The 138308-nt window shown below is 43.1% G+C and overlaps 7 protein-coding genes across 11 annotated transcripts; 1 reads left to right on the top strand and 6 right to left on the bottom strand.

The window, feature by feature from the left end:
• Window positions 1-8110: 8110 nt before the first annotated feature.
• On the bottom strand, window positions 8111-20096 carry ywhae1 (tyrosine 3-monooxygenase/tryptophan 5-monooxygenase activation protein, epsilon polypeptide 1). 2 transcript variants are annotated; one of them, XM_070905267.1, is made up of 6 exons: window positions 19899-20096; window positions 16487-16686; window positions 15611-15717; window positions 15057-15263; window positions 14263-14399; window positions 8111-9302 (listed from the first exon to the last, which is right to left on the bottom strand). In XM_070905267.1, exons 1-6 carry the CDS (start codon window positions 19960-19962, stop codon window positions 9250-9252), a joined length of 768 nt encoding a protein of 255 aa, XP_070761368.1. In that variant the 5' UTR covers window positions 19963-20096; the 3' UTR covers window positions 8111-9249. The 2 variants fall into 2 exon arrangements, with proteins under 2 accessions (XP_070761368.1, XP_070761369.1); XM_070905268.1 differs by having other exon boundaries at window positions 8111-9296.
• Window positions 20097-24783: 4687 nt separating this feature from the next.
• On the bottom strand, window positions 24784-30443 carry crk (v-crk avian sarcoma virus CT10 oncogene homolog). 3 transcript variants are annotated; one of them, XM_070906230.1, is made up of 3 exons: window positions 30006-30443; window positions 28634-29248; window positions 24784-25365 (listed from the first exon to the last, which is right to left on the bottom strand). In XM_070906230.1, the coding sequence occupies exons 1-3, from the start codon at window positions 30228-30230 to the stop codon at window positions 25228-25230; spliced, it is 978 nt and encodes a 325-aa protein (XP_070762331.1). In that variant the 5' UTR covers window positions 30231-30443; the 3' UTR covers window positions 24784-25227. The 3 variants fall into 3 exon arrangements, with proteins under 3 accessions (XP_070762331.1, XP_070762332.1, XP_070762333.1); XM_070906231.1 differs by having other exon boundaries at window positions 28634-29223; window positions 30011-30443; XM_070906232.1 differs by having other exon boundaries at window positions 28634-29223; window positions 30041-30443.
• A 5278-nt stretch (window positions 30444-35721) lies between these two features.
• lrrc75a (leucine rich repeat containing 75A) lies at window positions 35722-77541 on the bottom strand. The gene is made up of 5 exons (XM_070906327.1): window positions 77293-77541; window positions 67863-67991; window positions 56576-56688; window positions 37423-37696; window positions 35722-36336 (listed from the first exon to the last, which is right to left on the bottom strand). The coding sequence occupies exons 1-5, from the start codon at window positions 77539-77541 to the stop codon at window positions 35722-35724; spliced, it is 1380 nt and encodes a 459-aa protein (XP_070762428.1).
• A 2053-nt stretch (window positions 77542-79594) lies between these two features.
• Window positions 79595-90162, bottom strand: poldip2 (polymerase (DNA-directed), delta interacting protein 2). The gene is made up of 11 exons (XM_070905681.1): window positions 89978-90162; window positions 85064-85145; window positions 84623-84720; window positions 84408-84507; window positions 83520-83595; window positions 83138-83245; window positions 82651-82787; window positions 82390-82416; window positions 82069-82194; window positions 81618-81697; window positions 79595-81384 (listed from the first exon to the last, which is right to left on the bottom strand). The coding sequence occupies exons 1-11, from the start codon at window positions 90160-90162 to the stop codon at window positions 81270-81272; spliced, it is 1134 nt and encodes a 377-aa protein (XP_070761782.1). The 3' UTR covers window positions 79595-81269.
• A 649-nt stretch (window positions 90163-90811) lies between these two features.
• tmem199 (transmembrane protein 199) lies at window positions 90812-93481 on the top strand. Its single transcript, XM_070906222.1, has 6 exons — window positions 90812-91216; window positions 91836-91909; window positions 92105-92194; window positions 92600-92642; window positions 92754-92866; window positions 93053-93481. The coding sequence occupies exons 1-6, from the start codon at window positions 91033-91035 to the stop codon at window positions 93146-93148; spliced, it is 600 nt and encodes a 199-aa protein (XP_070762323.1). The 5' UTR covers window positions 90812-91032; the 3' UTR covers window positions 93149-93481.
• Window positions 93482-96162: 2681 nt separating this feature from the next.
• On the bottom strand, window positions 96163-97759 carry sebox (SEBOX homeobox). Its single transcript, XM_070906562.1, has 3 exons — window positions 97657-97759; window positions 96971-97179; window positions 96163-96861 (listed from the first exon to the last, which is right to left on the bottom strand). The coding sequence occupies exons 1-3, from the start codon at window positions 97757-97759 to the stop codon at window positions 96163-96165; spliced, it is 1011 nt and encodes a 336-aa protein (XP_070762663.1).
• Window positions 97760-99252: 1493 nt separating this feature from the next.
• On the bottom strand, window positions 99253-123807 carry smtnl (smoothelin, like). 2 transcript variants are annotated; one of them, XM_070905820.1, is made up of 10 exons: window positions 123364-123807; window positions 123009-123177; window positions 106676-106757; window positions 105459-105713; window positions 105107-105163; window positions 104960-105020; window positions 104732-104878; window positions 104495-104618; window positions 102146-102297; window positions 99253-100102 (listed from the first exon to the last, which is right to left on the bottom strand). In XM_070905820.1, exons 1-10 carry the CDS (start codon window positions 123681-123683, stop codon window positions 99976-99978), a joined length of 1494 nt encoding a protein of 497 aa, XP_070761921.1. In that variant the 5' UTR covers window positions 123684-123807; the 3' UTR covers window positions 99253-99975. The 2 variants fall into 2 exon arrangements, with proteins under 2 accessions (XP_070761921.1, XP_070761920.1); XM_070905819.1 differs by having other exon boundaries at window positions 123009-123807.
• Between the last annotated feature and the right edge of the window lie 14501 nt (window positions 123808-138308).

Below are 138308 nucleotides of genomic sequence, written 5' to 3'. Positions count from 1 at the left end.
CAAAAGGTGGAAGCGGTGATTGGAGATTTCGAGTGTTGGGCGCCGAGATTTGGAGCTGAGGGTGTTACCTGTTGCAGAGCGGAGAGTCACAGTGAGGGCCGACTTCCCTTTCGCTGCAGCCAGAGGATGTTGCCTCTCTAGTTGAGGGATCATGGGGAGGATATGGAGCTCAGCCTGGCCTGAGATGGATGTCACATGCAGAGGATATGTATCTTTTGTCTCACTGGTGTGTGCGCGTGCATGGAAAGATAAATATGCGTGTGTAATATGTAGGGAGTGGTAAACAAATTTGTGCCTTGAATGAAAATATGTACAGCTTGGAGTGGCAGAATTTGGACGTTTCAACCATTTATCCATTACGTGTAGCTAACTATTGAATCCATTTATCCATTATATACTTTTAGCCGACAAAATGAACCATTTAATGTTATTACAGAACTCAGTTGTACACGTAGGGCTCAGGTGTTACAACTGACTCAATATGTCGATGTCTATTTCTAAATTGAATCATTTAATTTCTATTTTCTTTCAATTTACTTGCGCAACTCCACAATCTTTCCATGTGCCCCCTGGCAACTGCAGCGGTACCCCCTGAGGTGCAAGTGCCCCCCGGTTGGGAATCACTCCGCTTCATCTTGTTGTTTCCGCTTAGCTCCTATTAGGTAATTGATGGCACTGCGTCCAAGTTTTTAACATGGCACACACACACACACACACACACACACACACACACACACACACACACACAGGGCTGGTCTGAACAGGGTTTCCTCCAAGACCCAGCATCCTGCCTCAGACATTCCCAGTACCCGCCCAGTAGATTGAGTGTGTATGTGACGTATGTGTGTGTAAGTGTGTGTGTGTAAGTGTGTGTGTGTGTGTGTGTGTGCATGACGGAACCCTCTTGAGCTTCCCTTGTACTCAAGTACAAGCAAGTGGCACGCGTGTGCACACACTTTCTAAAAACAAATAAGGGACTTGTGCTCTTGTAGCCACGTGCTTCCTGTCCCCAAGGATAAGACCAACCAGGGCCTTGACACTCAACACACACACACACACACACACACACTGATTCAAACACACACACACACTATCTTGATAGGCCCAGGGTGAAGGGGTAGACTGTGACACTGCGGCCGTACATTTCTGTCTTTGTGACAGAAAGATATAAACAGCTTCTCTCTGGTAGATAAACATATGATGATGACTCCAGACCCCCTCCCTGAAAACAGCCTAAATTGCACACTTAAAGTTGTAATCCTTAAGTCGTGGTTGGTTTTGCTACAACCGTGGTTACTATGGTAACAGTAAGTGTGGTTTAATACTCACTGCTTAAAAGAGCTACCCCATGTTTGTCCAGTTGAACACTAATCACATTAATGTGAAGCAGCAGCAGCAGGAAATGTTGTGTTTGCATTCGCACTACCTCAACACACCTCTGATAGGACGGGTGAGGAGGGTGAACAGTAAACACTGACGCTGATATCAATGAGATGAAAGTACAAACTGACACTAGATTACATACATGAATCCCTAGTGTGTAGTTAGGCAATTTCAATACAACGTGGGAATGGCGGACTCCGCCACTAGCAATGAAACTACTACATGGAGGCAATTACAGAATGTAAAGAACACATTGTATGGCTTGACATTGTATGAAAAAAAAGGCAGACCATAAACAGTGTATAAAATTGGATTTGATTTCATACATATAACTTTAAAGTGAAATGTGTCATGGTGAGGATTGGGAGGAGGTGGGCCTCTGGCTAGGTGGTAAAGATAGTTCTTCCAGTCCAGTTTCTTCTGAACCTCCCTGATGTTGCCAGATGTGGTTGCTGGGAGATTCGTGATGCAGCTGACAAGCCTTAATGATGAACTTTCTTTGCTCAAATTTGTCAAGATTTAAACAGGATTTGACCGCATTCACCTGCTGGATGAGTGATTTTGGAAAATTTGTTTTCATATAGGATCTTTATTGTACTTTGATATTAAACATTTAATTTTCTTAAGTGATTTTTTTTACCAATATTCTGACTTTACAGTATGTTGTAACTATGTTTCATGTTTGTCTCAATGCTGCTGTCTTGGGCAGATCAAACTTAATAAAATAATTTTCACTGGAAACATATCTTGGTTAAAATAAATGAATGTCTTTCAGTGTGAGCGTGGCACAGGATCTGCGTATGTGTGTGAGGGGGGGCATCGCAGGCTGCTGAAGGGGAAGTGACAGTGACACACATCCTTTGACCTCTGACCCCAGCTGGAGGCATTCCTGACAGCCTGGAAACTCAACAGGAAACCTGTGGCCTTGACAGACACGCACGCACGCACGCACGCACACACACACACACACACACACACACACACACACACACACACACACACACTCCACAGCCTTGCAGCAGACGCACATAGTTTGGTAGGGATTGACTCCCAAGATAAACACATTATTGTTGCTTAATGTGGAATGAAAGTGAAATGAAACCGTAACCACAATCACAGATCATTTGCAGTGAAGTAATATGGGGGGAATATCTTTACAGAATCCTACAGAAGTCCATTTTGAGATTTGAGTTTTGCGGACACCACCGTAACTGAACACACACATTCTAGTAGTTTCTTTCGCTGTAAATTGATATTTATAGTTACAGACATTCATGTTTATGTACTTGGTGCTTTGTTTTATAGTTTACAGAGATGAATACCATCCATCTGATGCCAAAAAACAAACTCAGTGATGAGGTTTGTTTCCTCTACAGTTACAGTAAATCCATGTCACAGAATGGTTGTAAAAGTACTTGTTTCCTTACTTTCCTGCCTAGATGCTCACGTCTGTTATTATTCTAAGACTGGGGAGATTACACCTGCTTTCCTTTCCTTTTCCATTGCCTTTGAGAATATCTGAGGGATTACACGCGTGGATGGCAGGTCGAATGCCACTATTTCCCTCCTTGTGCTGCGATACAAAGGAATACATGTTGTGTGTGTGTCACCGTGTGCTTCCTCTGCTTCAACCGACTGAAGATGAGTCACGATGAGACGCCAGAGGCAGCTCCTGCAGGGGACCCTGGGAACAACAACAGCAGTGTCAACACACACACACACACACACACACACACACACACACACACACACACACACACACTGATATGGGATTTTCGTGGCCCATACAGAATTATCTGACTCACACTGCCAACAGCTGTTGTAACAACAATAATCTAGTAACAATAATTAGACCATTTTTTATTCCATTATTATTATTATGATCATTATAATCATCCTGTATATGGTCGGTGGGTTCAACTACTAGAATGAACTCAAATGAAATAATGTGGTTCGTAATGTGGTTTATTTTATACTCCTCCTCCACCAAGTCTGTGCTGCTCAACATGTTTAAACCCCAAACCGTTACTGTATTTAGTCATGGTGGCCGTATTTAGGGGGTATTTTTTTGTCTCTTTTAGGCTGGTTAAAATGGATATTTATTTAGTTAAAATAACTATGGTTTGATCCAAAATCACACCAATTTAATTTCATCATCTTACTTTAGTTGTGTGACATGCAAAGTGCAGTGTCGCCTTGTGATTCTCGTCAGACCCTAAAGGGTACCAGTACAGTAGCACTGCATTACTGTGGCAATTTAGAGTGCGGAAACTAGTTAGCAAGTGAGCAGTGAAGTAAACAGATAACTAAAAGTAAATGGTTGAAGTACACTGCTAAACGTAAAGGACAGTTAACAGAGATAGATAAAAGCACTGGATACATGGCTGAAAGGTCCAGTTTGCGCCCCTCAAAGTGGTAGTAGTCTGGATGCACAGCAGACTTGAATTGTATGAAAATGTTTTTGTAACAAAATCCACTTTTACATAATAAATAGTATTAAATAACATCCAGTTTAAAGACAGTTCAACTGAACTCATTTGCCGTGCTTCATCTGATGCTGGGCTGTGGGGGTAAGTCAGGCTAAAAAGGTTGGGAACCGGAATTACAGTCACAAGCAACTGCCTTGCATCTATTAGCTCTGTGATGAACAACAGTAACTCTCAGATACAGTATCAGATTTTTAAGAAGCCAGTACACTGGTTTAACCCGTACACCTTTCCTGGAATCAATCCTGTTGGCTGAAGAGAGAGAGATGGATGGATTGTGGGAGCATAACAGTGTGCTCACTGAAACACACACACTTTTCAAATGTAAATGTTTGAAGGGCATGGGGAAGGAAAGTTCAAGCTGTAGTTCGCAGGTCCATCCTGCTGGATATTTGTGGTACAGTCCTGAAATCAGATCCCACACGGGAGGCTCAGCCCAGACCAGATCAGACCAGGGCTGAGTAAATCTCACAAGTGTCGCCTGAAAATAACCCTGGCTATTTATAACTGCTGTCTCTGCAGCAGAAGAGGAAGTTCATAATATTTCATTGACGTTTGTTCCCTGGGTTGCACTCTGCGAGCAGTAATCTATGCTCTGACAACAGCACACCGCGGCAGTTTCCAGTTTCCACAGGAAGGCAGAGGAAGCTAGAGGACGCCGAGTAGGCTGCAGATGTAGAAGAGGAGGCCGCTGACTCTACAACCAGAACACACCCTCTGGAGAGCAGGGTCTTCAGATGTAATGAATGGAAAGTTCAGCTGTTGCACCTTGTTATGTTCCCTCACAGCACATCTACCACCATCTCCCGTGGAAATATGGAAATGATTTTAGGGTGAGTGATGTATTTCAGATTAGCTGGAACTTGCTGCCCTCTTGAGGTTTCGTGTTACAACAGGCTGCACGGTGGAGGAGAAACCATAAGGTGCCATGGTAACCAGACTGTCAACAAATCCCCCTAAGGCTCATGAGGGTCTGATAGTGTGGCAGCTTTTTAGTTTTACATCACTGACTGAGAACACGTTCTGCAGCATAACCGTTCCACTCTAACGCACCATATACGAGGTTGTAAAGAAGCATCTGACAATGAATCTATGAAACACTCCAAATCAGTAGTGTCACCAGTAGCATCTTCCTGTTCTGCTAATGTGTGAAAAGCAGAAACAGCTTCTGGCCTGGTGTGGAAATGATGAACATGTGTGGCATGGAGATAAGGCAGCTCCACACCTCCAAACCTTCGCTGTAAAGGCAGATCAAAGACTGGCAGTTCTAAAAGTGAGAAAAGAGACATCAATAAATCATTAGTATATTCATTTTTAACTGTAATGACGCAACTTCTGAGATCATTTGCAATGTTTACTCAAGGCTAGATTGTCAATCAGGCACAACTGCCGGCCCCAAAAGCTCCGGGTTTACTGGGTCTGTTGTTTTTGGCTATTTGATTACTGGCAAATGTATTTAATACTAAAGCAGCCTGCACTACAACATCAACTGGGTCCTGAACTATCATGTAATCGTGGGGCCCTGTCGGAGGTACAAATCTAACCCTATAACCTTGATTATTTTATTTTAGATTAAAGTTGTGTTTCGCCTGGCTCAAAGATATCCCAGGCCCGGTAGTATTCCAGTACAGTTGTACTGGTCGGTGTCTGGTTCTCTAAGCAAAATGTAGTAAAGCTGCCATCTACAGTATAGTGTGTTATGTACCAAAAGAAAAAACATCACATGACTTAACTGTCACTTATGAGCACAACGGATTTAACATTGATTTACAAGTAGAATAGTGGATCCAATGGACAGAGCTGGGTTAGTCATGTGGCGTCCTGTTTATTTCCCCGCACACTGTGTGTGTGTGTGTGTGTGTGTGTGTGTGTGTGTGTGTGTGAAGACACACTGTTATCCACATCTGGATGTCTGTCAGATGAAGGACAGAGGACTCACCACACCCCGTTCTCAGTCCACTCATATATGATCTCCAGGTCGACCCCCCCCCCCCTCCTTCTCATCGTAGAAACACCTGACTAAGCAGCAACGCTGTGAAGTGATTTGTGGGAACATGCCCCCTGGTGTGTGTCAGATTGGACCTCCAGAGGGCGCTAGAGGAGCTGCTGCACCAGAACCATCTCGCCTGGTCTCGTAGCTGCATGAGAAAAGAAATGTAGTCCACTTCTATATTCATTTTAATAAACGTACAGTCTCATTGGCTCATATCGTAGTCTCTCCTGTATGCAGGTATAATGTTACTCTTATCTAATTCTCTTGGACTGAGCATGATTACAGTACAAGGATTTGACTGACCCCCGGCCTTCTTACAGTATACTGAGTTAGTAGGGGCAAGACGGACGTTAATGTAAATCAGAATTAATGAGGAGGAAATCAGATAGAAACATATTAAGGGCTTGCAAAATATGACCGAAAGAAAACCTTTCCTGTTTGTCAGACGAGGATGGAAGGTTTTAAAAATGTTGACAGGGACGGGGACAGACTCGTAATTTATCTCACATCCTTGACATTTTGCTGCCTCTCTCTGCTTGACTGTAAATCACCATCATCACACCTTCACACACCTTATGTTGCGGAGAAGTAGGAGGCAGCAATTACAATGAAGGGGTTTATATAAAAAAACAATGTCCTACCAATGACGTTTAGACCAACAAGGCTAAAGAGTATATAGACACTCTAGCAGCTCTGTGAGTGCTCATTGGAAGGAAAACTAAGCTATTGGACAGATAAACCAAAGTCTTCACACAAACTGAAATTATGACCTGATGATTGTGCTAGAATCAAAGTCACGGGATCAACAAAGTCATTTGTATTCATCCTGAACCATGAATGTCTGTGGCAAACCTTGTGCCAACCTGGTCCAGTATATGTCGAGATATTTCACTGGGTAAGACCGACAGACCACTAAGCCATCCCTAGAGCCATGCTGGTATCTGAAAGGTCGGAAGGTCGCCCTCTTGGGAGCACAAACATACAAAATGAAAAACACATAATGGAATGTATAACGATATCATGGAAGTTCACCACTATAGCAGAGTGATGATATCGACTGAGGATGTCACTGGAGAAATGGAGTGTGTGTGAGAATTGCCTCTTAGATTTGAACAGGTTTTAAAACATTTCTTGTGAAACTTGGCTGATATCAGGTCAGCAGTGGGTCACCCAAAACAATGAGTTTCGTCCTCCGGGAGGCATGGACACTCACAGCTAATGCAGTCATTTGCTGTCTTCATTTTGTTGTCAAGAGCCCAAAGTTGGGATCAAGTAGGAAGTCTTATAGTGGTGCTGCATGAAAGGTCGGGGGTCACCCAGATGGATCCTGATCAGATGTCTTGATCAGTGTCGCTCCTCAGCAGGAGATGCAGCCAACTGTCAGGCAGCTGCAGCAGTTCAGGCTGCAGGAAGGAAGTCATTTTGACTGGCTGTTAGTGCCCGCTGCCCGCTTTCTGTCCGACTGGCTCCTCCACTTTCACCTGCGAGTCTAAATTTGGGCTCGGCACTGAGCCCAGGCAGTTATTACGGGTGATGTAACAGTAGAATAGGCTGCAACTGCTAGAGGTTTCAAGCCACTGGAAGCCACTAGGGAAGGCAAAAGGTTAAAGTCTCAGGGTGCTCCAAGAATGAACATGTATGAGTGAGTGCTTGAAAAAGAAATGGCGGAAGAGGTAAAGGTGGGTTTGATGGGCGCACACACACACACAGTCATGATAATAACAAAACATGGCAACACAAAACACAGTGAAACTGTCTCAGCCGCACAAACTTTTTTGCGAAAGCGTCGACGATCACTCTGTGCACGTCACCAGACGTCCATCATCAGCTGCTTACACAGTGGCAGCAGCTACAGTCACAGCAGAACCACGGGCATTAAGATTGCATTTGTCTCTCAAACACTATAAATAGAACATATAAATTTATGATCACGCTCACAGTTGCCAACTCGGGATTCCAGTAGCAACATCTGCTCTGTGTGGCAACACTGTGCTAAGGTTCATCCAGTTTTGGGGTTTTGGAAATGCAGTATTGACACTGAATTCTTTACCTCTGAAGAAACACCTGTGCTAATGTACAGAACTCATTATAACAAGGTAGTAATGCTCATTTGAACAGCCTGCAGTACCTGCAACCAGCACCAGGACGGCTGCATTTCACTCATTACCTTGTTTGAACAGTTCCATGGATTACATTTGTTCCCTTAACTGTCATCTCAAACGGCAAATAAAATAACAAACGCAACAAGTCAGTTTGTAATGTTTAATTTAGATTGTTTAATGTTAATTCCATGCTGTGTTTCAGTAAGAACAATACAGATTCCCTGTCTGTGGCTTCAGTCAGATATCCAGTAGTACAAATCAGCTCCAAGTTACACATAATGAAGCAAAACAAGAAGAGAAACAAAGGAAACAGCAAAGAAAGAAAACCTCTGGACCTAGAGGAGCTTTAGTAAAAAGTAGGGGAGAAGCAGCAGAAAAGAATATGTGTTAACTCATGCAAGCACTGACAATCTTGATTTTAGGGCTCTCTTGTTAGGGAGCGGGGCCAAAATGAGACTTGTCTTACACAAGTGAGAAATCTCCCATGTTCTTTTATTATTTATTAAAACCACCTGCTAGCTATAAGTCAACCTTCAGAGATTCAGCATGTGTGCACAGTTACAGTATTTCAGCACAAAGTACAGTCCAAGGACAACTACAAAAAAAGGACAACACTATGGTGTAAAAGTTCAGCACTTCTTTGCCCCACGTGGATATCGCAAATTTTCACTTCCTCTGAAAACCTAACTTAACAAAAAGGGCACTTGTAGTTTTCCAAACTGCCCATAAAACGGTAAAATGATTCGCATGACATCTCACTAAAAACAGAGATAAAATAGCTCCCATAACTAATAGTCAACATTATCAGTAATAAAAGTTAATTTCTGTAATTACATTAAGAAAACAATTCTCAATACATCCAGCAACTGATAAAAATATTGAAGAAAAAGCAAAAACAAACAAAAATACAATAATGAAAACAAAGATAACATTTCAGAACCGCTTGTACCAGGACAAAAAAAAACAAACAAAAACAAAACAATCCAGGGACTTTCTTTACCTTTGTCTTTCTAACATTGTATTTCCTGTCTCAATTAAGTGGTATTTACTTGAATGATGTAAGGGCTAATATAAAAATAAAAAAAGAAGAGAAAAATAAACTTGTTAACTCCGCGGCCCTGCTGGGTCATGGAGCTGCTGAGGTGGAAGAAAGGAAAAGGAGGAGAGAGGAGGAAGAGGAAGGTGAGTCAGAAAGGGAAGAGTTGGAGGGGGGAGGAGGATGGGGGATGACGGTGGGGAGGAGTGTGAGGAGGGTCTCAAGTTGTTGGCTGTTGGTGGCATAGTCTCACTGGGCCTCATCCTCAACGTCTTGCAGTGCCTCTTTGTTCTGTTCTTCACCTGGTCAGGAGGAAAGACACCGTCAGTGTTCGTCTGTTTAAACGGCCGTCAGGATCTGACTGCTTGCTCAAACACAAGCTGTCCATCCTTAATGAGAGGCACGGAGGCTTGACAGTTTGCAGGAAAGCCAATGAACTCAATCAGTTGGGGAATTCAGTTTGGAACATGTCCAAGAACAAAGCTAGGGCCATTATTTTACATCTTTTATAAAATACTGGAATTAAAAAACAGGTGACAGTAAAAGCAAACAAAAAAACATAAAGCCGTTTGTTTGTGTCTTTCCTCCATTTTGTCTTCGCTTTCTGTTGGCAGAGACATTTTCTGAGCTTCATTGGTGGATGTTGTTTACTGTGATGGGGGGGGGGGGATTTAGAGCCTTTACTGAAAAAAAGTAGCAATACTACAGTATAAAATAGAACGCAGAAGTATTTGGAACATTTTGAAAGCACTCAGAGAGATGATACTATGAGATTATTATTACGGATGCATTAACGTGGAAGCAGCCTGATACTGCTGCAGCTGGTGAGGTGGAGCTCATTTGAACGACTTTACATAATGTTAGACGGTTTCATTTGCAATATCCCCAATCTCACAGTCATTTCTGTCTGTAACCGAGGCTTAAAACAACCGGTTACACTTCAATCAGCTTGCTTTTAAAAATGTTGTTGAAATAAATCAATGTGGCTTGAAACAAGAGAGAGTGAGGCACACTGCTGCACTAGAATCATGAAAAATGAAACTACATTTTACAAAATACTTGAAACAAGTTGATTTGCTTTGGAAATAGGTTGGGATATTCTCGCAGACTGGCACACGTTTCCCTTTTAAAAGAATACAAGATTTGAAGAACTCAATTACAGACTAAAATGATTGGATAAGGAGATTTTGTGCACTGAACAATGCAACATAATCTATAAGATAATCATATGTTTTCTATGAAAAGTAACGTATAAGTAACTAGTGACTATAGTTGTCGAATGAACGGAGTCGAATAAAGACAATACTTGCATTTGAAATGTAGCGAAGTAGTGATATAAAGTGGCATAAAACAGAAGTACAAGTACCTCATAACTGTACTTCAGTACAGTAATTAAGTAAATGTACTGTTACTTTCCACCACCGCTGGTGAAAAATGTCTTCTCGCAGCAGGAGGAAGACATTTGGACTTTTTCAAGTGGAAATCTTTAAAAAAAAAAAAAACTTAATCACCACCTGAGAATGTCCCTCAATATGCATACTGAGCCCAAATGTAAGTGAACCAGTGTTTGGGGTTGAGTGAACTGTGGTATCAAATTGTGTATCACAGTCACTCATTCAAGTACAGTGATTATAAACCTGACAGTGTGAAAACAGTGAATGGTGAGCTTTTACACAAAAATTGCCTCATGCAGATACTGTACATCTGACAACTTCAACTTAACGGAGGAGGCCAAATTATTGACTATTTCAACTGCATCGGCATTTGTTTGTTTTGCTGTACATGTCCCAACTAGGTGCTGCTTGTGCTGAAATGGTTGACTGAAGTAGTACAGAGTGTGCAAGCAGTCTAACATGCAAATAACGCGATCTGAACCGCTGTTCCTTGTACACGTTTAACAGGCGACTAAGTCTGTACAAACATGAGGCGAGCTCAGATGAACTATCTAAACTCAAGACAGCCTGTTTTAACATACTGTGGTGGGAGATCAAAGATTGCAGGCCTAGCACTTGTTAATAAAAAATCCACAGACAGAGTGAGTGACAAAGCAACGGGTGAGTGGACTGAATTATTAAACCGTGAGTGAGTTAGTGTTGAAAGGAAAAAGGAGGCGGCCACACACACACACACACACAGCAAGGCTTGGGTGAGCAACACTTACAAAGTACAGTTAACATGGGAAATGAACAGTCAGGTTTGTTTCCTTTAGGACTCTACAGCAGAGGGAATGAGAAAAAGACAAGAGAGATGACGAGTCACTGAGAAAGAAAAAAAAAAAGTGCCGGTGGATGCTCAGCAACACAGCAACACGCAAACAGCTGGAATGAATGGAGGAGGACAACAAAGGAATCAAATAAGACTGAGCGATTTATCATTTTTATATCGCAAGAGCTGTGATTGTATCTTGTCTTAACAAGCTGTAGTCTGTGAGTAGTGACAATTTAGCAGCTATAAAGACAATCTGTGCCAGAGTTACTCAGCTGGAGCTTAATGTTGCTGCTGTCTGGTTAATATGGTATCTGTATTTATGCTTCTCCAAAGATGGTTTTGGGGAAGAGGAAATACTCTCTCTCTTTCTACAAATAACATATAAACACTCTGTATAAAAACTGTCTTTTTGCTCTTTATAAAAGACCAACAAAGTGGCGAGTTTTTGTCTACACAAGCGCGAATGCATGAATTTCGGGTAGCTTGGCAGTTGTTGAGTGCTGTTGACTGACAGACAGCTGGTAGACAGAGTTGTTTCATTTCTGCATTGAAATGCCTAAAAACGTAGAGTTGTGTAGAGTTGTTATTACCCCAAATGTTACCCACAATTTTCAAACTCAGATAAATCTGTAATTTTATTCAAGGTAAGGAGCGTTTCACTTGGTTGCCTGTCAGTGGTGTCATTTCCCTTTACCCCGTCTAGTTGCTATAACTTCCAGGGAAACACCAAATGATACGTCAGAGAGTGATGAAGGAAGGAATACAATGTCACAGAATTATACAAATTTTTTTACGGTTGGGTATCAAGAAACAGTTCCGAGTTGGAAGTGCATCCAAATTTCCAAGAACCATGGATTCGATAAGACGCGGGCATTTCTATGATGCTTATCGGTTCCTAACTTTTGCATATTTCAGTGGCACTCCCGGGTGAACGGCAGTGAGCTTTTTACAGTCCAAAAAAGTTGTACTTGTCTGCCAGGACCTGCGACGCAGAGGTGACGTCACGTGATTTGTTACGCAGTATGTCAACAAAGCATGTGAGACGAGACACTACTGTTTTACATCCAGGAGCATGGCTGACCGCAGCAAATGCTCGAAGGTTTGGCTTAATGTCACTAAAAAAGACACAGCAAAATGCCAACTCCTGCAGGAAGGATGTTTGGTGCAGAGAGGAAGCACCTCCAATGTGATAAAGCATTTCAACACAGCGTGAATCTGAAGGAATGCACCGTGTTCGATGTGTTGCGGTCGCCCCAGAATACAGCTAAAGCTATCATTAGCAACGTAGTAAGACATTTGCCTTTTATATAGACTGTAAACGAATGATGTCTGCAAATTATTCTAATATATATTTTTCTTAGAGTCAGAGAGCACCCCTCCACCTCCGGTTCTTCAGAAAACAAGCTAATGCGTACGGTAATGTTACAACAACGTTCAACACGCTCGTGAAGTTATTTTTACTAAGACTGTTTTGACCATGGATAACTGCGCTGTTGCCACGATTTAATTGGCCACATAACGTTAGCTACAGTAGCTGTATGAGTAGTTGACTCATCTCATGGTAAGTAAGCAAGTTAACGTTCGGAATGAAATGACGCGACGTGAATAAATACATTTCCTCGGCCGTGAACAAGATTTCTGCCTGAGTCACGTCAGATAGATTTTCCTCTGTGGTTGTTTAACAATGAACTCCCGTGAACACACGCTACTTCCCGGCGTCTTCGAACTACGTCTTTTGTTATTGTTTTGATTGAGAGACGCCTAGCGGCAGAAATTACATAGTGTGTGCTTAAACTTTTGAGCGCATCATATTGTTGTGAGCTTATAACCTTAAAAGCTCAAAACCAGGACCTCCAGTGTTGAGGGCTGTGGGGCACCTCGTCCTGTCGGCCTGTACAGCTAACGTTAGCTCGAGCAGAGCGGTCAATAGCAACATTAGGGGTTGTCAGTCTGATATGAACACTGTCTGATTTGATTAACCAGCAGTTTGTAATTATTACCGTAACTGTCCAACTATGTGTGTGATATCAATAAATAATACCACTTCAAAATGAAATAATTAATAATGAATAATAAAAAGTCATTTTTTCCAGCCAGTTTACTTAGAACTTCTGACTTTAAGTGACCGGTTTTAAAAAAAAAAAGAGGACCCTAACAAGCAACTATATTTCTCTGTAGTTTAGTCTGTGTATAGTTTAATTCATAGAAATTAAAGGCAATTTAAATCACGATATTGATAAAATTATGCTGCAAGATGGAAAAGCAGGTGATCTCTGTTAGGTAGGATGGTTCTGACTTTTAGCTTTAGAGGGCCGACTTCAGCTCAGTCACATGTACACCAGTAAGACAGGGAATCTGTAACAGACCAACTCCGTACCTGGGCATGCACACTGTGAGCAACATGATCCAGGTCCTGTCTTTATAACCACATTTCATTTCATAGCCTAAAACTAATTTATCTTGGGCATATAAGCACAGAAAAGGTAAACACGAAGTAAAAAAAAGGAAGCTGAAAAAATCCAATCACAACTTATTCCTTGAGACTGTTCACCAATTGTACTGGGATTCAGTACACATAGCTGTGTAAACAGCCAGGTCAGCAACTAAGCTCGTGAGCACAGCCATAACAGAAGTCAAAGGGACAAATTCTGATGATAAACAATTTTGAATTCCTATTTAGCGGATTGCTGCCGCTATTATTCAAGTGACATCTTGTGATGAGAAAGCTACAATCATCCGTTAGATGTTTGGATTGCTTTTCCTTTTAGAAATGTATGCAAGTATATATTATAAATATTATATGCTGCCATTCAGCGTGACTTGCACTGCCGATGACTGGAACAACAGAACATCAATCAAGCTGCTCACAGTATTAAGACACGTTATAAATCCAGTGTAAAAAGGTTTTAGGTAGGTAACAAGAGATGAGTGAGTTAGTTCATCAGTGTATCAGCATGTAGTCCTGGAAAAAGAGGTTCTGCAGAGACAAACAGGTAGATTGCAGATACAATGTCCTAGATTAGTATTAGGAATGGGGGCACCATGGTATCTTACCCTCTCCCTGCATATCTGAAGTCCATAGTGTCAGGTTGTCACGTAACAACTGCATGATAAGTGTGGAGTCCTTGTAGCTGTCTTCACTCAGTGTGTCCAGTTCTGTGATGGCGTCATCAAACGCAGCCTTTGCCAACCTGAGCAAACAGAAGAAATCACTTCATACTTAGTTTTACTTGAGAGCTTTAACTGTATCAGAAAATTTATTCACACTCAACATTTTACTGGTTATTTCTCAAGCTACAATACGGTACCTCACATTAAAATAAGGTATAAAGATGTTTTGTGTTTATCTACATCAATTCTTGTTTGCTGGAAAGGGGTTCCTGTTATTACATACATATTCCTTTTTGTATATGTGAACATAAAGGAAAAGCTACACAGGAATGGCTTGAAAACAATGTTAATGTCCTGAGGTGGCCAAAATCACAGTCTAGCTCTTAATTCAAGCCGGAACACATTATATTATACATTATTATGAAATAAGACGTGAAGTCAAGGGGGTGGATACCTTTTAAAATGAACAAAAAGGTTTTAAGTTTCAGCCTCACCAGTCAGAACAATAGCCATGGAGGGGCAAAAGGCAAGAGCGTCTAGTTATGCATGGCAACTGAGGAGGATTAAAAACAAGAGACGGTAGCTAGGTTCTTTATTGTCAGGGCTCCTACACTTTGGATCCTTTAAAAAAAAAAACCCTCTCGTGATCAAATTTCGGAAGGTGCAATGTAAATAAAAGATTGTACTCTGCTTTACAATTGTTGATGAAACTAAAGAGAAGCACAAGAGACAGTAACCTGCAAGCGCGGTCAGGCGAGTTGAGGATCTCATAGTAGAAGACGGAGAAGTTGAGGGCTAGGCCGAGGCGGATGGGGTGCGTGGGTGGCAGCTCCAACATGGCTAGATCAGTGGCGGTTTTGTAGGCCACCAGGCTGTTCTCTGCTGCCTCCTTTCTGTTGTTGCCAGTGGCAAACTCTGCCAGGTACCTGTGGTAGTCGCCCTTCCTGGAATTGGGGGAAACAAAAGTTACTTTCACAACGGTAGTGTTTTCTTTGGATGATAGTGTGTCGTCATACCCGATTGAGCTTGCTATGTAACTTATTACATGAGCCTTCACTTCACTACACTGTAAAATGTTCTTGATAAGTGAACGATTTTTCCATGTTTCCTCAGATGCTTTGTCAAATTCCCTAAGCTTTGCTGTCTGGAGTTTACCTCTCAATAATCCATGTTGAATCATATGACTATGTCAAATAACACACAAGCACACACACTTACTCATTCTGTGCAAGGACTAGAGAGGGTTTATTTATTCATCTATAAATTTACATTCAGACTACAAAGCGCTTACATTTTGTTGTAGAAGACCTTAGACTCTCCCATGACGGCAGAAGGCAGTAGGTGCCTTTCCAGTGCGTCCAGAATGTCACCACAAATAGACTTCAGCTCCTTCTCAACCTGCCACCAAACAAACAAAATAAAGATGATCATTGATCATTTTCCATTCAAGTTATATTTTCTGCTTCTGCGTGGGTGCAAGGGTCCATGTAATGTAAATTTTGTTATCTGCCCATGTCCACGAGGGTCAGAGCAGACCATCCAGATGCAGCCAAAAACGTATGACTGTGTGGACTATGTGCTGACAAACTTGTGTGTGTAGTAGAACTGTAGCTGCCCGTGTCCTCTTTCGGACTATATCTGCCCTTTTTCAACCCCAAGCTAACAATCTGCTTATAGTCTGCTGGTAGCTTCAAAGTTTAATTTTATTAATCCAATTTAGATGTTATTGAATGCTCACTGTGCTGTGATAGTGATAGAAGACAAGTGTCTCACAGGAATTTAGAGAATGACTAACAAAATGAAGGTGCAAGCCCACCCATCTCTGAATCCCATTAGTTCACTGACTGCAGTCCAACTGCCTCTCCCGTCTCTCTGACCTCTCCCAGATTAATAACCAGATCTTATTTCCTTTCATAAAAGCAAGTGAGAGAGGAGCATTTGCCAACTATGACTCAGATGCAGTCTATCCAGTAGCTATTATCAATATGAGCTAGTGATTACACATTACACATTAGCACAGCAAATGAGATGCTTTGAAATGAGAAACATATTTGGGACAGTGGGACATGGTGAATCCATGCAAGTGCTCCTGACAGACGCTGTCTAAATACAAACACTAAGCTTGTTTATGGAAAGTGACAACCTGAGCCTTTACTGGGTGCTTTACCGTTTGCCTGTATTCCCGGATCATCTTCAGTTTCTCCTCTCCGCCCTTGTTCTCTTCCCTCTGTTCGATACTGCTGATTATCCTCCAGGAGGCTCTCCGAGCTCCAATTACATTCTTGTAGGCCACTGATAGTAGGTTCCTCTCCTCCACTGTGAGCTCCACGTCCATGCCTGCCACATTCTTCATAGACACCACCATCTCTATTGAGGAGACACATGTAACACACATTTTTAATCTTCTCATCTTTCTGTCTGACTAAATGACAGATTGATTCTAAAGGTGCGAGAGATTTGATGTCCGGATTTCTCCAAACCATAGCGTCAATTCCATTATTATGCTGTGGCAAACAGAGATTCAGATGTATTCAGGGAAGAACCAATTGTATGCCACTTCCAAACATTTTAATTTGATACTGTGCAGTACAATCTTACAGCAAGTTAAATGTGCTTCACAAATCCATGAGTTTTTGGTTGGACAAAAACACACATTATGGATTAAGTGTTCGGGTGTCATGGATGTTGTGCTCAAAATTTACAGTTGACAAAGTGTTTTTACTATAAGCATTCAATAGCAGCGCAGCGCCACTGCTAAATAAAATCTCCCCAAACACAATAAACTTGCTATCTCTTCTTTAAGCAGCCAGAGTCTGGGACGAGTGAGCACCCCCAGACATTGCCACCGTTCAACAGTCTGTTATTGGTTCTTCCAAAGCGCATTTTGGCTGCAACGGAGCAACAACGCGGAACAGCTCAAAAGGTAGCTAGCCCACTCCTCTTTATCTTATTTAGCTAACTCAACGCTGTAACATCCACTAGGAACATCCACATTTCACACGTGTGTGTTGTGATTGAAGTTGCAAATGGAACATTCTCTGTTGATAGTGCCATAAGTAATGCGCCACAGATTTAACAAGACAGCTTTTTCTGAATGATTAAACTAAGCAGTATAGCCTTCCTTATAATAATCTGTTGCTTTTAAGTAGCTGAAATATTATAAGCTAAACTGAGCATTTCATTAAACGCAATTCGACAAATATGTGTCTTAATCCATTCTCGTGTCAGCAGACGCACTAAATATCTTCTGGCAGTGTACTTCAGCACTACTGCTGGAAAAAATCCTAGGGGAAACGCTGGCTTACAGAATATGCAAGACAGGTTTAACTGACAAAAGGGTGTTAAAGCAGCTTCCTAAAAAGCACCAAACTTCCACCTACCCACTGGCACCAGCAAACGCACTGGTCCGTCCCCAAGGATGGGGATTGGGGTGAAATGCCCCCCCCCCCCCCCTGCCACGACCTCCCAAAATTAATTTTCAAGTAAAAAGACAAAGAGAGAAACAAACTGATTGCTGCATCCACTGCAATGTGTGAGTTTTGAGGCAAGTTTTCACTGACCACTGTTGATTGATGCCCCATGCGCGTAAGGTGCAGCTGGTCCTGAGGAGATTCCACACAGACATGCCGCCCTCAGACACAGAGGGAGAGGTGCTGCAGCAACCCTCCACCCCCAGGTGGGTGAGTTATATTATATATATCCTGTTGGTTATTTTTGGTCACATTACGCCTCACTTCTCCTGGTCTTTGTCAACTGCAAATTGGTTTTAATTATCGAGCGCAGCGCAAGCTTTCCTATAATATTTTGTATTGGCCTGTTGTGGCAGGAAGGTGTGGTCCAGATTCAGACAGCATGACAAAATATAGTTCAAATACAGCTTTCAACCATCAGCAGCACTTTAAAAATGTGGTTTTGTCATGAGCGCCAACTCTGTGCTGTCAGTTTAGTTATAGTGATGACTAAAGTAGCCTACATTTCTTACCTATACTGCTGTCATATTGTTTCGCTGACCAAACGTCATATGGCGCTGTCAAGATATTACTTACAATGTTCTAATGGCATTATGAAAGTCTTTTACACAAATGTGTAATTAAGTCTGACTGTAATGCTGTGGTTTTATTGGCTAAATTACAAATGCATTGCATGCATAAATTAAGAAAATCACATCACATGAAAACATATCGTGGATCTTGCATGAGGATCATGATGCAACATCCTCCAAAATTGTATTATAACTTCATCAGTTCCTCCCTGAATTTCATCCAGTAATATATAAAAAATTTAATATATGAAATACAATATAAATACAGACCACATTTCCATTATGTCCCATGTTTTTTCATTACGGGACACTCAAAACAAAAAAGAGGGAGGGGAAATCTGATGCCCGTCCAAGAAGTTTCCTCTGGCTACGGACTGCACACACATAACCCAATCACTGTCACATCATTGACATCTAATGTGCCTCTCAGGTTTAAGTATGGTGGAAGGTGGAATTATATGCCATTTCTACCGGCTGGCAGATTATTAACTTTTACAATAACCATAACAACTTTGTGGGTTAGACGGTAAAATCGTGCAGGCTGGATTCTATTTGAGTCTGAGACATAAAGGTAAATTAGGGAATATGACTTTCCCATGCTAATCCAAGACCCCCTTTAGAAATGAATCTTTCAACGATATGTTAACATTTGATGACCTATGGCAGAAAAAAATATGGATTCGACTACATTCCAGCAAGGTTACCATTTAGCCAGTAAACCATAAATCACTCTGTAAATACACTCGGTCCAAATCCCGTGAATGAGTCATGGCACATTCACTTAACGTTACTGGGCAACGTATGACCGATGGCAAAGGGAGCCGTCTAAAAACAGCCTCTACAAGGCCTGTAATGGTATGACAGTCTGACAGGAGTATACCGGAGAGAGGAAGAGGGAGTCATTTTCACCAATCGATCCGTACAGCCTGCTTGCAGGGGAACACCCCACCAACTGAACAGCTGCCCTCCCACTCCCACTCAATGCTAACACACAGCAGGCTTCTAGTAGCTAACGCCTCGCTAATATTGAAGTTAGCCAGCATCGGTGCCAGAATCACGCAAAAATACTTGGGACGTTATTGTGGTTATAAAGACAATAACACGACACCGTGTGCTGCTTGTAGTAGCTAACCAAGCCAGTAGCTCAAGTGTTAAGCTATATAGCTAGCATGGTGCAGGGGAGGCAACTCCTGACAGCTCACGCTCCAGTAATCCGCCATTTTGTTGTGGCCCCTTCGCTAACGTTGGCCACTGTCTGTCACATTCGTACAATTTTCCTAAAACAAATAGACTTGCTGGCACCGGCTCTTGTTTTAATGCTGCATTCGTTTCTTCCAACAAGGACCCATCTGTCATGTCAATGAATAGTTAGCTGAAAGACGGCGGTCATAGCCACGTTAGCTCTCTTGTTAGCCACGGCTAACACTGAGCTACCTAGTTAAGCACTGCTCCGTTAACGTTAGCTAGCTCGCAGGAAAAAGAAAATCCCTGCGGCGAACATGTCCCACCCCGAACCAGCCCTGAAAGTGTGTCTTACCGTCATATCGCTCTGCTTGCTCGGCAAGTTTTGCCTGATAAACTAGATCCTCTCGCTCTCCCATTGTGTATCGAGATGCAAGTAGAGTGGCGAACTATTTAAAGTGACAATTCTTCAGTGAAAAACACGGCGGTGTGTCAGGTCTATAGGCGGTTCCTAGAAATCAACTGGGTCGATTAGTGTTCCGCCCCACCGGCAGCGCTGTGCTGGGATGGAGTAAAGATGGCGACTATAGCCTCATCCGCGTACCGCACATACGCACATGAGTCACCAGCTTTGATACGTCCCCTTGTAATTTTTATTTTTGTGAAGAGAGAACAGTCAGCGGAATCTCTGTGCGCTATTTTAGAGAAACTGACTCTAAATACGCTTTTTGCGTTTGTAAATTATGTGTACAGTCATTATGTTATACCGTCAGTTGAATATGATCCTAGTCTTTTTCAGAAATAACTGAATAATTATCCGTAAAAAAAAAAAGAAATCTGTAAACATCTGTGATGTTGCCTTGTACTCCGCCTCCAAAGTACAAAGCAATGTCATTGTTTGTGGTGCTCAAAGTATTGGAAATAACAGCTGAAAAACCCAACAGCAACTGATGAGGATTTCAAATGTTCTTCACTTCTTTCATCAGCACAAATTCAACCCTAGTCACCTCCATTACTGGGCTGTTGGCTGATGTTTTGGGGGGTTGGTATCTACATTCTTGGCACATCTCCATGGTTTGTGAGAAAATATGTTTTGTGATTGGAGTGAGTGGACCTTTAACGCACAGTGTCTCAACGTTTCAAAAGGAGTACATGGTTACATCAGAACAGCACACAATAGGGACAATAAATCACCACTCCACGAAAAGTACATTCAGTTGAATGGTGAGGCAAATACTACTATGGACCACATTTGGAGGTCCTCAACAGCATCCCTATCATTACTTTACAAAAATATATATATCAAGAGACTACCTTACATTTACATTTTGAGTGCCCTCTAATTGATTATTTAATTTACCACATTTATCTCATGACAAAAAACAGTGTCTACTAATAACATAACACTTTGGGTTGACGAAACAGATTGCCAGTTAGTTGCCTATTACCATTACATTATCATTAAACATTTCAGTAGTACTCTGTATAAATGTACCTGTGTACTTTTAAAATATTTTTAATTCCAGTAGTAAAGCTCTTTTACGTTAACATTATCGAAGCAATTTTGATTGTGCTTCTCAATATGTGAAACAATGCTGTTAACTGCCAATAGCAACAGACCTGATAGTCCACTAGACCACATTTCACAGCAGTTTTCTTGCTAGCTGCAACACAAGTCCTATGTAGGAGTCCACATTAGCTTAGTTAAAACTTGGTTGTCTGGATACATTCCAACTGTACACTGACACTACGGATACCCAACTTCATACAGTGTTACTAAAAATACCTAGTGGTAGTATGAATGGCAATCATTTCTGTAGCTAGGCAACTGCCATGTGCAGCATGAATGAAAAAGGGTGTCTGGTTATGACTTGTGCAGTTCAACGAGCGAGCATTAAAATATATATTAGACTTCTTAACAGTATTGTTGAAGTGATAGCGGTAATGTAACGCCGAGTGCGAATGACGCTCATAGTTTACAGAAACATACAAAAAAAAGTCAGTACATTAAATTTGTCATGGTTTGACTTTATTTACTAGTATATTAACACATTACATGCTACAGAAAATAAAAAGGTAATTTCAATTGTCTTGAAAGAATATAGTGTTATAATAAAATGGCACATTTTGATATTAACACAATTTCCACTGGCATTTTGCCACCCCTTCCTTTTTATGAAAGGAAACGAATGACTTCATGCAGGGCTACTAAAAAAATACTTCTTGGTGGTTTCATTGGCAACACAATTTATAAGAATGATTTATGTAGCACCTGCCATGTGCAGTGTGAGTGTCAATGAAGCTTGATTTGATCGGAACTACAGATAAAAATGGACTGTGTCAAAAGCTGGCAGTAAAGACAAATGTTACTTTCTCAGACCAGATGTTTCCAAGAAGTCAACCAAATATTTTCAAATAGTAAATATTTTAACATGGGTTTGGAAAATGGCCAACTTTAAAATGAAATGTGACAGCAGGACAGAGCGTGTCAGGCAAAGCTATAAAGGTCATGGAAACTAATGTGTGGGAGCAATCAAGGATCATTTAAAACCCTAAAAGGGAGAGCATATATCAATGCAAACTCATTGTAAAAGCGGTAAGTGCATTCTGTTAAAAATCAAATTTCATCTCCTTTAATCTCATAAGCACTGGCAGAACATGCTTTCCAGAAGGACTCCATTTCTCCGAATGTTGTTATAGTGCCACCTAAAGGTGTCAGAAAGTACTGTACGATGACATCTGAGAGGAACCTCTCACTTGGAAGAGACAGCGAGTTCTCACAGCTCAAATTCAAAAGTGGCCCCAGGTTCATTCTGGCAAAGGTCTAAAACTACACACCCAGCCTGCTTCAATCCAAACCAGTCTGCATTATGATACATGAGGGTGATGATTGTCAGGTGTCAAAAAATAGATTGATTCAATCTCAACAGAATACAACCTTTTGAGGGGGAAAAAAAAAAGGCAATCTGGACTACAACATAATTTAGCTGTTCTATTTGCAGGATCTCTTGGCAATACACACATGGCAGAGGGTGGAGAGAAAACAGTAACGTAAAAAGTCCACGTTGGCTTGTGCATCATAAATGGACAAGGCTTTAAATAAAAGAGTGGCAGAGGATTAAGTGAGGAAGCACAAAGGAAACGCAGGCTGATAAACCAGCTTAAAAGAACAACACGGTGCATGGTGGCGACGAGATCATTAAAAAGGTTAAAAACAGTGGGCAAGTACCAAATAATGCCACTTTCTCTTTTCTTGGACACATTTGACAAGATTGGAACACAGAGCAGTCTGTCTTGCTAAGGTATATTCAGTGAGCTGAAAGCAGAGCACTAATATGAGAAGACGGTACTAACTAACATGGTGGGCAGCCTACATTCACTCAGACGCAGAATGAGAACACATGTGGCCTTGTGAGGGCTGGGAGCATACAGATGTGCCCCCCACCCCCCTCGAGTCAGTTTACCCATTTTGCACCAGTGACCCATCGCTCCCTCCCAACATGCAGCAGTAAAAAGTCTACATCGAAACCGTTTCCTCCTGCACAAAATCAGCTATGAAGAAAACTATAACTATAACAAAAAAAACAATATTTTAGCATGTAATGATAATCACATAGTACATCATTTCATAACAATATGTTCTTTTTTTCCTTACAAAAGACTACTTGGTGGTACTTGGTCGTAGTAGATGGGTGGATGGGGCTGAGGTGAGCCAAGGTGGGAGGTGCGGAGAAGTTTAATGTAGTGTTGCCTTCATCTCCACCTCAACAATAGTCTTGAAGTTTCTCAGGTTCACTGCTGGGGCCTGCTCTACGGCTAGAACTACATGAAGTCACTCCTAGCTGCTGGTCTCGATTCAGTTTTGTTTTCTCCATTTGCTGTTTGGTGTGTGTGTGTGGGGGGTGGGGGGGGGGGGGTGCAGGACTGGTCCTTGGTCTGCTCCTTGAGGAAAACTGTACACCTTCAGTTGACTTAGCTCTTTCATTTCTTTCTGAGACACAATATTCCTGTCTTGAATCTTCCCAGCGATACAATGCTGCAGCTGTATTTGAGCCTTGCTGCTCTCGTCTCTTACAGTCTTGGGTTACCCTAAAATAATGCTGCATTCATGTCCAACAAGAACAAAGGCAGATGCATACTTTTAAACTACAAAGTACATTAACCTCAACTTAGGTAGGTACTAAACACTGCCAGAGAATATCGTTCAGTGTAGTTTTGGAGATGTAAATGTTAGGTGTTCCCTTCAATAACAACATTTTAGAATTAAATATTAGTCATGAGTCCTATGTTTTTAATTTCCCAAATGAAGACATCACCACCAAGAAGACACCAGTTTGGACAAAAATATAATGCTGCCATGGCAGGTTTGTGGCTGACATGGCAACATTGTCCTGTGCTCAAATTCATCACCCACTACATGCATGTACTGTGAGTTTGAAACAAGCAGATCAGGATCAAATAGTTGGGAAATACACTTATTCGATTTCTTGCCGAGTTCGACATGTTTGTATGGTAAATATGAAGCTACTGCTAGCAGGCGATAGCTTAGCTTAGCATAAATCCTGGAAGTATAAGGTGAAACAGTCTACATGTCCACATGTAACTACATCTGCTGACCAGCAGAGAGTTACAGCAGGAGTAAAGACAACAAGTCAACTATTTAAGAGGGTTTATGTGCTGGACTATTTTCTTGGCTGAGTGCACTGACTTCCTGGACCACTTGCTGGTTGCCTGGCAACTGGTCCAGACCAAGAAATAGTATGGCATCCATAAAAATGAATTGTCTTGTGAAATTTCAGTTTCTGTACAGATTAAACAAATGTTTTAATGAAAGTAGGTGGATTTTGTCACCTTCACACAGAGCCAGGCTAGCAGTTTCCTCCTGCTTCCAGTCTTTATGCTAAGCTAAGTTAATCAGCTGCCAGCAGTAGCTACATATTTACAGTACAGAATTATCAATCTACTATATCTACAAAAATTATCCATCTCTTGGCAAGAAATTGAATAAGAGTATTTCCAAATAAATGTTGAACTATTCCTTTAAATAAAGTTTGTAAAAAATGAAATAACTACACGATAACAGCTCCAAACAAGACAAAACACATGAAAACTGTGTTGTCACTCTTCAACTTAATACTGTATTCCCATCTGACATGAATGCAGCATGAGTGATCCTACAGCGATGTAACCATGGTGACGGATGAGGACGAGGATGAAAAATGACATGGCGCTGAGCAGTTATCTTCTGGCTCCAACACAGGAAGTGGTTGAAGTCTGCGGTGAGGAGCCTCCGGAGGAGCGAGTGTTGAGAACGTGTCCGTATGGCAGGGACATGACGAGGGGAGGGTCTAAAGGGTGTTGCCACATACATGGAACAGGAGGTTCAGTTTACAGTTCCACTGTAGAGTATATAACGCATTTTTAAGTCAGTCAGTCAGAGCAGGTGGTGGGGAAAGGGGTTGTGATTATTCAGAGGGGTAGAAATGGAGGGTGTGTGTGTGTTACAAGGGTCCGACGGGGGCCTGTTTGTTTTGTTCTCAGTGATTCTCTGAAACTGTACTTGGTGCAGGTAAAAGCCGGAGTAGACGTGAGGGAGGTGGAGTGGGTGAGTGTGTGGAACAGGGAGGGAGGGGTGAGGAAGGGTCTAATACTAGTGTCCAGGTTTGCGGCCAGGCTGTCCGCTCTCAGCTGAGTTCGTCCTCGGCGTTGTGCTGGTCCAGCAGTTTGACGTGTGTGAAGGGAAAGTGGCCACGTTTGCCTTTACATTCACCCTCCCACTGGCCGTTCACGTTTATTTTGGTCACCTTCACCATGTCGCCCACCTGGGGAGAGAGGGGAGAGAGAGTTCAGCAAGAAGGAGTCACTCTGTGGCAGACAAAATGCCAATGACATTTATTATTAGCATTAAAAAGAATGAAAACACAGATAATCCACTGTAATCCATTGTTGCCAGGAGGAACATTTTTGATAACTTATTTATTGTTTCAGTCATTTATCAAGCAAAAATGCCAAATATCCACCAGATTTGCAGCTTTTGTCTATTTTATGTCACTGCAAATTGAATATCTTTCAGTTTAGGACTGTTGGTCTGAGGACACGAGCATCTTGAAGATGGGACTGGCGTCTGGGAATTTGTACTAGGCATAAATAAAAATAAAAATAAAAAATAAATTTAAAAAAGCAACCCTAAAACCAAACGGAGTTGCAGTCCTACTGTCGGGTGATAGCATGTAGGATTACAGTTGACCTGGGCAGGGAGAGGAGTGGCTGTTCCTGTGTCACTGAACCTGAGCAAACAAGGACTAACAGACAGTTCCAAAGTTCAAGTCAGTGCGGGCGAAAACTGAATAGTCAGGGGTTAAACTCAAAGCTTACCCTCCGACACTCTTCCAGGCACTCATAGTATCAGTTTGATAGCCTGTTACCAGTTGCGACAATCTTCCTCATATTAAATGAGTAAGTGGCAGCATTTGCATGGCTACAGATGTCCAAATCCAGTTTTATTTCCTGTCCCCAATGCAAGACCTTCAATAATGAGTATCCTTTTTTTCCACCTAATGCCAGTTCACACTTAAAATTACATTAGTGAAGCAATTTAGGTATGTTCGGGAGCTAAATGGCTTCCTACAGTATCCAGTAAAGTAAAGCGCCAACTAATTATTTTCCTTGTCGACTAATCCTCCAAGTATTTTCGATTAACCTTGTTTTTTTTATGACACTGTGTGAAAAATGAGATTAAAAGTAAGATTTGCTACTTTGTATTAAAAAACTGACATTCAACCTTTGTAGCCATTGTGGGGTTAAGATGAAAGATTGTATTTGCTTAAGAATATTCTCAAATGTTGGTTGTATCATTGAATGTTTTGCATTCACATTACTCTTGTAAATTTCTGCATCCACTAGGACTAAATACAGTCTTCTAAAAAGATGATAAAGTTGTTTTGTATACTTAATATGTATGGGGGGGGGGGGGTACAAAGGTTACTGGACAGTATATAATCCTAACCAGAAACAACCTGGAAAACACCAGGCAAGATAGAAGAAGAACAAGGCAAGGTAGCCTGAAACGTCTGGTGAGATGAATAAAGCATGGTGTATGTGGTTTGTTTGTTTTGATGTCCGACCAACAGTCCAAAAGCCATACATACGTAGCAACAAATCTTCACATTTGAGAACCTGAAACTAGGTAATGTTTGGCATCTTTGCTTGGAAATTTGACAGTATTAATTCAAAGTGACTCTGCTTGCATGCCTTGCTGTAGCTTGTGGATATCATTAATTGAAGCTGCTGGCTGCTGTTTGTTTGTGTTTTGTTTTGTGGGTCACGCGTTAACAACACTGAAACAGTTCAGAGTTATAACGGAGCAAAATTAGGTGTTTTTCATAAAAGATGTACCTGAAGTACAATGACCTAAAAATAAGTAACGGATAAGGCTTTACACAGCAGGTATGAATGCATAAAAAAAAAAAAAGCATCGTTGATTATGACAAAATTACCACACAGTTGAAGCAACACCTCTCTGACAGTTTCTACAAAAACTGAGCAGTATAAGCCTAACAGATGTGGTCTCTATGATAGAGCTGAAACAATGAATCGAATACTTGATCAATAATAAATTAATCCGCAACTATTTTGGTAACCGATAGATCGTGCAAGTCAATTTCAAGCAAAAATGCCAAACTAACTAACTAAGGATTTGCTGCTTTTCTCTTGTTATTATGATTGTAAATTGAGTGTCTTTGGGTTTTGGACTGTTGCTCGGATAAAAACAGTGATTTGAAGTGTGATGAATATTCTTTTTAGAACTTTAGTGACATTTTATAAAACAAACGATCAATCAGGAAAATAATCTGCAGATCTATCACTAATGAAATGTCCAACGGCTCTATCTCTATCTCAACTAGTCCAATTTTATAATAGCCTGCAACCACTGCCACAACTTTATGATGCTGAAATGTTTTGTGTCTCAGAATTTAGAAAACAGCATTAATACATAACCACACGAACCACTCGAAAGTGTTATTAAGACACGGACACAGCTAGTATACACAACATGATTCAATTCATATATCACTTTAAGTTGGTTTCATTTACTGAAGATAATCTTCACAATCAGTGGATTTTCGGAAGACAAGATAAGGAAATGTGAGCTAATCATTATCTTTCCAGTGCCGCCTTGCTGAGTCATCTCTGGCCGACTAACGTGGGCAAAACATGCAGCCTCGCATGGGTCAAAGCCAGAAAAGTCTACCACAGGTGGGAGTGGCAGACACTAACTCATACAAAGGATCTACCTGGTATATGTAACTGAGCAAACTTCAGACAAACAAAGTTTTTCCAGCTGACGCATGAGCTGGAGTAAGATGAGTCAACCACCACCAGCAGCAGACTGGTGGTTTGACTCCACAAAGGGCAAAAGAAGGGTACAGCTTGAAGAGTCAAAGGATGGCTCTGTATTAGTATCTTTGTTTACAGTCCAGCGGGGCAGAAGAGACAAGAGCACACTTCGACTGGCCTGCCTCCTGGTCCCACTCCTGGCTCAGCTTGACTCCTGGCTTCACAGAGACCAGAGGAAATGGTCCTGTTCCCAAACACAAACTATTTCCTTCCCCCAACGACCTGCTCCGTGGGAGCCCCGCTCTCGCTTCCGGACAGTTTTAACAGCCCAGCCACCGTGAGCAGGGAGCACAGCTTAATGGCAGTTTTGCTATTGGGGTATGCTATTAGGTTAAATTGGGGAGGGGGGGGGGGGGGTTAGGTGCCCCTCACTCAAATACAAGCCTTGTCCAGGAAGAGAAGCCATCAAGTTAAAAAACATTATGGGACTTCATGCAGATGCTGATCTCTGCAGAAGGATCCGTGTTATCTAGAAAACAAGCACATTCTGACCTTGACTCCTCTTCACCCTGCTCAACAAACACTGACAAAGAAATAGTTGAAAGCCCAAAGGGAAAGAAAGCGAAAGAATGTGAGCTCAGTCTTGATAAGCTCTAAGGGCTGGTCCTACATCCTTCTTCCCTGTCCCCTTTCCTCCAGCACATGTTAAGAAGCAAAAAAAGAAAAACACCGCACACACACATCCATATTTACCTCTAAGGCCAGGGCAGTCTTGTCGTAGGCATTGGGCACCCTCTTCTGTATGGCCCTGGCATAGACAGGTCCATTCTGGAGATTTGGGAGGGGGGTGGGTTGGGCGTACTGGCTGGGGTCTCCCAGCAGCGGAGCGCCAGACTGGGCTGCAGAGCCGTCAGAGTTCCCTAGCGCTGCCATTCCTCCCGGTGGTACCCCAGGCACGCCGGGCCCCGCCGCCGAACTGGGAGATGCCGGTCGGTACTTCTCCACGTATGGCACTGGAATCATCCCTGCCCGGCCTTCAGAGTTCTGGGCATTCCACCACTGCTCCTCTGGCTTCTCGAGAACTCGGAGAATGTCGCCCTTCCTAAATGGGAGATCCTCCTCGTCGTTGCCGGGGAAATCGAAAAGCGCCCGGACATACTCATCTTCCAGGCGAGGCGGGGGGCCTCCACCAGGGCCGACGCTGATGAAGGAGGTGTGTTTGGACTTGTTGATGGGTTCTATTAAGGTGGTGGTGTCCAAGTAGTGGATTTTATAGAACTCTAGCAAGGCAGGGAGAGCGTCGAACTCCTGGTCACCAATGCGGAACCTCGGATGGGCCAAACCTGGTGAAAATGAGGGAGGAAGAGGAAGAGTCAGAGAAACAAAATGATACAACTTCTTATCCAAAACACAACCTGCTCTTGCATGTTCAAATCCGACAGATCTGAAGCGTGTCTATTTATGTAACCAGGCACGATGGTGGTGATTTCCAGAATGACAAGGAAGGATTTTTGTTTCCTTATTTTACATTTCTTTCCCCTTTCATATTTGTTTTGCTCCATCCAATGAAAGTCTGTGTTGTTCGGCATAGAGGCATGAGGAAATATTCTCCTATGCAGGAAGAAAAACCCCAGCAGAGGCAGGGGACAACGTCTGGTCAAAGTCTATTAAACCCTGGCAATAAGACAAACTTTTACAACTCTCCCAGGATCAGCTGGTAAATTAGGCTCATTTGAATGGTGTTAATGGTGCACCAGGACTTACATTAATACAGTCTGCTATTTGAAAGCTCACACCGCCCATCACGATGTCTTTTAGTGACAGAAGCGTGCATCAATCTCTATGATTTACTGAAACAACGTGCTGTAGAATATCTAGTGTGTTGTCTGTCTGAGCCCTGGGAAAAGCTCCGGGACCATGACCGGAGGTATCTTAACCTTTTAACCACCCAACATCCAATTGACACATGTTCCAATGTGTCTGGCCTGCTGTGTTCTCCATACGAGAGAGTGGAAAAGGCACAATTGCGCATCTCCTTTGGTGCAAGTCATGCAAGAATGGTCACATCAGCACCTCCACATGCCGAGCCCCCTCCAAATCCCGCCCCCCCCCCCCCCCCCGGTGTCTTACCTGGACCGGATTGTCGGTTGTTGCTGATGCTGTTAATTATGTAATGCGAGACTTTGGAGTTCTCCGATACCGAGAGCACATAGTCGCCGGGGCTGGTGATGGAGTCCCGGACCAGAAACACGCCGTGCCTCTGCCCCTGCAACAGAGACACAGCCTCCTGCCTGCTCAACCGACCCCAGTACCAGCTACCGCGGTCCTCCGCGTCAAAATTTCCGGCCATGATAACCACTCCAAAGCCGAGGCTTCACCGGGCCTTCCCTTCTCTCCCTCCCGTTATCCACAAGCAAAGCCTTCAACTCATACAAAAACTTTAGCGCCTAGAGCACGTTTAGTAAACAGGCGACATCCGCAGCTGGCCGTTAGGACATCAATTCGCCGACATAGAACCGCAACCACGAATTAAAAAGGACTCGTATTTGGTTTGTGGCCAGAGTTAAGCTCTAATACTCATATAAGGCGTTTTAGCGACAGAATTCCAGCTACAATCCAGCGACCGATGACAACTAACTTCAAAAACTGAAATGGCGGATACGGGAAAACAAAAAAAGACCCCACTCACCGGATGTGACGTGGTAATTATGTGCGCCAGACGCACCAACGTCAAGCTAGTCAGAATCTAAAACAGTAACACAAAACTTCCGTTTGGAGCGACACAATATTATTTAGCTAACCCTACAAGCTTATAGTCATCAGATAAAGTCTAAATATGAGAGTAGTATTTGGTAAACCCTCTATTATGAACTTGGTGCATGTGTATTCTTTCTTTTTTACACGGACACATCGGTAAGCTTTTAATTTGAAGAGAATGCTTTTCCTGCGCAGGCGGCTCTGTTCAACTTGACCGCCCTGTCCTTCATATTGGTGGGTTGTTGTGAAATCTAAAGCTTGCCTCATTATTGCGCCAGATCAGCAGCAGTGCTGTAATCACACCGTGGACACGTTTGTCTCACATAAGCATTTAGAAGCGCTCAAAAACACATGTAGCACATTTAACCCTGTTAATAACGGCTTGGTTGCAATTTGTAAGTCTGGCCACTAGATGTCAGCCAAATACTATCAGAGATACTTAGATCATTTCAATATCAATATTGTGATGCCTAACTGCTGAGGTTTGACATCCGCCACCAGAACCCTTTTCCACAATAAATAATGGAGCTAATAAAGGATTTACTTTAAAAATTAAAAATATTTCACTGAGCTAAAACCATCAACATGCTGTGTCAACTACATTTATGTATCACTTTACACTAAGGCAACCTTTATGAAGGATTTATAAGTGGCTACTAATGTGTTTGTTAAGGCTTAATAAAGGATTTAATGCTCTATAAATCAGTTATAAGCCATTTATAAAAACAACCTTTGAGTTGCCAGGTTGGGGCTGGTGTTTATTCTCCTCCCACATCACACTTGCTTTGAGGCAATGCAATAAGGAGTATATATTGTATGAAATACAAAATCAGATAAAAATAAACGTTTTTTTAAATGACTTCATGTGTTAGAATAAGAAGAATAAGACTAAGAAGTAAAACACAAACCAGCTGAATGAGTGGATGCTGATGGATGCTCCTCCACATTGAGGTCCGTCTCTGGGCCCCCGCGCTGGATGTAGCTGACGCCTACAACCAAAACTTCTGGTGTGGATAACAGATCTCGAGTCATAATAGATGCAAACAGTAAGAAAAGGCAGGATTTGCTTTTGTATCATAGAATTTATTGGGATCCATGGTATAACAGAAAATTATACATTTTACAATTTCATCTGTAAATAAACGCACAGAGCATTCTTTCCAGTGGATCGCCTCGATAAAGTGGCATGAAAATAAAGAATCCATGGGAGCTTTGAGGAAAGGGACGAGTGACAGAGGAAGATACTGTATAGAGAATAATACAGAAGTATACTTATACATACAGAAGAAAGACTCGTGGAGAGAGAAAAGCCTTCAAATTCACATTACCATGTTTCTTTTTACATCACACAATATATCAGCAGAGGCCTTGAGCAAGACATACACGGCATCTGCACATCTACTGGTCACTTAAAGCACTCATAGCCCCCCCCCCCCCCATGAGTTCAAGGTAAACACAACAACGATCTTGTGAACAAATGAAAGTAGGTGACGAGCAGAGAGAGTCTTACCAACAGACCAACAGAGGGGTTGAAGCCAGTTTGCAAAGGGAATTACAAGTTATTCAGTGCTGCAAACAGACTTCATTCTTGTTAGGAACGACTTGAAGAAACCACGTTCATGCATTCTCATGTGGGATCAGATCAAAATGAGGCATCAACTCAGGCTAATGTCCTCCGAAAGGCAATTTAAGTTTAAGATCAAGCTGCACAGAATCCTCCCAAAAGCTGCATGACACAGAGTGACGGATCAAAGGTTTCAAATGAAAAGCCCACATCTATGTTGATGCATCAGTCTGATTCCAGCTGCGATCTCTTTGCTTTGATTTGCAGTGACCTTAACATAAAAGCAAAAAAGTGCATGGCGGCTGCAGCAGCACATTACAAACACGGACATATAAGTCTGATCTCCACTGTCCGACTCTGTCTCTCTCTCTCTCTGCAGCCAGAAAGAGTCCTGTTACAGTAGCAGGCAGGAAAACCACAGTCAACCTGAGAATAGAGTCTATAAGCTTCCACAATAGTTCTTGGTGTTGAAGTCACACTCAGTGAGTCAGTCTGACCCTGAGCATCGGGTCCAACCACTGACTGTATACTGTGTCTAAAGGCAGTGACCCACACTGACCAATTCGTTGATGACATCTGAACTCACCGTACAACAATCACCATTTGACGTCCCTCCACACAATGGCTTCAGTAGCTGAAAATCACTGCGGTTTTCAAGGACAGTCTTCCTCTGTCTCATTAACTGTGATGATGCGCTCAGCTAGCTGCCCACTGCTGTTCAGCATCCCAACCTCTGTTTAAAGGGTGCATTGTACTGAGCCGTGTGTAGAAATGGATTTTGCAGGGACAATGCAATAATAGCTTATTAGAAAGGTAGCTTAAAGGGAAGTTTCTCTTTGTAATTAGCTTCAAGTGCAATACCAATGAATGTCTGCAGGCTAGCTTGTATTAATGAGGCGAAGGGGAACAGACTGTGGCTTTAAGTGGACTTGGAGGGATCTCCTGGGCAACAATGAATATTATTTACACAATCATTATATAAATATGCAAAAAAACGTATTATGAAACAGGCGTCGCTTAATTTATGCAGCGTTGTTTTCAGACTTATTTGAAACGTATCTGACAACTTTTAAATGGTCGTCTTGCGTTTAGTGGCTCTGCTACACCATCGATGACACCACACCTTACATGTCAGTCAGAGTCAGCTGAGTTATTTATACTGATCAGGTCTTTTTCTTAATATTCTCCTTTTCAGACGTGTCATTTTAGTTTCTAGAGGTCGTCAGAAGGCGGTTTTCAATAAAAATCTTTGTCCTTAAGACAGAAAATAGCTTTATGGTGATACTACAGGGAACTGGCTATCATTCGGCACAGTGCATACCTCTGCCAGTGCCATGCAGTTGTCAAGATATTCTAGTGCTACATGTTGGATTGACCTTTTCACAAAGTCTCGTGCAAATCCTTTCAGAGGTAACGTATCCCGCTGGCAGACAGACATAATGAAATGAAAACTCCCCATCCAACGTCTGTTGGTGGAATCCTGCATAAATAAGCAACAGCTACCATGTTGTAAAGGGGCACTCCGGCAATTTAGGCCGAGAGATCCTGACTTTTAGTCCCTAGTATGGGTCAAGCTCCGAAACCACTGAATCCTGCAATGAATCCCACGAGGCAAGCCCACACCCTACTTATCTAAATGCCCACATCTTTCAGACTCCATGCCCCAGTTTGTAACGCAGGCGTTCTGTTAAAAAACTTGAAGTCTCAAGCCCAATCCGAGACAACCCTGATGACATCACTATGACATCATCGGGGCTATTGTCTCGTTCTTGAAAAAAGCTCCTTCCAGAGCCACAGAAGACATTTCGCAACTGCTTTCATCCGTTCGCATCACTGGTCTTCATGAGTGCTCCTTTCCAACATGCTGTCCATGTGACCTCACTTGTACTCACTTTGCTTGTCTATATGAACTTTGCCTGATAAAGTGTTGCCACTGCGAGCATCAGCATGTCATTAAAGGCCACACACGTTAACGGCTCCAGAGGTGAATGAATCCGTGCCTGGGGCAGCTGTCTCGGGAAAAGTACGTACGTTTTTATTCATTTTTAACTGCTTTAGGACGAGGCTTTCTTCTCTACAAGTTAATGTTCTCTGCCTCAACAAGTTCTCTTTCCATATCAATAAAACCTTTACACTCAGTGCCTTTTTACAATATCCCAAAATTAAGCAGTCTGGTTTTAAGCATTATCCATGTACACAAATATTGCTTGAACTATCCCAGACCACAAAATAACATATATGAATCCTTGAATTGAGTGGTATTCCTTTTTAAATAGCTAATCTACAATCTAAACCCTGCACAGATAAAAACAATATATAGTGTATATACTGTACATCCAAAAATACCGTTTATTTCTTAAAGCTTTGCATGGACTACAAGTGACACATGAATGAGAGCTACATACTGCATAAGGATATAATTGGATGTGGCATTGGATGGCATACGTGAACATGATCATAGCGGCGGCCTACATATAAAGCACTGTAAGCATGTGACGCACACTAGTGCACAGTACCGCGCGGAGTGAAACATGACCTGGATTATGAGAAAAAGGCTACTAAATATTTCAACGTGATACCCCAGCACTTTGCTTTGGGACACATGGCAATAAGATTATCACAACTATCCACCGTACATGGACGCCACAGCAAGCCCATGTCCTTCCAAAACAGGACACTTTTCACTGTTTTCACTTGGTTTCCTTCGACTCATCAGACCTTTACTGTGTCCTTTTCTTTATCAGTCAGTTTATTTCTTTTGGTTTCTGCTGACTAATGTCCTCTTCAGCGCACTTCTCGTCCACTAAAGCCCGGTGCATCTGTTCATTTCTTAAGCAGCAAATGATATCCGCAAAGCTGTTGGCTTGACTTTTGATTCCTGACTATCTTCCGATCCATCTGGCCAGCCGTCGACGTATGTGGGAGGGAAACATTTTATACATTTCCACTTCTAGTTTTTGGCAAAAACACATTTTCCAAAAGGTTTAAGGGCCCTGATTAGTTCATGTGTAGCTGTGTTTTCATATTTCATCTCTCAACACACACACTCTTAACCAGTAATGGGACGTGTCACAGGCACATGTAGGTATTAGCAGGGTTACCAGGAGGAAAGGACCTGAATAAAGATTAACATTCTATACATAAAAGCCTCATGTGATATAATAATCAGTCTATTCTATGCATTAGCATCTTTAGCCTATTCGTACTTTAAACAACAGACAGTTAGGATAAAACAGACGTCCTGTTGGGGATTGTCTTCTCATGCTACAGTCACCAAGAGTCACCTGGCTTCAGCTGTCCCTCTGCCAGTATCTGAACACTGCGGTGGCTGATCACAAATCAGATCAGTGGAGGGAGTATCGAGTGGCGTGTTCATATGGATTACATCCCTCCAACACCGCAGCATGTTTGACTTTGAGCCCCCTCAGCTAGCCTCTGCAGGAGACAAAGTCTTCTCTTGCCTCCTTCCACACAGGACCTAACACAGGAGGGGAAACATGAGCAGAGCAGGGAGCAGCAATCAGGTCAAATGGTCTGATTGGTCAATCGCCTCGTCTAAGTCGTCCTCCTCCACTCTCATTGGCTCAGCGGGTCCAGAGGAGTGTTGCGACTGGCTGGAGCAGGACAGGCGGGAGGAGCGGCTCTGCGTGTCGTCCTCGTCCTCCACCACTGCCGCCCTCCCCGCCGGCCGCTGCTCTCTCCTCTGCACCTCCTGCTTCTCCCCCACCTCCTCCCCTCTCCTCCCCCTCCCTCCTCCCACTTTCCTCTGCTCCCCCACCGTCCACATGCTCTCCTCCTCGTCCTCCTTCCCCTGCACCTCCCTGTCAAAGTCCAGCAGCTCCTCCATCATCTCCTCTATCTCCATCTCTCCGTCCAGCTCCTCCTCCACCTCCGAGCGGAGCTCGCCCATGCTCTCGGTCCGGTTGGTGTCGTCCGTCTCCTCCTCTTCCCCAAGCCCCCTCAGTCTCTCGGGGGGGTCACTGGCCTGACTCTCTCCGAACTCCAGGATGGTGGGCAGGTTTCCCTGCTTGGGACAGCGCTTCCTCAGGCTGACTAGGAAGGGCTGCGGCAGGGAGAAGATGTCCACATTGTTGCCCAGGTCAATCCATGTCACGCTGGGGAAGCTGCCTGGGTCCTAGGGTAGAAAACATACCGTATATAATATCATCATCCTCCTCATCATCACCATCATCTCATCTTATCTTAAGTAAATTACTGCATGAAAAGGAGATCGCTGTCAAGAAGATCGTCCACGTCTACCAGCCTTTACACACACCAGCCATGCAGAGCAGAGGTGCCTTCATCTACGACAAATGGAGCTAAAATCCTCAGTGTACTTTAGGAACTAGAGAATCCATAACTTCTCTAAGCAAACCGAAAAGTCAAGGTGGAGCCAAATAAAGAAATGTTTTTGAAGTCACTTCCAAGGCATTTCTACCACAGGAACTTTCTTAGGGAACTTTACTTTCGCATTTTTATCAAAGGAACCAGGAACTAAACTAGTAGCACTCTAGTTCCAGATGCCAAAGAAGCTCTTGCTCTGGGGGTAGTCCTATCTGATGCTATCTGATGCTATCTGATGCTATCTGATGCTATCCGATGGTTCAGGAACTACTGGGGCGAAGTACGCAATGCTGAACATCTGCGATTGGTCAAACAAAGACCTCCTCTGTAATGTTTGTCTCTTTTACATCCATTCAGACACACAACAGTAAACATTAAGTACACCATTATGACTCTGTGTTGCTGTTTCCTCAAGTGAGAAAATTGCGTGACGTAATGAGCCTTATTCTCATGGTTCTTCAGATGCTGGTACTTTTTAGCTCCTAGTTTAGTTCTAGTTATTTTAGTTCCTGGAACCATTTAGTCAAAAAGGGCTAATAGTGACTTCAAGTTTTTCTACAATAAAAATATTGACTGATAAATAAGATATTAAGGCTTAAAGAGCAGTATATTAGTTATTATATCATGGGTCCAACCTTGGCACCACCCTGGGGACAAATTTTTATTTTGTGGCATCTGTGGTATCTATGGATAAGCAGTCTTGTTTAAGACAGACAGGCAGTGGCACGAGTTGAGCGTTGATGGAAAATGGCTGTCCTTCAGAGAGGACAAAGATACAAGTGAGACAGGTGACAACATGCAGAAATCAAGGGGTTTCATTTACAAGTTGTGACATGAAAAGACATGAAGATGTTTAAAAGACGAGTGACTTTCTGACCTTGAGGGCGTCGGTCAGCTCCTTCAGAATAGTTCTGGTCAGCCTGTTTCCGTTCAGTGCCAGGGTCTCCAGGTGCGGCAGGACGGCCAGCGTGGGCAGGAGCAGGAGGAACGCCTCGTCCGTCAGCTCGGTGAAGCCCAGCTCCAGGCTGACCACGATGGACGCGTGGCGCTGCAGGTGTGCACACAGGCGCTCCATGTCCCGAGCCGTCAGGGGGATGCCGGACAGATCCAACGCCCCGCTGGACGGAGGGGCCGACAGCACCGCCTTCAAACTGGAGATGGACGCAAATATCAGAGACAACATGCTTTTTAGCAGCACATAGGAGCTAATATTTTGTGCATCTGATTAAGTTGATTTTGTTTAACTTTTCATCACACTGCATTATTGTACTGCACTTGCAACCTTTTAGTGGTTACTCACATTCTAGACCAGCAGACGCACATAATAATTCTATACTAATAAGACTAATAATGACAATCACACATTTTGCAGCATTAGCCACCTCCACTAATCACATTAAAGCCTGCAGCTTCACACTTCTCAGAGTGACAGCGTGGCAACATGGTAACATTTCTGCCCCATTGGCAGTAATTTATTCCCTGTGAAGAAGCCAGCACACAATGCATTAAACAATAGGTTGGCTAACTGCAAAGGACTTGTTTCTCTCTGGTTTATGCACTGAAGCTTTGAGCAGACCCTCCATAACGTTACAGCAGCTCACCCAACACATAGCCCCAGCCGCCAATATACTAAAAATATGGCTACAATCCACCATAAAGTGCTGTTATTTGGTTATTAGTACGTTTTGGCGCTGGCCGGCCATGCTGACAGGATGTTGAACCACTGTGAGACGATGGAAGTCGTCATCAGTTGAACACTGATTAGAGCTCATGTCCAATGTAACCACTTATGAATGAGTTATGTGTAGAATCACAGAACATTCTGACAGCACACAGTCCACATGTACACTCAGGGTACCGTCTGATTTCACTGACTGTTGATGCATATATATATTTTTAGTTATTATGTAGAGCTCTACTGTTGTTTGTATTAATTTCTAGAATTTATTCAAAATGTATGTATTGAATATTTGATCATATATATTGATACAGTTGACAAAACAATCCCAACTCAAGGTCCTCTTTCTAACGTTTTATGAACCTTTGCTTCACTTTCAAGCCAACACGAACGAGAAGTCATGAAAGTGCCACAGATGAAATTATAACAGCGACTGATGATCCAGAAAGAGCTTCCCAGTCTTCTATATATACCGCGACGACACTGAGGTGAAATGAATTAGAGGGATGATGTCGATCTTCTCATTGGCAGGAAAGCGAGCCATTGTATTCTCCAAAATGTGAAACTATGTCTTTAGGTGGAAACTTCAGGTACATCAGCATCTTCAATCCAAAACCCTAAACGATGCCAGCTGCATCTGTCCATTAAAGCCCTGCGGTGAACCCTGCTGTTAGAGAATGAAAAGAAGTCCACACTGCATGAGGTAATGTGCACAGAAAGTGTGCATTGTACCTTGGCAGCTGACGGAGACTACATAAACAGCACACTAGAGAACCACGGAGCCAGCAGCTGAGTAGAGCTCTGGACACTCACACACAGACAGAGAGACACTGAGGGGATTTGGGGCTTAAGAAGCTGAAGTTTGGGGAATGAAAAAAAAAAAAACGGTTGTGGAGCAGTGAAACACTTAAAGCTATACTCGTCAACCACATGGCCCGAGCTAAAAATAAACCCAGTGGGGCGCCTGGATTTGGCCGAGAATTAAGTGAGCCGAGCACAAAGGGCTGATCTGGGGTCTGGTGCAGAGAAAAAAAAGAAAAAACTGAGATCAGAAGTTACCTTTTTCCAGCTTACAAATGAAAACTATACTTGTGACACGCAATGGACATGAGGGCCAACGTCCATCATCACCCACAAATAACACATATGCAAGTGAGGTTTAGGAACACACACAAAAGTAGGATACTTCATTTAGGATTAACTGGCAGTAAATCTGCTTCCCAGCGACTGTACATTGATAGGACATGGGCAGCAGCAGAGGCTGACAGTCCGGTCCCTACAGCTCTGTGGTCCAGACTGTTATCCTCAGTTAGCAGTTGAATATATTCATCTATTCACATACCAGAGAGACTTCAGAGGAATCTAGGCCAGAGCAGCCCAAAGCAAAGCAGTGAACGTGGGTCAGATTTAGCCTTCCAAAAATGTTTTACTCACTCTCCCAAGGGACACACAGAGTGATCTGTGACTGCGTTATATTTTTGGTTTGATCTTTGGGGGGCTGTCAATCTACCAACATCATTTGGGACTGGGTGGCTGAAATAGGTCGAAATCGCGGGGATCTTTGGCCACATTAGCAGTGCGGCACTAGGGACGGCCATGTTGTTCGGTCGGCCCACCACTACAATACCTCAAGAACCACCTCATGGATTGGCATGACATTTGGTACAACCACTCATGCTTCCCAGAGGAAAACTTTGGTGATCCTCTGACTTTTTTCTAGCGCCACCATGAGGGTCACATTCAGTGAAAAATGTCTCCCAAAATCATTGGACGGATTGCCATGAAATTTTGTGCAGACATTCATGTTCCCCACTGCTAATTAGCTAATGTTAGCATGTTTACATGCTAGACTGAGATATTTAGTGGTAAACATTATACCTGCTGAACATCAGCATGTTAGCAGTTTTTTTTCTTTTTCGGGCATTATTATGGCCCATTATTACTATATTCTGGCTTGTTTGTTTTTGTTTTTTTCTTTAAAAAAGCTTTTTCTTTGTAAAACAGTAACATGCAGATAGTGGATAGGGAGGAGAATTTCGACCTAAAGAGTCGGCCAATGGCAGTTTATCCCAGCAGTTTACATCCCGTGAGTCAGTGGAGTGTACATCACCGAGGACCTCTCCTGGACTAATAACACTGCATCGCTGGCCAAGAGTTCTTCCAAGGCGTCATTGAGGTGCATCACTGTGTGGTTTGGGAGCTGCACTGCCTCCAACCACAAGACCCTACAGAAATCCCCTCCCTCCTGGACAATTACAACACCTGCCCTGGCCCGCAAAGCCACCAGCATTGCGAGCGACCCCACCCATCCCTTGCACAGCCTCGTCAGTCTGCTGCAATCCGGGAGAAGACACCAGAGCGTCGGAGCCAGACAGTCCACCAGACTGTGAAACAGCTTTATACATGGGGCTGTCAGGATGCTGAACTCTCTCCCCTCTGCCTCCAAAAAGTCTGGACTGTAACTTACCCATCCCACCCCCGGCACGTCCAAGAACGTCCATATGAACTTCGTACGGAAGACTAAACATCTAAAACAAACTGCTGCTAATTACTCATCCTGTGCATGACAGATTTACTTGAACATCTCTTCATCACTATTTGCACTTTATTTGTTTTCATTACACACTGTACACACATTACCTGTAAATGTTTTAATTCTTAGAACTTTTTAGTATTTTGTTTTTATCCTAGTATCTCATGGGGGCACACCACTGATGTTAGCATTGAACTCAAATGCTGGCAATGCTGTACACTCTTATTCTTGTCTAGTTTGCCATTAGCTTTATCTAGATGTTGGAAATTATTGGACATTTTCCATGTACAAAATAAAATGAAAATAATAGAAAATAGATGTTGACAGTGTGTTCTTAAACACTGTGCAGCTACATTGTTTTCAGCCTCTGGCTTTGACATGACAGATCTGGTTTTGATATCTCATCTGGTTTTTGCCCCATTCACATCATGTTTGTGTTTTTTCTATTATGGACCTTCTGCTCTGTGGTGGGATTTAAAGACGTTTCTCATGAACCACACAGTCAGTGATCTCAGGGGACCCCAACATGTCGCTGCAATTTCTTTTGCAGTTACTTACAGCTCCAGTTCAAATGTGAAAACAAAAACTCGGGGCAATATTCGGGAGAAGGAACTCTAGCATAAATCCATATTTATGTTCAAGTGAAAATATTTATCTCATTTATCTTATTTATCTACGCTGCAGCAAAACCTACTACTTGTGCTCCACTTGTTAGACACCCTGTGTACTATTTTTGGTGCATATTAAACCAAACTGGCCAATAAAAAGCAGTACCATGGTTTCCACAGAACTGAATGTAATTAGGTGGGCTTGATCCACTCTAGTCCCTCCCCCCCCCCCGCATCATTGTCACCACCACTACCTTAACACATCCCCTGTGGGACAGCTGGATATTTAAGCGCCCGTGACGGCTGTTCTCTGTAACATTGTGTTGCGACTGTAAGAAAAAGCCAAAACAATGAGCTGAAAAATGCTAAAACGTTCCGTAGAGCTGAGGAGAACTGCAGAGTCGGGTAATAATTAACGGTGGGTTAGTAACTACGAGTGACCCCTTTTTGCAAAAATAGAAATTCCCATTAAAGGATGTGTCTGATGATTTCAGATTTTTCTCACTGAAGACCAAAACCAACAATGAATTGGCCACTGAAGTTTATTCTAAGTCAATCCACCATTCAGGTGCTGTACATACTCAGCGGTGCAAATGTGTATTAATCCACATCTGAAAATAGTCCCCAACAAATGCACTATTTACTCCTGTTTGAGCGACGTTTACTAAAAACTACAGTGCCCAGCTGTTGCAGGAAATCACTGAGCCATTTATTAAAATGCTAACTCTAACTATGAAATGGAACTGTTCATTCATGATGGTGTAAAGAAATGGCGTGGCATGCTGTTGCTGTGCAGCATTTTGAACGGTCAGATCTTCATAAGGTGCGAGGCAGCACTAATAAACATTACATTATATGTGCATATTTCTGAACAATGGCAATATGCAACAGGTGACCAAACTTGACAGCCACCGGCTATGGCAAGAGGTAAGGTTGGGGCTGGGAGCCACAGACAGGTTAGGTATGTAAATGTATGAGATGTGCATTGTTGGTTTTGGTCTTTTAATGGGATTTGTTGACAATAAGAAACAATACTGAACAACACCAGACACACCCTTTTATCTAAATCTGGCACAATACACCAAAGGCCAACATTTAATATTGTACATATATAATACAGTGCTCCATTCCTCAGGTAGAAAATAAAGGTTTTGACCGTTTCCCACATACGTTTTATATTTTTGTCACTTCTTGCAAGTAAATGTAAATGAACGGAAAAAAACCCCAAAACACCTGGAGGCTGATGAGGCTCCCTGTCACTGTCTGGATAAGTGGTCTAAAACCACTTCCCACAGAGGCCCTGGAGGTTTGTGCACCAACCCAACTCTATGCAGCAGCCCATTTCCTCCTCTCTGAGTGAAAGTGTGCTAATTAGTTAACACAGCTGGTGCAGCAATGCCCTCGTCTCTCCATTACACAAGGTTTGAGACCAGTGATCTAATCGTTCCGGCTCATATTCTCTGCTCGGCTGCCCCCCCCCCCCCCTCTCCCGGCCCAGCTCCGTCTGTCTGGAGGTGTTTCTCTGCATTCAACAGGAAACGGGCACACATGAATCCAAGGAAAGTAAAACCACGCGCATCTCAACCTGCAGGCTACCTCCAACCTGTGTCGTAAAGTTGGGGAAATGTTTCTGGACTTCCTTCCCATGCCTCACCCCTTCCCCCTCTCTACCACTCCTCTCAACAACAACAACAACAACAACAACGACACTCCGCCCTCCTCAGTTGAAAGCAATAAACAAAACAGGCAAGATTAGCAGCGCGCAAATAAAAAAGCAGATGAGACGCTGAGAGAGCTCCTGATGTATTTGGCTCCGGACCAGAATCCCACGCCACAGAGAGGGAGACGAACCGAGGTCACCCACCCCTGTCTGGACAGCAACCAGCAGGATGCTGGGGCGGAGGACGGAGGGCTGGTCATGTCATCTGAGACGTACCCGAATAGAAACTGTGTGGCGCTTTACACTCATCATCATATTGTTGCTTTGCAAATGATCACAGGCTCAACAGTTAGTGACTGCTGCTCTGCCTGTCAGGCTCTCCATTCCAGCAGATTACAGTGACAACGCTCCAAATTCATAGTCATCTTTGAAACAATGGCTCCTTGGTTTCAGACAGGAGGAGACAAAGGCAGGCTCCTCTTTTCTAGCCGCTGAGCGCTGACTTTTCCGTCTGAAATGACAACTGTCACTGGCAGATTTTAGCCACAACCCTGTGAAAGGGTCTTAAATATGCACTTGATGCAGGGGTGGAAGAGATGTTCAGAATATTCAATACTCAGTTAAAGTAGCAATACCGTGACATTACAATGTGCCTGCGTTCAAAAGAAAGTACAGAAGTATTATTAGCAAAATGTACTTCCAAGTATCAAAAGTAAAAGTACGGATATGTAAGCAGTACTTTATTGTTGTAGTCGGTCATGATGGAGCTCATTTTAACTGCACTTTTGGGAATGTAACCTTTACCAATGCATCATATTTTATAAACTTTTGTTATTGCAAAATCACAAACACAAAAGTAACCGGTAACTACAGCTGTGAAATAAATACATAAAATGAAAATATTAAAGTAATGTACACAGTACTGTGTTATATTGTTCGAACATAACACTGCTTGGCTGCTTAGCTTACATACTTGTTTGTTACTTGTTTCAAACAAAGTGTTTCCACTTTTAGAGCTCTAGTTTGGTGTACCAGGCAGATCGCAGTCAAGTGGTATTTCTGTGGCAAGGCTCACCTGGCGTCGGGACATCTGTCCTGCTGACAATCCACCTCAGAACTACACAGAAGGAAGGTATATCTCCGCCATGGAAATTAGTCAGAGGGTGTTTTATGAGTGAAATCATAATTTCGGTGAGTTTTACTGGGCCAAGCAGTGAATTTTAAGGTGGGTCTATCACCTGAACTGAAACATTACAGCATTATTAAAGCTAAAACATGGCTGAATGCTTTGGGAAAAGAACATGGTCTGGTATGGCCTCACTGAGTGTGACCCTCATCTGTTATAGTGGAGGGCAAAGACGGAGCAGAAATGCTCAGAAATCTATTTGGAACCAAAAGGGATCATTCAGGCCTAACGTCCCCATGCTGATAATGTCATGACCTACGTATCTCTAATTATCACATTGACAAAATAATATCTCGTGAGTCATACTCTACTCCTCCACTTATCCCCTAAAATGGAGTCTGTATAAAGATACAGGGACCTCGTCAGAGCCTGGATTTCATATCGCATCTCTGGAAATGCCTATTGTCTCGTCTTCAGCGCATCACCACCAGGCTTAACCTCCATCCCTGTATCGTCCTCTCTCCTCTATAAGACGCGTCCAGCAAATCCAACGTCGCATGCTCTCCCCTCTCTGCCTGTTCTCTTCTTCTGAAAGCCCACTTGTTTCCTGAAACAGACTCACGAGGTGAATCCGGGTGAAAGTGACTGTGTTTCACCAGCGCCATCCTCTTCAGACATGAAATGTGTATAAATGAAGGTGGGGAGACGGATGGCACAGGCTTCAGATTTCTGTCTTTATTTCTCCTCTACCTGCCTGCCTGTGTTTCTGTCTCCCCCCAGATCCTTTATCACCCAGTCAGCTGGTGTGTGCGCACACCGAAGACGCCAAGTCTCCTTTTGCCTCTTCTTTCCTCTCCTCTTCTGTTCTGAAGGTGAAGGTGAGAAAACACCTCCTCCTCCCCCCCCTCTCCTCCGGTGCAAAGGTAGCATAGAGGGTGTGAGCAGGTTTATATCTGCCTGACTGTGTTGCTGTTAACTCACAGTAGACGAGCAGGAGGGACATTTCATCTCAGACGCAGGACTACTCTCTGTGTAAATGGACAGTTGTGACATATTTCAAGAGACATCGCCGACTCCAGTGCAATCGTCTTGCTCAGTGGTTTTATATAATCGTGGGCCATCAGGGGCTGTATTTATGCAGAGTCACATTCTAAGCAATCACTAGTGATTAGGTCGACTTCAACCAGAGAGGAGGAGCTTGGGAAATCAGCTGCTCAAGTGGGAGAAAATCCAGCAAACACACCGTTCTCCGTGACACTGCTGGGACGCCGCTCGCCCCCAAACTGCTACATCATCATCGTCCTCATGTCCATCGCTCCCTTCCCTCTTGTCCAGGAGACCCACATGAGTATTCCTCTGGCGTACCTTAAGTGGCTGAACCACAGAGCTCACAGAAACTCAGGTGTCTCACATGAAGCTTTTATTGGTTTAGCTCCTTTGACTGAGGACAGACGAGATTCCACTATTGCGAGGTGGTTTGTTTGCATGTTCGTTCAAAAGGACCTTAGTCCAGGTGTGACATGTGCCAAATTTGAGGTGGCATGTTCACTTTTTCGTGAAAGCATGAAACTTGGTACACTGGTGCAGTTAGTGGCGGCCATTTTACTTCCCGCCGTAATGGAATTACGTATTTTGCACCATACCCCCCCCCGAACCAAACATGATAACACAGAAAAGGCGATGTCTACTCCCGTGTCTCGATGGCTAAGGATAACAATACCATAAACAACATCATCAACTGGTCAGGTGAATGTTTAATGGTGAATTCAGTGACGCTGTGATAGGATAGATTTTTATAATATCATACCTGTTGCGTGCAGGCTGTGATGAGTTTTAAAAGCTTAACCCTTTGGTTCATTAACCCTGACAATACAGTGACTATAAAGAGTCGAACAATATTCAGTTTGAAAGAACGTGTCGCCACATTAGAGAAGCTAAAACCAGAGAACGTCAAAAAATGACTGAAATGATTAACTGATTATCAAAATAGTTAGCAGACTAATTTTCAACTAATTGAATAATCAAATAATCGTTGCAGCTTTAAACAGGATACTATAAAGATGAGTACTGATACAGTTTGTTTGCAGTCTGGAATTGGGGCACATGGCTGTGTATCTGTCAGCTTGTGCTAGAGCTGCACACAACTCAACTCAATTCTGTTGTTGCTGTTTAATATTCGACTATTTGTTCCTTTTTTTTTTTATATATATAAAATATATATCTAGCAACACATCTCAAGCAACGATTTACTGAACTGCCAGACTTTTGAACGGGGTTCAGCTGGTTATATAGTAAACAAGTGAAGTTAGCGCCCCCGAGCTAATGCATGCTAACTAACACTGCTAACATTTTTTGCCGACACTAGATATCAAACAGAAGCCAGAGACTGGATCGTATTAAGTGGCTACGAGCTGTAAATTCACCACTTCTGAGCGGAACCGGGCAGCTGCCTCCACCTCACTCGGACTCTCCCTGGGTCCAGGTCCACAGTTGCCTGCACCCGTCGCAGACATCTTCACCAAGCGGACGGGGTGACCTGACACAGTGGAGTGATTTTACCCTAGAAAGCAGCGTGAAAGTGAGGAGCGCTCCCTCTGCTCGTGGTCGACAGTGGATCACTACAGAGCAGAACATTCTGAGCTGTCCTCACCACCAGAGGACCCCGTCTACTGTCCACCAGCAGCAGGAGACTGAGCAACCTTTCGATGTGTGGGAACATGAAATCCTTGTAAAAATGATTTCCAACCAATCTGCTATCTAAAATCATTTCAGTTATTAGCTTTTGGCTTAATAATGAAGAAACCAAACCGTGGCCGGAGCAGTTGGCTTCGATTCAGCCGTCCATCTACAAAATACACTGTGAACAATGAAGTTAGTCTGTGCAAAGTGTCTTCATCTGTGTCAGGCAGCAGTGGAGCTCAGTGGGTAATGCCGTTATTCACACAGCTACAAGAGGTCACCGGTCCACTGGGAATAAACATGAGTCACATCGAGGCACAAACAAACGGCGGCGTTGTATTGTGGAGGAGGCTGCAGATGGAAATGCAAACCATCAGTCCTGTTTTATCGGAGTCAGACCCCTTATGCATTCATCTTCAGCCCCGCCAGTGCATTCAGAGCGGATGACCAGGGTGGCACTACGTCACCGAGCAGCCGTGAGCTTTACATCATGGACACACACAGCAAAGGATACATTTGAATTCCTTCGCTTCGCCACAATATGTGACGTGTGTGCAGGACGAATGATCACCGCGCTGCACAAGTGTATGGTTTTGTAGCTGAGAGTGGCGACAGAGTCCGCAGCCTTTTGGTATTTCTGAGCTTTTTGAGGCGCGTTGAAGCGAGAAGGAAGTGGTGGGATTAAAGACATGTGCTCCGCTACACCATCTGGACTCAACAACAACAACAACAACAACAACAACAAAATATCACAGTTTCTTTCTTCTAAGCCCTGTCAGAGCAGATTATTAAAATGTATCAAAAGCACAATCCGCCTGCACCACCTTTTCTACTGGATCTTTCATTACTCACACAGCATCGCCGGTGGCTCTGTCACAATCTCATATATTTTTAGAAATGGGTGTTTCATTGTTTTGCCGGTTCTCCTCCGTGTGCTGTGGACACAGAGTTACCGTAAAGCCAGCCGCTCAGCGAGAGAAGACGGACGTATTGGACCCGGGATGGAGGGCAGAGAGAATGATTCAGAGGGCGAGTCAAGGGAAAGAGAAAAAAAAAACATTTGGATTAAAATGAAAAAAGGGAGTGAATTCAAATGCTTTTGAAGTGCTCAGATTAATTTTGAAACTTCATTATCTCCAGATTGTAAGTTATTGCCGACGTTAATATTTTAAGACTGAAGTTTCTGAACTTTTCCACTCCAACTGCGAGCTTTTGGGCGGCTCAAATTCACAACAGACATGTGTTTGCAGTGAATAGGAACCAAATAAGAGGGAAAACAGTGTCAAGACAAAGGGAAACGTCCTTATTCAGACTGAGAATAAATATTAATTTAGCTGTCTCTCTTATGCACAATAATACAGGTGTGGAAAGAAAGATGCCAAAATATCAAACACCACAGGACAACAAATGATAGACACACAGATTCCAAATGATAACAACAGCCCAGAGAAATAGAGGGGCAAGAGGAAGACAAAAAGGAAGGAAGATCTAGGCTCTTCCTGCTCGTAGAATGAATCTGTTGTGCTGTACTTTTCTTATCCTCATTCAAACTCAGAAAAACTGACAGGACATCTGGATATTTGCAATGCAACACTGGAGACTGATGTTAGAAAACGTTGCTGTTTTCTCAACATTACCAGGAGGCAGAAAGAGCATGGGCCCTTTTCTTACAGAAGATTTAAACTGCCTTAATAAAAAATAAATAATAAAATGAAACAAAGAAATAAAGTGAAATACAGTTGTAATATGTATTACCTTTTTTTATATGTGTATTTTCTGTGTCATAATGAAATGAAAAACGAAATGTTAAAAGGACAAGTATTTAGCTTTTTGTCTTTCATAACTGAAGTAGTTGTTTTTCATTATGACAATCAAACCAGTTTAAACCAGTTTAAACCAGTCACTGGAGGGTGTGGATGAGCCATTGGCACAGAGAATGTTGCATGGACAATAAAGACATTCAGTTAGTGGTTCAAACCCTAAAATGGACAGAACGTTGTTTTTAGCGTCTCCTGTCCACAGTAAAGACGTTCAGCTGCTCCTCCTCCTCCTCCTCCTCCTCCTCCTCAGTAGGTCCATGTGAGGCTTCCACTGCCTGCTTTCGTCAACAAATAATCCTAAAAACATCAAACTTCCTCTACAGTCGGAGCCTTCTCCAGGAGCTGATTAGTGTAAATAAATACTTGTGTGAGGTTCACAACAAAAGCAGCAGCGATTGAGTGCGAAAGGGAACAAGCTGGCAAATTGATGACTTCCTACCGGCAGGAAAATGGGTTAGAAGCGATGCTCCAATAATTGCTTTTCGCCCGCTTCTCTGTCTGACAGGCGTCTCTGTCAAATCACACAGGTTCTTAATATCTTCATAATACTGCAGGAAAGTGGCTTTAGGATGCCAGAATATTAAATGTTTGCTGAGCATCAGCCATCAGCTGCCTCAGATTAAAACGGTGGCCCGTCCTGGTCGAACCCTTAATTCATCTTTAACCGGCTCCTTCATCCTTCATGTCCTTCACTCCCACACAGAGACAGACATTCAGATATACATTCGGGCTAATATCCTCCCTGCTGGTGAGACGCCGCAGAGAGGCACAGACGTCCTGAGTCAACACTCCACTTCTCTCTCTGCTGGCTGTCAGCGCACAGGTGGGAGGCAGTCCAATAAATCTGTGGGTGCGGCAGCCACAGCCAGCCAGTCAGCAGGCTGCAGACACACCGACAGGCTGCCACACAGACAGGTCCAGGGGCAGACAGACGGAACAAGACGTGGGTAGGCAGATAGAGGGGCAAGGTAAATGTATTATTTCAGGTTGAGAGAGATCATTTGTGTAGTGTGCAGGCGTATGTGACACTGTGACATGAGTTTCCATGGAAAACAAGCAAAACCTCAGCAAGACCTCATTATTTCGCAACATTATGAAAATTAAATGAGCCATTTGAAACAAAACAACACAGATGCGAGACCCAGGGGAGGCAGACAGACAGACAGACAGACAGACAGACAGTTGCCTGTGAAGCTTTTCGTCTCAAAAAAGCCAGTGGACGGCGTACTGGACCCCCTCCCGCGACTTTATTACCTTCACACAGTGTGAGCGTGGCGGGCAACATTGTCGAAGGAGACGTCATACAATGATGCTGACCTGCAACTTTAAAGCTGCACTCAAGTCATATTTCTGCATTAACAACGTGTCAAATGACAGCGCGTGATGTGAAAGGTCCCCCCCCCCGTAGAGACAAACCCACTGAGGATCAGGGGCCCACGACTTTACTGTTTACAGTCTCACCGTCCTCATCAAGCGTTTCCAGGCAGGCAGCCGTCTCCAGCGAGAAAGCAGATGTAAGCAACTAACTTGGTAAGTGCATTGTTGTTACAGCTGATAGTAACGATCCCAGCTGTAAATATAAGAACTGCATGAAGTAGGTGGTTGTTACTTGTCTAACAGTGATATCTGGGGATAATGCCGGCGTGTCCTCAAGATCTGTTGACTCTGCACCTGCTTCTCTGTCTCCTGGCTCGCTCTTCATATCCCGGAGAGCGACTTCAATCACACACAGCTGACGGGCAAATGAAGCAAATTCCTTTTCAAGGAGAGATGTCTCGTCCTTATGGTGCTAAAAAAAAAAACAAGTAACCCTGCCCCGCGAATATCTGCTGTCACATTGTTTACCTCACAGTTTTCTCTGCAGGGGTCCCAGACCTTGGTTGTAAAGCGGGGGGGGGGGGACCAGGTCTGCTGGCTGCAGCTGCCTCATTTGAGACCACTGAGTGGACTTGTTGAGCACACTGAAAGGAGCTGTTGTTAAGCAGCCAGACAACGAACAGTAAGCCTTGTTAATCCTGCTTCTTTTTTTTTTTTTCCACGATTCACAATTACAACCTCTCTTGTTGAACAGACAATAACGAACTGTCGGCCAATTGATTTCCATTTTACATTTTTACTTACTTTACTTTAACAGCAATGATGGCTATTTTCAACGATCAAGTTGTTGTCGGATTTTGCTCACTGTGATCTCAGATCAGATCCAGAGCTGCCAGGCCCCCCCCCCCCACACACACTTCTCTGTCCAGTACACTGTCAGTGATGTAAAACCTGAATCTGGGAGTTTCAGGGCAAACTGGGGACTTTTTTTTTTATGTCTTCATCCAAAAGACACAAATTATACTGAAATACTGTTTTGCAGAAGAAGCAGGATGGAGGATCACCAACTTTCTCTACTTCCTTTGCCTAGTATTTTACTTAGAGATGAGAGTAAGTGAAGTATTTAGTCAGTTCTCCCTTCCTATGTGTGCATCTTCATCTTAATTCTGCCACAAACAGATATCTGAGTCATGATGGAGGCAGCTCAGCCATGTTTTGTGTGTAACGTGTAGTTTAGCGATTAACTCAAATTGGGGGATAATATATTTAAAACGATACTGAATAATGTGACAATGTTGGCCTAATGGAGATGCTACTGAGCCAAAGAGCATGTGGTGTGTCACACATGGGAGATTATCCCCAACACACATCTTAAAGTCCACTCTTTGGACATATCTGTGGAAACACACTCGAAGCTCCAGGCCTCTGGGTGGGCATATGTCCAGGCAGTGGTTGACTGACATCTGAAAGCAGGCGTTGCTAGGAGATGCACGGTCAATTTCTGTGGTGCTCTGCTAACCGGAGCACATCACAGCCCTGCTGTAGTGTTGATACAAAACATAATTTTTCCCTTTGTCAGCGAGCCCACATGACATCGGTTATGTGCCCATAGTGACCTAAGCCGTCCCTTCATTCAATGGGAGGACCCATACGTTTAAGTTTGTATTGCACTCACAAAGTGGTAAAATAAATAAAAAACATAGACTGTGTATAAAGATGAAGCCAAAACATCTCGATCGCCCCCTGGTGGCTGGCTGCAGTATAGGTCATAAGCCCCGCCCCCTGCATGTTAGCAGATGGGCCATACTAAAAAATCAAAGTACTACTATTAGTTATTTGTTTGTATAAAGACGGGGTGAAACGTCACGATTGACCCGCACCGTGGCTCCACTCGCCGATCACCACTGCGCAGTCTCTGGCTTCAAATGACGTCACCAGCGCAAGATGGCAGCGGCCGTATCCGTGATATTTTGGCATCGTCCATCTTTATATACAGTCTATGTGGAAAACAAGCAAGTTAGACTTCCTAGCTTCCACTTGCTAGCTTGCAAATGTTAGCACTGATTCCCACTATATGTCACCATTTCTTTATGTTATTTCAACACCCGCTGAGTCATCGGCAGCTCCTGCACAGAGAAGGCCAGATCTACTAAGAAAATGGCATTATGCAAATGTGTGCTGCGGTCTTCTTTAACTTTATGACCTCAATCTGTGTACATTCAGCGTCTGACACCATTACGCAGTGACTGATCCTGGTATGAGATCATGACACATGGCAAACAAAAAGGTTTTCCTTGCTGCTGGGGGGGACTGTTGGCTCTCTGTAATAACATCATAAAGAGTACGGTCTAGACCTGCTCTATATGTAAAGCGTCAAAAAAAATGAATGGATGAAGTGATATAAAAAGACTAATCAAAGAAAAAAGAAAAGTTGGATTTTACTGTTCACTGATGGTTAAGTTCAAATTCAAGTTGGATGAACACAAACCACAATTCCCAGTCCACTATTTGTTTGTGTTACAGTACTGAGATATTGTGTGTGCTTCATTTTTGTTTCTATCAATCAGGTTTAAGTTATATACAAGCCTGTATCTAATGCACCCCGTGGCTCTCTGCCCCCCCCCCCTCCTATTATTTGCATCCCTTACATGAGGAGCGAGGCTCACCCTGCAGACACTGCGACTCCAGCCCGCTGCGCCTGCTTGATAAATACAGCACGTGTGTTGGCGGGCAGCATGCTTCACATCTGCGCCTGACAAACAGGTGCACAAGCCACAGTGAATCTGGCTCTCTGTGTTTTGTTCATCTCACTTGTGCAGCACGGCGTACATTTTGACACCTGGTCGAAATTAAGATTTGTAATCTGTAAAAAAAAAAAAAAGAAGAAAAAAGAAAAGAGTTTGGATATACTGACGGCATAATAAAAGAAATGAGTTCAAATGATGACCAAACTTCATGAGCAAAAACACTGATTCTAGGAGTTATATTGACATTAACAAAGAGCTATTACGAGATCAACATGTGAACTGTCCCTTTATGATGATGCACAAAGCTAAAAGCAGCAGACCAACCCCGGAGTAGCACTGCTGTTTCACAGTGGGAACACAGAGAGATCACACGCGCACACACACACACACACACACACACACACACACACACACACACACACTGACTACCATCCACAGAGCAAATGTCGGACACACACAGGTAAAGGTAAATTATTGTGAATACTTTAAAAGGTCTGCAGCATGTAAAGTCAGCAGCACTATTTGTAGCACCCCCCCCCCCCCCCCCCACACACACATACCAGAGAGAGAGAGGTATTTTCCATTACCATCTTTGTAACTATTCATGAAGGTTAAAGATAACAAAAGACCACTTTACACTCGGATTATGAAAAAACTGACTCGCAGTAACAGACAGACTCTCGAGACCTTTGTAACAGCGAGATGTATTCCTGTGTGCCAATATCTGTTTCAATTATTGCAGGCTTAGTTAAAAGTCCCTCTTTAACCTGTCTACCAATTACATCTCAGCTTTATGACTGTTCCATTTAAAAATACCTTCTTGTTTGAGCCTCAGTCTCAAAGCAGGGCTGCCTGTGGGATCCGTGTTGACTGAGGGCCGCTCACCAAAAGGAAATTGTGGGGTTTGTTATGGTTACTAGCAGGAAATGCTATCCAGCAACAGGAGATACTGAATGAACTAGCACTTAAGACATTGCATTTTGTCTGTTTGGAGGGATTGACAGCCAAATTTGTCACCACCTCCACCCAAACTGACACCGACAGAGTACTCCACTGATTTAGCATCACCCTCCTGTAACACTGTTGGACTCACAACGGACAGATTTTGAAAAACTATGTCAAAATTGATGCAGCAGAACCATGATGACATGCAGCAAAAACTCAAAGATCCACTTTAAAATACAAGGATGTTGCCCTGGAGTTGACAGTTATGACACAGTAGGTGATTGTGGCTGTTATTATTTCCGGCGTGGGGGGGGGGGGGGGGGGGGGGGGGGGGGGGGGGTTGAAAGATGACCCACATACGTGCTGCGGATGGGATTAAAATCACCGACCAGGACAGGTAACGTTGGGGCTTTAGAAACACCTGACCTGGCTTCATCCAAAGAATCCACTGGAAAATAATGTTGAAGTCAGAGGGGTTCAGAAGTTATTGACCAAAACATAACCACACTTGTGATTGCGAGGGGCCACAAAACTGCCACAGACAAACGAGGAGACAATCGGTGGATGATGTCTTCACAGTTTTTCAACATTTCTATTGACTCCTGGAGGGTTAGGGCCGACGTAATTAGCATGGAGTCGTGTGAAGGGAGGGCGTTAATGGCGCGTGTTCCACGCAAAAACATGGTTCAATCTCCTGTCATGCCCGGAGACGCAGAGTTAAACGGGGCCCGTCTCACCTCGGGCTAATCACTCTGACTGGAGTTCATGACAGCCTGAAGTGCCGACTGCAGCGCTGCGTTGATTAAATCTCATCCGCCAGTCCAGAATAACTTAAGATGATTAACCAAACTCATTTTCATTGTCATCTCCAGCTATCATTTAATGTCATTTGTAGGTGAGGCGCTGCTTTAACAGCAATTGTTTGAGCTCACTGTTTAATAAAACCAAAGCAACCTACGATTTCTGTTGACTGTGAAAGCGCCGACGAACACTCAAACAGACTCCGCAGGGATCCGGTCTTACGGCTCACATTGAATTGCAACTCGTGTGTTTGTCTGCAAACCGCTCTGTAGAGGAGGTGACACCCGGTGCTCATGCTAACAGCTGAGGAGGAGACATTTTCATTCCCTACCCATGCTCCATTCACACAGCAGTGGGAATCCTCCCTTCGAATGTGTCCTCTTTCTCTGCCATCTGCTCCCACCAGGAGGCATTTCATGGCAGGTCTGGGTGTTTCTGAGCGGATTTAGGTTGCGCAGCGTCACACAGTGATCAGCAAAGGCAAGTCAGGGGAAAAACCAAAGTCTTTTCATCCCTTTAGAGCAAAAATGGATATGGTGACTATGGATACAAATGTGTCCCTGTTGTAACTTTTTATCGTGTCGTTACTGTTATGGTCGACTATGGCTGATATATTCAAAAGGGCCAATTTTTCATTAAACATCCCATGAAACCAATTAAAACAAGTCTAATGCTATGGCCACATTTACAAATGTAAAATGTGTTTACTCACATTTCAATTATTCCCACATACGAGTCAGAAAACATGTGTTTTACATAACATCATATCAGGTGACCGTAAATTAGCTTCAAATAGCTGACGTGTTCTAAAGCCGAACGACTGCACTGATAATATACAGTACGTCATTAGCTCCAATGTGTGAACACATTTCACTAAAACAGCCAGAGAGCAAAACATTTAATGGAAGTTGAACATCGACGCCTACAAAAGCCATAATGTGACATTCGCTCTCCTTCATCTCTTAACCTCTGAAGTGCAAACAAATGCAAATCATTTCACGTCCTTTCGGCTGTTTCGGCTCTTTGTCTGGAGCAAGATTATGATCCCATTTGTTTTGAGAAAAACCCGATGCTCTTCCACTTCTGTCAGTCGGTAGAAGGCTAACACGGAGGTGTGCTGATGAAGTTACTGCTGTCTTGTTTCTATACGAGCAGATTCCAGAAGACTCAAGTGACATCACTCGAGGATATTTAACCTTCACAGAGCTTCCTCTGGAGCCACAGAAGGCTTCATACAACGTTTTGTTGTACATGTGCAGCTGTACTCCCCGACAACCGTAAACACACTGATGTGTAACACCCGTGTTAATTAAAGTGCCCCTTTAATTAATCTCCCTGAAAGGTAACAACAAAGCCTTTCTGCAGCACTACCTGTCCTGTCACACCGTGGACAGACAATCTTCACCGGTAATCAGCTGATACTGACGGTATAAACCAATTCAATTAAAGGATACCATGAAATACTGAGCACCAGAGCGCAGACAAATACCATTCCAAACTACAGAACGATCCATTAAAACTGTCAAGTGATTCCCCGTTGGTTTACACTCTGGGACGATCTATCTATGTCATGCTCCACCTCAGGAAATATAATACATTTAATTAAGGAGGTGGATGCTTTTACAACACTGCTTCATCAGGACTGCAGGTTGAACGCAGCAGCTTTTAAAACCCTGAAGACAATTCTTTGCTGGCTGTACTTCACAGAGCTGGAGGACCATATTTATTATATACTATACGGCCGCAAAGTGAATAACAATTACAGCCACGGCGCACAGATAAAACTTCAAATGCAGACACGTGAACGGCACACTGAAAAGAAAAATGAATTTAGGCCGTAATGTCTGCATAAAGATGGGAGCTGTTTGACAGTGAGAGGGAAAGACAAAGGCAAAGAGAGACACTGAACGTGACCAAGAAGGATCTGATTTCCAACTGTGTCCATGAGAGGGTGGGAAAATGAAGAGACAGAGACATCAGTGGATCTTTCCACGGCATCCAAAGAGGCAGCAGATGATGACACACTGGTGACACACTGAGATGTTAACATACTGCACCATAGTCACACACACACACACACACACACACACACACACACACACATGCAGACACTCACCAGGCCTGAGGTTTCCTCTTGAGCAGGCCCTGTCTCCTCCACTGAGAGTGGGGGCTGAGATGGTAGGTCAGCTGACGACAAACCTTCTCCATCGCCCCGAGAGAGTCGCCCTCCTATTGGACGCACAGAGACAGAGACACACGAACTATCAGCTCAATTACGGAGGGTTGTCAGCTGATGAGATAAAAAACCTCCCGGTGGCCATATTGGAGGGATTCAGCAGTCCAGCATCAGTGGTGAGAACAGCTGGTTGTAAATGTAAACTTTCAGCAGAACAAAAGAGGCTTGATGTGCATAAACACATTGCTATAAACCAGAGTAAACAAATTGGTAAAACGTTCTAGTCTATGCTGAAGTCACAGAAATGCTAAAGGACAGTGAACATTTGTTATAGGGGGCTCATTAATTTTAACATTTTAAATAATTTATGATTATTGCCTACAAAACAGAGGAGAGTGAATGTGAGACATTCATCAGTTTGCCAAAAAAAACAACTCCAATTGAACGTTTCTGTGTCTGCTGGGTGTGAAACTAGGCAACTGTTTGCTGTCACGTCAGCAAAAACACCAACTTATTAATAAGCAGCTGATATGGTGGGGGCAGTGTATCAGTGTTAGCTTGTTTTGATGTTTTTCTGCCCTATAATAACTAAAATCAGTTCAGCTCCATCACTGTGGCTGGTACTTTGCTAAATAAACCTGCCAAAGAGCAAACAAAGCTGAACGCCAACATGGACGACTGGTTTGATTGATCTATTGTATTTAAGGTTTGCAGCATGAAGCTAACGTGCCACACCTATTGACAGAATAGGAGGACTTTCCGGGGATTTGCATATTAAATAACAACACATTTTATAATGCACGTGATTAATAATGTAAATATACATCTTGATAGATGATTATTTATGATATGTCATGCATTCCTACTCAGTCAGGTGTATGGTATGGTTCAGTCAGGCGTTGTGCACACAGAGGAGGGGGACGGGAAGAAGAAATGTCATGTTGGACACGACATTATGACAGAATAAGACGGAGCAGTGAGGTGTTACAGCAGCAGCAGACACGAGACAGACACAAGGATGTAATTAAAGGATTCGGGCACCACTGGAGCAAAGAATTAGCAAGCACACCTTCTGTCAATGTCAAGTTTCTGATATGACGGGACACGCACACACACACACACACACACACACACACACACACACACACACACACACACACACACACACACACACACACACACACACACACACACTGTGAGGCTGGGGAATTGAACACTACGTGGTGCGTTGATTGGCTGTGTCCATAACGCTTCCCTCTCTGTTTGAGTGTCTGAGTTGCACGTCTGCGCACCACGTAGTGCACTGAAACATTCACACAATGAAATGAAAATGCACAAAGCATGTACACAATGAAATGACTCGCCGCAGATGACTGACGTGTAAATTATAGTCATCTGAAACTACATCTTTTGGGGCGAGACGCAAAATAATGACGAATCGGAAAAGTGCGACACTCGTGTTTACTCCTCAGCGAACAGAACTCCACTGAGGAGGGAACAGTGAGCGAGTGAGTGTGTGTGTGTGTGTGTGTGTGAGGCTTCCACCCTTATTGAAATGCATTTATTCGGGTGGTGAGTCAGGTTAGCAGGTCCCCAGTATCCAGGGGAAGAAGTGATATCAACAAAGACATTCAGTGTTCCCCAAACTGTGTTGTTCAGGTCAGTGTGTGTGTGTGTGTGTGTGTGTGTGTGTGTGTGTGTGTGTGTATTTTGGGCTTGCTCTGTAAAATACTGGAGGTGCAGAAGTTGGATAGTAAAGCAGAAAAACAATTTTCTAGCAGACAGCATTTGTGAAAGTGAATGAATTGATACCCAGAGGGAGGCAGAGAAAAGACTTCTTCCACTTCCTTGGCTGCCAAATGATTTTTTCTCATTTTTCAAATGAAATGAAGCGATAATGATTTCCGTAGAGAAACTGTGAAGATGTCCTTGTAAATGTATCTGTGTGGTCAGGCGTGGCAAAAAAAAAAAAGTTGCGGACACGTTGTATTTATTGTGTAAATTCACATTTTTTAAGCTCATAGTGAATGAACAAATGTTTCATATTTTCACTTCTATCTTGTCTCGGTTCTCTGCTCTGCCGGCTGTCACTCATTTATTTATTTATATAAATGACGTACAGCTGCACTAATCAATACCTTTTCTAATAAGAATGGCTCAAATTCCTGTGTGCAATGTGAAAGTGACCATTCGCAGAGACAAACATTTTTTTTTAAATGACACTTTTACTGACTTATTTACGGCAGGCTATAGCCCTCATAAATAAGGACCCTGACACCTTCACTAAAACAAATTCCTTGTGTGCAGGAACTTGGTGAACTTGATTTCTTATTCTGACGTAATGTCCTGCTATCCCATAATATCTCTCTGCTGTTTCACAGTCCCAGTTTTCCTTTAAGGGCTGAGGAAGTGCTGTTACTCTTGGTCTGACGAAAACCTTTTAAAAAGCATTGGATGAACTCAAATATGCATGGATGTGCTGAGAAGCTACGGATACAATAGTTGCAGAAACGCTGACATTTTGGAGATGCAAGGTTTTCATGAGCCAAAGATGATGAGATGCACCAGACACATTTTAAGGGTCAATACAGAACCAATAACTGATATTCTAACAATGCTTGTTTGTTTACACAAATATTTTAGAACCTGTGGTCCTTGTTTCTGTGTGCAGTCTCAGTTGAGACGTATTGATGTTGTGTTTTGTGCCGACACTCATGGTAATGTACAGTTTGAGAGGTTTCACTGTGTCAATAAAGCTGCATGAATTGAATTGTGCTGAAGTGAACGAGAGTGCGCTCGGGTCGATGAGAGCAGCAGCTGCAGCATCTGGCTGGAGCCTCATGGCTTCACTGTGGCCTTTTCTACATTTCACTGCACCCAGCTCTCTCTCTCACCCCCCCTTCCTTTTCCCTCCTTCTCCATCACTCTCTCAGCTTCTCCGTGGCTCCTCTTTTTTTCCCTCTCTCCTTCTTTCTCTGTTGTCCTGTCTCGCTCCCTCTTCCTCCCCTCCTCTCTCTCGTTACATTATTGATACAGGACACATCTATGAATCTTTCCAGTCTCCAGAGAACTGATGACCTCTCCTCTCTTATTCATCATCAGCTTCATCTCTATTCCCTCCCCTCAGGCTAGCCTGCTGATGAAGTTAGTTTGCACAGTACAAATGGAGCCATTACTTTAGTCCCATTTTTCACTGCCTGCCCTGCATGCTCTGGTAAATTACTGCTAAACTGTTCCTCCATTCTGCAGATGAATTGTTTGGATAATTCAATTGTATTGCTCTTGTTTCAGCGGTCAAGAGGTGCAGGGGAAGACCTGGAGGACAGCTGACTCTGAATCATGGCTGGATCTGTGATCTCAGGAGGAAAATCACTCTGTGTGCTCTACAGGTGCGGAGATATCACCTTGAGGCTGGTAGTTAAATTCTACGACTGAAAGTTACACATTTCAGTGTTTGTTGGATATTGCTGAAGAAGAAAAACTTAAACAACAAAAAAAAAAACTAAGCTTTTCTTGGCGTTTGATGAAAAGTCACTGTCGAGTTTAAAGAGCACAAACTGACAAAATTCAAAAAGTGCATGACTAAAACTGGATTCAATCTCAAACTTGCATTTTCTGAGACTGGAATGAAACACAGAGTCAAACCAAATTAGATGTAACAATAATCAAAATACTAAATATAGTTGAAACTAACTCACACCCAAATGCTTACAGTATTCCTCATTACACACACACACACACACACACACACACACAGAGTGTTGAGACTTCTTCTTTTCAGTCGTGTTTCCATCACTTCAGACAGACATTACATTGACTCACATTTATTTCCTGGAGACGTACCCTAACCACTACTTGTCTAAACCTAACCCATACCCTAACCTTAAACCAAGTCCTCACCCTAAAATGTGTTGATTCACATTACGTGGGATTTGTGTTTTGTCCCCACAATGTGACTGCGTAAACGTGTGTACTACACGCTCCGCCACACCGACAACACACACACAGTGCTGAGACTACTTCCTTTCATGCTGTGAAAGCATGGCCTGTGGCTCAGTTTACGTCACATTGTGTCGTCTAGTCGCCCAAAGCCTTCAAATCTCCTCCAGTAAAAGGCGCCTTTCACTGGGTCCATCTCGAGCACTGAACTGCAATGTCAGTGAGTTTTGAGTGTGAAAGAGAAAAAGGAGGAAGACACACTTACAGATGAGGCACAAAAATGGACCATTTGAGATGATTTACAAAATCTAAAATGAAATCTGTTACAGACAAATTTAAGAACAAACATCGCAACTTCAATGCCACACTGACTTTGTTAGATTTGCGACTGATAATGAATATATAACATTGCAGAAAGGCGTCAGTGTCGTCCATCCAAGTACTTAGTCATTATATATCTAATTAATAAAAACGCATACAATAATGGTATTAGTCTTGCTTGAAATCAAATGCTCAGAGAAAATTGTAACTTCCTCATGAACTATAATTTACTACAATATCCTGACTATACTGGTTATTACATTATGTGCTATGAGTCATTCTTTGCCTTCCGTACAACCCTACTTCACCCTCAGAAATAATATGGTTGTCCTTTACAAATCAACCTTTTTTTTTTTTATTTCCTCATGCTTTCTGAAGTAGCTCTTAATCTTAACCTTTACCTCAGTCTATGATGAAAATGTGCCAAATTATATCTCCCAGTTTCACTTCAATTTCACCTTGTAATTGCATGGAACGTTAGCTGTTGAAAAGGAGGCATGGTTGAAGATGTAACTACAGATATTGTCATGTGAACAGCTTGGGAATGACTGCATGTTGCAGGAAGACATTTGTTAGTGGCACCTGTTGCTTCTAGGATTAGGTTGCATAGGAACATTATAACAGAACTGGGTGTGACCTGAGAGACCTGAGACAATGTTGTCATGTTGAAATCACTACAAATGGCCAGTGTCGTTTATTTGGAAACTTTGGAAACAACTCTGCGACTGCACTTTCCATGTCTTGTTTTGTGCGGTATTGATAGTTTATACCTGTCTAGGCTGCGGCCATGAAGTTGAATCACGGTTTACCAACTGTGCTGTAATGCATAAAATGAACAGAATGAATGATGGTTCACCCTTCACCCAGCTGATTGGCTCATATCTGACATGTAATGAACGGTCAGTATCAGCAGGATCAAACACACACACACACACACACACACACATAAGTGAGATAAGTGAGGAACAGAGATGACTTAGAGAGGAGGCAGAAGAGGTGTGAAATGGGGAGAAGAAAGATGTAGAAGAGAGAGCGAGAGAAAAGAGAAAATGAGAGAATCAACGCAGCTGCAGTGACAGAGCAGCCAAGCTTTCAGCTGCTGTAAGTATAGATTCACAAGCCACCCTGCTTAGCTGGAGTCACACTGCAATGAATAGACCTTTCACACTCCCTGTGGAGGCTGCTGTGCGGCTGTGTGAGACCGAGGAGAAGAGTGTGTATGAGCATGTCTGTGTGTGTGTGTGTCATCACAAAAGTGCTGTGTGTGTGCACAGATGTTTATTAACTGTGTAATATCTGATTAAATACTTCAGGTGTCTTCAGCAGCACTGCATGTGTGTGTGTGTGTGTGTGTGTGTGTCAACAGGAAATCCTGGATTTTTCTTTTCCAAAGAGAAGAAGAAAATGTTTGTGTTCGGAGTTGGTAACCATATTAATGTCCCTTTCAGCCTCACATCCCATGGCATCACTAACTTAATGACCGAGCAGTGTCGCTGGATTGAACCGATGGCTTGAACGGGTGTGGCCATGCAAGCGACCAGAGAGAAAGAAAGTTAGGGGAAGGCTTTTGTAGCTTCAGTGTCTCCTGCGTATTGTAAAGGTTTCAGCGGTTTCACTCCTACATCCCTGTTCTTCCTTTCATCTCACAGACTGAAGCCTCAGAGTCTACTGATTGCTCTCCTGCAGCTTTATTGGCTCTGCATTTTCTGTATTACCAAACTGCTAATGCAAGTTTCTTCCTGCAGCTGCTTCACATTGCTTTTGAACCACAGGGAGGCTTTTATTGTGAAGCAGCCACAGGAAATGAACAATTAGGTGTCATCTAGGCTGTGTGTGAAATCAATCCCTATTGACTACTGTCCGAATGATCAAAAGTGGTGCCCATGGCACGTACACTACTTTCTGCTAGCAATCCCACAATGCATTGCAATGCGTTGCATTTTACAGATATTGCTGTGTCACTCTACAGCTGTCAGTGGTGACAAACAACACCTTTAACAATGCTGTCCTGCTGTATAGAACCCCACTGGCGCCACGCCTGCATCACGACTTGTGATCCCAGTCGCTCACAGCACGGCTCGGTGCGAGAACCAGTAACTGAATCCACTGTCCATATGGTTAGCGGGTCCAGCTTCTCTGAGCCCTCGCTCTAGAAGCACCCCCTTGGTCTATATTGCGTGCACGTCGCCTTGTATTCTCCTTCTGCATTGTTTAATTGTGATACTATGTGAAACGATCAATAACTCAACACGGGGCATTACATTAAGAGCAATGTCTTGGCTTCCAGACAGTTGAACTTTAATGAAAAGACTGTTTAGTCCTCATTTGATTGGATGATGGATATGATGCAGTTTGATGGGATTTCATGTTTACTGCCGAATCGATCGATGCCACCTCTATGGGAAGAACTCATACTGACTGTGGACTGTAATCTAATTACACATGAGTGTGTTTTATTATTGATAGTAGCAGCATTACCCAGGGCTTCACCGGAGTGTGTTTTATGTATGTTGCATGAGTAATGCTGTAAATTAATTCACATGGGTTTCGACACTGAATATTTTGCTGCCGTTTGTGGGATATAATGACTTTCTCGATTGACTGATTCTCTTTTTGTGACTTGTTTCAGGTTCTCGTTCTCCTTTCATCTCCCTGTGAAAGATCCACAAATTTAGCATAGAGAGGATTAACTATGATGTAATTATATTTCTATTTATGCACCACCACTGCCTCAATCTGTTAATCCTGTCTCTTAACTACACAGGTTTTCAGTCCCTTTGTTTACTTGTGGAAAGGTGTTATTAATCCCCCAGCAGTTTTACTGTGTGTATTATAATCAGGCTGTGAGGTGGGAAAAGTCCATTCAATTAATTCTCTGTTTTCTAGACTGGAGTGTTGACTGAAACATAAGGGACTGACAGAGGACGTCCATATGAAGTCACAGTATGAATTATGTCACAGTGTATTTGCAATGGGCATGTCTTCTGATCTCTTCGTGTGCACTGTAAAAAAAACTGTACAGACTGTTACAGCGAGACTGACAACTTAAAAACAGCTATATTCTCGACCACAGCTGGACAAAATAACACAGTGGCAGGTGGACGTGCAGCAAACAACATCCTTAAAACATGTTCCCTCTGCGCAAATGTGGTGTCATCAGCTGCCTGAAGGCAGAGCAGGTTATTGGTGTTGGGTATGAGGGGTGTCTGAGAACACTCTTATGCTTTTATGGCACTGCTTGATTGGAAATGTCCTCTGTGGAGGGACGCTGTCAACCACTGTGTCTGTGAAGCTCTGCAGTCTTGGGGCTGCGCTGCTGAAGGGGATGCAGGGAAGCGACATGCAAAGAGTAACTTAATGCTAGAAAGTAAAATCAACATTTTTTTTGAGTCCGTAACAATCACTTTATTACACCATCAACTGATTCTGAGTCTACAGTGTGGCTCAAGAGACACATCCCAAGTAAATTAAAGGTTGTTAAAGGTTCTTAGGCTTCATTAATTGCCATTTAGCAACACAGTAATCCAGTAGAGACATAAGTTATTGATATGATATTTCAATATCAATCAAGCTCACTACGATGTGCTACTATGACAAGCGGCTCATGCCAGAAACCAAGCTAATGTGTGCAGTAACGTTACAACAACGTCCAACGCGCTCATGAAGCTATTTTTACTAAGATTGTTTGGACCACGGATAACCGCGCTGGTCCCACGATGTAATTGGTCGATCGATTTAATCAGCTACAGTAGCTGTCTAGGTAGTCGACTCACCTCATGGTAAGTTAGCGAGTTAACGTTATGTTAAATGACATAACGTGAATGAAACTTTAATACATTTCCTTGTCCGTGAATGGGGTTAACCTCGTAGAACTGGAATTTGAATCATAAGTTAAAGCTGCTCTAATCAATATTTCCATATAAACAAGAGATCAAATGACTATGTGTAATGTGAAAGGTGACAAACCCACAGAGAGTCATCGCCTGACTTTGTGGTTCCCCTCAGCTCTACAGACACTTTACTATCTTTCAGCCCACTGTTTGTTTGTTTGTTTTGTTTTTTTACAGCCTGCTACTTTACTGTTTTGATTCACTCTCACGGCCCTCATCAGTGTTGTTTTCAGCACATCATCTCTGATAAACCCGCCGTACAGCACCAAATGACAAAGTTAGCGACAAGCTGGTGAACGCAGAGAAGCATTTAGCTTGAGGGTGATAACATGTCAGTATTGTGTTATCAGCTTATGGCCAAAACATCATCACCAATGCAGGTTTAAGTAGTAGTAACGTAATTTTAAGAGATGAAGCGGTATCATTGGTATCAAAAGTGCTGCTGCCGCTCCACCTGTCATTATTCAACAAATGGTCAAACAGAATTCATGAGGTCCAAAATAATAATTCTGCACAAAACAAAAAAAACCCAAAACCTTACAAATTCTTGTGTCCAAACAAAAAGGCTTAATGACGTAGAAAGATGAAGTAGATTGAGCTCCTGACAACAGACAGGCTGTAATATTGTTATTTAAATGAAATTAATTGTCACACTACAATACCGGTAGAGAACCGGAAAGTGATTCTACAAAGCAACATGTTACCACATGTCAAGGACTCGAGGTCATTTATTTGTCATTTTACAGCACAGCGTTGCACAATGAAATGTACCTCACCAGTGACAACAGCGCATGTCATATTCAACGACAATATGTGTCCAAATTACGTATAATTTGTCTTGCAGCAGAAAACCGTCCTCACGTAAAGATGATTTTGGAAAAAGTTGACTTTCATAGATGCGGCATTAACTTTTTACGAAAGCCCATCGAAAGAGACGCAGTGAAGCCTCAAATATCTTGGATGCCAAGTTCAGGAAAGTAAAAGAGAACAGCGATGCAACGTGTCAGACAGGACGGACGGAGCAGAGGGAGGGAAATAACACCTCTCTCTCTCTCCGTCTCCTTCTGGACTTCCTCTCTCTTGTTGCTTCTCTCTCGGCACATAACAACACCCAGCCTCTCCTTGTTCACCTGTCATGAACCGCACGCAAAACCCTTCCCTTCGATTTCCTCTTCAGCTGGCATGTGTGAGGAGCCTCTCGCAGAATGCGGCTTGTACATCGATGACGATTCTGGGACTCACAATACAAACCTGGTTTATTTTTCGGTAAACACAACATTTGTTGCAAATGAAAACTCTGTAAAAGGTGTCGCCAGGGTTCATTTTAACACATTAACATTAACAAAGTTTTTTGAAGAAAATGTGTATCAGTTTTTGTCAAATTTGAGTCTTTTCACTTTTAGTCTAGTTTTGTTTGTTTGTTTGTTTGTTTGTTTTTAGTGTCATTTGATCATTCACAAGCTGTACTCACTCATCTGTTTGCTGCAATGTTGATCACTCTCTGGGTTTAGCTTGAGATGAGAAGCTAAAACATAACATGACCACAGTTATACTCCTTTAGCTCACATCTAGAGGAAGATATATAGATTTTTCACACTGGCACAATCCTGGAACATTCCAAGTAGGCTGACCCCGACTTGAGCCTAGGGCTTGCTGGCTCTGCTCCGGAGCAGGGTTAGCCCCGATTTTGTGGGGTTATCCCCTGAAAACACAGTGCTAAAAAACATCCACAGCCCTTGATAACGTTAAGTTCGCGTCAACTTACCTTTTTATAAATGACAGCGCGCTCGCCGGCATGTTTTCGTAGTTTTGTCAAGCGTTTTGTTGGCGCTTCTTGTTTCATTTTCAGTGGGACTGCGGATGAATTTAGCCCATAAATCTGTTACTTTTTACCTTTGAAGAACCAGTTACGTTAGCAAACATTACTGGTTATTAATGCTTATTCGTGCGACACGTCAAGCTAAATCAACTTCTGAAGAAGAAATATTCTTTGGTGCTGGAGGTCACTGCTTTACCAGTTAGGAGGAGACAACGATTCTGAAGACAAGCTGGTTGGTGATGAAGACTTTGCATTAAAGCACTGGTTTAAATTGGTTTATTTGCCCATTCATCTGTATTTCACAATATTGAATAGTTTTTATTGACAATACATTTTGTTTCGTATTCAAAAGATACTTTTTATTTGGTTATAGCCTCATGTTTGTCGTGAACAAAAGGTACGAATGTCAACGAGGTAAAACATATTTTTGTCCATGAAATGAACACTTGTGAGTATCTCTCCTCGTGTTTTACACGGGAAGTGGTTTTGTGCGGATATACAAAATGACTTAAAATGTCACTAATGAACCGTACATCTCCAGCATCCTGTTTTCACGGGAAATGGATCAAATTGAGGAGGCAAGATGGTGATTCGTGCGGTCTTGGCGAGGTCAGGGGAAAATCACTCACGCATAGATTCAAACAATTATCATCTCAGAAATGCATTTGCATCATTTCAGTCATCCAGAGGTCCAGAAATAATATGATTTCTGCTTCTCAGATGTAGATGACTTTCGACAGTAAATAGATTAAAATGGGCACAGCAATGGAAATTAAAATGGGCCTTTTGAAACAGCCAGCATTGGGGCAACAGTGTTTCACCGCAATGCTGCATTTACACATCAGGCCTTTTAATTCCTATCTTTATCTCCATCATTCCTCCTCCCTCCCTCCCTCCATTATTCATGCAGTATGGCTGCTGTCACGCTTTCATTCCCTCTCTCTCCCTCAGTGACACACCGGACAACATGAATGAACAAAAACAAGGAGCTGCAGTTCCCTCAAGGACACACACAGCCACACAAACACTTAGAGCACTTCCGTAACCTAATAGTGTCAAACAGAATGAGTCAGGAGATCATCTGATAGCAGCAACAAAATGAATCACATTGGTCTGAGTGTGTGTGTGTGTGTGTGTGTGTGTGTCTCCAAGCATGTTTTACTGTAATCAATAATATTTACAAAGTATTCTTCACATTAGATGATTTTTACGTGTGTGTGTGTGTGTGTGTGTGTGTGTGTGTGTGTGTGTGTCCTACCGTCTTGGGGCAGTGGACATATCGTGCCAGGCTGATAATCAGGTCATGCGTGATGGGGTCAACCAGGTTTCTGAAGCTGGCGTAGCGGTACAACACGTCATCCAGAGATGTTGACTCCATGCCCAGGTCCTATACACACACACACACACACACACACACACACACACATTAAATAAGTTGTCCATACAGTACTTATATAGGCAAAACCCCCATAGGCAAGACAATCTATTTATATACCACATTTCAAACATAAAAGGTACAAATTCATTCATGCACATAGGTCTCTTGTGTGTAAGTGCGAGCCAACATTTGAAAGGCTTTTACATTTTCCCTGCTGCTTTGTAAACGCGCTGACCCCCTAAAGCATTAAATTAAAGCCTGTTGCATTGCTTCCCCGCTGTCTGACTGTCTGCTTGCTGGTGAGGGAAAATCAAAAATTTGTCAACATCTCAAGCTCCATCAAAGCCGACGACGCGCAAACCTGTTGGCAGAGCTAAACACATGATCTGCGGTCTTGTTAAATCTTAAAAAGTCAACATGAATGACAACTCCACTTTAAAAAAAAAAAAGACACAGACACAGGAGAGGATTAGCAGTGAAATGTATTTTGACGAATGTAGCAAGGCTGCTGTCTCTGACTCCACTGCTAAGGAAAAGCACAATGCTGGCTGTACATATTCAGCCTCACACCATTTGTTTGACATTAATAATTTAAACGATCCATCACGCTCCATTATAGGCATATAGGGACAAGATTTAAAGACCAAAGCACCATTAGCGACCCCGAAACGCTGCCATGTTCCTTCATACTTCACTGTAAAAGTGCTAGGCACATGATGGCAGTCTCGCTGTTCTTACCGCCTTACTCGTTGTAGGACAAAAAATGTAAAGTTAGTCCTGAGTGTGGGAGTAAAGGAAAGGTCATGGGCTCCCTTGGTAGCATGAATGAGCTCATTTCGTGGCAGTCTGCCCGTTAGATCATGAGAAACCCTGACACCCTGTCCTAGCTCACGCAATGTGCAAAATGGAAATGTTTAATCCTCGGGGGGGCGTGAAAGGGGTCAGTCAAAGTCTGCGCAATCTGCCCATTACATATAGCCATTTTTTTTTTTAAATACAAGTGGAAAACTTATGTTGATGGTGGCACTACAGAAAAGGTTGGGGTCACCAACATAATTGGCATGCGTCCTCTGGGGACCACGTGCAAGCCTCAGGGTTCAGACCTTGGGACTTGTTTGACAATCTTTTTAGCAAGTGTGTTCATTTTTAGTCATGCTAGCAGCAGGGCTCGATGGATGTCTACGGTAATGTCTGTCTGTCACCACTCTGGTAACTTTGGGATCAGCCTCAACCTCTGTACAGATATTCATGGTTTCCGGAGAATACATCCTAATATCTTTGGTGATCCTCTGACTTTTCATCTAGCACCATCATCAGGCCACAATATCAATTTGTCCAGTACTTTGGTTCATACCGAATCCCTGCAGAACTGATGACATCCCGGAAAAGCCTTAGCTGTACTTTGTGTTTAGCACTAATTAGCAGATGTTAGCATGCTAAAATGCGAAACTAAGACGGTGAACATGGTAAACATTATTCGTGCTAAATATCAGCATGTCAACATTGTCGTTGTGGCCATGTTAGCATGCTGATGTTAGCGGTTAGCTCAAAGCAGCACTGTAAGTATATCCTCACAGAGCTGCTCGCATGGCTGTAGACTGTTGTTGGCTGCAAAGTCTCCACCGCTAGCGATTAAATCTACATAAAATACAATATTAACACTAATACAACTAATACAGCTTTCACTTGTCAGCGAAACCGCTACAAATATGTAACTCAAAAGGAGCAAAAGAAGCTAATTTAGGAGATTTATCTGATTGCAGGGTTAGCAAGTTAGGGTCTTCCTATTCTGCCAATAATGCATGAAAGCAGCATCAGTTGTCATGGAGATGGTTTGGTTGTACAACACCATCTGCTGCAGAAAGCCACGAGATGCGGTTGAACGCTTTGGACGTAGTTGGACCTTGCGTTGAGATTTTTTTGTTTGCTTCAAAAGGTCCAGAATTAACCTTCATGCTTATTATAATAATATAATAAACTATATTCCGACTCGTGTTTTCTTGATTTATGTATTTTGTAAAGAATTAGGGATCCCGGTCCTTTCCACACTGTTTAAAACTTGGGGAAATGCATGTCCCTATTTGCATTCTGGAAGTTGTAGACATCTTAATTCACAATTTAGCTGTAATATGAAAGACAACTCTGTGAACGGGATACGCACTGTCTGCTCTGGCACAACGCTCTGTATGCACAATATGTCATGGCTCTGCTTTTCTATCTCCACCATTGCTTCTGCTGCTAATGCCAGTGGGCTTGAAACACTGTCTGGGGAGTGAATTTTAGTCTGTAAGTTCATAGTGTCCGCTCTGTAGGTATATTTTTGTGCATGTTTGGGTTTGTTTGTGCAGACAGTTTGTAGCCAATTAAGTGGCAACAGGACCGACTGTGTTCGGGGGGAGAGAGAGAGGGGGGGGGGGAGAGACGCTCGGTCTCCTCCAGAAAGGTATGACTCACTGAGGTTTCCATGCTGCCTATCGTTTTGCGTAGGAGGGGCAGTAAATAATGACAGGCGCTTTGACTGAATGACACACACACACGTATGAACCAGCTGCTGTATTTTCAGATGAGAGCGACATTAATAGCAACACAGAATCGGAGAGAAACCTGTGATTAGTGCATCAACAGGTGTATGTTATGATATGTCCTGTTGGTCTCCAGGATACACAGACTCACACAGTTTCCAGTTGAGATCACACATGATGCATTGTGGGTGCATTGTGTCTGAAATTATTTCTGCCTGTGTGTGTGTGTGTGTGTAAGGACTGAGTGGCACTACACACTCCTTTCTGGCAGCAATTTTTTTCCCAAGATGTCAAACTGTTCAAATGGTTCCCGATGACAATTTGCATTTGCAATTTGTAGATAAACCACATTCATTGCATTTCCCCAACGGCAGTACGTCCAGTATAAAAGGAAACCAAAAAATCTGAAGCAATACAGATAATTCTGTATTGTGTGTGTGCGTGTGTGTGTGTGTGTGTGTGTGTGTGTGTGAGAGGGTGAGTCAGAGGAGCACACAATGTGTATTTTCCTCATAGTCTGATAAGGATTTGAGGCACAATGCAAATAGATCAACCCTGAATGGAAATTAATCTTCCAGCTCGCTCTAATCTGAACCCCAACATGAGAAGGTTTATGAACCAGCAATAAATGTGTTCACAACAGTGCTGACAGTGTGTGTGTGTGTTTGGGGAGAGGGTCTGCAAATGTAAAAAGTAATAAATTGTGGAACACATTGAAACAATAGCAAACAAAAGACCAGTGGTATCCAGTCCCCACAAAAGCCATACATTATTAACAGTGGCCCCTCATGAATTATACAAGACGAGGACAAAATAAAAATGCAAAGTCTACTTCCTTGGACTCTAAGGGGACGGTGTGTTGAATAAACACACACACACACACACGTAAACCATTTATGCTACAAGGAAAACAGCGTGGGCTTCTCTTTCATTAGAAAGCACCACCCACACTAATTAGTGCCGGTCAACATCAAAGCGGCGGCCTGAACATGAACAAAGACGGAGCTGGAGACAGACACGGCAAACGTGACGGCTCAAGTAGCAGGCTCTTTGGTAAATAATGGCGACCGGGGCAGAAGGACCCGTATATGAAGCCAATACTGACCTTTAGTAGAGATCTCACTCTGACCAGACGGTGTCGTGCATCTCTGATGTGATGGAGGTTCTTTGATCATGACAGAAGAATAGATATTCATAGTTTATATATATTGAAGGTGTGTGTGTGTGTGTGTGTGGGAGGTGGGGGGGGGGGGGTGTAGAGGTCCATTTTTTTTCATACATTTCATTTAGCAAATTCACGTTTAGCACGTGTTGTCAATTATTCTGGCCGATTAGAAAAACCACTCGTGGAATTGATAGCATAAATAATGGCTTCATTCCATTTTGCGGGCCCAGGTCCAGGCTCCTGGTATTGTGCTCATATGTTGGCTCACTGACACGGCTTACAAGGACACTTTGATGGAACTGGGCCGTCATTAATGTCATTAGTTCCACCTGTTGCTTGCCTGATATGACAAATCAAAATGTCTGCAATGAAAAAGGTCTATGGTGCCCCCCCCCCCTGGCCCGGCCATATGCACAGGGCTCATACAATGAGGTGGCGTCACAACTTCCAACTTTGGAAGTTAGATGTAACTGCTGGCAATCGTGCCTTTCAGCCACTTTCCCACACATTTATTGATACTTCTGTAGTTCTTCTCGCCAAGTGGGAGACATCATAGCTGTGAGAAATTTTATTTCTTTACGACTAGGTAGCTAACACGAACATCTGTCCGACTCGGCTCCTCGTAATTATGGTCTGAATGATATGGCGTGAACGCGACAATAGTCGACAATAGGTCTTTAATCCTAGTGGCAGCAAGTGTATTTCGTAACGTGGCAAAGTAGTAGTGAAGGGAATTCCGGCTCTTTTTAGTGAGCCGGATCATTTGGCTCAGCTCACCAAGAAGAGCCGGCTCTTTCGGCTCCCAAACGGCTCTTCATTTTACCACTTACACCTTTTATAATCCAGCCAAATTCTGCGCTGTTTTGACTTATGATTTGTATGTGTACGCACATATCACTTAAATTATTCAATACATCCTTTGTACTGAAGTATTCAAAAGTAAAAATGACATTTTCTAATATTGTAGGAAAGCTCCACTGGTCAGGACATTTGCGAACAGTATGTGGTGTCTTGTCAGGACAGGGACATGCTTTAAATGGTTTATTTCTGAAGCAGGCACTTTAGAGGCAGATGCACAGGCACTCAATAGAAATCGCTACAGCAGGTGTGGTTTTGCTGTCATTGACGCACACGAACTGTGTTAAACGAGCTCAATCAGCTGTTTTGCCGTCAACTTAACTCTGCCTGCAGGCCGGTGCGAGCCGTGTGCAGAGGGCGTCGCCTAACAACGAGGTGAGCATCATTGTCCGAGCCTTTGGCACAAATATCAATAATCGTCAAATCATTCTGCCTTGATGTGTCGGTCGCGTCTCGGTCGCGACCGACACATCACTACAAAGTAGGTCGTGCTAGCCATGTGGCTACATCAATAACATGGCCCTGACATTATTGCTGTAGCTCGAACACCATGTCAACATCTCACCTAGTGAGATGACAAAGTTGAATGTGTCTCTGTATGCAGATTGACAGAAGTCGAACGAGCTGGGGATGGAACAGACTGTACAGACTACAGGCAGAACGCACACCACTGTGATTCAAAGAGCAGCCAAAACAAAGCCGAATCAATCAATCAATCAAACGGCACCATGTTGACACACTGCCTTTCAAGCGCTGATAAGACCGAAGAAGAAAGAAAAAGGAGGAATTAACAGAACAATGTATGTAAGTGGTTGTAGTCTTTTATGCCATTACTTTCAACAAAAGAGATTTAATCGTTTTTATAACAGCACAAGACATCTGCGGTACTGAGCTGAGAATTAAACTCTAGGGAGCACTGAATCCTTGCAATAGTGTGGAGGTTTTGATTTTGGAAACAGCCAAATGCAAAGACAATGGGCCTCGCGCAAGAACCGCTCGTACGAACAGATTTGTTCTTATGTGGCAAGTACGACTGAGGCATTTTCTTCTGTCATTTTATCTTAGGTACCAGCGAATTCACGAGTGGTCCAGAATCGTTGCACCAGTCAAATTTCAACTAGGCAACTCCATTTCAGCAGCCTGACATCACCAGACCAATTCTCTCAGAAATCTCTCATACTGCTGCCTCTGGGTCTTGTCCAGTGTCGTGCTCTTGCATCCAACGGTGTAAGCTCATTGTACTGTGAGCCATAATATTTCCCGTCTCCGTTACTGTCTCAATAACTCACGAACAGGTGATGTTCTCTCAGCCAGTCTCTCCAGTTAATCGGAACACTCGTACCAGTAAACCTCCCGAAAGAAAGAAAGAGATAAGAACAGGATACAGGGTTTAGGATAAGAGCATGAGGCCCAGTGACTTTCAACAACAAATACTGACCAATGGCAGCTTCGGTCTTAAAATATTGTGACAAAACACTGGTCGCGTAGCGTAAGAAGAGTTCACAATCTCGTGCAGCTGTTTAACAGCAAAGCAGAGGCTGCTGAGGGAACCACTGAGGATGCATTTAGAGCCGGTGGAGGTTTCCACAGACGCCGCCGGTTTTAGTTTAGCGACCATCTTCGAGGCAGTCCCGGTGGGGGAGAGAGGCTGGCTTTGGTTTCAAGTTAATTGAAGGGCGGTGATTAAGAAGGTGGCCTCCCCATTAGCTCTTAACAGAGCTCCTGTTTGATTAATCAATGTCTATTTAATCCGAGCCCTCAAGCCATTGCCATGGTTTCCGGGCAACGCGGAGGAGAACCTGGTAACCAGCGGAGAGTGGCTCTCCTATCTATGACAAACAAGCTCTCTCTCATTTTCTCTCTTTCTTTTCTGAGTATTGTCTCCTCACGTCCTCTTCCTCTCTGCTTCTTCATGTCTGTTGCCGTTTAACACTTGCGGTGTTTTTTTCCCCTTTATCCTCTGTAATTGTCTTGATCCAATTCATCGTGTGATCTGCCCGTCATGCTCTGTTCTACCAGAGCACAAACCCTCCACAATATGAAGCCACATGCGACTGATGGTTTTGTCACCGGAGCTCTTCCAATTTGGTTTTTTATGACCCAGCATGAAAACCTGTTGTTTTCATCCTCCAACCTCCTGTGGCCTTTATGCCTCCGACTCTCCGCTGATGAAAAATAAAGGGCACACATTCATCCTTCAATCTGGATCATCACTGTATCTCTCCATGTTGTTAACTTTGCCCCAGCTGGAGTGCATCATGCTTTTGGACGTTTCCTTTTCCCTAATCCCCGAGCTCCACATACAGCGACGAGGAAAAATCCTCAGAGGTCAGAAGAGCTTGACCTCAACCTGTCGCCCACTGGATCAAAGCTAAGCCATGTGGACTGCAGTTTATACCGTCATACCTTCCACTGATACTACAGCAGAAGCACCGCTGCTTGGTGCTGAAGTAACACTGAACTGATGAGACGAGGAAATATCTTAAATTTGTAAACTGTGTACAAGTCGCTTAATGACCAGAGAAGTAGTCCACTAAGTGCTGATAACAAGGCTTTATAGTATACCACAAATCTCCCGGCTGCTGTATCTGGTGCCATAATGGAGGTCTAAAGGAGAATGGCTGTTTGCAAATAACGCCTTGTTATGTTACAATGACGCCCGCTAAAGAGAGATACTTGAGCTACCAGTAGAATAAAGGCGCTTTTAAGGGCAGTAACTCATTCTGTTTGATGGGAAATATCAAAACAGTGTAGCTCATTCTGTCAAGAGGAGACAAGACGTGACAAAATGAGGTATCTTACTTTTAAGCGCATTTTTACTACTGATACCTGTATCGACTACAGATGAGTATCGACCCTCAGGATCAAATTGCTTTTAAATGAATGAATTATTCAGGTATGGTTGTTTGTATGACTTTTATTCAAAAAGCTTTTTTTTTTTTTTTTTTTTTTTTTTTACTTTGGAAAGAATCAGGCTAGCTGTTTCCCCCTGCTTCCAGTCTTTATGCTAAGCTAGGCTAATACCTCCCAGCTCCAGCTTCAACTGAACGCACAGATATGAGAATGATATCGATCTTATCATCTCACTCGTGGAAAGAAAGCGACAAAGTGCCCAAAAGGTTGAAAAAAGTGTAGAAGATAGAGTTGGAAGAAACGTACAGAAGACCTGAGCCAGTAAACATCTACATATCTAGGTTATCACTGGGCTGCATTTGGTTGAAAATAGGAAATGCTTAGAGGCCAAGGTTACATTTAACTGTTGATTCAACAACATTTCAATGACTACATTCCAGCATGTACTATTTAAATGCTAATGGAACAATGGTCGTTAACTAAGGCTGCAACTAGCAATTATTGTCATTATGTATTCTTCAGAATGTCAGAGAGAGGTGAAAATTGGCCTTCACCATTTTCCAGAGCCCAAGGTGTAATCTTTAAATTGCTTATCTTTTACCGATCGACAGTCAAACCACCAAAGATATTCAATTTACGATGATCGAAAAAACAGAGAAAAGCAGCAAACCCCTACCTTTTAACCTAAGAGCCTGTAATGTTTCTGTTGATTGATTAAACTATTCATTGGCTGGGGTTTTTATTTTTATTTCTAAACCCTATAAAGAAGCGTTCCTTTTTCAAACAGATTCTTGACGCATTTTGCCCTGGAAATCACAGAATCAGCGCTTACTGGCAAGACTGGCCGCACCGCTGTGTTGTTGTGCCTTCACTTTCAGACTGGAGACTGTGAGACTGTGTGCTTCTCCTCCTCTGAGATATCATAGCAGTGACAGAGACGGTAATCCTCGCTCTTAACGATGACGGATGGAGAGGTGTCCTCCGCCTTTAAGCCTGTTTACTTTGCTCCACTGTTTGCCATCGATTTGAGGATTAACGATCTAAAAGGGTTTGATCAGAAAACCGTAAATAGTAACAGAAAGGGGCTGACTGAAAACCTCCAAAGCCCCAACAATAAACTGTGACAGCAGTGTGTGTGTGTGTGTGTGTGTGTGTGTGTGTACACTGGAGGCTCTGCTCCCTGTGGTTGAGTCATAGGGGATAGACAGTGAACACTGGCAGCATATGGATTCTGTGCAGTGCTGTTATAAACCTGTTTCTCCCTTCACTGTCTTCTCGAGCTTCTCCCCATCTCATTCCCATCTATTCAGATGTGATACTTTTCTTAATTTCTCTCCTGCTACGCTCAGGTCCTCCCTTTCTTCACAGCTCTCCAAAGCCTCCTATTCAACCGGTGGCATTTTCATTTTCCTGCTTCTCTTTTGTTTTCTCACCACACCAGATTCTTTCAGTCTGCTGCTGGGCTTTTCCTTCCCTCTGTAACAACAACAGCCAGCAGCCAGCAGCCAGCCAGCCAAGCGCAGCAAATGTCTTGAAAGGCAGAGAGAGGCTATAAATCGTAGCAGTCTCCACACTGTACCAGTGCAGCAGAGCCAGGCTGAGCACAACAGGTCCAGGTCCAGCCGGAGAGGAGGTCAATTCATCAGTCATGTAAGCAGCCAATCACTGGATAGGTTTAGTCAGTGTGTCAACAGTCGGTCAGTCCGAGCCTGGCTTCTGTTTCAGTGATGACATCGACATGTGTACACAGAAAGAAATGAATAGAGGAAGGATAAAGAAAAGAAGCAAGCCAGTCCAGGATGTTGTGGCCCCGTACTAGCAACTTGAACCTGTGACCCCTGAGAGCTTTACTCACACTGCACCACTCATTCACACACACACACACACACACACACACACATAGAGCAGCTACCTGTCGGAGTGTCTTGAGCATCTCTGTGGCCTCGTCCTGCTTGCCCTGCTTGGCCATCAGCATCATCTCCTGGATCATGCCGATGCGGCGCTGGTAGGGTGGCGGCGTCCCACCGCGGCCCAGCCGGTCCCCTGACTTCAGCATGAGGGAAGCCAAGATGTCGCCCCGCTCCTTGGTGGGCGTCCGTTTCCAGCTGTGCTGAGGGCTGGCTCCTCCGGGCTCCTGGCCTTTGGTCTGCTTGGCACCCATGGCGCCGTGTTAATGTGAACTGTGGTAACAACAAGGCTGGTCCCACCGAGCAGTCATGCAGAGGCAGGCTTGATTAATGGCCGAGATACTTTGCTCATTAAAATGTCTGCAGCTGATCACATCTTTCTAGTCTTTCTAGTGAAGCACTGTGAGCAACACAACTCCAAACTGCTCGTGAAAAATGCTCCTCATCACCCAGTTACTCAGAGGGGTGGGTGTTCCAGTAGCACTGAACGATACACCAAAACATTGGGAAGTGGAACTCCTAGTTTTCTGCTTTTGGGGAACTTGTTAATCCCAGAGAGTGCAGCTCAAGTCGGAAAGAGGTCGGAGGATGCTGCCCGCAGCATGGCCGCAAAGCACGGACACAGCAAAGTCAGGATGCAGGATGCCTACGGTGCAGACGGTGGCCCGCCGCAGCCTCCTATCCCGAACACAACTTCACCGCCTCTCCGAAATATTTACCTTCGACAACAGCGTCATCCTCTTATTGTGCTGTCCTCTAAAGCAGAGCCCTCTGTCCTGGACCAGAGGAGGAGTACGAGGAGGAGGAGGAGGAGGAGGAGGAAGAAGCGGATCGGGGGAGGTGGTGCACGAAACAGGGCATGGCAATGTTTACGTCTCCTGAAGATCACCACTGACTGTCTGTTCCTGGATCTGCCCTGTCCTTCCTCAGCCGCTGGAAGTCATGCACAGCCTGCAGCGAACACACGGCGTTCGTCCTTCTCCAAGGTTGATTCTCCATCCGCTCCTGGGCAGGAAACAGCCGCATCGGCGTCTCGGTCCACCGGCTGTGTGGAGGCTGCAGCTCCGCGGCTTGACAGGAGGGGAGAGGCTGAGGTGTTCCCCTGGTGGGACTGAATTATGTATTGCACCCTCTGTTCAACTGTATTAGGGGGGGGGGGGGGGGGGGGGGCGCGCAGCGAGTGCACGTGAGCTCCAGTCCTCCCCTACTCACAGGATGATGGAGGGAGGGAGGAGCACGAGCCTCGTGCACCACCAAGTTTGCAGTTTCTTAGCTCTTAGGCACGACGCTTCCGTCGCACCAGTCTCCATCAAATGAACGTGCCAGTTTGCTGTCGCCTTGCTCCTCTCCGCAGACACACGCCTGGTCAACATGACTCATACCTTTTTAAATCATGTATGGTCTTGTGGTAAAATCGGCATGCACCTGATTGTCAAAAGTATCCATTTACAAAAGAAATCCTACAATTTAAACACATTGATTAGCATTGTGTGCTAGCATATTGTGGTAGAAGTAGCCACACGGCCGCTTAAAAGTTAGTATCTTATTAAAATAGGCACAGTAGTGTGTAATGCATTCTACTTCATAGAAAACTACAGGCAGCTTACTCGTTTATAAATGGCCCTGAGTCAATGGGCAACACAGCACACATTTTAAACTGGCAGATTTTCCTATCAAGTTTGGTCTTTTGCATAGAAGAGACAAGGCAACTTTTATGTGTTATATTTATATAAAAGGCTGACATGAACTAGGATAAAGTAATGGGATTGTTTTCATACCACATGACGTAGTTTTACCTGACCATCAAGTTTAATTTCCAGTTACATTGAGTCCATTTTATCAAAGAGATGATATGGAGAGTTTATCAGCATTCAATGCAGTAAATGTGATCACATGGTCCTCATACAACTGATCTGCATGTAGCCAGTGACCCAGGGAAGGACTGCACTGACCTCTGGTGGTGGCTATTTATTCTCATTTTAATGTGGTTGTAACACACGCGATCCTATTAAAAGACGAAATATACACAAAATGAAATATATATAAAATTAGTAGCAGCAACAGAACAGAATATGAAGAGGAACTAGATATACTGGCTTTCAATATCTGATAAAAAAAAAGGAAATAAAGAGAAAAACAAATCTTCCAGCTTCGATTAAAGCAGATTAAAAACAAAGAAAGATACAACACATTTTCTACTTCTTCTCCATGTGCAGACAGGACCTGTGTTTACCTCACAGGAGCAAGTTTAACACTGACAGCTACATACGTAAAATACAAAACGTACACAAACAAAATGTCGAGATGTATTTTTCAAAAGGTATATTTATTAGTTTTGCCTTTAATTACATCTCTATTTACAGTAGTTTTTCAACCATCGTATTTGCTTCAGATCACTTATGAAATAAAGATGTTGGTTTCTTTCCTCACTTTACCAGAGAGAACTTTTCTTGTCACAGAGCTTGCAAAGTCAAACAGTCAGCCTTAACGACAGACATGCGGCGTGTGCGTACAGGATGAAGACTTCAGTCTGGTTTTTTACAGAGACCAGACTGCAGTGAAGAAGGTAGACATTTCTCTCTCTTTCTCACACACACACACACAAACACACACACACAGACACACAGACACACACAGACACACACAGACACACACAGACACACACAGACACACACACACACCTCTTAGCCCTCTTAGCCACAACACTGGCTGCCAACGGCTTACTTTAATTACTTTATGGTGCGCTGCATTTGTTAGACCTGACCCTCACCTTCTTTCCCGGCAAAGGATTCCAACACATACAGTTCACAGTTTAGAAAAAGTATTCTCAACTTTTTTTTAGTTTGATCTTTCACAACATTGAATCACAGTGTCATGTCATTATGTAGTTTTTGAAACACTCAAGTGAATGGGACTTGTCAAAGGGGGGTAACCAGATCTCTTCAAAAATGATCTACATTAGGAACAGCTAACTGTTTTTATGAGTTGAATAGACATCAGTGTGTATGATGTGATTTCAGGGTGAAACTCATCTGTATCTAGAAGGTTCGATGGCTGGTTTCTCTCTTTCCTGAAATAACAGAATCTCTTTCTCTTTCCCCAAATAATGACATGAAGGGGGTGAATGTAAAAATGATTGTGTTTTATATTTTATACTTAAGACCATTTGTAGAGATTTGATTTCACTTTGACATTTGAGTCTTGTTTCTGCTGATCAGTGTCAGCAAACCCAAATTCCATACACTGTGTTTCAATGTTGCCACCAGCCCAGAATTCAATCCGATTTCACTCTCACAAGTGGCCCACAGAGGTCTGACATAACTAAACTGTGATTGTGAGGGCAGTATTATAATTAAAAAACATGACAGGAAAATAGGGTCCAGGATAAAAGAAATCCGTCTCGTTTTCATAAATTCAAACGAGAACATCATTAAGGAAGGAGGAGTTTGAAACACGTAGTTTAAGCGATGGCTTACTTGTTGACTTTATGTGTCCGACTGAGGCCTCAGTGTGAAGCTGAGCTGGAGTTGTTGCTCTTTTCCTGAACCCAGAGCTCAGCGGGGGGAACACTCCCACTATAAAAACAGCCGGGTCAATATTTTAGCTATTGGATGCACAACATGTCCAGCTCAGCTTGGCAACATTAACTCACCTCCCTACCTCCCACTAGACCGCACACGTCTCTTCAAACACAACATGGAGTGAAGACGCAGATGACTGCCAATACTGTTTCTACCCTATATGATTTAATCAATGACATATTGCTGTTGGGTGCACTCTGGCAGGGAAATGGCAAGGTGGGCCTGCATTTGGATGATCTAGACAATGCTATATTTTCCCTTTGCATATAACCTGACTCACACTAGTCTTATGCTGAGGGCTGAGGCAACGTTACAGGAGGAGAACAACTCTAGGCAACCGAGACAGGACCAGGACTGACAGTGTGTCCGGGGCCCCACAGGAGGAAGGTGACTACTCGAAGTTAGAACGTGTAACCAGCGGGGGGCGCTTTGTCGTCTTTGTTGCTCTCCAGGGAGAAAGGAGGAATGCGGACGTCGAAGTGGGAGCCGTCGGTCCTTTCGATGCGAAACGTCCCCCTAAAGGCAAATAATAGAATGAGTACACTATTGCACGCAGTAAATTAGTGGCAGAGCACAACAAAAAGATTGGTAAATATTGTGCACATGGGATGTACTTAAAAATAACACGACCAGCAAATCAAATAAGTCAAAAAGTTATGTTAAAGCTTTAGAAGATTGTACTAAATAGTAGAATATATAGCAGAGATGGGTGTAACAGTAAACTGATGATGAAGAACGGGCAAACTCACCACATATGACCACTGGGGGCTTGTAGGGACACATGGCTGCTGTACTGAAAGGCTGGCTGTTCTTTAGACAACACCGGCTCCTGTGACAGCACACAAAGACGAGTACAATGTGACGAGGTTACACAAAACCTGTGTATTTCAAAGTGCAAGACTCTAGTCATCAGTCAGTGTTTGCATTACTATAGTTGATGTGATATTTGCATCATCTGTAGAGGTGCACTATATACTAACAGCTACAACAGTATACTATGATGATTAGCATGTGGTACATACTGTATAAAATTAGTATAGATTTGGGACACAGCATTTTTTGTGTGTTCTGTTAAATCTGCTACATCTAAAGACGTTTAAAAATAGTCTGAAAATATATCATTTACTAGGTAAAAAAGGTAAAAGGACGCCGTGTCCGTCGTGATCTTGGATACTGCGTTTGTGTGCGTGTTGTACTAACCCTGCCTACGACTCCTCGTCCTCGGACCGTCTCCAGGGTTCCTGACAGGCTGAAGATCCTCCAGTGCCTCTCTCTCAGCTGAACCACCTCGTTGCCCATGTTCTCCAGACGGATACAGTACCGCCACTGCAGGAAGACAACACACACAAACGTGTTAAAACACCGGTTTGCTGGCAAAGGTGAAGCTCATAGTCACCATGAAATATTCCTGTGCCTGGCTTGTAGCTGGTGTTCATTTCCCACTGTGGCTGTCCTTGTGGACCACTCCACATGATGTTCCCCACAGATAAAAAACAAAACAAAACAAAATCTGCTACTTACCCAGTAAACATGGGAGTTCTGGGCCTCCTGAGAACAAGAAAGAATTTCATTAGTATTTCAGGAGACAGAACCAAAACAGGAAAAGGCTACAAGAAGCCTGCAGGCCAGGGTCTTGATTGGCAGACTCAAAATGACACCAATGCAACGTGGAGCAGCTTCACGCTGCTGTGGCCACAGGCTATGCTTTAAGAAGATCCAGCAGAAGCTTCATATTTCTGAGGTACTATGCTGAGTTATGTAAGAGTTGGGCTGGCCATTTACCCTCATGCCCATGTAGAAGGGGATGACAGTTACTCGGATGTTCTCGGTGGTTTCCCTGTGGACGTCTGAGAGCTCCAGCCAGGGGTGGTTCTTCTCCTGCCACGCCTTCAGGGTGTCTCTGGCTGTGAACGGAGGAGCTACAGAGAACGAAAGGCACAAATTATTACTGGAACACTGTTTTCTGTTACTTCTGCAATGTCACAGGTTAATGTCAATGGTGTCTATAGCAGATCTGAACCGAAGGTCACACTGTATATGACTTCTTGCATATCAGAGAAATACATTCAACTGCACAACCAACCACCACGGCTATTAAATGACTGTAAAGATGCAGAAACGAATAACGCCTAAACGTATATGAACTGCATGCAATAACTATGCAATGTCCTCTTCACAGAGATGTATTATTTACTACTTTTAAAACCAATATTTAACTTCACTAAAAATATTGTTGATGTTGAAGTAGAGACAGTAGAAGAGTGTTTACATTTGGCAGGGTTGTACATAAGGAAGCGCTCAAACAGCTCGTGCTGGATGGGGGCCTGCTCTGCAGAGTTATAGGGCAGGATGTCTTCATGGCTCACATAGTCCAGACCTGCAGAAAAACACACGGTCACATGGGGACGAGACTGAAAACAATTATAAGTTTTAGATTCTAGGGGAGCTATGCTGCTGACTCAGCTCTCCTGTACTGAGTCAAATGTAACTTGGACTTGGACCTGAAGTGGAATTAACAAACTGGGCTCTGAGCTGGACCGTATCTTTTTCATGCCTCACAAATGCCCCATTCAGAACCGTTAGAACGAGATATGCAGTGATGTATGAGTGAAGTCTGTGCATCCTGACACAGCCTCTACATGGCTACATACCTGGGATGGCGTACAGGGCTCTGCTGTCATCATGGTTGGCCAAAAATGTCACTGCCTCCGTCTGGGACCTCTGAGACTGTCAGACACAACACAAACCAACAGTCACACAAGTGGTGACACGCACACTAATGAACAACCACAGCTAGATTCTACCACAGTGGTGGCTTTGTCTCCTGATGACACTGCATATCAAAACAATCAAACTGTGCTTATACAGGGAGGCTACAAGTGTTATATTAAAGCCTCTCTAATGGCAGTATGAATTACCCCAAAGACCAGTTACATACTCTTACCTTTACCTGACCTCTTACTCTTACCAAACATCTGTCCAACAGCTCTGTTTGAGTGCGAGAGTAACAACTAGGGATTCAAGTGTCAGGACTATTTATTCATTTATATCTTACACTTTGTTGGCTTACTTTTAATTGTTGTTCACATGGAGAGAGAGAGAATTAGTGTGTGAGATCTGGACATGGATTGTGCAAGAAAAACAACAAGCCTTCTCCTTCAGACAGAGGCTCATTTGTTGAAAGAAGTGACTCAGTACATGTGCACACGTAGTTAGTTGCTTCAAAAGCCGGTGAGATTGTAAACACACCCACGAGGTAGAGGCTGCACAACGCTAAGGAACGCATCATCATCATCATCATCATCATCATCATCATCATCATCATCATCATCATCATCATCAGACAACGGCTGCTGAATGTTTAAAGAACGGATGAATGACATTCAAATACCAAGAGCAGCACCCACTGCTGCAGGAGCATATCAGCAAATGATCAGCTTCAATGTCAACTGAACTTGCTTGCCTGTCTGGACTCCCTTCAAAAGAACTCAATTTGGGGTGATTTGGATGCATGTGAAATGTAACATATAGTGACGTACTATGTGAGGGCAGTCTCTAGTGTCAATCAGGACTTGGTAGTAGGTGTGAGTCTTCCCCTTCACCTCCTTGGAGCCGTGGGCTCCTGGGGGCTCAGGTTTGCTGAAGGAAGAAAGTTAAGAGAGACAAAAAGGATCTCAGTTATACAAGTCTCACCCACAAACCAAGCCACCGAGGGCCTGTCTGTTGCAGTCTGCAGCCAGAGATGGAGGTTTACCTGTCAGACATGGGAGGGGTGATGTCTCTGTCATAGAGTCGGGCATGCCAGGGAAACAAGACGATGCCTCTGTAGCCAAACACGCTGTGGAGAAACAGCTGAGGAGAGCACAACAACAAGGAGAAATGTGATGAGTTGCTGTGAGATTATATCTGTGGGAGGTTTAACAAAGCATAAATTAGATGGGATTACAGTCACTTGACAGGATCACGCAAATGTGCTATCATAGCAATAGAAAAGTTACTGATTTATCAAATCGTCAAAACAGACTAGACAGGGAAAACACTATCTGCAGTACAGTAATAAAATAAGTCTAAAATTGACCTAAATGATTTTCTAATGAGGGAGAAGGTCCTTCGGAGCTAGACCAGCCCATCTGTGATTTGAAGAGTGTGTGTGTGTGTTTGTTTGTTTTAGTGGGTGAAAGTGAGTGAGTCTTACCTGTCCCGTTTCATATTTGCCGTGCTGCTTCACAGCCTCAAACACTCCCACTGTCTCCAAAATCTTCCCTTCTGGCCTGTTCCTGCCAAAAACAGGCAACACCATTACACACTGGACCCTGTGTGTGCGCGCTTGTGTGTGTGTCGCCGTCAAAAGAAAAACATATCACCACAAACTAACAAACATTGTCTGTATACAATAGACTGAGATCAAAACAACATCATATATGGACAAACAGGAAATCCCACAGTTGTGAAGAGAAGAGGCTTCAGGATTTTCCCTCCTATAGAGACCATTTACATTCATCCCTATAGGAGGGAAGATCCTGCTGCCTCCCTTCAGCCTCTGTCCTCCCCTTCAGTCGTAATCTCAATCACAACTCTGACAAGATTGAATAAAACACCTCGACTTGTCAGATGTCAACAAACAGGAACACCATTGGACCTAATCTCCATGTTCTGGCCTGCAGCCTCACAACACCACACACACACGCACTGACTTACAGTACATATTACCACTGACAACAACAGCTGGTCACTTCAAATAAATAACACGCATACTTCTGTGCTGACTGCAAAGCTAATCTTCACAACAGAGATGAAGAGTGGGGATTAATGAGGTGGATATATGGACAAGGGGATTTAATATCACACAGGAGGCTGGTTTCAGGTTATTTTCTTATCGTGTGTATTACACAAGAATAATCACAAGGTAACCTGATTTTACTATGAGAAATATGGTCTAAGTCCAACTGAAATTAAATTGCATTTTCTTTGTCTGCTACAGCACATATCTGCTACTCTGTACATGACTTCTCCCGTGTTCTCCATCACGGCGCCCCCTAGTTTTGCATTAATTCGACTGAATACCGTTCTGGTGTCTACGTAGATGGAGACCTTATGTCAATATAGCCAATCAAATCTTGCATAAGGCAGTAACGTCAGTGTGCAATCACACTATAGGCAGAGCAGACGGCCACACTGAGCCAGACACACAAGAGCCACAGACTGCAACAACAACCACATTAGCTTTCCTGCTGTGTCCTTCTTATCTAACTTACAAACATGAACACAAAGTCTTGTCCTGCAACGTAGCTTGTTGAACGAGCAACCAACCAAACCTTCACAGAGGAAAAGGGTGGGCAATATGGCCAAAATCTTCTATCCTGGTAGATGTCATTTTAAATCACGGTAACAGTATATATCATGATATAGTTTGTTTATTTTGTCTCTTGTTCCCTTTGGTGTCACACCGGCACACTAGCAGCCTGCAAGCTGCTGTCAATCAAATACACACTCACTCACTCACTCACTCACTCACTCACTCACTCACTCACTCACTCACTCCTCCAGTCGGCTGAGACACAAAGGACAATTATCTCTAATTAAAATCAGGAATGCTCCAATGCTACACTGCACTGAAAGTTGGATGTCAGATTTTACCAGCTGATGTTTTTTAAATCTCAACGAAACACAGGGGAAAACATGGATTTTCTTTTCCCAACATAAAAAAAAACACTACAACTAATGTGACAACGATGACATTTAGCCATGTTAACAAGCAACTGATAATTATTTTCATTAATGATTAATCTGCTGATTATCGTCTCAATTCATTATTTTGTCTATAAAATGCCAGAGAACCATAGAAAAACGCCATCACGATATCTCAAAGCCAAAGGTGAAATTAAAATAGCTTAGTTTGTCAGTCAACAGTTCAAAACCCCAAAAGATTGGGTCTATTGTAACATAGACAAAGAAAAGCAGCAAAACCTCACATATGGGAGGCTGGAACCAGGGAATGTTTGGAATGTTTGCTTGGAAAATACTCCAAATGATTGATGAATTATCAATAAAGTTAATTTTCTGTCTACTACTCTACTAGTAGTTTCAGCTGTCATTAACACCCTAAAATATGTAAAAAAAAAATAGGGCCCAGGTTTAAACATACCAAAATTACCCTGAAACTCTTACATACAAATAATTTCCTTATTTCCTAAAGGAAATAGAAAACACTATATAGATCAATAACTAATGCAAAAACTCCAGGAATGTACCAATGTTTTCACTGCACTTTACATACACCAGAGCAGCTCTTCATTTTTAACTTGGGCTCTTCTGTTCTGCTTCTACCTCTGTAACAAATTAATCTGAGAAATGTCAACACACGGCCAGAGATAATCAGATCTAAATATAGCCAACCCTGGAACAAGCCAGCAGCTACTGCTGGTCAACAAATAAGCACAGGAACTATCCATTTCACATCCCCCTTTTCCTTCTGTACTGGAGGAGTGAAGGCAGGTCATTATGTCACTGAGCTGTCATCATGTCGGGGAAAGGTTGGCAACGACGGCAAAAAGACAGGAGATATGATTACACAATGATAAAGTTACATAAACTACAGTGAGAGATACGAGCTGGTGCTGAATCACTGCTGCTATTCCAACCACTGAGGGGGCACTCACCCACCTGTACACCCACTTCCCTCACAGAGGCTGTGTTTCACAAGCACACTCTGCCATGACCCAACCTGATTTCTTCTTTTTTCTGGTTGTTCAGATGAAGGCAGCTAAAGAAACAAGAAGACCCACTGGTTTATCTCTGTACTGGCCCACAGCCAATTCCCTTTTATTCCATAAACTGCTGGTGTGACCGCCAAGCAGGAAAGTTAAGAGTGTAGCTGACATACATTGCTGCACCACCACCACCACCCACACAATAACAAAGACATGTCGGAAAATCTATCAAATATAGACTTTTTTAGAGCAACCGTCTGGGCTAAATTACTAAACTATCATCAGTAGTGTGCAGAGTCAACATGACTGTCCCCATGTTACTAATGATAGCACTAAGTCTGTAATCTCTGATCACATGTCCAGGCTGAGTGAAGCAAAAAACTGCTTGATCATGGTATGTGAGGTGGGTTTCATTTATGTAGCAGTCTGAAGAAAAACAAAAGTACGTAAGTAAACATTGGAGTTTCCACAACAGCATCCCACAATAACCAAACAAAACAGTTAGACATATCAATGACAGAGATGCCAAAAATAAAAAGACACACAGAAGGACAAGGACACCCTTTCAGTCAGATTGTCTCTGAGAAGTGGTTCTCTTAGACATGTAGTGGTTGGTTTAGTCCTAATTGTGCTGGAATCTGTACTTGGAAAGGTGAGTAATTTAAGTGATGCAACTCATGCTGCTATGATTTAAACATACATTACTTGTTGGTCAGCAACATGGACAGAGAGTCAGAATGTACAACTGCAGTCTGTTGCACTTTTGGAGATGCAAGATAATAAAAAGTGAGTGTCTGCGTGGAAAAATAAACAGACAGGTAACATGTTTTTGTCATTCCATTCATTGTCAACAGAAAAAACATAACATCCTGTGCACCATAGATCCTAATAATAGTAATAGGGAGAGCATTACATGACACTTTTGCTCACTACAAAACCTTTCTGTAGTGAACAAGCCACATAAGGTTTAGTGAAAACCAACAAGTGTGCTGCAAAACTTCACAGACAATCAAGACAGTCAGTCTACCTAGAGGGCCAGAGGGCAGGGACATGTCATGGAACTGTTCCAGATGTGATTTCTCTATTATAAACACAGAAATTATGTTTTATGAAAGTCAAATCTGACTGATAGGAATATTTTTGTTGCATTAAAAAAGTTTTAATGTTCCTTTAATAAGCACAGGCTTTAGTTTGTTCTACCTTTGTAGGAAAGTCTTCTCTTCACTACCAGCATGATATGATATATAAAAATACAGCTTTATAAATAACTTATGACACATCTGTGAGAAAGCAAAACATGGCCTATAACAGTACTAACAACAACTATTTACTCTGTTGAACCGTTTCCCTTGGCTACTACGTTTAATTTTGTCTTGTTCATAAGCATGCTCTATAACATTTTCAAATTACTTGTGCGAATAGAATTGAAATGTAACTTTATGCCTTTTGATTCGCCTGATCTGAATGTGCATTGACTTAAGTGCCACCCTGCAAAGTGCCAATACTGTCCACTGAATGAAGCGGAGGCGACACTGACAGGTCTGGACTTTGCTGAATATGAGGCCAACAACGTTTCACGACAAGTTCAGTTCTGATGAGCTTTGACACACATTTTAACCTTTCTTAACAAATATTTTATCGGTGTCTTAACAAATACAGAGATCTGATATCATACATCGTTGAGCACAGTGAGATTAACTTAATTATGTTGCTCTTTTGTTTATTTTTTTGTTGTAGGAGGAAGCAAAGTCTTTGTAACAGCAGATTTCCTTAAGCAGAGTTGTTACAGCACAGGGTCATGTTAAATAGTACAAATGCTATGTAAACATGTGATCCAGCATGAAATCTTAAATCCTACAACGTAGAGGATAAACTAAGAACATCTGTCCAATTAACAATGCATTAATTTATACTTTATCAGATAAAAGACAGATAAACATTATACCAGTATGTTAGATAATCTAACGTTACAGCTTGTTGCATCAGTAGTACCGGATTATCATGCCACTAACGTTAATCTGTTTTAAACGTACGATAATTAAAGAAGACTCTGCCACGGTGGATTTTTCTAACTGTGATTTAACATGTATCGACTCAGCAGGTTGGAGACAGTCAGACCAGACCAGTGTCAGGTGTTGCTCAACCCATGCTGGCTAGTTACATTGCTAGCTAATGAACAACAGAGGGCATCTGTACTTTTCTGACTTTCTGCTGCTAAATTCCAGCTCATATTCGCACACTATGCTCATAACGGAGGCACCACCTCGATGCCTCTGTCCATTCAACAACAACGGGGCCAGTGTCCTTACGGTGCCATCTTGAAGAACTCGTAGTTAGCTAACGTTAAAGTCTTTAGCATGTTAGCATTAACAGGGGAGGACACTGGCTGCGTATCTTACCGTGACGACATGAACCTCCTCTGCTGAACACCGCCGGCCAGTCCACAGGCTCGGCATTGTAACCGCGGTCTGTTCACCTCAAACCCGCCGCTGCTGTCAACGACACTGAGTATTCTCTGTGTGTGTTTCTTGTTGTATTTACTGACAGTGCTCAACAAACCACGGCGTAATGCACAGGCCGCCATCTTTCCAGGCTGGGCACGCTCGCACACACGCATTTACAACAGGGTACTGATGCTGCTTTCAGGGAACGACTGACGATTCGTATATACGAGAACTAGACGTTAACCAACCGATAAACTGGTATTTCTTTATTGTTTTCCTATTAAAACAGATGGGGATTCTCCGGCATAATGTCTGTATATGATTGTAACAGCAAGGCATGATTAAACACATTGTGAGGTTTTCAGCTTGCTTTCATTATTATCTTACAATGAGCAGTGAAGTTTTCATTAATACAATTAAAAAGAGAGCATTAATTAAGTATTGATGTGGCACGTGGGCTTTAAGTGAAACAACAGACTGCTTTTGTTTACATTTTAGTTTGGTTTCTCACTAAAACACTTTATTGCACATAATCCACTACTCTGGCTTTAGGAGTTTACAAGGCGACCCCGAAGGCACCAAAGGAGCTCACGTGTACTGTAGCGAGCAGCATTTGAGTTGAATACGGAATAAAACATGAAATAATTCATTATTACCAGTATCATTTAACAAATATTACTAATGAGATTTGACCATTTTCAAAAAAAAAAAGCACAATTTTAAATAAATGTTCACACAGTTTGTCATGTGAGCGCCTACGTCATCTTGTCACAAGGCAAACAACATGGCTGCTTACTGGGCTTTACCGTTCACCTCTTAGCTGTTGTGAGCTGTTAAACGCTGAATTTCAATGTTCACAATGATAAAACAGTTAAAGCTCGCTTTGGCTCATTTTCCGTGTTAGCATATGTACACTGGCACCTCTTCACTGTTGACTAAAGGCGTATCTGTCCAGAGAGCCGCGTCGCATAAAGTCAGATCTCCCTGTCAGAGTCAGCTGGATTAAAACCATGGCTTCGGCATTTGTAGTCGGCGATACATTCAGAAATAAGGTGAGGGAGGTATTGAAAACGACTGACTCGTCTCTGCCCCAAAACTTGAGAGAAGAACTGGAGGAGACTCTTGAAAAACCAGAGCCAACAACCCTGTCCTTCAGTACGGCGAGGAAACTCAAGAAATGCCTTCAGGACAAAGGTAAAGTCTGCTATTAATAATGTAGCTTATGATGATGACTAATGATACTGTTTTTCCAAAGGAGTCTGGTGGAGTATGTTTTGTACCATTACTCTACAGACAAGAGGTACTTTGGTCCTTTTTAAAGGGACAGCTTCAATTAACTTATTATAACAACATTTTGACTCAGTAACTCTAATGTACAATATTTCCTAACATTTTATATGCATATAATCGAATTTGTGGTTGGTCAAATGTTTCTGATTTTAAATGGTCTTGATAGAAATGGTTTGCTGATGCACAGTAGATATGAAGCCTCGAGAGGCGTTCACTGTTCACTTCATTCAGCAAGAACAGTTGAGCAGCACAGATTGTGTCCCTACCTTAAAGATCAGGAAAAAGTCAACATTTATGCTACAGTATGTCACATTATTTCATTAAACAACATCCCAGGATATAGTCTCATGTAATGATATCCATATTAAAGACATACTCTGTCTTCCAGCTTTACAAACACATGCCGAAGAGTGGCGCCAAAAGAGTTCTGACGTGTTCTGCAATAAAATAATTCATACTAGAAGCCAAGCCAGTAATATGTAATGTTAGTTAATTACATAACATTCTGTTGTGTTTTCACCAGGGCATCCCTTCTACCTGCATGAGTTGCTGGAGGATAGCTCACTGCACCTTCCCGAGGTTGTTAAGCCTCCCAGAGTAAGTGAAACCATGGACATCCATTAGAGTCATGCTGCAGAGGCAGATGGAGTCCAATTTCTGCAACTTCCCTATACGATTTGAGTATTATCCTTTCAGAGGGAGGTACAAAGAGCTTAATATAAAACCAATAGCATAAGCACCTGATGCAGCACACAACTCAAATGAAACTGTGACTTTTCCCTCTTACCGCAGAACCCCGAGCTCGTGGCACGTCTCGAGAAGATCAAAGCCAAACTGGCCAATGAGGAGTACAACAGAATCACACGCAATGTCAACACTCAGGTGCGTTTTTGCATTAAAAGCATCTTCATCTCATCTGTATCGAGGTCGGCATGTGTTTCCATGCTATGAGATTGAAATAAAATATGTATCTATAATTATAGAGTACTTGACTGTACTGTTAAAGCTTGCATTGTCTCCTTCATCATGGTGGGAGACTTACTGCAGCCTTAAAACCCACAGTGTTTTTACGAAGGCAGAGAAAATAGGATATTTTCAGGATCCTATCAGCATGAGGACCACAATGGGTCCGTCCCTGGTGACGGGTGGCATTTGATAAAAGAACATACTGACTACATTTCAGAGGAATGCAGTGCTGATTTTTGTAGCGGGACAGTTTTACTTACAAGGCCCAGTAAAGATTGTCACATGTTTTACTATGTAATAAATATCTTTCTTTGTCTTCAGGAAATCAACCGCAATGGAACATTAGCAGATTTTGGACGGCAAAGTTAGTGTGGTACACTACAACAACAATTTTCACTGCTTATTATGTTATATAACGATTCGAGCAAACAGAGGCTGAATAATAGCAACTTGTTTTCCCCCTCTCCTCCTCCAGTGCAATCGGTGAAAGCACTGGTGGTGACCATATTCAACTTCCTGGTCACAGTGGTTGCTGCTTTTGCCTGTTCGTATATGGGGAGTCAGTACCTGTTCACCGATACTGCAGCGGTAAGACATGTATAATATACACGTAGCTGCCACAGAGAGGGGTTCAAATCTATGGTGATATTGGAGGCTGTATTTCGGGATGTTTTTGTTTTGGTGTCCCTGATGTTTTCTTCTTGAAGTTGTATTTGAGTTTGTGTCCTGCTAGAGTTACCTAACTTTTTTTTATTTCCGACACTTGTTTTCCAGCGAGTGCTATCAGCTGTGATCGCTGCATCTGTAGTCGGGCTTGCTGAGCTGTATGTGCTGGTCCGGACCATGGAGGGAGAACTAGGTGAACCATAGCAGCTACCAGTGATCTGTAACAGCCCTCAAAGCAGAACTCTATCAACCCCAACCAAGCCTACTGATTCAGACCAGACATCTCACTTTGAAAGTGAAAGCTTTGTGGACGTTTTGCTTTTCATTTGACAGGAACTTGATGGGATTTTTGAGTGAAGTTACTGAGAGTGTTCAAATCAATGGCACTAGTAGCACTAAATGGAAGCTGGAACATTACAAGTAAGAAAATTGGTTCAAAATGACAAGAATATCTGTTCTTTGACGTTGTCGAATACTACTGCTTCATCTGACATTCCACCTGCCCACACCTTTTTTATTAAATCAAAATATGAGTGATATTTCTTATTTATTTAAAGTTACTTTGTATTTCATATTTTCCTTAAAACTACAGCCTGTAGTTTTCTCTTTCCCTTTGCCGCTGCCCTGTAAAAAATCTGTTCATTTACTTATGATTCCTTCCATTCTGTTCTCAGGATGTGTTCAATAAAACCATCAGCATTAACTAAAGCTAATGCAGGAAGCTGAAAAGCCTCCAGTTAGTGTGACCTCCCCCATAAACTACATTTTCTTTGTCTGCACGTTGTACAGGTTTGTTCCGGACATGTGGAATCACTATTGTGAGGACACTGTGGACCTTGATATGAGACTGATGTGATCTTATTTAAATATGACTTCACTGCCAGTTACTGTTTTTAGTTTGTGAGCTAAAATACCTAAAATGGCCCATGAACATAGATGTTCAAATTGGATGAAAACACTTGTCCGTGCCACTCAAAACCCCAAACACATTCATTTCCGCTAAAGACAAAAAGCTAAAGTCCAGATGAAATGAAACATTTCTTTTTAACCCCTTTAGATCACAACCACGCTCATATTGTGTTTTACCGGTTTCATGTGAAACAAAATATGATGTGTGCTTGGATACACACACACACACACAATACTTTACTTCAGCTATGATTTGACGCAGTTTTAAGTTACTTTATACCTCACTTAAACTGAGCGTGAAAGATGATTCTTCACCTTGGGAAGAGTCGTTTGACAAATAATAGTTTGCCCAGTCATCCTCAACTGGGCAAACTATCCACCGATGAAGACCATGCTATAAGGTTGGGAAAAGCTAGTAAGTTAGGTTTATTTTTCTCTGTAGCGGCCCCTGTTTGGACTCTTCTAAATAACCCACCAGCTGTGGCATCACTCAGTAATGCTGTTATTTTATCATCCATCTCCACCTGACAGATGTGGCAATAATTGTCTTCTGATCTGTGCTTACTGTATCTGCTTTGAAGTGAATCATAGAGCCGGCCGACACATGAAAAACAACCGATTATTGTACCCCAGAGGTACAGATAGAAGACTTATCATTCTCATAACAACAGCACCACGTATCTCATTTCAAAACAATTCCCATACAACACAAGACGATCTGTTTCCTCTGATCCCTCGTCCAGATATGAATTCATGTTTTTTTGTAAACCATCCTATCCTCTTCTTATTAAGTCCTGTCATATCAGTGGAAAGATTAAAAGATGGAACTACATCTGGAATACAAAAAAAAAAAAAAAGTATCTTCCTAAGATCTGAGATTTGACACCCGGATTAAAGGTTTATTGAAAGATTATTCGGTATTAAAGATGATTATGATATGCAGAGATCTCTGTCCAGCGCTGGGCGAACAGTGTGCACTACTGTCTGTCATATTTGCCTCTGTATTATACCTCTCATGTAATATTTCAAAACTTAAATCCAGGCAGAATTACAGAGCCTGTAAGCTGATAGACCCTGAGCTCTAGCTTTAATTTAGTTCTTATTTATTTATTTATTTTTTTTCTCCTTCCCTCTGTCCATCTAACCCTCCTGGTACTTACAGTACAGTACAGGGAGATATATATTTTGACTTCAAAAAAATAATTATTCCCGTCATGGTATCTTACCACAAGGAATCATTTTAATCACGATGTTTTGAAAGATAATACTCGTGGGGTCGCAGCATTAAACATGCCGGCTTAGAGGAGGAAAACAGGAGCTGGCGTCTGTGAGAAGAATCCAAGTGCATCAGTGATTCCACTGTGACGACAAGTTACTGAGTTTAGGAGCTGATCTACCAATCTTTTCCATTAAGTCCTTTATTTATTTAGAAAACATCAAAACGAGACGAGAAACGTGCTGGAACAAGTCGTGAGAGTACACATTTTACAATTGCTGCGGCTCAGTTTTCACAACCAGAGTTTCAATTCGCTGTCGGCCTCAAGAGTCTTCACACACACACACACAAATCAAAGGAGGTAACACGCGATGTATCATTGTAGGTTCATGTTCATCGCTGCGTTTGAATCATTGTTGTATTTAAAATAAAACAATGCTGGCAAACAGCAGCCCTTTCTCTGCAGTAGTCTGCAGAGAAAGGACACAAATAGCAATGAGAATGACTTGTGAACGCTTTTCATTTCATTTATTGGATATGTTGTGAGTCTGACTTTAAACTACAGGAGATCTTACAGTCATACAAGACTAAATGAGGATTGCGATGTCGACTCTTCGTGTTCTGCATCGATCTGTTCAAGACACCAAACCTTAGATATTTACATCACTCGTATGTCTAATCATCTAGAATACAGCACATTAAACCACAATTCACACCCACAGATAATCAACACGTCACGGCGGCTGACAGTGATCAGCAATCAATCAGGTCTGTACGCTCAGCGATAAGCACCGACACTTTTGATTTAGTGTTGACTGTTGCATTTCAAGTTTTGCACATTGAAACTCATGTGAAAACTGAGCCGAAGCTCCTGTAAAATACTGTAAATTGAAAGATTTGGGGTGGAGTGAATCAAATCACCCCCAAACATATTTAAAACATGACTGGAACACAAGACAAGGGCAAACCGACAACAGCGACTGGTATCTGGAGCTTGTGGCGACACACTGGACAGATGCAGACGCGGGGGGGGTGTTGTAAAGGGAAATAACAGAAGCACATCCAGTATTATAATAATCCACATCCAGAAGGATCAGAATTCCAGAAAGTTGGTGACAATAGCAGCGTTGTAGATCAGGTCTGAGATGTAGCCCATGGAGGTCTGTGGTCCCATTTGTGGGTGGTGGTGGTGTGGGTGGTGGTGACCTTGACCCTGAGTTACCTCCCAGTACACTGGCTGAGGGTGGGAAGGGACTACCTGATCCACAGAGGTGTGACCTCCACCTCCTGCGCCGCCTGCGTACACGGCCTGATGAGCCCCAGATGGAGCCACGGTCTGGGGTTTGAAGTTCCTGAAGGCCTGGTAGGAGCGGGCGGAGGCCGAGTGGTGAGGCTGCCTGGTGATGGGCTGAGGGAATGAACCCGGAAGGAAACCGGGGAGTGCCGGTCCCAGGTGCTGCCGCTGGTGATGCTGCTCCTCCTCCCAGAGGCGAGGCTCCGGCAGTTTTGAAGAGCCCAGCGCGGGCTGGGGGAGCAGAGAGGAGGGAGGTGGTGGAGACGATACCGGGTTGCTGTAGATTTGGATCCAGTCGGAATAAATCTGTGGGATCTCCTCACAGGAGTGGTTCTGCTCTGGCCTGAATATGTCTGCCAGGGTGGTGGAGGCGAGGAGAGCAGAGGTCACAGGCCCGGGGGAGGGATCGACAACCCCTCTCCCTCCCAGGACAGGCTTGGTTGACTTGGGGAGTCTCCCAGTCTTTATACTTCTGGCTCTTCTGTTTTGGAACCACACCTGTGGAAATGGCAACATTTGTAACGTCTGGGTCCCATTAATGAAACTAATATACTACAACCTGTGAAGAGCTGTCAGTCAGCCATCGCTCTGCTTCACTGGGCCTCACCTGGATCTTGCTCTCCGGCAGGTGTGTGTGCGCGGCCAGCCTCTCCCTCAGGGTGATGTCCGGGTAGGGAGTCACAGCGAAGGCCTGCTCCAGCTCGGACAGCTGGGCTCGGCTGAAGATGGTCCTCTTCCTTTTCCTCTGGCCCTCCATCACCGCGCCGGCGGCTCTGTCCGGCTCCGGAGAGGACACCGCGCCCTCACCCCGGGACTCTTGTGACGCATTCACGGAGGGAAGCGACACAATCAGCATACAGTAAGAAAAACAACAACAACAACAACAACAACAACAACAACATGTAAATAAAAATAAAGGATGAATAAGAAGGAGGGAGTGTTTCAGGAGCTGTGCGGTAAAATGAAACTACAGTGTAACACACGCTTTATTTGTTTTAATTTGGCAAATACATGTTGGAGCCATTTGAATGTCTTTTAGTCACTGTAGCCTGTTGTCTACACGGGTTTGTCCGATGTTTATTGGCTGTTTATTTTATTTAGATAATCATTCTGTCGGCCTCATGTCTGCTGTGAGTTTTGTTACTGCCCTCTTTTCCCATTGACATTGTCATTCTGATCCTAATTCTTTTCATGCTGAAAGAGTTTCATGGTAGTTTAATTCAATAAGGTGGTTACAGCACAAGACGATGACAGAAAACACCAAAATGTTGTTCTGAATGTTGTTGAACTCACCTTTGCAGTGATCCTGTTCTCCAAATAACGCCCTCAAGTCCACCATGTCCTTCTGCTGGTTCTGCTTGAGTAAAGAGAAGTCTGAGTCCATGAAGAGAGCCATAACCCCACACACACACACACACACACAGACACACACACACACCTCCGCTGCTGCTGACAGCTGACAGCTGAGGAGGAGTGACCGCTTCTTATACCCAGAGCCGATGGGACACCCAGCACCCAGCACCCACCACCCAGCAAATCCAGGTGTCATCCACCTCGGCCTCTAATCCCCAGTCGAGGGAGGCGAGCAGACGTGTTTGCGTGCTGCACTGCGTGATGTGTTCACAGAGCCTGTGTTTGTTTGAAGGGTTTTTTTTTTTGGGGGGGGGGCCTTGTGCCTGTTGTAATATGTAATATGCCGTTAGGCTAACAGTAAAGATTGTGTGTCACTGTAATAACAGATTAAAGGTCAGAGACAAATATAGCATCATTTACAGAAAATGATTGGAAATGATTTTAAAATGGTAATAAAATCGACCAAATACTGAGGTCGTAAGTATGTATAATAAGAATCAATTGGGACAAAGCAATGATCCAAAATATTAATGAATATATCATTTCTACATGACTAATTTATTTTTATTTAGATATACTGGCCAGCAAATGATTCCACAAAACTTTCAGAGAAGGTTAGATTCTTAATAACCTCCCTTTTTTTTTTTTTTTGTTGCAAAACAACTGTGTGAGATAAGACCCCCATAAGGTCTGCCTTATTCTGCTCTTCAGCTGCTGGAATTTGCTCCAACACCTGGAGCTTCTGTAGGCGATGAGACACCATTTCTCCTTTGCTGGATTACAAAGTTCAATGCTGAGACCGAATGACATGCATGCTTGCAGGCTACCTGTGTGACAAGTGAAAATACATGCGTAATCTATGGATTATCCATGAGGACGGTTTACATTTGAATTCAAAATATAATGAAAGAACCTCTTTATCTCTCATGTAAATGGGTTTTTTTTCCCCCCTGTGGTCTGCTTGATGTCAAATATTCATATTCTTCTGTGTTCTTCATTTGTGATATGCCACCATAGAAAAATATTGGGGGAATGCAGATGTAAGCATGTTTGAGAGAAACAAAACTGGACGTGTGGAGTCTGAATAATTTGACTTCCTATGGTTCAAATTTGTGGGTACGGATGTATATTATAGTAAATCAGATGTTACCTAACTACCAAAAAATAAATCCATAATAAGGATAGAGATGGAAAGTCCAGCTCATAAAAGTTCAACAAGATAAACACTATATGGAGAGCAAATAATGACAGCCAGTAGCTGGAAGTCTGGTACATTATTTTAAGCACTGTCGGATCATAAAGTAATACCTGGAATCCAAAAGAAACAGGTTTTACCTTTTTCAGTCCGCAGTTGACGTTATGTTGAAATTTTCCTTTTTTCCTTCATTTCTTTTCTCATTTCCTCTTCTTTTTTCGAAAAAAAAAAAAAAAAAATCCTAGTGATTTGGGATGTTACAATTTGTTTCATCTTCTCGTTTTTATTACAATGCAGAAATGTGTCTCTTTGATGCCCACTAAGGAACACACGTGTCCACATTTGGGTGTCAGACAGTTCAATTTATTGATTTAATTTGCCATATCTCAACATCGTCTTAACACTATACAATATCACAGCATATGTGGATGTAAATATCTGTCAGCAATCAACTCCATTTCAACACATCATCTTATTTTCCATACTATTTTGTCAGATGTTCCGCCCCACAGTTAAACCTACAGTTCAGTTGACATTTGTGAAACACACATCCTGTCCTTTGGTGCAAAATTAAAGGTTAATATGGACACTCACTCTCAAACACGTGTGGGTGATAATAAACACTTAGACAACTCAGCAATGGTTGCACTCTTTGTCCGATATATTGTATCTCAACTACACACACGCACACAAACACACAAACATAATACATACAGAGAAAACGACTCTTGACAAACCAACCCTGACATTTGTGTGTAAATTCTTCATTACATTTAACACCACGGGACACACACATACACAGTATTTTCCCCCATGAGTCAAGGTCCACTGTGTATCTGTCGACTGAGGTGCGAGCACTTCTCCTGCAGCATGTGGAGGTAATGTTCACTAATCCACCACCAGGGGGCAGTGCCGTATTTTCAAAGTGCTCCCCCACCAGCCCCAGATCTCCACTCAGCAAGAATGAAGGCCTACCGCTGGACGCCTAACAGTGAGCAAGAGGCTGAAAAAGTCTAAAAGGAGAAGTCGTACAGAAAACAAGATCCTCTGCTTTTTTTTGAGCTTCACTCAAACTTGCGCAGGTGGTTGTAGAGGGACTGGACGTAGGTGAAGACGCACATGGGGTCTGGTTTACGACCCATGATCATCATGTCCTCCACCTCGATCAGCCGGTCACAGCCTGCCTTCACTCTGGAGACACAGGCGGAGAAACACACAGTCAGAGGGGAGGGAGTCCACCAAAGCAGGATTTGGCATTATGAAGAATTTCATTGTCAGGCTGAAAAAAGCTTCTGAAATGTGTCATCTGAATCAGTTTAAGGTTTCTTTGGTCTATTGATTGGTCTACAAAATGTCAGGAGATGGTGGAAAAATCCTGAATAATGTCCTGAAGACCAAGGTGACATATTAAAATTTAAATTTTTTCAGACCAAGAGTCCAAAAATGGAAAGATATTCAGTTTCAATGACACAGAACAGACAAAAGCGGCAAATCCTCACATTTGAGAGGCTGCAACCTGAGAACGTTTGGTATTTTTCCGATTATCAAAATGGCCACCGATTAACTTTCCATTGATTCTTCTAGTCAACTAATTGTCTCAGCTGATACGAGAGGTGAAACACAATGGCTGAACTGTATCAAGAAAAAGACAGTACCTGCCTGGTGCATCAATCCAATCTTTCTAAAACCATAATCTGCATCGAATGTCGTGTCTTGGACCGTTGTGATGAAAACACCGACTTTTCCTTTACATTCTACCAAACATGTTTTGAGGGGTTAAAGAACGACACTATGCATGTAATGATTCATATACATTTATTGTTCAATAAGTCTCTGCTGCGTGATCTCTTTAAGAGGACAAATCTAAAGCTGCCACGATACATATGAAGGATTGATCCTGTGACCAAGTGAATATTGTTTTTCAGTCAAATCAGCTTAATTCTGCAGCACATGCAACACATTCTTAAATCGGTTGGTAGTCTTTAAGCTCTGACATGCAGCGTGTGCACGTCCATGCTGTGGGCCTATGTAATGTCTGATCTATTGCATGCAGCCTGTACAGTATCTGTCTGTGGAAACAATGAGGCATGCTCTGTGAGGCCATGGAGTCACGAGGAATGCACACTTTTCACCAAACATCTAAAAGAAAAAAGCACGGGGAAATAAATGGGACAGGCAGGAATGTTGCCATATCAAATGTGAGCGCTGCATATAAAACAAAAGCAACAAAGAAATCAAATTAAGACACTTTCAGCCACAATAAAGTTAAGACTGTTGATGCCGTTATGGCCAATCAATACTTTTCAGATTCAGCAAAATTCAGAAACCACAACTAACTCTCTACTAACAAATGAGGGGTTCCAGTTAGCCTGGCTTTCTCCCATAAACTCAGAAATACGCCTGTCGGTGTAAACCGTTTGTTTAATCTGTACACAAACAATGTTACAATACAATTTGTGGTTTAAAGGGCGGGGGGGGGGGGGGGGGGGGCGTCATGTACGTGGTGTTATTATTTCTTGGTGAACAATAGTTTATTCACCTGCCCAACAACGGTTGCCAGGCAGGCTGGCGAGGACAGGTTTTAGTATAGGAACTCTGTACAGGCACAACGGTACCAAACCTGGCAGCCGGGAAAGACAGCGGGAAACTGCGCACAGTCACTGCACCCGGCTGTTAGCAAAGAAATAGTAACAGCACATACGTAGTATGGAGCAGTATAAGAGTATGGAATTAAACAAACAATATACTACTTGTTTATTTCTGAACGTCGGAGGTGTTCGTACATTATTGTTTCACTTTGGGAAAAGTTAGATCGAGCTGCTTCTCCCTGTTTCCAGTCTTTATGCTAAGCTAGGCTAACCACTTACCGCACAAACATAAGATCGGTATCATCCCACTCACTCTTTGCACAAAACGTCTTACTATTCCTTCACAACATTCAAAGGGAAACAAAACAAAACAAAAGGTAAAAATCGAGTGCAGATTCACGTCGATACAATTCTGATATTAATTCTGCAATAAGACTGGAAATGAGCCAATATTGTTTCCTGAATCTCACTCTGTATGTTTACATCTAGTTAAACGCTAAAAAATAAAACTGTTCCTATGCAGACTTTTATTCTTGTCAAGTTGTGAAAGCCTCTGGAACGGCTCTGCATCACCCTTAGTAAGCATCATCAGTCGTTCACATCAGAAACACTGAAACACCCCTGCCTTGTCGTCATATTCACTCACTCTGCAGTTCCGAAGGCCAGTTCAAAGTTGTGCTTGCGGTTGGCGGGCGACAGAGAGTTGTAGTCAAACTCAGTGGGGAAGAAGGAGTGGACCAGAGCACAGAAAGCCATCCCGTCGCTCCAACTGGACGAGAAGTTCTGAATGTCGATGTTCTACAGAGAAACAGAGAAAAGGGGAGATTTGGTGATGTGGCAAGCGTGTCTGTGTGTGTGTCACTGTCTTCCAGGCCTTTGTGTGCGTGGAAGAAAGCAGGAAGAGCTGAAGGACTGAAGGAGGTAAAAGAGCACGACTTGTAAAGCAGACTGGCAGCTTGTTGTAGCTTCATAAAGCCATCTCCCGTTCACTGTCTAGCCCATAATTATGATGGATAAAACAGACGCCCCCCCTTCTCTCTCCTCCACTTTCCTCTCCTGCTTTTGGTCTGTTACATGCTTTTGAAATCAAGTCATTTCAAGGCTGTCCTTTATTAGTCTGGAGTTTGCTTTGAATGAAATGCGACATGTCAAGTCATCGGATGAACATCTCGCTCTCTTGTGTGTGCGGGTATGTGTGTTTGCTCCCAGTTAATAAGAGTCTTGGCTTTGCCTGGCTTCACTATAACCAAAGCCACATGGAGCAGCTGGCACAGGCTGCTGAGCAGAAATGGGTACCAGAGTGCAGCAATGTGTCTGTGTTCTCAACCATGACTCCTACTACCTTAACCCTGCACCCCCAAAACACACACACACACCTATATTCACAAGGACACACACTTCCACACACCCCTACTGTTGAGGGGTAGATAGTTAGCACATTAGCACTGCACTGTGTGCTGACAGGTGAGAGCTACGCCGACAGGAGGTGGGCTCATTTAAAACACGTTACTTGTATCTTTCATCTCATACTAAAGGACCATGCTGGAGATTTTGCATGTTGAGCCCCATTTACGACAAATTGTGTAAACATTTCATTACTGCTGGCCATTCTAAGTATTTTCGTTTCTCCTCCCTTTGCTTACTCTGGCACACGTACAGTAATGCTGAATAATGTGCCCTGTCCCTGTTAAAGGACTAGCTTGACATTATGGGAAACATGCTTTCATTCCAAGAGTTACACTGTAGATGAGAAGATCGTTACCACTCTCGTGTCTGTAACGCAAGTAAGGGCAATTAGCCTAGCTTAGCATTAGGGCTGGAAGCAGGGGAAACAGCTAGCCTGGCTGCCTCCAAAGTTAAGAAATGTGCTTACCAACACCTCTAAATCTCTCTAATGTACATGTATCTGTTTTTCAAGACAAAGAAATGTAAAAACAACAATTTGTGGTTTTAGGGTTAGGGTTACGTGGTGTGACTACAATTGTCAAACAACAACCAGGCATCACAATGAAACTAGCGTACTTTTTTTTGTGTGCGTGGATTAAACAAACCAAACAAGACGTGTTAATGAATGAAGTTTAGAGATGTGCTTAACAGGCTAGCGGTTTCCCCCTGTCTTCATGCTAAGCTAGGCTAAAGACTTCCACCTTCACCTTCTTAATGCACCGACGTGAGATTGATGTCAATCTAAATATCTACAGTAAATACCTACAGAAGATCATTTCTGTGCACTATGAAGTTTTGGTCAACATGGGCAATCCATCACTATAATCATATACTTATCTTAAAACCTATTCTTGTCAAAAATACATTATCATGGCATGATATTGTAGTTGAAAACCTGGATGGATATCTATGGTCGGCTGTGTTCATGTGCTGGTGGGAAGTTCCATTAAGGTTGAGGAAAAGCATTATACTCACAAGCTATGTTGCCAGAAGGTTAAACCCAAAAGACTACCAGCTGGAAGACATTTCGAAAAGGATAATGTGAATTTATTAGCTTCTTGCATTAACATTGCTGCTGCCGATCTGCTGCCGACTTTAAAAGCTCAGATCCTCCCCACAGGACCTGAACACAGCGTCAGGTTTCACTGTGCAACAATAACGTAATTTTAACAAAAATATAACCAGACACACTGGATTACCTATCTCAAGCAAGCCTTTGCCAGTTGATTTTCATGCTAAAGTGAACTGCACTGATGTCAGTGACTGTCTGGAGGGTAGGAAAAGATATTCGAAAATGGAATCAACTATGATCTGCTCTGGAAAATGGTCAGCAGTAATGTCATGTTTGTGCAATTTGTAGCAAATGGGCTAAAACCGGCATAGAACTTGTGTGGAGCCAAGTAGCAACTTAATTTATGGACCAAATGTTAGAGAATACGGCTGTAAATAGGCTGAACAGATGAATGTATGACCTAAGAATAAATGTGATACAACAGGATAACATTGCCAGACTGGACTTGTGTCTTCAAGTTTGTAATTGGTGTTTTACCTGGTAGCCTATGGTCTTGGAGCGGCACCACTCAAGAAGGATCTGTTTGATGCTGCTGGCACTGGACACCCCAAAACTCTGAGACCGCTTCAGTTTAGGTTTAGAGTCCACTGGTTTGGGGCGACTGCAGATAAGCAGAAGCGAGGCAAGGATACATGAGAGAGTCTCAAAGTTTAAGAAACTTGTATCTACCATAATTCCCATGTGACCCCGAAAGCAGCATTACGTTGCATTTACCTGTTACTGGCTTCAGAGTCCAGCCTCTCAAAGATAGATCGGCGAGCCTGAGCGCCAATGTTACGTGGCAGAGTCTGTGAACGCACCAGCTCCCGCCTCCTCTCTCCCACCTGCCCGAAGGATCTGTCACTGCTCACGTCGCCATCTCTGCGGCACGGGAGCGCAAAGGTGTCAGACAATGCCAAACCTATTCTACCTGTCTTAAAAGATGAGTCGCCTTTCACTCACCTGTCATGCTGCAGAAGCCCTGAGTAGGTCACAGACTTAGCTGGGGCTGAGTTTGTTTTCTCTGCAAAGGATAAAACCGTCAAAGTGAATCATACCCATGATGTTGTCTCAAACAGGAAAGCATGTGTGTCTGAAAGCCTGGCTCACCTTGAAGGCGGGGAGATCCCAGAGCTCTGATAGATGTAGGGGTCCATGTAGAAGATACTAACAGCAAAAAAGAAAAAGGAGATCGTAAGTTGAGACAGAAAGACTTTACAAAACCGACTGTTGCATTCATGTTGGGAAAAAACACAGGAAAAAAACGGCGATCTTTGTAAATGTTACATTTTGAGATCATGTATTACATTAACTATGAAGGAAAAATCCAGCAAATGAACCTTCAGTTGGACGTCTCTATACCAAATATCCTTATTTATAACCTGGTAAAGGTAAATAGTATGTTTTAGTATGAAGCTTGTGTCTTTCAGCATTATAACAATGAGTTGAGACCATCAGCCACCTGGTTGAACTGGAGGCTCCTCAATGGGTTGGGTCTGGTTGGTGCAAGCAGCTGATTGGCTGGTAGGTGAGGCCTCAGAGATTGGAGAGGACCGAGAACCACCAGGGCTGCCGGGGGAGTCGGGGCCCTTCATTTCTGCCGTCTTGGTCGTAGCAGTGATGGGGAGGTGAGGCATCCGCATGGCAACAGGGGCTGTGTGCTCGTGTGGGAGGTCATTGGGTGGAGAGATCTTTCCGTGTACCAACTCTGAATGTTCTGGTTGGATGAAAAGATTTTAAATGATCACATTGATGAAAATCTATATTTTTATATAAACAATGGATTAAACCCACCCACCCAGAGAGAATTATCACCAGACTCCACAGTTTCGCTCAGCTGTAAGGAGTTTTTTGTCCTTTTTTAGATGCAGCTGTTTTCAATGAAAACAAAAGTGAAGGAACTGCTACCTGTACACTATACCTCCCCAGCACCACACAGCAGACAAAGTTAGTGACTAGCTGGTGAACATAGCGGAGCAGGAAGTAGTTAAGAGCTAGATAATTCCCTCAGGAGTTGGTGGAGACCAAAACAAAGCTGGAAGGGGAGTGAATTTTGGATTTATATTCATCAGGCGGCCAGAACAGTGGATAAGAAGTCTCTGAACCACTTAATTCCAACTGGATGCAAACAAGAACAACCTGTTATGATCTATGAACTATGATCAACATGGGGGAAAAGACTTTATCGTAAGGCAACTTCTCCAACCTCACGCATTTATAAGCTTGATATCAGCCTAAAAACGTGCTGCACAAATATAAAGTTGCTCTCCCCAGTAATTTGGTATTGAACTTCCATAAGGATGGGGGACTCGCAATGGACAGATTATAAAAAGAAGGGTCAACATGGATGTAGCAGAAGCTGAGATATTCTGATCCTACATTTCCCATAATGCTACGCACCAGCATCTTTTTGTAAGACCCTCCCTGCCTGAACACGTCTTTCCAAATGCATTCCTTGCGTTTGTAACGCAGGCTCTCTGTTAAAGAGTCCCTGAGCCCAAGCTAACCTTACCTAGCCAGAGTCGCTGATGACTTCATCAGGGTTATTTTTCTCAGACTTCACAAAGCTCCTCCAGAGCCGCAGAGGACATCATGCGACTGTTTTCGCAGGCTGAGGGGCACTGCCAATGACTAGTGAACTGACCGTTGTGTGCTGCAGGACAGTTGTGACGTGGTTACCTGTGGTAGCAGCGTGCCCATTCTCCAGTACAGCATGCGTTGGGGCGGGGTCCACCTCTATTGGCTCCTCTCGCTCAATACTCTGAAACACATAAGGAGTGTATAGTTAGCAACAACACACTAGCACCCTTCATTGCTTTTAAAGAAGCATGAAGTCATATTTGACCTTCACTGGCGACCAGTAGGAGGGCTGATGGTGGTTCCAAAACCGAGTTCAAGCTGGAAAATCTGTTTTGAAAGCCAGCATTTTAACCATCTTGTGAATGACTGGTGAATGAATCATTGTAGCATTGTTCAGTTGTATTGATCGATTGCCCACAGTATCGTGTTTTTGCCACAATTGTACTTGTTGCCCCTGTAATCTTGTGTGAGTTCTGTTTGGAGCCATTCATAAAGCAATATGTTGTTTGGATCACAGAGCCAGGGCATCGTGTTCCTCTGGTTTGAACAAAAAAAAAAAAAAAAAAAAAGAAATCCAGATGTTTGTTGCTCATTGAGTCATTGTTGGACCATTTCACTCTCTTCAGGTTCTGGACTTCTCTCCAACATGTGGGCTTTTTTGACAAGACTTCAGACAAAACAAAACAACAGATCGTCAAGGCACGACTTGACTCAGCGCACTTCAAAGCTGGTCGACGTGTGGACCTCGTGAAGTGGATAAATGAGCTGGTTGTTGTAGGTGTTCTGTTCTGTGTGTCCGACTCCCCTCCTGTGATAAGACTCGAGAGGTCTTTGTTTTGAATTGAGCACCGCTGTCACTGACACGCTCAGTGATGGGAGAGCTGCCAAAATCTATCCGGCGATCTGGCAGCCCGACTGGTGAAATGATTGAGATCAGGTTTTAATGTCAAACTTCATCTGTAACTTGAGTTCACATTTCAATGTTTATGTGACCCTGTCTACTTCCTGTCTCTGTGATCAGCGTGGGACCTGCAGCGGAGGCTCTTTTTCCTCTCTCCAAACACAATCAGCTACATGGAAACAGCTAATCGCCGTCCCGAGCAGATACTTTTATCTCAAACTCTTAACCACATGGTTTTGCTGACCCACATAGGTTGTGGGTCAAGCTGTCACTTTCCATGTGGCCCTGTCAGACAGATAGATGGGGCTTAGCGTGTTGATAGTCGGCCCCTTTGGCACAGAACAACACTTCTCGGGTCCATTGTGCAGCGCTGATAGCTGTGTACGTTTTCTCAAGGTCAGTATCAAACCACATGCCACATTGTATCTGCGTTGGCTTAACAGACCCTGGAACAGGCTTTTAGGAGACATAATTCACCCTCGGGCAGCCATGTTGGAGATCCTCCGAACAGCTGGTTGTGTTTCAAAATTGGCTGTCACAGTGGAATTAAATAGACATGGCTGATTTCTGCGCTGTGTTTGACCGAGAACATTATTTCACCACTGGTGCATCTGATGCATCAATTCTGTGTTTAGATAAAGTCGGCATGTTTGGAAGCAGAACCGAAGCATCTGGTCGGCTTGTCTCTGCTGTCTGAAACCACTGAATGAGCCGGCAGAGGACGTGACCATACAGAAAAACAACCTGGACCATTCACATTTATACGCTATCGCTTGAAAGTGAGAAAAAGTAGTCATTTAGGAGGTCAAGTTCCTGAGCCTTTTTAACACTGTTCAGTCCAAGGGATGTTAGCACTGTGTGGAACTTTCATTGACTGCTAGCACTATGAAAAGTGTCATGAATTAAGGCCACCAGCTGAAATCTATATATCGACCTGATTATCTTTGATAATCCACAGACCTCATTGTGAACAGTTTGCATTGGAGCCACACTGGATAAGAAGTCCCAGTGTTCTGTGGATTATCCATGCTGTAAATGCTGTAAATTTCCATTTACCTCCATTGTTTTTGGTTGGAGGCACAAAGTTTCAGCATCTGCATGGCTAGATACTACTACAGGTAAGAGACTTTTTTTTTTCTATTTGCATGAATCAACCCCTTATGGATTGAAGAAACTCAATTTTCTGCCAGCAAAACAATAGAGTCTCCAGCAAGACAGAAACCTAAAACTATTACTGTGCCCCATAAAAAGTACAATATGCTGTTCTTGCTGTGAGATACCATGCAGTGCTCTCTTGAGGGAAAGGGCTGGGAGTGTGTAAATGTGTGTGTTTGGATGAGCTCACCATATAGGAATGCTGGTGGGGTGTGTGTGTGTGTGTGTGTGTGTGTTAAAACAAGGCAAGTAGAGGATGTCATTTCATAAAGAGTGGGGGGTGACACACCTGGAAGGGAATCTGAAAGGGAAAAAGTGAGGACTTCTGGAGAAAATATCATTATGTATGAAAAGGCGATGAAGGCAGAGGGGAGCAGTTGTATATTGCATGATGGGAAATGAGACAGAGGGATGGGGTAGTGAGGTGGAAACAGCTGGCTATCCAGCAGGAGGGAGACAAATTGCAGAATGTCTGGCTTCGGGGAGGGGAGCTTTCTCGGCTCAAGCTCTCAGATCATCAGACGTCCACAGTGGGTCGGGGGGTGGGTGGGAACATGATAGCGGAGCTGCTGAGGTTCCTGTAAACTCTCCGGTATCTCAAGGTCTTTTTTTGCTGGCAGAACACCCCGGTGCTCAACACTTAACATGGCACAGCACTGATGCATACACGCACGCATACACAAACACTTTGGCACTGGAACCTCATGAGTATGCAGACAAACATCAACTGATATCTGTTGGATTTACTCTGCACTTGATGTACTGGTTTACAGTTTTTAGGGATTATCACCTATTAAAATATAGATGTCAGCAAGACAGTCTCTCCGATCAATCAGAAACAGCCCTGCTTTGAAATCTGTTTCATCCTGCCTTACAGTGATGTTGAACTTCCTGGCCTTGACCAAAGTTCATATATTGTATTTCTTCATCCCTGCATTATCACTTTATCCACGTTCCCTCTGTTTTTTTTATGTGAATGGAGAAAGAATATGTTATTTCCCTTCTTTTCTAACTCAACTGATAAAGACCGTCAGCAATATTTGCTGTTATATTATTGCCAGGAAGCTATCAAGGGCAGTCAATATTTCTGCTAGCAGCTGCTACACTGCAAATATGTATGTATGTGTGGATATATATATAAGTCTGCACCTGCAATGAAAACCTGAGTAAATATGTGTCCAAAGTAACCCAGTGTCCATAGTAACGTTGTTACCATGTTGTAGACTGCGCTCATGTGGATCGATAATGGGTTTGGAATTCAATAGCCAATGAAATGTTTGCTGGATAGGCCACCTAAAAATGTGATCAGCAGTAATTTTGTTCCATGAGAGTCCCAAAACCTACACCTGTGCCAAGGATCAAAGTCCGAATGAAACCCTGTATCCCTGTAAATTAGGAATCACATTTAAAGATATCATCACCTCAACCTATCAGCTGGTGGCAGCTTCACAAACCCACATCAGTCACGTTTCTCTGTATTGGCAGACACGTGTGTATTAGAGTGTTTGCTGCCTACTGATAAGTGTCTAAAAGTAGGAGCCATCGTGCCAAGATGACACTGAAATAGACCAAGCTGAGCGGTGTACAGAACCCTTGATGGACATACAGGAGGTGTGTTTCCATCCTAATTTGTCCCTGACTTCTACAAAGGAAATCAGACAAAGTTAAAGCTTGAAGGGAACTGAGAAGAGGAACGACCCATAAATGTAGGTACATGCAATTCCTCTCTCATAGCAGTCTCACAATGGAGTGACAGAAGCGTAAGCAGACAAAAGCTCCCTTTTCTGTCTTCAGGGAACAACAAATCCCTTCCTCCCCGAGAGTGCGTCATCGCACCATGAGTGGGGAACTATAAAATGTTTGGACGAAATGAAATGAGTGAAACAGAGCAGAAAATGTGGAAAAGCCCTGAGACAGAGGAGGAAGGAGAAAGACGTCGATGAAGATGAGGAAGGAGGAAAGAAGGAGTTTGATCAACCTAAATTGTTGCCATCTTTATTGGGCATCTCACCCTGTACTTCATGTATAGCCACACTGAGGTCAACATTGGACAAATGTCCCAGCAGACTCAGCTTAATTGCACAAATACAATTCTGGCATTGTGGCCACTGGCTTGAAAAAAAACCCTTCACCAACAGGGAAAGATAAATCAAAATGTTTCTTAAACAGCTGTTCGCTAACTTTCCATCTGGAGGAAACTGGACTCACAAGCAATGACAGAACCTCTGCATCGCCTCACCTCAAGCTCCACAACACCAGCTTTACTGAAAATGTGACAGGGGGCTGCCACTCGGTATTGGTAAAGTAGTGTATCGCATTGTTTTGTTGTACTCTGTCGAGTGTTAGCTTCAAGAATACAGTGGTGCAACACATCAAATGGCGACATTTATGTTTAATATTCACAAATCACAAACGTCAAAATTAAAACTTGTCATGATGACATTATGATATATTAGCCTGAATCCTATAAGGGCATGTACTGTTCCCATGCTGAAACTAAACGCAATTACCGCTCCTCTTCCAGTGTTAACTCAGGACATGTAATGCTAACAAAATGTACACCAGGACATTTGCAAATGCCACAATATTGGCAGTTACTTCGGAAACAACGTGCCCTGGGAAACCTTGTCTGTTCAAACAGGAGGAGGTATGAGGGTGCTGGGTGAGCGCCACGTCCTGTGTTCAGTCAGAAGACATTGTTTAGCTGTCAGAGACATCCACATCACTGACACTTTAATAAAGACTTTGTCGGGGTGGGGGTGAGGTGTGGACGGGACGACTCAGCTGCAGGAGGGTGACTATTTGAGGAGGGCACGCTGTGTAGTCTGCTGGGAAACATACAGCGCTGTCAGAAAGTGTCACACCAGAGACACCTTGTTGTGTTGGCTCTGTACTCCAGTGTGTTGCATTTGAAATGAAACAATGACTATGAAGTCAAGGCGCCGACTCTCAGCTTTAATCTGATCTATCAAAGGACACTGTAACATGTTGACACTCTTTATATTCACTTTTTGACATAATTCTGATTTACTGATTCATTTGCCAAAGCATAATATAATATATAGGAGACAACAAGCAAAGAATGTAATGAAACATTTCTTTAACTTATTGGTGTACTCAATAGTATAATATTACTGTAATCTTTTGTCACACTCGAAAGACACAGACTGGAAATATTGCTCTGCGGTATATGTAGCAGATTGTCTAATCAGGAGTCGATGACGATGAATACAGGTGCATGTTTACTTCTTTACCTCGACCTGAGGAGGACCGTCTGTGGTTGAAATCATTCCAGTCACATCCACTTCAAATAAAAGCCGTGAGACCTCTTAAGTTACTCGCTACTCAAGCCGTTTTTTTCAGTAAATACTCTCCGATGTCTTCCTTTATTTCTACTTGAGTATTTGATTTTGCAAGGTAACAGTACTTTTACTTGAGTACAGCCGACTCTGACCTCTTCTGGTTATATGTGGTTTGTTTAATCCCTACACAAAGATGTGAAAACAACAAGTTGTGGTTTTATATTTCTAGCTAACTTGAGCTGCTCCCAGTCTGTCTTTATGCTAAGCTAATCGCCTAGCTGGCTCTAGCTAGCGGAATATTCAACGCACAGCTTCTCATCTAACTCTCAGCAAGATCAATGTATTTCCCGAAATGTCAAGGTATTCTTGCAACATGAACTAAAGTCATGATTTGTATCTTCCCTATAATGCTTTGCCAATTCTGTACTGCAGCCACCTTCAAGTCGTCTCCTTCAGTCTGGATTTTGGACATGTGGACAAAAACTGTACTCTAGTAAAAGTACTGTGACTTTGCAAAATCAAGTACTCAAGTAGAAATAAAGGTGGACATCAAAGAGTACAAAAGGGTGACATTTGAGCTTTGGGTGGCGGAGGAATGGAACACTAGAACAATGGAGGCTGGCGGCCTTCCAGTAAGTGTCAGTGTGCCCGCGTGTGTGTGAGAAAGAGTGTGTGTGTGTGTGTGTGTGTATCTGTCACACAAGTTACACTCACCATTGCGGGTTCCTAACTTAAGTACTCATTTTGTAAAGCAAACGCACTTACACAAAGATTGGCATCAAGTCATGCATGATTTCACAGTGAGGCCTTTGTGCTGATAGCAGTAACATGGCTCTATGAGTGAGGTGACAGGACATGCTTACAGTACGCTACACATTGTGAATTTTTATAAACTCCCATTCATCATAACAAAAGCACATAATAACACAGCAGCAGTACAAGTGTAAATGTAAGCAATGAAGCAAGGAGCTCTCGTGTACACGCAGCTACTGTAAAGATATCAGAGTTCTGCTCAGCTATCAGAGGACACAGTGAGTGACAGAGGACTCCTGCTCTGTAATTTCCTCCCAGGAGCCTTCAGAGGAATCCTCTCGGAGTCAAACCACCTGTTCTTCAAATGCATTCACGCAGGCTGCAATTTCTCTGCTAGAAGAGTCGCAGGGAATACCACTTTGGATCGAGGGTGGAAAATATGCACAGCCTTTGAACTGAGAGGATATAAAAACCTAATTGCAGGTGCGAGCCACTGTACAGGGAAAAAGGTTTTCTCCATAAACACAGTACCACCGGCTGTAACAATCTGTTGCTAAAATAAAAAGAGGCATTACACTCTCTGTTTATGGTGAGAGATACAGACCAGTTTTTACCTCACTGGTGGAAGGGACAGTGCATGGTGATGTCAGCCAGTCGGTCTGTCTCTTTTGGACTGGAGCAACAACGATTACTGAGCAAATTCATGCCCCTAAGAGGATGAAGACTTTCTGTCTTGGACACTTCATGATCTTTCCTGGCCCTCGAGTGCTACCCGAAGGCCAACATGTCACTTTTACAAACAGCATATGTAACCCTGATGTTGAGTTTGGGGTCCTGGATACACCAGGCCCTCTCAAACAGCTTAAAAACATACTCATAATAGATAGATCACCTCAATACTTAATTACATTTCCTAATCTTATGTGAATTACTGATAAACATAGTTTTGAACTGATGACAGAAGCCCACTACAGAACATGACACATGAACATGGGGCCTCAGCTATAAAACAAATACACATTCATGTCGCATCTCAAATAAGTCTATTTGGATTTCTGTCATTGGAAAAGTTTGTTCATAAGGTGTCTACAAGGGAGTGACCTCTCTGAGCTCTAATTGACCCCAAACGTCACTGTGTGGGATAGCATACTGTTCATACATAGCGCATATAACATATAAAACTCTCATATCAGCCTTGTCGGTTGTTGATTAAGTCACCGTTAAAGATTTGTAAGAACCATGGAAGAAGACCCGATGGTTTCGGTCTCTCCCAGGCCAAGTGAACACAGACAGTCTGTCTCACCTCTCCCTTCACTTCCATCCCTAAGAGCAGCTGACTACACTCAACAGGTGGTGTGTGTGTGTGTGTGTGGAGAAACAGGTGAGAGGGCCAGTAATCTGGAGCAGAGGGCAGTGATGGGGGCAGTGATGGTCTGACGGTTGGTTTTCAGTGAAATGTCTCAACAACTATTGGACGGATTGCTGAACTGCTAAACATTAGCATGTTAGCATTGCCATTGCGAGCATTTCATTTAAAGCAGTGACCTCACAGAGCTGCTAGCATGGCTGTAGACCTTTAGGCTGCATTAAGAACAAATCCGACGTTGCAGCGAAAATGCCAGTCCTCCCATTGATTTTGAGTTCAGGCTGCAGTGGCGGTAACCCCAAAAAAAGCGGATTCAACTTATAACGCAACCCAACATTGGAGCTCCAGATCACAACTGGTCTGAATGCGGCCTTACTCTTGTTTCTTCATAAAAATACGGAAATAATAATAAAATTGGAAAGACATCACATTGAGAGTGTAAGTAAGGGACTGTTTAAGTTAATGGAAGTGATCAAATGTAAAGATATCGCACTCTAATTAAATAATAGTCTAAAACAGTTTATAAAAACTAGCCACAGCCTCATCAGTGAGAAAATTGACTGGTGCTTAAATATTAAAACATTTAACTTGGAAATTATCATTAATAATTAGTAATAGTTTACTTTAATCAGCAGGTTTACACACTTTCTTCACATATTCTTTCACGTGTCATACTGCATAAATGTAGTCATATCATACATATATTTATTTCTTTTTTTTTTATTTTGCACACTCTGATAAGGCCACTATTTATTCTTTAACATTTCCACATGCCATGTCCTAGTGTTGAATTTGCCATCTGTGTTTTATCTAAATATGAACCATTTGTTATTTGAATTGTTTTACTGCTGTTACTGTAGCTGCTGCAATGGCCCACTTCCCTGCAGGGATCCTAAAAGTTTCATCTTGTTGTGAAACCACTCCATCATCTAACCTCTGGAGAGTTTACATTTCGAATTTCATCCTCACAGTGATTGACAGGCGAGTAGATTAACTCCAGGTCATGTTCCGACTTCTCCTGAGCCCAAAGCAGCAGTTATACGTGGGTCTCCCTCCTCAGGTGGGAGACTTAATGTCTGACAAAACCTGAAATCGCTAGGAACCCCTGCTCTCTCACCCATGACCCCCGCACGGTGTCACCCAACCTAGAAAACCAATTTTCCTTAAAGTGCCTTCTGGGCATTATTCCAAAAACACTGGAACTCAGTGCAGCTAAATGAAAATGTAAAGTATTCCCATGGTTGGATGAGCTGACGTAGCCAAAGAGGCAACCTTAAAATCTACCTCTGAAGTTGACTTCCAGTAAGGCTTACTGGTTCCAGAGGGTAGCGAGGGCGAGCTGTCCCACCGGCCAGTCACTTATTAACCTGTTTCCACAGAGATGATGACGGGAACACGGCCTATTGTCTGGAAGTCATTAAGAGAGCCAGGGGTAGCCAGGGAGTGGCCGCATACCTCTGTTAAACCCCCAGCATGTGTACGCACACACACACACACACACACACACTTGCTCTCTCTTCAGCTGTGGCCTGCTTTCAGTTGTATTTCTTTCTTCTTCTTCATCAGTCTAAATCTATTTGAACTTTTTTAACTTCTTACTAATCGCATGTCTTTCTCAGTATTTCCAAACCATTTCCAAATGGACCTGGATAAGTAGTTTGCGTTACCAAACCACTCATGCAAATGAATAATGCAAATGAATAACAGAGAGACAGATCAACCAGCAACAGTGTAGATTCTGAAATGACACTCACTTCATGAGTTATGATTCAAAAGCCAGTTCATATATTTGGCATTTTAGTAAATACAAATGTAGTCATTGGAAATGCCCGTGTCAGTATGTGTTTGAAACTCTGTTTTCTGTCTTGCTCATGGCTGTATTAATAGCCATGAACCATGAAGGGTTGGGGTGGGGGGGGGGGGGGGGGGGTGTTGGTGCCAGGAATCCAGCCTTAAAATGCAGCTGAGTTCTGAGGGGGCCATTGGGGGAGGGGTAAAAGGGTGAGGAAGGGGCCACAGAGGTGGGGAGGAGTACAGGGATGGATGGATGGATGGATGGATGGATGGATGGATGGATGGATGGACGGGTGCCGGTAGAAGAGATCAGAAGTTGCACGTCACAGTATCAGCCTGGGGGAGCCTCCACAGACGGCGTGTTAATGTCAACAGTCTTCGTCATGGAGATAAACAACACTGCACTCTGCAGTGTAGCCCTTCGTCCAGCTCTCTCGCTCTCTCTCTCTCACACACACACACACACACACACACACACAGACACAGACACAGACACACACACTCTCACTCGTTCAGTTATCTGTGAAAGTGAATGTGATCTGTCAGATCTCGACTCACACGTCTTTTTTGCCTTCATCTTTGCCAGCGAGAGGTTAAAGACAAAAGTAAGCAATGAAACAAAGCAAATTCATATTTCATTTATCTGAAGCGATTAAATGAAACAAGCTATAATAAAGCACTGAAACATTTCTATTATGCTACATCTTCTGCATAATATCATTGGTTGGATGTACACCACATTCCTAATGTTGCTACTGGAGCATAGCGTTGGTTTTAGGCAGAGCACTGAAGTCATGCTTCACCATCACTGGCTCATTCAGCTGACTAGTAACGTCCAATCATATTCATGCGCTGCCATTATAACCTAACGCTATCATTGTTTACTTTGCTGATACAGTTCTTTCCTGCTGCTATGTGTGTATGTGTGTGTAGGCTCTGAGGTTACGCCGTAGGCTACATCGGACCTCCTCAAGAATGTAACTACATGTTGGAGCTATGGCGGCAACGGGCTGCTTGTGTTTTCTCCTGCAAGTTTCTGATGCCGGTGGACATTGTTGATAGTGAATATAACATTAAGGAAGTTAGAAAAAGGTCTCAGTTTTCTTCTCCCTTTTCAGTAACACACATTTAGCAAAGCCATCTGCTCTATTTCTACTCAGACAAGAGAACAGCATCTCTTACTGCGGACCCAAACAACACCAGATAGCTGCACACAATTACACAATGCAGGAAAATTACCATGGCTGCGTGTGGGTACTTCCACATGTACAGAACAAGCATGCGTGTGCATACACTGCAGGAAGCACGCAATTGAGGTTTCACCTTTTCCATAACTTAATGCTAAAGGAGGGTCTGTGCATGTAAACGTGTGCACCAGCAGCCAGTAATCACAGTGTAATTCAGTTTGGACTGGGACCGGTACATTTCAGTGCAATCTATCCATCAGGCTATTCTCAGACTGTGACTAAACTGAAACACTGCAGGCTGAATGCTGTAGTGGTCTGCTGCTTGTGTGTGTGTGTGTGTGTGCTGATAAGAAACAGATAGCATCAAGGTTGAGTTGTGCAATGTTAGTAGGAGATGGAGCTAATGGGCGCACAGGGAGGGATGGAGGGAGTCAGGGGGAGTGCACCAACTCTCACACATTTATCACCATCCACATGACATCAGATAGCAGCTTAAATGTTTAATAATCAGACAAATAGACGCTATTTCAGTTTTGAACATCAATATATCATTACTGCCAAATTACTTTTCACAGTTTGGCATAATTGCTTTGAAAACAAGACAAGGGTGGAGACAATGGGCAGCTCCTGTCTCGCAGCAGTAGCGTCGTGAGTACAGATGTTTCTCAAAATTAAAACCACATTTCCCATAAATCCTGTTGCTTCCTGCAAGAATCTATTGCAAGTGATTTTGCCTTTCATTCCTTCCACTGCCAGCCACCACCAACCAAAACATATGCCCAGTTTGCACCACATGGTTCACTGTAGGAAAACCTCAAAATGTGCATGGTAATGATTTATAGATGTTAAATTGCTGCATGTAACACCTTTAAATGGAAACTCATGTGACATCTATACAGCTTGTCTTTTGAGTCCGGACAAAAAAAAACTCCACATCCACAACTGCCCCAAACTCAACTTTTCAATCTCAAGAAACCACCTCTTATGTAACATGTGATGCAAGTGCTGTATTGAGCCATAAATCAAGCGCACCCAGTCTCTGTGCATTGATAGTAGATAACCCTCTCACCTGACTGTGCATATCTGATCTGTTCATCTGCTAATGAACACACACACACACACACACACACACACAGTGCTAAACTGGTACAGGTGTGGTTTGGGAAGGTATTTGTGGGTAAGAAGGAAAATGAAAGTGTGTGTGACAGAAAACCAAGCCAGAGACAGAAAGAGAATGATAAAGATGAAGAAATATTACAGTAATTATATTATGTATTTATGTTTGAATAGAATTTCAATTTGATCCAGTCAACCTCTGATATGATGAAGCTTGCAACTGATGAATAATACATTTGTTGTCTATTAAAAAGACCTTCAGAGAAATTGATTCAAACGTGTTATACCATAAATATTCATGACTTTTAATATCTAGTTAGCGTCAAAGCTTGCCCTGACAAGCAATAAAGTTGGCATTATTTGCATAAAACTGTCTATAATTTCACAATAAAATAATGTTTTCATAAGATTGGTGGGCTCACAAAAGACAGATTTAAAGAAGAATGGTCAAAACCGAAGCAGCAGAGGCCGAGATATCCTGACTCTCAGTCCCTAGTATGGGTCAAGCTCCACAAACTACATTTCCCATATTGCAACTCAATAGCATATTTTCTTTTAAACATTCCCTGCCTGGTAAATGCCCACATCTTTTAAACTTCACACCCTAGTTTGTAGTGCAGGCTTACTGCCATACATTTGTGATCCCCTAGCCGAAACTGAGACAACCCTGTTGACATCACTATGACATCATGACTGGACAGAGCTCCTCCAGAGGCACAGAAGGCAACTCACAGCTGTTGTCTCTTACTCTACTAACCATGATGAGTGTTTGGGAGCGTTACTATCTCCACCTATATATGACCACCTGACCAAAGTTCCATATTTAGTAAATGAGTAAATTCTGTCCGCTGATGAAGACAGTGACACGTGGTTAAAAAGCCCTGGAAAAGCTAGTAAGTGGACCTTGAGGTAAGATGCCAAAGCCAAGAAGGAATGTTCAAGCTCAGTGTCTAAAACTTTAATGAATCAAAACTTGTCAGAGTTCAAAATGTGTCACATATCAGTAAAAGTCTTCTGAGGTGAGATAAGGGTGCTGGGTGAGAGATGGAGAAGAGAGAGTCTGAGAGGAGGGCCGATGTAATCCTTCCACAGTCAATGTATTCCCAATGAAGCACAAGAACCCGCACAATGGCCCATTGAGTTGGCTGCTTTGGCACTGTAATTGGCAACAGCGGTGTTGTCTGCTGAGATATGTGTGTGTGTGTGTGTGATGGCAAAGTGTGGAGGCGGGTGAAGGGGAAAAACAGGAGGAAGAGGAGACATTGTTGAGGAGGCTTAGGTCTTTGTCCTAATCCTAATCTTGACTAATTCCTGTAGCCCAGAACCATTAGAGGATAGAAAAGAGCCACACAGCTGCCTCTTTACAAACCTCAAAAACCTTCCAGATGGAAACACACACACACACACACTATTACACACACAGCTGGGTTACCATTCAAGTATTTTTATGCAAATTCCAATATACTGAATCAGAAAAGTGGAACAGACTATGACCAAATGTCTCAAATATTTAAATCAATCATGTTGATAATGTCTTTTGTCAATAAAGGCAGAATGAGAGAGAGAATAAACAAAAGCATACAAAATGTATATTTCAACTCAGCTGATGAGGAGAGGCAGACAGATCAGAAAAAAGGAAGTGTTCATAATTCACACAGACACAGGTGTGTTTTGGATATGAACACGGTCATGCTGACGTGCTGCAGGTGTGTGTGTGTATGTGTGTTCTTGGCAGGTCACAGTGAAGGTGCACAGTAACAGCTGGAGACCAGGCGGGAAGACAGACACGCCCATACACATCTCTCTGGCACAGATCGCTTCAGCTGGGATACGAGCCGTTAAGAATGCCTGCAGTGTGTTGTGTGTGTGTGTGTGTGTGTGTGTGTCGGTGTATCCTGTCACTCAGGCCTGTTTGAACAGCCAACTGAACTTCATGTACTGCATCTCCCTCACGTCTGTCTCTGACAGACAGGTGAGGATGTGGCAGGAAGAGCGAGCTGCAATTATGATTCAAACAGCCGCGTGTCGAGGTCTGACTATGTGGACCAAAAGAAAAAAAAAAAAAAAAACCCCATGCAGCTAATTACCATGATTTGAGCAGAGAAGCAGCAGCATACACACAGTGAACCTTTGTGCACTGATACATTATTTCGGAGTATTTTCTGCATCTCATGTTTGATCTGTGCCTCTGCAGTGGTGTGCTTGGCTGACAGCGGGGGATCTCCCACAGCAGAGACACACAGAAACAAAGGTGTCCTTGTGTTGTTTCGCTCTCTGACCACATGATTTCACAGAAGATAACATTCCTCTGTTGTATCCACCACATAGTTTGGTAATTACAGATACAGGACTAACAGTTATTTGCATAATGTGTGTGTGTGTGTGTACGTGTTTCCAAAAAAAATCAGGACCTGAATATCTTTAAAACAGGTTACAAACTGCGCCATGTCATATTGTGGCCGCAGCCCTCCTTCCTGCTGCAGTCCATCAAATACGCGCTCAGTATGCGTAACGGACGTGTGCAAGGATATAGGTATGTGTGTGTGTGTGTCAGCTGTGACTTTACAGGCAAGACAAAATACAGAGCTTCACCGAGGAGCAACTCTGCTCCGAATAAAAAAGAGAATCTCAATACTGGCCTCATCAATGTCATATGTTCCACAGCAGGATGAGCGCCATGGAAGTAAATAACATCCTCTGAGGACTTCCTCCTGCCATTCAAGTTACCCACTGTGGCTTTGAAGTACTTGTAAAGCAAAACAGCTTGACGTGTGATTTGGTTTCACTGTTTACTTTAGGTAATAAATATAACACTAAAAATGTAAGTGGTTATTATCTACTGTTGACTGACACACAATGAAGCTACAGTCAGTTCATGAAAGCTTGCATTTGCTGTTAAAGCGTTCAAAGTCTGGTAGAAAAAACTGATGGAGGATTGCAACTGCTGCTTTTGCTATGGAGACGGTGTACACAAGGTGTTATACCCCGAATCCATAGAACTTTACAAGAAAATAGACACAACACCCATGCATGTTCGCTTTTGTGCAGATGGAGAAGCGTATTCCAGCTTCGAGATGGAAGCATTTAGCCTATTTTGGCTTAAATGCTCCTGCTTACATACCGAGCACACAGACAAAATTGGATTGTGCTGCAAGAGTGTTTTAAGTTTCTGCAGAGAGATTAATGCAGAGATTGGTTGAATTGGCATTCATTCTTGCCATTGCAGAATCACAAAGTCCTTAAGGAGCTGAGTTACAACTCAGAAACACACTCAAACCCATGTATGCTCATACACCCAAGAATGGGAAGAAAAAAGAGAAAGAAAATCTCGATTGTCATCAGCTTGTGTATACATTCTCATTTTTCTAAATATGTATACAGATAGGACAGAATTTCCCTTTCTGTTCTGAAAACAACATAAATCTTTGATCAGGGGAAGGCCAGGAAAACTGCACGCTCATCATCATCTGGCTGAGCGATGCAGCAACCACAGGATGGACAGAAGCCAGGAGATTCTCTTTTTGGTTTCATCAGAAGCAAGAAGACAAGCCAAGGGAGGAAACAAACTCAACCGTGCAACGATGTGAACCTGGACAGTTACCGTAAGGGACTCCAAGATGAGTTACAAGTCCAAATCCAGAGAACACACTTCCATGAGCGGCATCCCAAGGCGACAGTAAAAGTTTATTCCCGATAATAACTCAGAAACCACTGAGCACGAAAACACTGACACAGGCCGTCTGGTCACCGTCAGTGCAGTGATTAACTATGATGTAAGCCAAACACAGACACAAGATAAAAACAGTTTTGATACACCCTCAGTGTCAAGACAAATGTCAGCTTTCCAGGAACTGAGAAAACAGACTTGTTTTTAGCTTAGTTTTTCAATTTATTCAGTGGAGTTTAGAAGGAGTTTCACAAGACCAGTGGTTGGATTTTTTTTTTTTCAAACCAGAACCATGTAATCATTCAGGTGAAGCTAAAACATAGAATTACCCAAAACTGGACCCACATGGTTTGCACAGCGATAATGACTAACCAGAGGCCTACATTTCACAATGCTGATTTCACATATTTGACTCAGGTCTGAAAAACCACACGACCACACTAACCTCACCTCCCAGGAGCCCGCTCCACTCATGTTACTGTACTTCATAAATCCTTAAGCATCCTGGTGGAGGGCTATTGTGCAACCGCAGTGACACAGCCGGTGCATCGTATGACACACATCCACTTTCTGCCTCTTTACCACAGCGGCCCTTTCCCAGCCTCGAAAGTTACATGGCAATTACTGAATTACCTCTTTGCACATTCAATTTCCATGCGTGTTAAACAGTACAGTATCCGAAACTGGAGTGTGAAGTGGTGGGTCAGTACAAATATGTCAAGAGCTTCTGTATGCAACAGCCCAGGAGGACACAAACCACAAATTGTCTTGGATGAGATTCCTTGAAACTTGACATTTAGACAGTTCTTGACATGTAGAGCAGTGATTTCCAACCAGGCTTACATGTACCACTGGGGGTGCGTCTGCATTTGCCAGGGGGTAAGATTGTGGCTGAACTTATTTGAAAAATAGAAACTATTATCATATTCACATATTGAGTCCAGCCCTTACATTTGAACATTGCATGTTGCAATTGGGAATGCATGAAAACTGGTGAGCAATCGAGAAAATATGTATAAACATTTAGCGGAGAGTATAGATGCATTGTTATAGATAGCTAAAAGTAGTGAGTAAACAGTCCAGTTAGCTAAAAGTAACAAATAGTTAAATGTAATGAGGCAGATGAGGGTAGATGAAGCACTTGAGTTCAGTTGACAGGGAATCTCTTCTCTACAAACATGCAGTACTCACATTAGTCTTGCTGGACACAGCGAATGTGGCTCGGCTGGAGAAGCGGGCGGTGGAGGGGCTGCTGCTGGACACTGGACCCGTCACCATGGATGAAACTCTGGAGCCCGCGGGAGGACTGCTGGAGCTGGGGGAGGATGAGAAGGTGGCAGGTGGGGACGCAGGACTGGTCTGATTGCTGAGGCCGCTGCAGGTCTGGGCTGGGCTCCCCAGACTGCAGGGCTGGATGTGGAGGTGAGCCTGAGTGTGAGTGTGAGCCTGACCCTTCCCGTAGATCACCTCTTTTATCTCCTGATGGTTCTCCTGAATGTCACTGAGGTGATTCTTGTGATTCTGACTGTGATTGTGGCTGTTGTTCAGCAAGGCGCCCCTGTCACATGTCATCCCACTCAGGAGCTCCACCTGTCGAGTAAGAGCCTCCAGCTGACTCCTGAGCTGCCGGTTCTCCTGCTGGAGCTGAGCCACAGCTCGTCCAAGGGGCCCGCTCGCGTTGGCTGTCTCCTCCAGGCGACGCTCCATGCCCAGCTTAAAAGCGCTGACATCCACGTGGATCTCCCTGATGGCATCCCGGAGGGTGTTCTCATAGCGGGCTAAAGCTGCACACACGGTTTCCCCCTCTGGAGAGGAAGACCGGGGGTGACACAAGTCTCCCATCTCAGCCAGGGTTGGGACTTCCATCAGCGCAGCTGTAGCCACTGGTGACCCCCTGGAAACAGGACAGTCTGTGAGTTAACGCCTAAGAGTGAGATCCTCCGGCCCCTGGATGTCTAGCTTCAGTCAGTGTGCTGAGGCTTTGGCTGGAGGGGTGGGGTGGTGGACGGACAAGGGTTGAGAGGTGAAAGTTCTCGGGGGGGGCAAAGGTCTGGTCTGTTTTATCCCCACTCCTTTAGCTCTGTCCTGGGACTTCCCGGGCTGCTTCTGCTTCAATAGGCTGTGCTTTCCAGGTACAGGTGTCTCACTCTTGTCTTCCGCCTGAAAGTACAAAGGGGACAAGACATGACCTTTAGCTGGCGAACAGCTGTGAAAGTCTTCAAAAAAAACAACCAGCCAAGGAAAATGCAGCGAGATTAGAAAAGATCCAAGAGAGGAACAATGAAATGAAGGCTTGCACTAAATGATTTCATTCAGAATCTGCAACAAAATTGAAAACACCACAAACTTGAGTCAAACGCTTCAAACTGCTCTGACTGACTTTACAGCGTTGAACTGAACACGAGAAGCCTGTTTTTAAGGAGCACACATTCATCTCTTTGAGCCAGCTATGTTTCATAAGTGCCATAAAACACAAAACAAGTGAGGTAATCTTCTCTCACAGCTGCAGCAAACCTACCTCAGCCTCGCTCTCCGGCAACAGCTCACCAGAGTCTCCTCAGCGCTGAGCAGCGGTATGAGTGCGTCCGTGTGAGGGAGTGTGTGAGTGTGTGTGTGTGTGAGCTCTGCTCTGCCCTGCCGGCTCTCTGGTTTGTTTTAACTCTCAGGTTGATCGCTCCCCGCTCTTCTGGCCCGGAGGAGGGAGGGAGAAAGGGAGGGAGGGAGGACGGAGGAGGGTGGTGGTGGAGGGAAGGAACAACATGGAAAGAGTAGTAAATGTGAGGGGAGGGGAGGGGTGGGAGGCGGGCCGGGTAGCTTTTATATCCGTGTACTGTGTAAACTATCGGGAAGGAGGGCTCCTTCTCTCTCCCACTTTCTTACTGCACCTCCTCCTCTCCTCTCCCTTCTATCATGTCCTTCCCTGCTCAGTGCCATATCTTTCTTTTTGTCCCTCATCCATTCTGTTTGTTACTTTCATTTGGAAAGCACTAAACATTAAACACTAAACACAATCAGAGGGGCCTATTGGCAGAGTTGCATTACTTGTGTGCCACTAAACCTCTTTATAATAAGGTGTAATAAAGATTAAAGATGCGTTATCTGAGTTTATTATTACATGTATAGCATTCATTCATACATTTTATTTGACTTATTGACAACTGTTCGTGCACATGTGCAGTCCCTCAGCAGGTCACAACTAAAATACACACAATGATGTCCAGCGCTAAACACACCGGACAGGACACATAATCATAATGTGACTCGGTGTGTAGAGTCACTGGAGATAATTCATGTCTCGATCTCTCCGTCGGCTTGTTTCACAGAGCCAATCCAAACATCCCTTAACCTTTTTCCTTGCTTGCCCCCGATCCCTCTGCCTCTCTCTGGTCTCCCTCTGTAGCTTTTTCTCTCTGTATCATTATCTCTCCTTCCCCTCGCTCTAATGGTATGTTGTTAAGATACAGAACTGCAACAGGTCAGTCAATCTGACTGGTGGGTTTGGCACACAGTAATGCAGCGTTGGATAAATATGTGAGCTCCTGCCAGTGATCATCGTGTCACAGGTCGACACAATAGTCAAATCTTTCACAGAAAAGCATTATTATGCAATTTCCACAGGTATACATCCACTTATCATACATGTGTACCATAGATGAACACCACAACTACAGTGTAAATGTCTTTACAGCCTATAGAGGGGGTTAAGTTGAGTTCAGGCAGGTTTACCTTCCACAGTTTCCCTACATTTTTCTATTATCTTCTATTCTATTGTAGAGACAGACAGACATGCTGGCTGCTGAGGACCACCACCCTCCCCCTTGTAACTGGACCCCAGCAGAGCAAACATTCAACACCAGATAGCAATTGTGTGTGCGTGTGTGCGTCTGTGTGCGTGTGTGTGTGTGTGTGAGTGTGTGTGTGCCCGTGCAACAGACAGACTCATGCAAATACTTCGACATTCCGCCCTCCTGCTTACTGTCAACAGTGTGTGTGTGTGTGTGTGTATGTGTGTGTGTGTGTGTGTTAAGGAGTGTGCAACAGGGAGTGTTGGGAGATGAGGAGGGGGCTTGGTGAGGTGATTTACTGGAAGATTGCACCCCCCCCCCACCACCTTTCTGTCTCTCTCTCTCTCACTCACACTCATGCTCAACACCCCCCCAGAGTTGTATTATGATTCTGCTGGGGGCAGTACAAGACACAGACGGCAACAAACCACTGTAGAGGTCAGAGGTCACGGGTATCAGCTTCATCAGTCATCTGAATGCTGTCTTAGTCCACATTAATGCTGATGGATCTGTGAACGTGTCTTTTCCTCTATTGACTCTGTTTTCCATCCTTGAGGAGTTAGCTTGTTGAAAATGTTCTGAAGAGTGGAAACAGTTGAATATATATATAGTTTCAACCTTCCTCAGGTTTCTGTGTAGCAGCGACATTACAAAGATAAAGCCAATCGCAGTGACAACTTAACAGATGTACTAAAATACATCAATTAATACCGCTGCATGAAATCAATACTTTTTCACGGAGCAAAAGCATGACTCACTGTGTGACATCATTATGTGGCTCATTACATTATAGTCATAAAATTAAATCAAGCTTTCTTACAGTGAAATGAAACTATTCTTCATTTTGTTTAAGGCACCCTATAAAAGTCCCCGTAACCCCTGTGTGGGTCCCTGGACCACTGCCTTCCAGTAACAATGAGTCAGCAAGGTAATATGGTTTGACCCGAATGAATCAGTGTGGTATGAAATGAAAAACTTCAGCTGTCGTCACAACAACACATTGCTTTCTCCCTCTCTCTCCCTGAACTGCCTCCCACGATCCTGGTTGAGCTTTTTTTCATTGTTTGGATAATGACTAAATATGTTTTACTCCTGTGACGCTGGCTCCCTCTGTGCAGAGCTGAGGTTGTAAACGTCCAGTGTGATTATTGAGGAGGGGAGGTCACACACACTTTGATTTTCGTCTCATCAGGTCTTCAGCCAGCAAAGCTATTTGTTGACATTGCAGAGACATTTGCAAACACACCTCTTCCTCTGCGCAGGGAGTCTGCCTCAACTGATTAAGTGTGGATTAGGTCACGTAGGAGGCTGGAAGACATTTGGTGTTTGCGATATATAGCACACTTAAGGACAGAAATATTTCACTGTTGTCAGGGGCCTAACATCTGCAAAAAGTCAAATGCAAGAAGTGAAGAAAGTCGTTGTTATTTCCTCATTGATGCCTTTGTATTTTTTTTAAGTAACCTCCTAACAGATCTGGGGGCAAACAGGTTCTGCAGAATGTTTGCAAATCTCAAAACTGGCTGGAGAAATGTAAACACACCAGTAAATAAATGACTCTCCCCCACGGCTCAAAAAGAACTGCCTAATGCTCATGAGCAAGGCACTGAAGTGGAAACAAGTTGTAGTGGCCAGATCCTTGGTGTGAAGCAGTTTTATTGACTGAGTCTTGCATTTATGGGAAAGTAAAAGTGATCAAACTCAGGAGTTACACTAATGATCATGTTCATGATGACGTTCATAATCAGCTTGAAGTTTAAATCTGCACTAATCAATATTTTCATGCTAACAATTGAATAAATGACTCATCATGACGTCATCCACTCGTCATCTTGCGTTCTTTATTTAGCAAATTCTGTTACTTTTTTTATCCCTCAGGGAACTAAGCTTGATGTATTGATCTTCTGATGGTGTGGTCACTTTTGGTCTGCCTGATCGTGCTTTGGATACAACTGATCCCGTTTCTGCACAGCGTTTTAGAGTTCCATGCACCGCCCCCCTTAGAAACCTTTTAGTCTAGCTGCGATTTGATAGTGAGAAAGCCCCCCCCTTAACTCAGAATAACACTTCACTTAGTTCCCACTATCATAATGCTACTTAGTAAACAATGATATGCTGGAAACTTGAGGCACAGCCATATTTATAATAGGTTAGGGTTATGCCACAAATTTGCTTTAATTTGATTGCTGACCTAAAAATAGTGCAGAATCAAAATATTTCTTCTTGTGTTTCTGAATCCTCAAACTTTGTGATTATTTCCAGGTTTATGTGAAAATATTTTTCAATGTGGTCTCAGACGTTTGGACCCCACTTTATATATGTACTGACTGTTCATGGTGCTGTTTTCCTCCTCCTCCATTGTGGTGGAATATCAGACGTAGCTCTGCGATACTCTCTCATACTGGTCATGAGAGATAGTTCATCTGACTTCATTACAACATTACAACAGTGAATCAAAACTGACAGAACACAGATCTAATCAGTCCACACACACACACACAGATCTGTGATTGAGATAACTGCCTGCAGGTGCACAAGACGTTGCACAATAAGTCAAAACTAGGACAGACAAACACCGGTCGAATGGATGACACATTCTGATGTCATGAAGCTTCTCACACTGTTCTGTCTGTGGCTTTTACAGGAAAACACAGATGACTGCATGATATAGTGTAGTTCATAAAATGGCAACATATTGTATTCACAGGAAAATGGGATTATTGAATATATATCTATTCATGACTCAACATTCATCGCAAGCTATTCTCTGATAAAGTTATGCTTTAAAGAAAGGCCTATTATTGTCTTTTATTTTGAAAATGTCATGATTACTCTTGTGCCAGCACTAGTGTTGTAAATGTAAATATGCTGTACATGATATACTTTGTACATCTTGAGTTGATGTTGAACTGACTTACAACATATTAGTTTTCCAAATGTGCATCCTGTCAGGAAGCATTGAAATGCTGGATGTAAAATTAGTTTTGTTTTTTGTTTTTTGAAATTAGCAATAACTATTCTCTAAAACACTAAAATAAGCTTCTGTCTCCTTCTGGATTCGTTTCTTTCAGGGTCACCAGTGGTTTTTATTTCAACACATTTTTTGGCATCAGTTTACAGCTGGCAACATGAAAGGGGAATTCAGTGCTGTATTTAAGTGGATAATGTTTGATAGATGGTCATTAGGGAATAAGCTGTTTATAATTAAGTTGTTAATTATAGGTATGTAGTATGAACATAGTGAAACTATAAAGATGTCAAACTCAACCACATGCCGCCTTGGTCCTCTCTAATTTCCCCTCTGTCATCATCCACACCCCCCTATACAGTATATCTCTTTAAGGGGGTTAGGGTACATACAGAAAACACACACACACACACACACACACACACACACACACTACAATACCCTCTTTGCGTCAGCATTATCCTCATGTCACCAAAATCCATCTAATTCTCTCTCACACACACACACACACACACACAACACACTGACTGCTGGTTACAGACTGTTAACATTAACAAGAGGGCTCTGAGTTCGCCCACCGAGAACAGCGTACGTCACCGCCGCTTTAAACTGAACACAAATATGTCCGTGCTCCCTCAAACTCCCATAAACACACACACACTTACAGATGCAAACATTGCCTGCAGAGAGCAGCTGTATGAGAGCAAACTGCCAAACTGATCTTTGTCTAAACATGAAAATGAGTCAGGCTACACGGGTTGCTACTGATAATCAACACATAGTTTGTTATAAAAGTCGTCTGTTTCATTCTGAGACATGGCTCGTTCATTCAGTTGATGAGACTACCTCCAGCTTCATGTTCAAGGCGTATAGTGAACGTGAACCATGGTCTAGACATTTCTGGGATGATCTGAATGATGTGATGGCACTTCTAAATGTGCATTTACTCCAGGACTGTACTTAAATATATTTTTATTGTAGGTACTACTCGAGAGTTGCCATTTTATGCTATTCTATGTACCACCACATTTCAGGGGGACGTACTTTTCACTCAACTTTTTTTACACCTAGCTGTTACATGTCAGGTAACAATTTTCCTCCAAAACCTATAATGAGCTTATAAAATATGATCTATTATCATAGTACCCACCAGTATGAACTAGTTAATGGAGGTACCATGTCAACCATCTACAACATTAAAATGTTGCTTACACACGTGTCAGTAATATTGTAATATGTTAGTTAGTGAGCCAGGCTAGCTGCTTCCCCCTGCTTTATGCTACATGCTTAGCTAATCACCTCCTGTCTCCAGCTCTGTATTTTACATACCAATATGAGAGTGGTATCGATTTTCTGAAACCACACACCATATTTTGAATTCATTTCTTGACAGCAGTGTTTGTTAGTATTTGCACTTTGTAAAAGAGTAGATTTTTTGGTCTATTTATGGCCTTCTCTCTCAGTGGGAACCCTTTCCCAGGGAATCCAGCCAGGTCATTTCTCCTCACATCGGTCTTTAACTCACACTCTGTAAATTCAGAACAGCTTGGCTGTGATACCTGTGCCTGGAAACCGACCGGGAGGCGCAATAACACACAGCAGATCGTGCCAGGCAGTCCGTTGTATGAGCCTCTAGGTTGACAGACAGGCTACCTGCTGGCTTTGATCCCGGTCCGCTGACACACAGCGCTGTTGCTGCCTGTCCTTGTGTTAACAGACATCCCATTTCACCTGAAAACAGGCCTTCGACTTAAAAACATCATCCGCTCCAGCTCGCCTTGCCTCGACCCCCCCATGACATCAGAGTTTCCATGGGAACCCGTCATGCCTAAACAGGGCCATGGGGACGGCAGCCAAGTCATGATGTCATTGACACTTCAAAGCTTTAATTAACAGCATATGGAGCTGAGAGTGGGCGAGCCAAAGAGAAAGAAGTGCATTGTTTTGTAGTGCAATTAGTACCAATTTGCTGTTATTGTGTCATACATAATCTTTTTAAGTTCCACAAGCTTTTGGCAAAGTAGACACAGCGCTGGTAAGGCCACCCAGATAAAGAGGAAGATCATATCAATACGCAGTCCTTTTTCTATACCTCAAATACACACTGACAATAACAAGTCTGAATTAAATGAGACTGCAAAGATGCTGCTGTGAAAGTGCTCCATTGACCATTCACTGAACCCCGCTCCCAAACAGCAACTGTAACTTTCTCGCATGCCGAAACAGTGCAGTGGGAGTGAAACTTCTTTCCATCACCTTTCCAAAGCCAAAAACACAACAGCAAGCGTGAGGAATGGCTCAAACTGCATTTATCTGCTCTCATGTAAGCTGCGAGCGTTAGCGTGCCCGGCTAACTAGCTTACTACCGTCAACAGCAATGCGGGGTCTATCATTCGCTGTGCTGTTCAAGTGAGATTACACATTATGTTAGAAAAACAGCCCAGTTAGCATGTTAGAATTTACAGTGCTCTTTATTTGGTTTACACTCCCGCAGCTGCAGCCAAACATGCGTCAGTGTTGCATTTGCCAAACACATTACGTTATTATCGTCCTCGAATCCTTTTCTCTTGTAATAGTGAAGCATACTGTTTGAAAATACGAACACAAAAGCATAAATCTTACCACTGTGTTGCCTTTGTGCCCGGGGTGTTTTGCCTCTGTCTTTTAGTATCCGTGTATGTATCCATCATGTGCATGTCAAGACTTGTTTACAAGGATCTTGTATTAGAACGAATCAGCTTAAAAAGTCAGCTAGAGACAACATTATCAACCAACTCATGGAGTCTAGCCTTATCGTTAGCTTACTCTAGCTAGCTACGGTTGATAAAATCTGCTAGCGACAGTTGTCATTGGAGCCAAAAAAAAGTCCTAAAACCCAGAAATGAGTTCGCATTTTTACACTACCGGTTCATTCCTCTCAAAGTCAATGGGTTTTTGGTTAGAGACCTGAAATAAGGTCTGCGGTTAACACAAGCTTAAGAGATTGTCACGCTTTGTTTTACGACACAAAATACATCAGTAGATACCCCACTCGTGAATTTTGAAGGTTTCACGCGTCTTAAAAAAGGCGGTTGCTAACAGGTGGCTAAATGAAACTACAGTGGTTGTCACGGACATTTAACGTCTTCATGCCGAACACAGAAACTCATCCACTCACTAGTCTGCCTTTACAGCCTCCTTGTGTTTATACTCTATATCTATAGATCTATATATCTATATCTATCTATAGTCTCACAAGTTGGAAGTTTAGTGGTGGTGACGTTGAAGTAATGCGACCGTGTTGTAGTCCGTTTATAGCTAGCGTTTTACTTCTGGCGATTCCATTTACGCTTCAAAAATCATAAAAGTGTTCATTTGTGAAGATTGTCTTGCTGAACCAAACTTATAAGTATCATACATTTTTGTTTGCCTCAGAGCTTATTTTCTGCAATAAGCCAAAATCCAGTGGAAAAATCCCATTGGCTTTTTGTTTGCCTACAAAAATATGTCCTTCCTGCTGCACTCTATTGAGGTTCCGTTATGAAATGACCTGTGGGGAATAGGTCGATGGAGGAGGACAATGTGAAGAAAGGTGAGCGATGTAGTGTGAGAGTCTCTGGTAAACTTCGGGGAGGAAGGAGGATGGTTGACAGAGCACAGATGAAGGGAGGCCGGGGGAGGAGAGGGTGTGTCTCATACACGTTTTTTGGGAGGGTTAAAGAGAGCGACAGGATGGCATTTGTGTATATCAGGAATATCAAACAACCATGCGGGGTCACTTTCAGTATCAAGGTTTGGTTTATTTTTGCAGCATCATCCATCTTTGCCTTCAGAAGGACAAAGAAGCCTCTGCTCTCTGCTAATGTCTGTTTCACATTAATCAGCCGGCTGCCTCAAGAGGATTTATTGCTTTATTGTTTTAACAAGAGATGTGGATGAAATTACTGAACATGAGCTGTGAACCACCACTGTGTGTGGATCATACTGTACATGTAACTGAAGCCAGCAATAAAATATTTTATGCTACAAACGTTTCCAAGTACCTCTCAGAGTTTCTTTTCTTATCAGATTGCAAGAGGTCCCCGAGCCAGGCGTTGAGTATTACCAGTGTACAAAATGTATTAAGAAAGACAGCATGAAGATGTGGGACAGAAAGAAATAGGACATTAACCAGGGGGAGGCGTGAAGGTGTGAAGAGAGAGGGGAGGAAGAGATGGGCCGAGAAGGGGGCCTTAGTTAGTGAGTACCACAAACAAAATTCAATTTATCTCCATTATTGTGGAGCGAAAGCAGAAATCTCAGAGATCTCTTGTCACCAACCCCCTGTAAAACACAGTTTTTACACTTTGTGTTTTTGTACAAATGAAACAAACAAGACATAATGAGTTCATCAGTGAGCTTTAAAGGTGCTGGTAGGTGGAATTTGTTGCCTTTGGACTGAGCCAGACCAGCTGTTCTGCATGTTTCCAGTCTTTATGCTATGCTAAGCTAAGCTAAACAGCTGCTGGCTGTAGCTTCATATTTACCAGGACAGACATGAGAGTGGCATCAATCTTCTCAGCAAAGCAAAGAAAGCAAATAAGCGCATTTCCCAAAATGACGAACTACTCCTTTAACACGCGGGACGTTGTCTGTATGGGACTGTAAGTGACGGCACTGTGTTCAGCAACATTGCAGAGACGAGCCGCGGAGCAGCTTTAAAGTAGTTCAACTGAAGCTGTCTCAAGTGAGATCAAGGATGACATCAGAGAGACAGTGAGCAGACTGAGGGGGGACGCACACAGTGAATGAGTCTGCACCGGGTGTCCTCTGTGGGACGGCGTCAGGATTAGATAGGTGTGGAAGTGGACAGGCCCCTAATGTCAACAGTACAGAGGATGCTGGGGACCGCTGCGAGGATGTGACCTCAAGAACTGGATGGAGTTTGGGAAGTAAACTGCATGTGGATAAACAAGGAGAGAGAACACATTCAAAGCAACACATGCACGCTTAGGTTTGATTTTACAACATGAATATTTCTCGGGATGGCCAACATTTGTGCTGGTATGTGATGTCCTTGTATTGGACCATTCGCTTTCCCTCACACGCCTGCTGTCATGTAGTTACTGACTCAAGTAAGAATAAACACACACATACACTCAGTGTGAGAACGCCATACACTTTTTCTCAGGAGCCAGTGAACTTTGAACACACACTGATAAATGATGACTGATTCTTCAAGAGTGTGTGTGTGTGTGTGTGTGTAAGTGCAAGATGACGTCATTCACCCACACTGAGCCAAAATACATCTCAGTTATATCCATCAATTGTTCTTTCTCTGCAATCTGCACACACACACACTCACACACGCTACTCTCCCGTATCAAAACCTCACAGCGTCACCAGATCAGCCCTTCGGCTGGCAGCGAGAGGGGTTTTCTGCATTACATCACCCTTTTCCTCGTCCAGGCCCTGGAGCTGCACACACACAGTCAACCACACACACTCACGCAATCACGAACAGAGCCAATTAGCAGGGTTATAAGAGAACATCCATCACGCCGAGACATTTTTCCTCAAAGCTAAAGTTTGGAAAGACAACATCATTAGCTCCGGCCAGAGTAACATGTAATCTGTGAGCACTTCTGAAAACACAGGAGGAGATTTGTCAAAGCTGCTGACTTCAAACAGATGTCCAACGTTATACAGAGCCACTGATGCCGCTGAACCAAGGCCAATGACTTGTACCCGCCCCCCCCCCAAAAAAAAGTCACAAGGTCATGAATTTAAAGGTCCCATATTATGCTCATTTTAGCTCTATATTTTTATTCTGGGCCTCCACTAGAGTAGCTTTGCATGATTCACAGTTAAAAAAAAAAAGTCCTTATTTATCCCTTTGTTGGCCCTTCATGCAGCCCCTCAAGCCGTTTGAGACAAACTGAGCCACCTCCAAAAACGGAAGAGCAGTCCTGAGAGAGTCGAATAACTTAGACAGACTGAGCAGGTGGATGAGCGTGTCCCTGTACTTGGTGGGTGTGCTGTGTCTGGAGCAGAGGACCTGCTCGGGGGCTGAGGGCGGTGACTGTACAGTTGCGACATCACAACCTCACGGAAGTACTGACGGCTCGTTTAAAGGCACCTAGAGGGACCCAGACCTGCTTTATAATCAAAAAAGACATGGAAGTCTCACTTTCTACAATATGGGACCTTACAACAATAGCTTAGCACACATGTTGGTTTTCATACGGGAACATGTCAAATGTAAAGAACATGGTTTTGCATGTGAATTGATTCGCTGCATACAATGAAAACAGGTGAAACAAAATCATGCAAGTGACTGAAAAAAAACTGTCATTGCCATTTTTCATCAGAGCCACCTCCAGAGTGTGTCCAGGCTAAGGTCCAGGTTAAGGTCCAGGTTTAGTCCAGTGAGATCCTCACTCCTCCTGGCGCTTGCTATATCAAATCAATTCATTCTGTTAATAACTCTCTAAGCCCTTCTTTCAGTTAGTCTCTCCTGATTACGCTCAAGTAAAACCCTCCCACACCACACATGCATCATTTCTCCAGAAATGTGTGTAACTGCTACTCAAAATCTCAAAATGTCTTGTTAGAATCTGCTCAGTTAGTTTAAAGCATCCTGCTTTTATCTCTCTCTCTTTATTCCCATGTGCACTCGACTCCTGCGTCCTGGCTCAAGCTGCAAAACAGTGTTTGTAAGAAACGCCCCCTCACTGTCCACTACCTGCTCATTAACTTTTATTTACCTTCCCCAGATGAGAGGCTGAACATGTGAGGTAGACGCCTGCCAGTAACTGTTAGTGTATGTAACACATATTTTCTGCCATATGTCTTTTTTGACATATATTGTACGTATATGTTGCCATAGTAGCATTTTAAGTTACTCCCCACACTTCCTCTGCAGCACACAGCACAACATAACATATTTACATGCATTCAGACTCAGACTCAGTTTGTCTAAATGTTGCGTCAGGGTTGAACATAAAACTCTGCAGGTGTTTTCATGAGCCTGTAAATCCAGCTGAATCCCACACTCGCCCCGACAAGATCATAAGTAGCGTTGCGTCACATCACTCTGCGAGGAGTAATGTAATCCAGTGACTCAGGGTGGGATCGGCAAACACTGAAGGTTTGAATATTCCTGGATCAACCCTTCGCTGACCCTCCATCCTCTGCAGGCTCACTGATTTATACCTCAACTTAATGGGGAAGAGGAGAGAGGCCAGTTGTATAAGTGAAAACACATATAGACGTGAAAAAAGGTCAGAATCTATGTTATGTTATGATGTAAATCAATTTATGGGGCCGTTTACACTGTCTGCTGGTGTTGCCTTTCACATTTCTGGCCTCACATCAGTCCAAAATGGGTCATTCTTTCTTTTGGAGGGGAAAATATCAAAATTCTGACCTTGCTGAGCTCCTCTTGGGCTGCTCAGTGTTATTCTGTTCAAAAACACAGTAATGAGATGCATTACTTCAGCGGTGGAAGTAAAGTTACAATATTTCAAGGCGTTCAGGCTCAGCAGTCTAGGACCATACTTTTTTTTTTGTGTTGGAAGCCAGTTTCTTCAGGTGCCTGTGAGACGATGAAATAAGATCCAGGAATTCCAGTCGGAGCGCCAAAACACTGCACAGCGGTTTGAGATTTGAGGTTATGTGACGGGATTTTACAACTACAACAAAGTTCATCGCGGCGTCAATTATTTCATCCTCCGTCACGAAGATTGTCAGATAAATATAAGAATTGCCCCATTCACGTTACAAAGTAATCCACCAGGAGCTTGCATATGTATTTGATTGGCCGACGCAGCACCTTGTCAGATGTTGCCTTGCATTGCTGCAAAAATTGTGCCTCAACCAACAATTTATATTTCCTTGATCCTCACAATCTCTACAACCATGTTTGGGTTTCTATAAGGTCTTAAATAATGTTTGACATCCCAAAAAATGGCAACGATTTTAGCAAATGTAACCATTACTCATCTTCCAAGACGTGAATCATTCAAATCAATGCATGAACAAATAGAAAGCACACTAACCAGAGACGGGTGTGAAGACATGAAACAAGATAAACAGGAAAAAACAGAGGAGAGACAAACACGGGTGAAAGAGGAGGAATGAGACAAACATGTCAGTGGTTTCTGTCATGACAATGAGCTGTATCGTTTCTAATTAACCAAAACACAAGTGTTGCCAAAGAAAACTCCCACACACACACACACACACACACACACACACACACACACACACACAGTGTCTGTCTGTTCCATCTTCTAGCAGTACAGATGAGGTCACTCAGGATGCGTTTTATCAGGGCCCTGGAGAGCCAATAAATCAGGAGTGTGTTGTCTTTACACCATGCATGCGCGTGTGTCTGTGTCTGTGTGAGTGTGAGACAGAAGACACACCGGGAGAGACGGACGTGCCGAGAGAGAACATACCGCTTGTGCTTCCCTGAACGTCCCTGCTTCTTGCTGTTTAACAGTCTGGGAATCTGTCCTGCTGACCTTTCCCGTGTTACGCTGCTCCGACCGTGACATCTAAACACACACACGCACACACACACACACACACACACACACACACACACACATCTGGCCTCCTCATTACAAATTAAAATTGAGCCTCACCCCAGCAGCAGTGTGGTTGTGGCATGCTGTATCACCACAAAGTCATCTCTCAGTATGGATCCATCCAGAATATCACCTTCTCATAACACCAGCGATGGATTCCCCTCAAGCAGTATTTGGACGTCTGCTTTTAAATTATAGTGTGCAGCGTAGATGCTGACGAGGCTTCTTCTCCTAATTTAATCAGAGAAAGGTCGGATTTAGGGAGGTTTTCCTGCACAAGTCTTGGAAAATGCACACTGCAGACATCTTTATGTCAGAGCTCAGCTATTCACATACAGATGGAGGACGTACCCTCGGATAAGTGACGAAGAGGACGGTATTTTTGAGAAGAGGCCTGAGATATAGTCAATGTTTTCCGGCTGGACGGGAGACAGACCTGATTTGGTGTAAACGCCGCACAGAGCTGAGGGGAACTGCACAGTGGGCTGATAATTCTCTGTGGGTTCATCTCTATGAGACGTCGTCGTGGGATCCATTGTTCATTTAAAAAATATTGATCATTGAGGAATTAAAGGAATAGACAATTTTGGGAAATACAATTATTCACTTTTTTGCTTTTGTTAGATGAGGAGATCAAAACCACTCTCACATCTGGATGTTAAGTATGAAGCTATCGCCATGATTATCTTAGCCTGGCACAAAGACTCACACCTCTAAAGATGGCTGCGGATTTACTGCTGTTGATTATCATAGCGTTTATTTAATCAGGCAAGTCCTACTGAGACTAAGACCTCATTTTCAAGGGGGACCTGAGTACATATAAAATAATACAATAACATAATAGAACATAAAAACATGACGCAAAACAGAGCATAGAACGCAATCAAACATGAATAACATAAATATGAGCAAAAACAAAACAGACATCAGACATTAGACAGTTAAAACAAGCACATTTACTGAGATTTAAAAGCAGGCTCCTAAAACCAGGCTGTGGATTCTTGAAGTGGCTGTCGGCAGATTCTAATTCCCTGTCATCTGTTTGTGTTGAACTTGGTCCAACTCAGGTGATTTGTGATCCCACTCATGAAGTCACCTAAATCCTTCCAGTGGTGTATAGTAGTTGGACACTGGACATTAGTAATCATTGTCCAAGCATCTGTATTAGGGATAATCGTCTGCCAAA

The sequence above is a fragment of the Enoplosus armatus genome, chromosome 5 (assembly GCF_043641665.1).
Source record: "Enoplosus armatus isolate fEnoArm2 chromosome 5, fEnoArm2.hap1, whole genome shotgun sequence".
Classification (NCBI taxonomy): domain Eukaryota; kingdom Metazoa; phylum Chordata; class Actinopteri; order Centrarchiformes; family Enoplosidae; genus Enoplosus; species Enoplosus armatus.
This window is presented reverse-complemented; position numbering and strand designations above follow the sequence as displayed.

Coding starts and splice junctions, on each gene's coding strand:
- smtnl (XM_070905819.1), bottom strand. CDS start 123,683: ATGGAAGTCCCAACCCTGGCTGAGATGGGAGACTTGTGTCACCCCCGG. Junction 105,164..105,458: donor GGAGCCTCCAGTTCAACCAG/GTGGCTGATGGT, acceptor TTTTGCTGTTAG/TATCTTCTACATGGACCCCT. Junction 105,021..105,106: donor GGGATCTCCCCGCCTTCAAG/GTGAGCCAGGCT, acceptor TATCCTTTGCAG/AGAAAACAAACTCAGCCCCA.
- tmem199 (XM_070906222.1), top strand. CDS start 91,033: ATGGCTTCGGCATTTGTAGTCGGCGATACATTCAGAAATAAGGTGAGG. Junction 91,217..91,835: donor GAAATGCCTTCAGGACAAAG/GTAAAGTCTGCT, acceptor TGTTTTCACCAG/GGCATCCCTTCTACCTGCAT. Junction 92,195..92,599: donor CACGCAATGTCAACACTCAG/GTGCGTTTTTGC, acceptor CTTTGTCTTCAG/GAAATCAACCGCAATGGAAC.
- crk (XM_070906230.1), bottom strand. CDS start 30,230: ATGGCCGGAAATTTTGACGCGGAGGACCGCGGTAGCTGGTACTGGGGT. Junction 29,249..30,005: donor GACAATCCGGTCCAGGTAAG/ACACCGGGGGGG, acceptor TCTCTGACTCTT/CCTCTTCCTCCCTCATTTTC. Junction 25,366..28,633: donor AGACTGCCCTGGCCTTAGAG/GTAAATATGGAT, acceptor CTCTCTCCCCAG/GTGGGCGACATGGTGAAGGT.
- lrrc75a (XM_070906327.1), bottom strand. CDS start 77,541: ATGGGTGCCAAGCAGACCAAAGGCCAGGAGCCCGGAGGAGCCAGCCCT. Junction 67,992..77,292: donor TGCTCAAGACACTCCGACAG/GTAGCTGCTCTA, acceptor GTGTGTGTATAG/GACCTGGGCATGGAGTCAAC. Junction 56,689..67,862: donor ATGTCCACTGCCCCAAGACG/GTAGGACACACA, acceptor TGCGTCCAATAG/GAGGGCGACTCTCTCGGGGC.
- sebox (XM_070906562.1), bottom strand. CDS start 97,759: ATGGCTCTCTTCATGGACTCAGACTTCTCTTTACTCAAGCAGAACCAG. Junction 97,180..97,656: donor AGAACAGGATCACTGCAAAG/GTGAGTTCAACA, acceptor ATGCGTCACAAG/AGTCCCGGGGTGAGGGCGCG. Junction 96,862..96,970: donor TGCCGGAGAGCAAGATCCAG/GTGAGGCCCAGT, acceptor CCATTTCCACAG/GTGTGGTTCCAAAACAGAAG.
- poldip2 (XM_070905681.1), bottom strand. CDS start 90,162: ATGGCGGCCTGTGCATTACGCCGTGGTTTGTTGAGCACTGTCAGTAAA. Junction 84,721..85,063: donor GCAAATATGAAACGGGACAG/GTAAGACTCACT, acceptor TGCTCTCCTCAG/CTGTTTCTCCACAGCGTGTT. Junction 83,246..83,519: donor AGCCCTGTACGCCATCCCAG/GTATGTAGCCAT, acceptor GTTTTTCTGCAG/GTCTGGACTATGTGAGCCAT.
- ywhae1 (XM_070905267.1), bottom strand. CDS start 19,962: ATGGGAGAGCGAGAGGATCTAGTTTATCAGGCAAAACTTGCCGAGCAA. Junction 15,718..16,486: donor TCCGGGAATACAGGCAAACG/GTAAAGCACCCA, acceptor GTTTGGTGGCAG/GTTGAGAAGGAGCTGAAGTC. Junction 14,400..15,056: donor TCGCCTGACCGCGCTTGCAG/GTTACTGTCTCT, acceptor CTGTTTGCTCAG/GTTGGCAAAGGCTGCGTTTG.